The sequence below is a fragment of the Pollachius pollachius genome (genome assembly GCF_949987615.1).
Source record: "Pollachius pollachius genome assembly, chromosome: 9".
Taxonomy (NCBI): Eukaryota; Metazoa; Chordata; class Actinopteri; order Gadiformes; family Gadidae; genus Pollachius; species Pollachius pollachius.
Window position 1 is genome coordinate 23,000,215 of NC_136942.1, and position 126,479 is coordinate 23,126,693.

The 126,479-nt window shown below is 45.5% G+C and overlaps 9 protein-coding genes across 14 annotated transcripts in view; 6 read left to right on the forward strand and 3 right to left on the reverse strand.

Moving 5' to 3' along the window:
- The window catches only part of ap3b2 (adaptor related protein complex 3 subunit beta 2), a 50,858-nt gene extending 31,307 nt beyond the window's left edge, over nt 1–19,551 (reverse strand). For all 4 annotated transcript variants that reach the window (XM_079742584.1, XM_079742582.1, XM_079742583.1 and 1 more), the window contains exons 1-6: nt 19,422–19,551; nt 4,158–4,233; nt 3,344–3,418; nt 3,074–3,169; nt 808–968; nt 147–213 (exon numbers count right to left, since the gene is read on the reverse strand). In XM_079742584.1, coding sequence (XP_079598710.1) covers nt 147–213; nt 808–968; nt 3,074–3,169; nt 3,344–3,418; nt 4,158–4,233; nt 19,422–19,534 — 588 coding nt within the window. In that variant the 5' untranslated portion in view covers nt 19,535–19,551. The remainder of the gene's footprint in view (nt 1–146; nt 214–807; nt 969–3,073; nt 3,170–3,343; nt 3,419–4,157; nt 4,234–19,421) is intronic.
- A 31,378-nt stretch (nt 19,552–50,929) lies between these two features.
- On the forward strand, nt 50,930–56,915 carry snx22 (sorting nexin 22). The gene is made up of 7 exons (XM_079743087.1): nt 50,930–51,145; nt 52,726–52,809; nt 53,014–53,118; nt 53,488–53,582; nt 54,376–54,408; nt 54,662–54,732; nt 56,542–56,915. Exons 1-7 carry the CDS (start codon nt 51,059–51,061, stop codon nt 56,646–56,648), a joined length of 582 nt encoding a protein of 193 aa, XP_079599213.1. The 5' UTR covers nt 50,930–51,058; the 3' UTR covers nt 56,649–56,915.
- Nucleotides 56,916–57,439: 524 nt separating this feature from the next.
- On the forward strand, nt 57,440–64,181 carry adpgk (ADP-dependent glucokinase). Of its 2 annotated transcripts, none has more exons than XM_079742942.1 (8): nt 57,440–57,676; nt 58,442–58,683; nt 59,873–60,098; nt 60,528–60,590; nt 61,191–61,311; nt 61,590–61,786; nt 61,951–62,049; nt 62,214–64,181. In XM_079742942.1, exons 2-8 carry the CDS (start codon nt 58,481–58,483, stop codon nt 62,775–62,777), a joined length of 1,473 nt encoding a protein of 490 aa, XP_079599068.1. In that variant the 5' UTR covers nt 57,440–57,676; nt 58,442–58,480; the 3' UTR covers nt 62,778–64,181. The 2 variants fall into 2 exon arrangements, with proteins under 2 accessions (XP_079599068.1, XP_079599069.1); XM_079742943.1 differs by having other exon boundaries at nt 62,217–64,181.
- A 1,280-nt stretch (nt 64,182–65,461) lies between these two features.
- Nucleotides 65,462–67,412, forward strand: LOC307080418 (ADP-dependent glucokinase-like). The gene is made up of 2 exons (XM_079743109.1): nt 65,462–66,082; nt 66,276–67,412. Exon 1 carries the CDS (start codon nt 65,469–65,471, stop codon nt 66,006–66,008), a length of 540 nt encoding a protein of 179 aa, XP_079599235.1. The 5' UTR covers nt 65,462–65,468; the 3' UTR covers nt 66,009–66,082; nt 66,276–67,412.
- A 3,173-nt stretch (nt 67,413–70,585) lies between these two features.
- Nucleotides 70,586–73,768, forward strand: LOC307081071 (high choriolytic enzyme 1-like). Of its 2 annotated transcripts, none has more exons than XM_079744093.1 (8): nt 70,586–70,660; nt 70,907–70,952; nt 71,517–71,669; nt 72,211–72,328; nt 72,647–72,825; nt 72,929–73,010; nt 73,250–73,380; nt 73,640–73,768. In XM_079744093.1, exons 1-7 carry the CDS (start codon nt 70,598–70,600, stop codon nt 73,374–73,376), a joined length of 768 nt encoding a protein of 255 aa, XP_079600219.1. In that variant the 5' UTR covers nt 70,586–70,597; the 3' UTR covers nt 73,377–73,380; nt 73,640–73,768. The 2 variants fall into 2 exon arrangements, with proteins under 2 accessions (XP_079600219.1, XP_079600220.1); XM_079744094.1 differs by having other exon boundaries at nt 73,250–73,425; nt 73,640–73,724.
- Nucleotides 73,769–78,175: 4,407 nt separating this feature from the next.
- LOC307081013 (high choriolytic enzyme 1-like) lies at nt 78,176–80,977 on the forward strand. The gene is made up of 7 exons (XM_079744022.1): nt 78,176–78,248; nt 78,504–78,549; nt 79,114–79,266; nt 79,809–79,926; nt 80,245–80,423; nt 80,523–80,604; nt 80,844–80,977. Exons 1-7 carry the CDS (start codon nt 78,186–78,188, stop codon nt 80,968–80,970), a joined length of 768 nt encoding a protein of 255 aa, XP_079600148.1. The 5' UTR covers nt 78,176–78,185; the 3' UTR covers nt 80,971–80,977.
- A 1,295-nt stretch (nt 80,978–82,272) lies between these two features.
- On the reverse strand, nt 82,273–95,844 carry LOC307080706 (uncharacterized protein). Its single transcript, XM_079743538.1, has 20 exons — nt 95,742–95,844; nt 94,938–95,078; nt 94,751–94,857; nt 94,542–94,650; nt 94,334–94,450; nt 94,187–94,248; nt 93,848–93,994; nt 93,540–93,731; nt 93,303–93,399; nt 92,971–93,112; nt 92,556–92,739; nt 88,484–88,583; nt 88,241–88,356; nt 88,113–88,144; nt 87,882–87,994; nt 86,288–86,433; nt 86,113–86,207; nt 84,372–84,450; nt 84,177–84,285; nt 82,273–82,756 (listed from the first exon to the last, which is right to left on the reverse strand). Exons 1-20 carry the CDS (start codon nt 95,806–95,808, stop codon nt 82,683–82,685), a joined length of 2,229 nt encoding a protein of 742 aa, XP_079599664.1. The 5' UTR covers nt 95,809–95,844; the 3' UTR covers nt 82,273–82,682.
- A 10,383-nt stretch (nt 95,845–106,227) lies between these two features.
- On the forward strand, nt 106,228–107,785 carry LOC307080736 (uncharacterized protein; the record flags this gene model as incomplete). Its single annotated transcript, XM_079743601.1, has 3 exons — nt 106,228–106,239; nt 106,620–106,717; nt 107,629–107,785. 3 exons carry the CDS (start codon nt 106,228–106,230, stop codon nt 107,783–107,785), a joined length of 267 nt encoding a protein of 88 aa, XP_079599727.1.
- A 618-nt stretch (nt 107,786–108,403) lies between these two features.
- Nucleotides 108,404–111,844, reverse strand: tmem263 (transmembrane protein 263). The gene is made up of 3 exons (XM_079742635.1): nt 111,726–111,844; nt 110,766–110,834; nt 108,404–110,578 (listed from the first exon to the last, which is right to left on the reverse strand). Exons 2-3 carry the CDS (start codon nt 110,830–110,832, stop codon nt 110,265–110,267), a joined length of 381 nt encoding a protein of 126 aa, XP_079598761.1. The 5' UTR covers nt 110,833–110,834; nt 111,726–111,844; the 3' UTR covers nt 108,404–110,264.
- Nucleotides 111,845–126,479: the final 14,635 nt, after the last annotated feature.

A 126,479-nucleotide genomic window follows, 5' to 3' on the forward strand; every position in this document is an offset into this window, starting at 1 on the left:
TCGTCACTGCCTCTACGTTCGCCCACACACACACACACACACACACGTACGCGTTTTAGCACGCACTCAGTACAGTTTACAGCGTTTTGAGGAAGGGACAGTCATGGCGAAGTGTTATAAAGCACCAGTCAGCGCTGTGGACTCACCGTGGTTTTGTCGGCCAGGAGCTTCTCAATCACCTCGATGAGTTGATCCTTCTGCTCGGGATCCAAGCTAAGGGAAACAGGAATGATTACATTACACTCTTTGATGAAACATCTAGCAAAATGGGAGCGAGAACTAGATATTCATGACTTTATTAAACCCAGACTAATATATATGATATGAGAAATAAATGTTCCACAAATGTTCAATTGAATATCAAAACATCTCTTCACATTTACATGAGAGTGTTTGCAGATTAGTATACATGTATATGTAAGTGTGAGTGTGTGTGTATGGGTGTCTATGAAGCGTGTTTGTGTATGTGTGTGTGTGCGTGTGTGTGTGTGTCTATGAGCTCTCTTGGAGTGTGTGTGCATGTGTGTGTGTGTGTGTGTGTGTGTGTGTGTCTATGAACCCTCTTGGTGTGTGTGTGTGTGTGTGTGTGTGTGTGTGTGTGTGTGTCTATGAACCCTCTTGGTGTGTGTATGTGTGTGTGTGTGTGTGTTTGTGTGTTTGTGTGTATGTGTTTGTGTGTGTGTGTGTGTGTGTGTGTCTATGAACCCTCTTGGTATGTGTGTGTGTGTGTGTGTGTGTGTGTGTGTGTGTGTGTGTGTGTGTGTGTGTGTGTGTGTGTGTGTGTGTGTGTTACTACAGGCTGGGTACCTGTAGAGTTTAGGGATGGCGTGCGCGGCGGTCTTCCTGACGTAGGGAGACATGTCAGAGGCGGCCTCCTTGATGGCCAGCATCATGATGGGGACGATGATGGTGACGCGAATACTGGACAGGACCCTCAGGGCACTGGCCCGGATCAGCTGGTTAGGGTCCTGCACACACACAGACACACACACACACACACACACACACAGGCACTAGCGTAAGAACGTCTCACTGGAGCGAGGACTCTGAGCTAGTCTGGTGGGGGATGGTAAGGACATGTCTTATAGTAAATGAGAAGTGGATATTGTTGTTGGAAGAACAACAAATTATTCAATTATTCACACATAAAAGTTATGCCCGCACACACAAACATAAGTCTGTGCATACAACATTCTCTAATAGAAATGTCCATAAGACACAGGGTTCTCAAGACAATAAGCCACTTTGACCTCTCAGTTATTATCTATAGCAGGGGTCAGCAACCTATTGAACTTGCAGTGCCAGTTTTACATTTTCTCGTTAATGAGTGTGCCTTGAGCAACAATATATTAAAAATTAAGCTGAATTATGACACAGCGACCAAAAACATTTCCAGAAGACCTGGAATTGTACTATTTCCATATAGTCCACAATCATGCATCAACATTTTAAATGTTTCTTTGTTTGTTATATTTGCAACATGGGCTTACAAATTATAATAACATATATCCCATCTTAAAACACCATTTTCATTCAAAAACATATTTGCACTGTGAGAAATGTAAAAAATGAGAATATATGAGAATGTTGGAACCATCCACATCAATATCTTTAAGACATGTACAGCTTTGCAAAACCATGTGAAGGTGATGCATACAGGCCACTTGTAACAATATTTTAAATATTTTCCTCTCTATTACTCACAACATAGGTTTAAAAACTATTAATTGATCCCATTTCAGAACACTGGTTTCTGTAACTAATTTAAACATATTTGCACTGGGAGGAAATGCCCAAAACAGAATAAAGTGCAAAAAAAAATCGGTAGTAATGATTATGCTGCCGTATTGTGCTGTGATTTTTTAAAATAATAATAATTAAATAAAAATTTAAAATATGTTTTTTTTTATTTTATTATTTTTAGTGTGCTAATGATTATGCTGCCCCGTGCCAGTGGTGGCACACGTGCCTAGGGTTGCCGACCCCTGATCTATAGGAACCATTTCACTGTTTATAGCGCTGATCGCCCTCGGCTGGCTATCTGCTGCACCATGGGCTGCATCCTGAGACACAGAGAGAGCTGTGGCCTCCCAATCTGCAGATGGCCTCAAGGACGTCTTCCTGCCTCAACACTGGAGTGGGTCGTCTCTGCAGAGACTCCCTTTCTTTAATACCTTTAGACCTTCACACCTTTAGAACAATAAACTCTTTATGTTTATTCTGAGTTACAGTGTCAAAACAGTTCGAAGAATTTCCACCACAATGCATGCACACATAGTCACACAAACTCACATATGCACGTACAAACACAAATGCAAACACACACCACACACACGCACACACACACACACAAACATTACATATAATCAACTACATATTGATCTGTTGAAGTCTAAAATCTTTCTGTGCGTGGTTCAATTTTAAGGTAATATTTCATTATCATTGTGACATCACATGGGTGTTGTAATAAGTTGTGGGTTGCGGGGTGTGTGTTGCAGTGTGTCATGGGGTGTGTGTGTTGCCATGTGCTGGTTGTGGTGTGTGTTTGAGTTTGTGCATTGTGGTAGGTGTTAAGGGAAAAAAAAAAAAGGGAGGGAGAGAGAGAGAGAGAGGGAGAGAGAGAGAGAGAGAGAGAGAGAGAGAGAGGGACAGAGACAGAGACAGAGAGGAGACAGAATGAGATAGAGAGTGAGAGAGAGAGGCAGAGACAGAATGAGATAGAGAGTGAGGGAGAGAGATAGAGACAGATACATAGAGAGATAGAGGGACATAGAGGGGGAGAGAGAGAGAGAGAGAGAGAGAGAGAGAGAGAGAGAGAGAGAGAGAGAGAGAGAGAGAGAGAGAGAGAGAGAGATGGATCCAGTTCATGTATCTTCTGTATATGGACAGCAAAGGTAAGGTGCAAAGAAAGAGAAAAGCTGCAGTTATGTTTGAAACCTCCCTATGATTTCCTGTTACACCGTATGACGCTATGGAAACATCCCTCCCTCCCGCTCCAGTGAGCTGGAGCTGGTAACCTTGGGCCTCATCACCACCGGGCCTGTTCAGTACCGAGCTCTGGGATTAGCCGTACCTTCAGACCCCTCTGGAAGGTGGAGATGGAGAGCAGAGCCAGGTCCTGCTGCTCCTCTGCATAGCGCACCAGGTACACATACACCAGCTTCTTCACCTGGGGCGGAGTGACAGGCAGACAGACAGACAGGCAGGCAGAGAGACAGGCAGACCGAAACCGAGACAGGCAGAGAGAAAGACATGCAAACAGACAGATAGTTATTAAATTATTCCAATGGTTCATATGGCTCATGAGCTGAAGGTATATTTCTGCAGGTAGCTGAATGCTAACCTCAATGTTCTTGCAGGCCACATTCTTCACCACAGCTGGAAAGAGATCCGAAGTATTCTTACCGCGAGCTATCATCTTGAGAGAGCAAACGCAGACAGACAAACTAATTACTTTAATGTCATTACCATTACCATGGACACGCGCGCGCACACACACACACACACACACACACGCACACACAGACAACCCATAATTACATTTGGTTCCAACGCCCAGCTGTATGTCAACACAGTGTCTTTAAACAATTACACAGTGGGTCGGATCTGGATCTCCCAGATGATAATATTTTACATCTCCCTCTCTTCTCATGAAAAAATAAATGTAACCCTGATACATGAGCTGCCTCAGCATGGAACAGATCTCTCCTTGGACAGACAGATCTCCTTGGACAGACAGATCTCTGGATGAATGCAGGTTTTAGCTCATTGTACATTTATCTCCCATTCATCCATTATGAACCAACCACATAGTTCATAATCAAATCAAACTGACGAGGTCCCAGTTGGGAACTGAACCAGTTCATTCTGTTCCCAGTGTTCCTCTGGCTCCCAGGAACACAGTATGGTGGACCGGACAGGCAGCAGGCTTCATCGTGTTGTAATCATTGATATTAAATGGTTGTACAATTGTAATATTCAATATTTAAATGTATACATTTAAATATTTGTTGTCTCAACTTAGAAACATGCTCCAGCCTGGCGTCCTACTCGTGTCACATCCTACGTTTTATAAAAGACAACTCAATCCTCTGAAGCACCAAGGGACTCTGACGTTCCCTCCTCCTGCGGGCTGACCTTTACCTGTTCCCACTTACCGCCACGATGCGCTTCATGGCCTCCAGCTTCAGGGAGTCTTTGTTGCTGTCCAGCATCTCCTTCAGGTCATCGTGTCTGGGGAGGGAGGGGGGGGGGGGGGGGCATCAGCAACATATTGACATCAGCAACATCGTGACATCATCAGCCACACCACCGTCATGATATCAGCAACATCGTGACATCATCAGCCACACCACCGTCATGATATCAGCAACATCGTGACATCATCAGCCACACCACCGTCATGATATCAGCAACATCGTGACATCATCAGCCACACCACCGTCATGATATCAGCAACACTGGGCCATCGTCATCATCATCATCATCATCATCATCATCATCATCATCATCATCGTCTTCATTATCATTAACATCTCCTTCACATCCTGACTTCCACACGTTGACCCAGTCAGTGGTGCAGCTTGTTATCGTGGCATGAATCTCTGTTCTTATCATGGCTCCAAAAATGGGATGTATAGTAATTCGAAGAAGTACAAGACAGTTAAAACAATGTTTCTTAATTACTGTAAGTTGATTACAAATGAACTCTCAGCTCTCAGCTATAAAAGCAAAGCAAATCAAAGTCCTGACTTTCATGATGAAAAGGCAGTTAGGTCAAAGCAGCAAGATGCATCACTAAATTATACCTGCCACTTAATGTTATAATAAATCCATTCCACTGTTTCCCCTATTAGCATATGTAAACAGAGGCTTTGGTGTGAGCGTGAAAGACAGCGTGTTACAGTCCCAGACAGAACAGCAGAGGATAAGAGTGAAGGAGATCCAAGCTGACACCCACCTCCACTCTCCACACGCTCTTAGCTGACAAGGTCTATCTCCACCCCTCCCTGACCATCTAAACACTAGTGACAGACCCAAACCCCAGGACAGAAACTGAACCAAACCCTAACTGAAGACCACCACGTCCGATGAACATGTCAGTCAAGGTACGGTGGGGTTTTGATATAGGTAAATACATTCTGACCGTGAGTTTTACCGTGTTTACAACAGATTTATGCAAAAAAGGGTTAATAATTCGTTTGGAGTTGAATTAAAATAAAAGCCAGAAAAGCTATGAATTTATAGTAATGTGCATAAAAATATTGATACATTTTCTTAAAAATAAAATGAATATCCCATCAAGATATTAACCCGATCTGCTTGGACTATGCCGTTGTGATGTCACAGACTGGAAGAACGAGAGAGAATGATTGTGTTCATAGGCTTCGTTTACATGATGACGGTCTGAAAAGAAGACGCAAAAGTGGCGTCGCATCTTCACTTTTTATTCCGCGTTTAGACAAGAGTTTTCGGGAGGAAATCTGCGTGCATACGTGTGTGTGGAATTCGACTGGGTATTGTCACGATCCTACTCAGGGCCGCTGCGGGCCATTTCGGTGCCCTACGCGAGCGGGGGGGGGGAAGGGGAGCCTCTTTTTATATATTAGGTAAAAACATATAATTGCCGAAATTGAGTGATAGGTTATGCAATTAAGAAAAAACAACGGTGGGCCTCTTCATAACTAATTTATATATTTTTTTAATTCAAAAATGAAATAATTATTTTTTTTTATATTTTTTTTTTACAAACCATAATTTTTGGTGCCCCCCCCCCAGGTACTTGGTGCCCTACGCACTGCGTACTCTGCGTATAGGGAGCGGCGGGCCTGATCCTACTGTTGGGTAATGTTAAACTGGTGGGTAACTGGTTGTCGTGCTAACTGTGGGAGTGGCTCCCTTGATTGACCTTTATTATGGTCACGTGAGGCATCCAAGATGGCGGACAGAAGCAAGATGTTGTCTGGATAGACAGCATGGTGCCCAGACTTGGTTGCACTCAGAAACCACTGAAAGACTTTGTAAAACCTATTCGCCCTTATACGAGGACAGTACCAGGATTAGGGATTCCTACAGGGAACGTGACCCCTCCTTTGTCGTGTATGTCTGTCAAGTGTTCGTCTATGTTATATGTCAAACAATAACCCAACGGGACAGGCTACCGTCTACCCCAACGCGTGGGCTATCCCTCCGCAAGAGAGAGAAGGACCAGAGCTCGCCAGGAAACCAGGTGAGTCACTGCACACGTGGCCGGAAGCTAGTCGCCTGCCAGCTGTGGTTTGTTACCACTCATGTGTCTCGACTCCTGCCTAGACAGAGAGCCGTTTTGAATATCCAGTGGGGTCGTGACAGTATGCATGCCAGGCGGCTAGGTGGTGCTGTGATAAACTATCACACAACACCGCCATGTCTGAGGGCATGCGTAGAATCTTCCTTCTTCTCTTATCTGCGCCGCAAAAACCAAAACATGGCTACCACCGGTAATAAGAGTGTAATTACAGATCCTTCTCTGTTCAGTAATACTATCTGTACATATCCTATACATTTCGTGGAAAGACTCCTGTTAGTTTATTAGAGCTACCAGAGCAGCTTGAAGGTCCGACGCATGGAAATAATCCAACATGTTTGTTTATTTCCGTTTTGTGTTAGCTATGGCGGAGCGTATTCAAGTTTTTCCACTCTGGAGGTTGGTTTCAGATTTTTGCGTTTTTCAGCCCCAAAAACGCTGTCACCGTCTAAACGAGACACTTCCGATAAAATATTTTGTCGTTTTTACCCGGAAGCGTCCTCGGGTAAACAGGGCCTTAGATGCTGTTTTCTAAGACCTTCACACAACAGGTGTTTTATAGGCTTGAAAGCAAGCTCTTAAAGCAAAAGAACAAGCCTCAGTACTCCGGAAATAGGAAATCTCTTGAACCTTGATTTTGAATTCAATGAATGTAGCCGTTACACATTTTACCACAAATGCACAGGTCAGAGTGGCCAAAACTTCAGTCTCAGATTAGAATAATTCCAGGTGAGATAGTCAAGCTTCATGATGAGGCAAATATTGAATATATTTTGGGGTGATAAAAGTTTAAATTAATAAATAAACATATCCTCTAGTTTCTTCGATTGCATAAACACTAAAATCAAAGGTATCACACAATTATCAAACGATTACACTGAAGAAGCAAACACACACAGTTAGACACACAACTTCACAAGTAAACACATGCACACATTCGTATGCACACACACACACACACACACACGCACACCTACACACAAACCTACACAAAAACACACACATACACCGGACCAAAATTAATCAAATTAAATTCGCCCAACACTAGTCGACCATGTCCTGAATCATGGATTGACTACAGTTTTTCACAATTGTTTAAACACATTAATTGGAAAATCAGACACTATTTGCACAATCTGAAACTCATGTACCAACTGCCTAACCAATTTTGATGAACTCTAACAACATTTTCTGCATTAGACTCAGATGCCCATTCCAAAACACACATTTTTCACAACACTACACACAATTTTCTATATCTTGCACACTCTTCCTAAATTCCCTCTCTTGGTGTTCACACAGAACACACTGCCAATCACATTTCTAAACTCCAAAGGTTTTTGTGCAATTAGCAATCTGCAATTTGCTATAGAAGGGTCACAGATGTTTTGTTTACAGTATTGCCAATTTTCTGTTATCTCTTTAGTTTCATCCCGTAACAATAGGTTTATTATTATCCCAAAGGGAAACTTGTTTATTTCAAACAGGCTACTGTAACAGATATGCAAAAGCACACAAGAAAAACATTACTTTAAGATATCAACAATGACCAATATACATAAGACACACAGGCAACAGACAGTCATGTTTGGAATTCAGTAGTGGGCAAATTTAGCAAGGATATTACCCTAGGTAAAAATGAGTTTTTGGTCCTATTGCATCACAAAAAGGGAATCTGAATCTCCGGCCTGAGGTGAGAACCTCAAAATTTCAGTTAAGGGGGTGGTTTTTACAGTCTAAAATCAAGTTGGCTTTATGGACGACCTGTTCGTTGAAGATATATTTCATCCTGTTAGACTGCAAATACATTTGGGTAAAAATACAGTATTTGTTGTAACTGTAAAGTATTGTGTGTTGTTTGCTATTTAAGCATAATAATGTAATAACGTAATACATATGGTAATATTTTCAATCCAACAGGTGACAATATGGTTTTGATCAATTAGTGTATCGTTTTGACAAGAGTGTTTCATTTTGCAAAGGCTCTGAGGTGTTTGTGCTTAAGCAAATGAAAAAAACTGTAAATAAAACAACATCCAATTCAAGACTCTCCCGTTCGCTCAACCGTGTGTGTGTGTGCGTGTGTTGAGTTAGGACTGTGTGTGTGTGTGTGTGTGTGTGTGTGTGTGTGTGTGCGTGTGCGTGTGAGAGAGAGAGAGTCTGACTCCATTAAACCTCCAGGACTAACTACCAAGGCGAAGAGGAAGGGAGTGGGGGGCTAAGATGGTTCCATTAATGAAATGATTCCCAGCTCTCAGCTTGTGTGTGTGTGTGTGTGTGTGTGTGTGTGTGTGTGTGTGTGTGTGTGTGTGTGTGTGTGTGTGTGTGTGTGTGTGTGTGTGTGTGTGTGTGTGTGTGTGTGCTAGGAGGTGGGGTGACATTAAATAGCTCCTGGGATGACTCCGCAAGAGATCCAAACTAGTTTCCACGGCAACAAAGAATGCAATAAATGGCAGAAGGTGAATTCCTGCCTGCCTGTCTTGCAGCAGCACAAGACCTAGGCCTAGGGCAGTAAACACACACAGACAAGCACGCACGTACTATTATTATTAATTCATTTATTAATTTTAAATCAGGATTTTCCTAAAGGAATCATCAAGCAGAATATGATCAAGAACAGTGGACAATGTCTATAAAAAGCCTGGGTGTTGTAGATTATTTTTGGACTTGATCAGAACCAGGTCACAATATAATATATAAATAAATGGGTTTGTATAAATGTTGATGGGTGAAACTTGAGCCAAAGTAATTTTAGATGAATGTCCTCATGAGCGTCGCTAGCAATTGAAAACATTCGGGGCTAAAGCCCAGAAGTTAGAGTCCTTTTAAAAGGGGGGTTCGGGGGTTTCTCGAAAATTTGAAAATCGGGCTGATGAAATATGCAATTGTAACGTAGTTTGAGAAGGAAAGGAAAGACCAATCGTCATGTCTGACTCACGTCAGGGCAGGCCTACCTACCACCTACTTACCAGGCAACCTAGGTTACTAATATTCATACTGGTTTAAATAATACATTTGATAGTATTTCCCATCTTTGCTGAGCAAGATTATTGTTCGAAAGTTCAGTGATTGAAACAAATAAAAGCCCGGGCTATTAAAGTTTTACGGTACCACTGTCATGCACCTACCCGATGTCAAGTGGACCGGGTTGAATTCACTGCGGGTCTCTCTTATTATATCCATCTTACAAAAGATATTTTATTACTGTCCTTCTCAACACTCTGATCTCACTAAAAGGCTAGCAGCACGAAACAGCATTATCGACGAGATGCGCTATGCATAGAGAAGAAAGAATACCGACGTTGAATTTGCAACATTTTGCAACTAATTATTCTAAATCTGTCCATATATGGACACGTCCGAATTTTGCGGTTTTCACTGGCTACAATGTTGCATCTATGGCTGCTGGTAATGCAACCACAAAGAAGTATACTCTACGGGGCTATTTTCATCATTATTATTATTATTATTTTTTTTTTTTTGACGGCACAGCGATCCGGGGCTATTCCCAAAAGAACCGGGGCTATAGCCTCGAATGCCCCGGTCTAACGACGCGCCTGAATGTCCTGATGTGAATTATCATGTTAATTAAATTTCTTCAAATAAAATGCATGAGGTGAAAGTACAACTCAAGAAGACACAATCTCTTAAACTTCCAGGGCCGATCAATAATGCAGTCTTTAAAGGTTGTATCAGCGATTCTAGACTGAAACATAAATGATCACATTCATGTGATCTTTCCTCATGATCCGCTAGATGCCCGCCCCATAAGCAGGCCGTCAAAAAAATATGTCTCTTTAGGCAGCAAAAGCTCTGAGATCGTATAGAAAAACAAATGGTACAACCAACCACTCAAAACCAAAGTAAATAGTATTCCAACCAATCACCGACAAGGGGTGGGTGTTGTGTGGTTTTGCGCTGCGTTCATCATAGTTTTTACTAGATGCACGAAACATGGAAGGCAGGGCGAGCTGCCTCTGTTAGTTTTGGATCTCCCTTCGAATACCAACAGAAGTGAAGTCACCTAACATGGCTGATACAACCTTTAAATCCATGATCTACTCTTAAGGCACCGTCGCCAGGTCTTTAACTTACTACAGCGTAATGGATGCCATGGACTTGCCAAGAATGAACATATTCTCAAACATTCACCTCGCCCTCTCCTGTTGAAGAGTAAAGACTAAATTCACCAGACATTTGGAGCACTCCTCTGATTTCACTTTGACATCTTGTAAGTCATCACTGCTTCTGAAGTGACATTGCTTATAATTTCTTGCACCATGACTTCTACAATAAAAAGCAAACAAATTAAAATTACCATAATTTCAATTGAATAAAATGTTCATTTGATATGGCTGACATTTTGTTTAGTGACATCATTCTAAATTGTGTGTGGACACACTAAATATATACCCTTTGAACTTGGGGCATACCATGCATGCTGTATGTATGGGGGAACCTGACCTTACCATGCATGCTGTTTGTAGGGGCGTACCTGGACCATGCCATGCATGCTGTATGAAGGGGCGCGTCTAGACCATACCATGCATGTTGTATGTAGGGCGCTGTACCGTCACCCTACACCCAGAACAGGACTCTTGTTTCCATTGAGTCGTTCAGCTAATCAATGACTGAATTCACAAACAGCCCTGAATTATTGAACTCACCAGGTAGGTTTGCACAAACCCGCGACACTCGGGTTACCTGAAGCACAGCCTGCAGTCTGCCAGCCATGGCTAACCAGCTGAAACACTCCCTGGAGGTTAAGGCTAGCTAACTCCGGCTAACCAGCTGAAACACTCCCTGGAGCCTGGAGGTTAAGTTTAGCTAACTCCGGCTAACCCGCTGAAACACTCCCAGGAGTCTGGAGGTTAAGTTTAGCTAACTCCGGCTAACCCGCTGAAGCACTCCCTGGAGTCTGGGGGTTAAGGCTAGCTAACCCCGGCTGGCCCTCTGAAACGCTCCCTGGATTCTCGAGGTTAAGGCTAGCTAACTCCGGCTAGCCTGCTGAAACATTTCCTGGAGTCTGGAGGTTAAGGCTAGCTAACTCCGGCTAGCCTGCTGAAACATTCCCTGGAGACTGGGGGTTAAGGTTTCGGCACGGCCCTTCATGGGTTAGCTTCCTCAGTGCTGTAAGACCGGGTCCCACTAACCTCTTAGAGGAGGTTGAGGCAAGGAAAGGCCCTTTTTGACACTCAAATCAGAGGGGATTGTGAGGGTCGTGTGGTGTGAGGAAGGAGAGTGTAGTGGCAAGAGGGTTTGTTCTCCCAGTCGAAAAGTACTAGGGCCGATCGCCAATAACCACCTCCCACCGTCCTTCAGCGAGGGAACATAAATCTGGACAAAATTGTAAATTGCAATGTGATTGCTGCATAATAGAGATCATTGAGATGCTAAACCAACAGACCGCAGACAATGCCTTTCCTGTGAGTGACTTTAAATGTTAATTAAAATCTTAAATTAATTCAAAACTTCCAGTTACCTACCTCAACTGTTATTTTAAGGTGCCTCTGAACGGGCTAAGTGTGTTTCAGTCTCTTGGACGTACAGCCCCAGAGACAGTTTCTCACTATATGTTTGCATATAAAACTGCAAACACAAAAATGCAAGCCACAAGTGCATACAATGTATTTGCCAGCTTGTACAATGTCTTGAAACGCTAAGGGTGTTAATCCACTTTAAACGGCTCCTCTATGGTGACACCTGATGGCCGGTCAGGCCACACTGAGTGTAGATGTGATTCTCATGCATGGAGCTGCAAGCCCCGGTTCCCTCTGGCGTCCTACCGCAGGGGTTGGGTCTGGCCACCGCCACCACCTCCACCTTCCTCCAGCGGGGCACGTTCCTCAGAGTTGTGTCCTCCTCCTCCGCCGCCACCGGAGCCCCCGGAGCCCCCGGAGCGGAGGTGGTGGAGCTCGTCTGGCTGCAGGGCGCTGTACCAGGCCTGGTGGGCTCCGTCGGGGCTGAGCACGGGGCTCTTGTCTTCCTCCTGGAAGCCCTGGACCTGGTTCTGCACCGTCTTCACCATGTTGACCGCGTTGACGGGCAGCTGCAGCAGCTTCTGCATGGGAGTCATCTTGAAGAACCGGATACCAAGGAGGAACTCAGAAAGGCCGAAGAAGTCAACGAGGGATCCAAAAGAGCCCAACGAGGAAGCCAACGAGGAATCAAAGAGGACTTGAAAGAGGAAGCCTAGAGGATGCAGCGAAGGAGCGCTGCAGGTAGGGGGAGTGAGGAGCTAACCCACCACTTGTTGCTGCTCCGGTCAGAGAGAGCGGGAGGTGAGAGAGAGCGCAGGAGAGCGAGTGTAGGAAAGTGAGCGCGAGGGCAAATGAGAGACCAGCCAAGAAATACTGACACCACTACTCCAAGACGCTGGCGCCTGCTGGAACCAGGGAGTGTGAAAGGATCGCAATCCCAAAACTTAATCAGCAAATTTTCCTCCGCGATTAGACACACAAGTTTTCAAAGATGCTTTAGGTTTTTGTTTTTTCTATAGCAGCTGTCAATACTCCAATCCACGAGCCGAGGCCAAACCTATTCCAGATCGTGCCAGCTGTGTTCCTGAATGAGGTGCATCAGGGCTTGTCGCCGTACGTCTTCGCCCACCAGTGGAGTTCTGTTCCGTGTCTCTGGATCTCACAGCATCCCAGAGGAACGTGTCTTACTGTACACATCCAGAGGCAGCTGCTGACCGGGCGAAAGAGGAGAGGGGACTGCGAGAGAGACGGAGACAGAGAGAGCGGGGTGTGGAGTACAATTTGTCACCAGCTTCTCCTCTCACAGCTCCTCCTCCTCTCCTCTCCAGCTCCACCTACTAATCCTCAGCTGGTTTCATGCGACGCTGCCGAGGACAGAGAACCACCATCGCTCTTTGTCTGGCTCCCTCGCTCCCTCGCTCTCTCGCTCCTCTCTGTCACAGAATTTCCCTCCGTTGCACACTCCCTCTCGCTCCGCTCTCACACTGTTATACACTCTGTTGCTTTATCCTCTCTCTCTCTCTCTCTCTCTCTCTCTCTCTCTCTCTCTCTCTCTCTCTCTCTCTCTCTCTCTCTCTCTCTCTCTCTCTCTCTCTCTATGATCTGGCGTTCTGCTCTGTTATGTTGACACTCTGCCTCTGTTATCATTTCCCCTACACACACACACACACACACACACACACACAAACATACACACAAACATACACACACACAGCATCCTTCAATGTCCTTATCTCCGCCTCTTGCATTCGCATGTAAATTCTCTGGTTCATTTAATTTCTGTCTCTCTCTGTATCTCTCTCTGTCTCTCTCTCCAGCTCTCTCTATCATTCTCTCCCCTTTTTACTCCTTTATTAATCTCTGGGGTCCCTCTTTCTGGTCTTATTTATTCTCTTTCTCGCTCCTTTCATCTCTGTGGGCCCTCAGGAAACATCTTTTTGCCACAAATCATTTAATATTCCACTTTTCTTCCTTCTCTTCTAACATGAGTCAGCTTTCACATCTGCGTCATGATGGAGCAGGTCTCTCGTTCTCTTACTCTATCTCTCTCTCTCTCTGTCTGTCTTCCTTTCTCACTCTCAACTCTCTGTCTAAATGCATCCCTCTACCTCTCTGTCTCTCGCTATATTTACATCTCTCTATCTCTCTTGCTTTTGTTGACATACAAGATGTGCAACATGTGTCACAAGGAATGTGAGTGAGAGGCTCTCAAAGCCAGACACTGTTCGTAGCATGGCTAGATTTGGTGTTTGCTAGTTTCGAAAATCGGACTTTCTATTAAAATCTCAATTCTGATGGCGGAAGAGTACTCAAATCTGCCTCGGACGGGGCGAATCACTCGCTTCATCTGCTCGGACCAATAACAGTGCTTGAGGCAGGAATCTGGGACATTTGTTTACCACAGACTCAGTCAACCATACTAGACTGTAAAAAAGGGTCTAAAGGTCTCAATAAACAGGTTGGAAACTGGGCGCTGTAGAAATATACTTACTGTAGAAAAAACCTTATTAAAGCTTTATCCATGTGTGCAAATTAGTTTCCTTTGGCAGAACCTGTCCTTAACGAGCCAGGATACAATGGACTGTTTCACCTTTGGCAGCTAGTCTCTGGCCCAGCTGCCAAACCAAGTGACAGTAGGACTTCTGCATCAGAGGTTCTGCTGTATCACAGTAGGACTGCTGGACCAGAGGTTCTGCTGTATCACAATAGGACTGATGGATCAGAGGTTCTGCTGTATCACAGTAGGACTGTTCGATCAGAGGTTCTGCTGTATCACAGTAGGACTGCTGGACCAGAGGTTCTGCTGTATCACAGTAGGACTGCTGGAACAAAGGTTCTGCTGTATCATACTAGGACTGCTGTATTAGTTGCAAATTCCGAAATGGCAACCAATTGATCGAGTTAATGACCAAGTTAATAACTTCACAGTCACAGTTATAGGTTATGATGCATTATATGAAACTTATTTCTAGGGGTTAGTTTACAATTTGATAACGTATTAATTGTTTCATTGATGATTTGAACATTTTCAGCACATTCAACACAAACCTACTAAACATAAGTTCAATATGGACGCCTTAATGGTAGTCAGAACATGAGTTAGTCACTGCTCACTGCGTGTAGCTTCCAATAAACATGAATAATTTATACATACCACAAACACAGCCTTGAAATGAACATTGGCCTTCACTGAATGAAGCCTAATAGAACCCAGTTACTTAGAAGGGTTTTTGGGTTGCCTTGGGTATATAACATAATAATAATAGTAACATAAATTTCTAATTTCGTGCCTTCTTGACCGAGAAAAACTGACTTTTTGTAGCTTGTGGATTGAAGACGACAACTCCCACAATGCCAATCAACGTTAACTCCCTGAGGGACGTAACATAACAGCCAATCAGCGTTCACTCCCTGTGGTACGTAACATAACAGCCAATCAGCGTTCACTCCCTGCAGTCCAGAGTGAGCTGCAGCATGGAGGACAAGAGATTGTTGCTGTTTGCGGACTTCGCGAGCTCTATATCTAAATAATATTATATTATAAAATATAAAGGTATCAATAAAATATAATATATAATAACACGGCCAAAAGCTGTGTGTGCCTCCAGATGCTATTATGAATTAAAGACTGCGTCGGGTTCTCAGGCCTCTCTAGTACTCCCACAGCAAGAAAAGACTCGTAGTGGTCCTGCACGGGTTCAGGTACCGGCGTTCCATCTAATGTGTCTTATTTTCCACCGAGTGCGGGTCGGGCGTCGGTATCAATTTATAGCGGGTCTGGTCGGGTGCGCAATGCAATACGCGGGTACGGGCGGGTGCGGGTTTGCAAATAAGACCCGTGTATTGATTCTCGGACATGGGGGAGAAGGAATTGGGGGAAGAAACGTTGGCTTTGACTCTCTGAAGTCCAGATTGAACCTCGACTTCAGATTGATGTGGAAGGACCAGAGCCTTCGGAGATCCCGACGAAGTTGTTTATTCATAATGTCATACAGAGGCTCACACAGCTTTTGGCTGTGATATCATATAGTATATTATAGATGTCAAATATTATATTATATAATTTAGATAAAGAACTCCAGGTCTCCCGCCGGAGCTCCGGGAGTAGTAACACGGCCAAAAGCTGTGTGCACCGGATAATATTTTGATAGATGATGATGGATTGAATTTATATAGCGCTTTTCTAGACGCTTTACAGTGAGGGGGGGGACCTCATTCACCACCACCAGTGTGTAGCACCCACATGGGTGATGCACGGCAGCCAATCTGCGCCAGAATGCTCACCACCAGCTTGAGGTGGAGAGCAAGGGAATTAAGGAGTCAGCCAATTATACAGGAGGATGGTCAGGGGGCCAGATTGAATGAGCCTGGTTGGGCCAGGACACCGGGGAAACCCCTTATCTTTGCGATAAGTGCCCTGGGATCTTTTATGACCTCAGTGAGTGAGGTTTTACAGTTTTACGTCTCCTCCGAAGGACGGCGCCTTCCACAGCACAGGGTCCCCGTCACTGCACTCGGGCACCGGGATTGATGTTAAGGCCAGAGGGAAGAGTGCCACCTATTGGCCACCACCCTTTACCATTTACAGCACCTGGTTTACCCAGGCGGTCTCCCATCCAAGTACTAACCAGGACCGACCATGCTTAGCTTCTGAGATCAGACGAGATCGGGCGAGTCCATGGTGGTAAGGCCAATTACTTATAAACGACTGCGTCTCTGGTACTACATCATTGCTTTTGCAGCGCTCGTGTAATCTACCGGTCACACCGGTCACACGGGAACGTAGCGCAAATTCACACCGGTGTATTCTCTATACCGTTTATACCATAAACCCCTAAGTCCCACCCACTGGCACTGATCTGATCTATAGGTCTTTAGTGTCAGTGGGTCCCACACCCTAGGCGGGTTTGAAAGTGAGGAACTAGTGCTTGTAGTTCTTTAGAGCCCGCCCCCCCTACACTTCCTGTTTTAAATGACGGAAAAATCTTCATTTAGCGCAATTTAAAGCAGGAAGTGTTAGAGGTAGTTTACAGATCTCTCCCGTCTCAGGGGAAAATTAGGGAATGCATGACCATTCAAAAAATGACTGGGTTTCTAACGATACAAAGCTTAATGCAAATGGCTGAAGTGTCCCTTTAAAGCAGCCAACCAGTGGCACTGCCAGTGTGACCGTGGTCATACTGGAAAAGAACCAGACTTAATCCCTACATCCAAAAAGGGATAGCGAATTAGGAGAAATGATCATGAATGAGCAGGGATGAGCAGATAACACAATCCTACCGGAGAGTCATCAGCCATGAGAAAGGATGTTGTTTCCAAGGAAACAGGACTCCACAACACAGGCAGGGCCATCACTGTCACTGTTTATAGGGGAACCCGTTCACCGGCTGCGGCTTACGGGGCACTGCAGTCATGAAGAACGGTTGTCATTGACTGTATAGAACGCTGCAGGTGCCTTTGATCATTTTGTCTGCTGAGGATAAACCTCATTCAGTTGTATCTTGTTTTGTCCACATGGGGCCGCGACATAATAGAAGATGTAAAGCGCATGCATAAACTGCCTTTTCATAAGCAAAAAAAGATCATATGAGACGATTATGAATGACATAAAGGGAGGGAGGCTGTTTTCTATCGCAGAAAGTGAAAGTCATCCATTCCCATCAGTGTTGTATTATTGCCAATGACTCGGCGCCCCCTGCTGACAGAAACATTCAGTTTGCTTGAAGCAGGGATTCTATTCACACAGGCGCCTAACACTAGATCAGCATCTCAGATAATCTCTCCACTTATAAGTGGTGATTCATTTAAATGGTTGGTCTCTGCATTCAATGCCCCATAACCTTGGCCCGGAATAATTTCTTGTCTAGATATTACAATGTTATTATGATCTAATGATGGATATTGCTGAAAAAATATATGCCATTCTATTTACTATTTAGTCATTATCTCAGAGACTTTTAACCAAAGTACAGGTCATTAAAGAGTCAGTTGCGCTCAGACATCTTTCTCGAAGATGAAATCAAGAATTTATAGCATGTCACTTAAACGAGTCTCATGACATGCATGCCAACAGGGGTGTTGTTAACAGGTCATGGTGAGCGGAGCCAGACTAGAGGGAAGGACCCCTTCTAGCCAACGCTGCTTGGGGTCGTTTTTCAGAAGGATGCTGGCTCAGGTTGTGGAGTCAAAATCCAGTCAACAATATCTACGTCAGTAATCACATTCACAATTTAAAGCCGGCCAGAATCAGTAGGATTAAATTAAAGGGCCATATAGTGAGAATGGTCATGGTGTTGATGCCAACATATTGTGTTTCGGTCTCCAGTGTGAATTCTGCTCTGAATTATTTTCCATAATGCTGTAAACAACGCCACAATGTAATGACAACATGAGTTGTAGCTGACTTGTTTGAATGGTTTTATTTATCCAAGTAGAAATGTAATCATGCAACACAGAACAGCAGTTGGAATATGTTGTTTAAAGTAAATGTGTGTAGCTTGAAGCCTCTGTCTTTTCCTCTATGACAAGAAAACACAAAATAACATTCTCATCAGAGATACTTCTGTCATGGTAACATATTCAGCACCAGTATCAAATTAATTTTCCCTCTGTGACAAAATTCCAGTATGCATCAATGTGTCTGACTAATGTACTAGATGGGCTAATCTGATATGAGTGGAAATGCCTAGGTAATAGCCTATAATCTATGTCTGAACTTTCTAAACATCCCCTGCTGCTTTCATATTCAGCAGAGTTATATTTAGTAGTAGTAGTATTACCACCAGTAATACCACCAGCAGAACAATGAGCTGTCCATACTAGAGGTGCTGAATCCCTAGCAGCCACCGACACCAGGGCCTGTGGGCTGGGAGAGGATCATCGGTTATACCGTTATCCTGTACTAACGCTACGCAAATTCCGCTCTCATAATTAATTTGAGCTAAGTACACCTGTTTACTGGCCAAGGAACAAGAAACAATGCGAAAAGGACAATAATAACACCAAAAAACGTCAAAGCGATTTAATATGTAGTTTGTACGACAATTTCGAAAAAGTATTCTACATCTCCATGTAACGGAAATGGATAACCCTATGAAAAGTCCCGCCCTCTTTTCTCCGCTAATCCTATGTAGCTGAAAGTCCCGCCCTCTTTCTCGCCAATGACGCTCATGATGGGCATGCCGTTCCAGTTTAGATCTGAACGCCTGGGATCGAGGTTGGCCTGTGTGTATGTATCGCCCAGGGGGTTTAACATTGACTTTATAAACCATGGATACCATTAAAACACATTGCAAAGGTAATCCAAACGGAACGCGACCAGACGCCACCTTCCCCGGAGCAAAGAGTAGGTGTGGAGGACAAAGTCAGCCATCCTTCACCCGCAAATCACAGCAGACAGCCCAACGTAAGCAGGTCAACTGTTGTCAACAACAACTGAGTCATGCACGTACTGCTCCAACGATAACACAAAGTGTGTGTGCAGACACCTGGCGTTCCTTAGGCTGCACCATGTAGCCCGATGAAACACACTTCCTATATATCTCAGCAGCCAGGAAATTACATCCCCATTGCACCTCCCCCTCCCGAGCAGCACCACGGACAAGGCTTCTCTAGACTGCCGTGGAACAGCGTCCACGAATCCAGCCAGCTCGTACCTCTTGTAGTCGGAGGAGAAGATGCCCCCGCTGGCCGGGTCGTGGCCGTACTCCGGCTCCCCGACGCTGGACGAGCCTCCCTTCTCATCGCTGAACGCGGAGCTGGTCGACATGGCGCCTAGGAGCAGAGCGATGGATGGGCTTAGCGCAGGAGGGATCGCTCTTAAAGGCGCACGGCGTTATCTCGCCCGGATACCGCGATGCTCCGAGTGTCGTCCAAGCGGCAGATGCTCCAGTCACGTGATCTATCCATCCAGCCATTAGGTGCCCCGGTAGGCCTATAGTAACCCTTCTTATTATCCAGTTGGGCCATAGCAATCAAATGCATCCAGTAGGGCCATAGCAACCCAATATATCCAGTAGGGCCATATCAACCCAATACATCCAAGTAGACCACACTTATTAATTTAGATAATGCGCAGAGTACAGAGTAGCCCATACATTAGTCTCCTTCAAACCTTTATCCGGCAATGCCTTATTGAATTCGTTGAGTTTAATCAGAATTTGCGTTTTAAACGTACATTGCGGCTACCTGTATAGGCCTATTCTTGTTTCTCAAATGTTCATTGAATCTGGAATATGCCAAAAAAGTCTGAATCAGTTTGAATCCTTGAGTAGACCTATGGATCCATAACACATGAACATATTACATTCGCCACAAGGTGGCAGTTGAACGCAAGTTACGAGAGGCTCAGTGAATTCATTTGTCAAAAAACCTCTCCTTAAATAACTTCTCAAAGAGAGAGAGAGAGAGAATTGCTATTCAAATTAAAATTACAATTTGTTATTGTGCGTGATATTTGGTATATTTCACAGCCCCCTGCAGTACATGGTGAATACATATAGTGGGTCAGGGCTCATCAGCACTCCCCCTGGACTCATATCACCAGGGTTCTGTTGGTATAGATCAGTGGTTCCGAAACTATTTCCCTTCTCAGCACCGCTCCCTATTCACCAGCGCTGGAGGGGGGGTGAATATGAACATGGTGTAAACATGGACCGTAAATGGGTGGGGCATGGGCGTGTGTGCATGTGTGTGTGTGAGATAAAGTTTGGTGCCAAACTGTGTGTGTGTGTGGGTGTGTTTGCGTGCGTGTGATAAAGTTCGGTTGAACTCTGGCTGTGTGTGAGTGACTGTGTTGCTGGTGACTGTTAGTGGTGTTGGCTGAACACCCTGCTGTCCTTTGGAATGTGAAAGATGATATCATGACTTGTGACAGCAGTCTCCTTCATTCTCTCTCTCTCTCTCTCTCTCTCTCTCTCTCTCTCTCTCTCTCTCTCTCTCTCTCTCTCTCTCTCTCTCTCTCTCTCTCTCTCTCTCTCTCTCTCTCTCTCTCTCTCTCTCTCTCTCTCTCTCTCTCTCTCTCTCTCTCTCTCTCTCTCTCTCTCTCTCTCAGCTCAGGCATGTCCTCTCCAACAGGAAGGGAAAGGGGAGATAGCGTAGCGCATTTCCACTTTTGTAGCCATCACTGTGTTGAGGTGCCACAAATATTTGTGGCATTAGTATACAGAGATATCGGTCACTGCTGAAGCATTCATGTTTCACTAATTCATTGTCCAACAGTGTGGCAAATTCTTTGCAAAGAACCTCAGAAAAGACTAAATATTACCATGAGCAGAAATCTGTATAGTCAAGCTGAACAAGTGATGGGTCTGCATCCTCTAAACACCATAACAAATATCACTGGCAGAAATACACAAACTGAGCCAAGGTTGCAACGTTGGGAAGGGGAAGTAAAGCCAGGCAAAGGAGGGATTTAGGGGAACACTTCACCCATTTGCATTATGCTTTGTATAGTTAGAAACTCAGTCCTATTTTTTAATGGTCGTGCATCATTCCCTCAGAGATCAGTTTCTACCGCTAGCACTTCCTGCTCCGATGACACAAAAGGACGAGAACACAAAGAGAAGGGGGGGGTGAGACTACAAATAGTAGTTCAGATTCAGCTTCATTGGCCTGGTTTGCGTAAAAAACAAGAAATTTGATTTTGGTTAACCCTTTGCTCTCAAAGTACAACACTCAACCTATTTGTTGTGGTTAACTCTTGTCCTTAATTAACCACTGTGTGGCTGATCTTAAAAGTCTGACGCTTATACCAGACGTATTAAATCAAAAGAAAACCAGGTCCAGTGCGGTTTAAAGTTGAAAATTCCAATTGGTTTAATTACACTAAATGAAAATACAAAACTCAAAAGTTCTTGCAGTTAAGTCAACATAAGGATTGCAAAGATAATCAAGGGGTCCGTTCTGTTCTCTGGCACAAGGTCAAAGACTGTGTCTTCCTGCTCAAGCCCCTCCCCCCAGGTAGGTTCGCCCTTATATAGATGCCAAGGTCACCTTCATGGTCCAGCCACTAGAGGGAGATAACAAAAATACAAAATGAAAGAAACTTTTCTCCTTCATCATTCTGGCTCCTACATTCCGCCCCTTAAGTGTTTTAGGCTTAACATTAAACAATTATCCATTATTCTATTAAAGGAGCCAACAAATGTAATACAATGATATAATGAAGATAGCAATTAAGACATACATTACATGTTCTTCAATCCGGCCACACCTATGGTTCTTCTAGAAGCTGGCACAGTTAAGTAATTGGCCGCTCAAGGATGCCAGTCTTTGTTTTTAACTTGACTGATCCGACTAATCCTTTAGAATCAGGCTTTGTTTCCAGGACTCTTCCTAAAGGCCATGAAGACCTTGGGGAAGAAGGGTCCACTATCACCACGATGTCCCCTGTGTTGATGTTTTTTCTTACTTTGGACCACTTCTGTCGATCTTGCATTAATGTGAGATACTCTTGTGTCCATCTCCTCCAGAATAAGTCCACCAAATACTGTACTTGTTTCCACCGGCGCCTGGCGTAAAAGTCTGCTCTGGTGAACTCACCAGGAGGAAGAACAGGTTTGGAATTCAGTAGAAGGATGTGATTAGGGGTAAGTGGTTCCAAATCAAAAGGGTCAGAGGATGTGGTGGTGATTGGGCGGTTGTTAAGGATGGCCTCAATTTCGCAAAACAGGGTCTGGATACCTTCATTGGTCAAGGTTGGTTGGTGTAAAAGAGAGTTTAGGACCCATCTTACAGACCTGATCATTCTCTCCCACATCCCGCCGTGGTGCGATGCCCCTGGTGGATTGAAGGTCCAGTTAATTCCTCTTTCTAGCATGGTATTTTGGATCTTACTGTTGTTAAAGTTGGACAAAGCCTTCCTCAACTCCTTTTCAGCACCAACTAGATTGGTGCCATTGTCGGACCAGATGTGCTGTACTTGACCACGACTGCATATGAATCTCCTTATTGCGTGGATGCAGGAGTCAGTCTCGAGGGAGTATGCCATCTCAAGGTGAATGGCTCTGCAAGACAAGCATGTAAAGATCACACTGTATCTTTTTACTGAACTTCTCCATCTTTTAGTTTCTATTGGACCAAAATAATCCATGCCCACATTAGAGAACGGTGGGAGATCTGGCAGTGTTCTTTCATATGGCAAATTAGCCATCTTTTGTTCTCCTGGTCTGTTTTTCAGACGCCTGCAGATCACACATTTTGAGATGACACTCCTTGCAGCACTATTTCCACTTGTGATCCAGTACCTTTTCCGTAATTGACTAAGTAATTGATTTAGTACATAATTTCTGCCACAGTGCCCGTACCTTTCATGAATATGGCAAATTAACAGACTGGAAATGTGAGACTGTTTGGGGAGGATGATGGGATACTTAATGTCTTCCGAAAGGGCTGCTCTTGACAGCCGTCCTCCTATTCTAATCAATCCATCTTTTAGCATAGGATCTAGTCTGTAAATTCTGCTACTTTTAGGAACAGTAGGTGGTGCCATTCCTAACTTCTCATACTCAACGGGAAAACCTTGTCGTTGAGTGAATGAAAGAATTGCCCTCTCAGCTTTCTCAAGGTCGTCAAGAGACATGCAGTGACCACTGAGCTTTGACTTAAAGGCTTGCAACTGAGACGTCAGATTCTGATGTTGTGAACGTGTGGTGACATCAGTGGAAAGTTGTTTCCTTTTCGCAGTCAGAGCCATCAGGCTGCCCCCAAGCTTTTGATACCAGGCCACGGCTCTCACCAATTTGGCCCAGTCTCTTGGTCGTCTTTTGACAAAGACGGATTGCCAGTTTCTATAGGCCAGGTATGCATTGGTTTCCTAAGAAATTCAGGACCGCAAATCCATCGTCTTTTCTCCAGGAACTTTTGCATGCTCAGCACCCTAGAGGCCTCACCCGCCGGGTTGTGCTTGCTTTCAATGAACTTCCATTGTTGGACACTGCTGTTTTCTCTAATGAAGAGAATGTTTATGTTTATGTTTATGTCAATGTTTCTAATGTTTTCTCTATTTGCGACAAAGGTTTGCAATCTCGCACTGTCATTGGCTATGTACTTCAATACAGCCTGACTGTCTCCCTAAAACTTGGAACTTTGCATGGGAAGATGTAATTCAGCATTGAGCGGTTTGTCTAGCCTAACTGACAGCACGGCAGCGGCTAATTCCATTCTTGGGATTGTCATTTGCTTTAGGGGAGCAACTCTTGCTTTCCCTATCATGAAGCAGACATGTAGCTCTCCCTGGTCATTGGTCATCCTAAGATAACTTACTGCCCCATATCCAATTTCGCTGGCATCAGCAAAATGGTGCAGTTCGAAGGTCTGCGGTTCTCCAAAGTTATTAGGTTTGATACCGCACGGAACACTAAAGTCAGACAGCTTTGGGAGATCCTGAATCCAATTAGTCCATTGTTTAGACTGATCTGTGGGTATTGTCTCATCCCAGCCATAGCCCTGCTGGCAGAGCTGCTGTAACAGTTGTTTGGCTGGGAGAGTGAGAGGTGCTATGATACCTGGTGGATCATACACGGAGCTTACCATTGACAGAATTCCTCTCCGTGTATGTGGCTTTTCGGGAATTAGGATGTCAAACCTAAAAGCGTCATCTTCCACGCTCCACTGAAGGCCTAGAGCACGTTCAGTTGGTAATTGGTCTTTGTCTAGGTCTAAAGACCTGATGTATTTTCCTCATACCTCCTCATTTATTTATGACAGCACAGCTTGTTTGTTGCTCACCCACTTGGTGAGTTGGAATCCTCCTTTGTCGCACAACTCCATCAGGTCTGCTGTCAGCTGCACTGTGTCCTGTACTGTAGGCAATGAGGTCAGACAATAATCTACATAAAAATTATGCATTCATGTATCTGTCACCTGTGTTCTTGCATGTTGATTGTCCTCAGGAGTTCTTCGCAGTGCAAAGCTGGCACAACTTGGGGAGGAAACTGCTCCGAATATGTGTACCAGCATGCGGTGGTCTATTGGGTCCGGTTCAATGTCTCTGTCTTGCCACCATATAAAGCGCAGGAAGTCTATGTCTGACTTGGACACCCTGACTTGGTGGAACATAGATCTAATGTTGGCCATAAGTGCGACGGGTTCTCTCCTGAACCTGAGCAGAACTCCAACTAGTGAGTTAGTAAGATCAGGGCCCTGCAACAGTTCTGAATTGGGATGTGCCCTGGTACACCGCTCCACAGTCATACACCACCCTGAGTGTGTTCTTCTTAGGATGGTATACCCCATGATGTGGAATATACCAGGTTCTGCCCGGAGCTCCCTCCATCTCCAGCTGCGGGACAGGCTCTGCGTATCCCTGAGTAATGACATCATTCAGAAAAGCAGTATACTCGTTATGGAAAGACTCATTTCTCTTAAACTTTCTCTTCAGGCTTTGGAGACGTTGCATGGCAATGTGGCAATTGTTGGGCATTAGCACACAATCTTTCCTGAAGGGTAAGTTAAGAGTATAGTGACCATCAACTAATGAGACTGACTTACTTGCTATTTCAAGGAATCTTTTATCCTCAATAGACTGTTCACGCTTTTCCTCTGAGGCCTTCTCATTAAAGTCATGATTGTACTGATTAACGAGCAACATCTCAAGATTTGCAATAGAGATCCTGTTTACTGTGGCAGACTGACAGTCATTGTCGATAGAAGACTTACTACCTCTTAAGGGCCCATTGACTACCCACCCCACTAGGGTCGTCACTGCATAGGGTCCCTCACCCTGACTGTTCATAATTTCCCAGGGTTCCATGATCTTTGAGGCATTCATTCCTATCAACAGTTCGATGTTGCCATCTATTTCTGGAATATTGACCTTTTGCAGGTAAGGCCACTTAGCAAGATCCTGTTTTGAAGGGATGTTGTCAGCAGTGACTGGCATTTCCTTTTGTGTGAACACATCGGGTAGCTGTGTGAAACTGTCTCCATCGAGTCCGGAAATTTCGAGTCCTGAGACCACATATGTGGGAACTCTCTTCTCAATACTCATTGTTCGCAACAAGATGTTTGTTTTTCTGCCTTGGATATTCAACTGAGACACAAGGCGCAAAATGTAGCTGAGCTACCTGGGTCAAGGAAAGCATACACCGAGATGATATTTTCTCCTTTGCCAGCTTTGATCCTCACCGGCAATACTGAAAGCACGTTACCGGCCCCAGTACCAGCCCCAGTACCTTAGCTGGCTACGGTCTTAACTGCCTCTGACCTGTCACCCTTTTCCTGTTGGTTTTTCCTTTGTTCCACATTTTCAACATGGAGGAGACTGGGGTGCTGTTTTGAACACACTGTGCAGGTAAGCTTTTGTCTACAGTGTTTGCTGATGTGGCCTTGAGTTAGACAGCCAAAACAGAATCCCTTTTCTTTAAAGAAGTCCAGCTTCTCTCTGTGTTTCTTTCCCTTAAATGCTCTTATAATATAAATATTTCTAATTGACTTGGCTTTAATTTGCGGCCTTTCTGTGGCTCTGATGGGCCTATCTTGAATGTTACCATAAACTGGGTCAGAGGCGATCCTCACTTTCCTCTGGAGAAATTAAACGATATCAGAGAACTGAGGTCTTCTTTTCTGTCTCTCCTGAAAGTCACACACATAAGATCTCCATCTTTCTCTGAGTCTGTAGGGAAGTTTCTTTATCAAGATTTTCATGTTTGATGACAAGTTCATTTTTATGAGTATATCATTTCTTCCACTGCATTACAACAGCTCCTCAAGAATATCGCAAAATACTGCAATGTCTTCAAATCCTCAGTCTTGATTGCAGACGATATGCCTTTGTCATGTATGCAGAAGTGATTTTAAATTCATCTCCATAGTGCTCCTGTAGCAAAGCTTTTGCCTTTTCATAGCCTCTGCATGGGCTCATGTGGAGACAGCTCCTCACCAGGTCTCTGGGGAGACCACTGGTGTACTGATCAAGAAAGTACAGCCTATCTGCACTACTCTCAGCCTTTTCCTCAATTATGTGCTCAAAAGCTCTAATGAATGGTCTGTATGACAAAACATCTCCACTGAAGACTGTTATTTCTTTTTGTGGGAGAATAGACAGTTTTTGTTGCTTTACAAGCATGGATGTTATATCATTTTGACGTTGAAGGATATTGGCTAGTCCATCATCTTTCAAAATGCTTGCGGTCAACAACTGATCAGAGGCCTTGCTTGTAGCTTTAGGTGAACTACTCTTTCTCAGAGTTTCTAGAGGACTGGATGCTTGTACTCTGCTGGTCCCTCTAACACCTCTACCGTCTCTCACTGAAATAGTCTGAAAGTGGACACTGTCCCTTGGACGTACACTTGGGGTTTGTATCATGGAAAAGGCTTCTGTAATTTTGTCTAAAGACAGAAACTCACTCTCTTCTGCAACACTTTTCATTGACATTTCATCCAAGTAAGCATTCATTCCATCTTTACCATCACCTTGCAGGTTTTCATCAACTTGTTCGGCGGTGTGTGTCTCCGCTGCCGGATATGGCTGATGTTCCTTAGAAGATGGTTTGACTGCCCGACATTTTGCTGCCTTGGCTTCTTGCTGCACTTCCTCAGCATATGAGAGGACTGCAAGTCTAGTGGATGTGCCTGCCAGATGTGTTTTTAGCTCATGGGCCTCTCGCTTTCGCTTAAGTGCTTGCAGCTCACTTTGCAGTGCATTCTCCTTCTCCTCTATTGCATGTTTTTCTTCCAGGGCATCCCTTTTGACCAAAATTGCCCCTCTTTCAGCCTCTTCACGTAGTCTTACAGATGCAGTTGTATATCTTGACCCACGGCTTGAGACTTGTGCTACACTGTCCTTTGGGGTAATCTCCTCCTCCTGGGGTTTAACAGCTCCAGACACTCCAGATATCCAGGAATACACAGAGGAGAGAAAAGTGTTCATTTCCTTGATTTTCGGTTCAAACCATTCACTGTCATCCATCTGTCTTTCTTCCCGTCAAAAGCTCCTGATAATTGTCTTGTAAGGTCTTAAACTTTTTGAAGAAGTCTTTGTATGTGTGAAGTTTTTCTCTCACTTCATTAAGTCCTGACACATCTTCCATTAATGATATTCTTTCTTCTAGTTAACTAAGAAAGCTTTGCTTTTCTAGCCTTTTTTACTTTAAATGCCTGGTTACTGTTTTCCCTTTCAGTTCCAGTGCTTTCTAGGTTTTGGTCACAATATGTTACTACATCCTTTCCAGTAGCTCCAGTGACTATTTCTTCCTCAGTAGATTCAGTAACTTCCTCTTCTTGCTCAGTAACTTCAGTTACACTTCCCTTTTCACTTGAATATGCCATGCTTGATCATTGATGCTTATTGACTATTCATCAAGTGTTCCAAACAAAACAGTAACCCACTCCAATAGCAGACGTCCTAAAGTTTGAATGAATCTTCAATATTATCTTATCCAATATCAGATATCCTTAAACTTAGTCTTCAACTGTCAATTTTCAAGCAATTATCAAATGCATTGAGGGGAGTATACTCATGCTCTCAAACAATCAGGCCATGTGCTCGCCTGCCTTCATCCAGTCCATCCAGATCTTTCTCTGCTTCCAGTTCCAATCCAGTGTTTCTTCTTGGAATTACTTGTTGGAAGGAGTCTTTGACTTATGTTGTGGTTAACTCTTGTCCTTAATTAACCACTGTGTGGCTGAGCTTAAAAATCTGACGCTTATACCACACATACTAAATCAAAAGAAATCCAGGTCCAGTGCGGTTTAAAGTTGAAAATTCCAATTGGTTTAATTAAACTAAATGAAAATACAAAACTCAAAAGTTCTTGCAGTTAAGCCAACATAAGGATTGCAAAGACAATCAAGGGTTCAGTTTGGTTCTCTGGCACAAGGTCAAAGACTGTGTCTTCCTGCTCAAGCCCCTCCCCCCAGGTAGGGTCGCCCTTATATAGATGCCAAGGTCACCTGCATGGTCCAGCCACTAGAGGGAGATAACTCAGAGAAACACAAAAATACAAAATGAAATAAACTTTTCTCCTTCTTCATTCTGGCTCCTACACTATTGTTAATATATAAAAAAGAAAACACAAAATAGAAAACAGTACAAAATATAAATATACTGTTAAGTATACAGCATAACAATACAATTGAATATACTAATATAAGGGGAAGAAATGGTGCGATATCAGTGCAGTCAATATACGGTCAGAGATTTAGGATTTCAATATAAATAATATAACCGCAAGCGGTGATTAACGGGGTCCGAGCTAAATTAAAAGTCAAGAAAACACCAATGGAAGATATATAAATATGACATATAATTATGAAGGAAAATTTTTGATAAAGATCCACTCACCATCTTGTACAACAAATTTGACCGTTTTTATGATACGCTATAAAAAGTTGCATAAATCGTTTTCTTCCTGTATTCAAGCCGTGATAGGAGTAAGTTACCTCTGAGACTTGTACGGCCCTTTTTCTTTTAGTTTACTCTGTCATAAATAAATTAGACAGACAGAGAATGATTAATTTATTTTGAAGTAAATGTGTAAACCTTCCTCGATTTAAACCCTGCTGCGCTGACTCAGACTGTGATCAGAGAGGAGCAGAGGGTGGGGGCCTAGGAGCAGAGCAGGACTAAAAATAGCCCAGCACATTCCAATTGGCATAGAGGAGAGAGCCAGCGCCGGGGAGGAGAGCACATTTAAATAAGAACAACTTTCCATTTGTTCACTTGCTTTAATGAACGACAGCAGTGAAATGAAAACAACCAAACATGTCACGAGTAGCTGAAAGTGCCGGTAGGTTTACATCTAAACAGAGTCATTAACTTCCTGTTCCGCTATGTGCAACAACATAGAGGTCCGTAGTGCAACAACATAGAGGACCGTAGTGCAATATTCCCTATCTCCCCCTGAGCCTTTAACACTCCAACACAAAGGCTGATAAAAGTAAAAGAAAAACAGCATCGAACGAACGGTCGTATGCACTTCGTGCCATAAAAACGAGCGGAAAGTCCAACATGAACACAACGCCCACAGAACCCATCAAAGACTACCCCACAGCAAAGTCCTTATGCCAGGCAGGCACACTGGTCTTCCTGGTGGACCGGCGCAGGCCTGCCGCCGGCGACACGTCGGGTGGCGGTGGGAGAGGGGCCACAGGGGCCACAGAGGCCGGCTGCGGCGTACGAAGCACGCCCTGGGCCGGCACCACTTGCACGATAGAGGAGGGCTGCGTCCCGCGCCGGGGAGAGCCTGCAGGTGGCAGCGCCGGTGGCGGAGTTGGCCCTGACTCCGTCATGGGCCTTACTTGGCCGCTCGCAAGACCAGGCAGCTGCGGCATTGCATGAAGTGCTGGCACAGCGACACGAGACGCCAGATCATCAAAGATCGAACGAGGCGGGGGCCGGTCGCTGTGGACCAGGCAGAACTTGCACAGGAATCTTCGATTCCGAGCTGAGACCCTGCCCGACCCGTCAATCTTGACCACGTACTGATCGTGCTGGCGCACCTCAACGACACTGCCCGTCCTGTCCCACTTGTTAGGGTGAGGCCCCGTCTGGTTCTGTACGCGGACAAAGTCCCCCACCTCGAGAGGTGGGAGGCGTTTGGTGTGCTCCGCCCAAGTGCCAGCTGTGCGGAAGTGGCGTTTGCGGAGGGCCTCCTCCCTCGCAGCAGCGTCTCACGCCATGTTACGTGCGGCCTGTACCTCCCGGGGAGAATCGGGATGAAGTCGCGGATGGGCCGGCCGAAGACACACATCGCCGGGGAAAGCTTCGTGTCGGGGTCCGGCGTATTACGGTATTGGAGTATTGCCCTCTGCACAGCGTCGGTGTCGAGTTCGCCCTTCGGGCCTGTATTGTCAGTGATGAGTCGCTTCATCGTCTTCACCCCGATCTCTGCGCGGCAGTTGCTGGGGGGAAGGCCACCGATGAGAGGCGGTGGTACACGCCCCATCTGCGAAGGAAAGACCTGGTCTCGGCGGAGGTGAACTCCGGGCCCCCCCCGTACGTGGCAAAGGCACGGCGTAGTTGGCATATGAGGTCCGCGGTGCCACCCGTCGACCTCGAGATGATCGGCCAATTCGAGTAGCGGTCAACTATCACAAGATAGTGTACACCCCTGTGCATGAAAAAGTCCGAACACACAGCCTGGAAGGGGTAAATGGCCATGACAGGCGGGGTCGGCGGCGCCGCGGACTGAGAGGGCGCCATCCGGTGGCAGTGTTCATAGCCATTCCGAGTGGCGCAGATGTCAGCCGACATGCCTGGCCAGAACACGGACGATTCCGCGTGGTCGGTCATCATGGAGACGCCTTGGTGGGCAGCGTGCAGGGCGCTCAGCACTTCGCCACGGAGTGTGGGTGGTATGACTACCCTATCCTTGTACAGGACCACCCCGTCAGCTGATGTGATATCCTCGCGGTACTGATTGAAGCCATGAATCGCCACCGGCATCCCAGCCCTTGACTCGGGGAAGCTGTCTTCTGCCATCTCCTCCAACGCGCGCATATCGTCGCTGCTGCTCATGGCCTCCCTGACGCGGTCCCATGTCACGGACTGCAGCGATTCAAGCCCCGCAGCGCACCAGGCCAGGTCACCTTCCTCAACATCATCGGCCCTCGGCCCTGCCCACCGTATCAGAGACAGCACATCAGTGTGTGCGCTGGGTGAGAGGTGGGCCACCATGGCGGCATTGTCGTCCGGAAGATCCATGGGCGACGGGCACGGTGTGCCGACCGGCCTGCGCGACATGGCATCTGCAGCCCTGTTCTTCATTCCAGGGACATGTATGATGCGGAAACGATAGCGCAGGGTCTTCTCCTTGAGGTTCCTGAGACGGGGGTTGGGCAAGTCGTCAAGTGCCCTGTCGCCAAGGAGTTTGAGCAGCGGCTTGTGGTCGACCGCAACAATCAGGTCCCTGCAGCCCAACACGAAGTAGCGTGCTTTGTCCAAGGCGTCAGCGACTGCGAGCGCCTCGCCCTCTACAGGCGCGTATCTGGACTCGGCCGCGTGTGTGAATCTGCTGCCAACCAGGGTCACCTTCCATCCATCAGCGCAGCAGAAGGGCCTGACCGGCGCGCACTGACAGTGCTTCTGGAACAGCCAGAAGCCAACGCCCTCTTTTCACCAGTCCGTGGCGAGGCATGTCGGCTTGGACTTGTCAAAGATGCGGACGCCGCGCTCGATCTCCTGGACGATCTCCTCCTTTGATTCGTGGAAAACGTTCTCCAATTCCGGGGACCACTCGAAGCGTACCCCATGCAGTAGGAGTTTCCGGAACGGTTGCATGCGCTCGGCCATACTGAAGGCGTAGGCCACTTGGTTGACCAGTCCGAACCAGGACCTGACGTCAGTGACATTGCGGGGTCGTGGGAAGTCTCGGATAGCCTCCAGGTAACGGCTGCATGGCCGTACGTCGGACATGGTGATTGTGAAGCCCGCAAAGTCCACCGAGGGTGCGGCGAAGACAAATTTATCCGGGTTGAGGATGCCGTTCCTGCCACAAACGTCCAGCCATTGTGCCGCCTGGAAGTAGCTCTCTTCAACTGTATCAGCCCACAGGAGCGTGTCGTCCACACACTTGGTCTTGTTGCCGATGTCCGCAACCACCTCATCATAGCGCCGTGAGTAACCGTCACCTGACGCCACATACCCTTGTGGCGCTGAAAGGTACCGGTAGCGCCCCAATGGTGTGATGAACGTCGTCTTGTGGCGGTCATCTTCATGCAGCGGGACGCTGTGGTAGCCAGGCGTCGAATACAGTCTTGCATTTCCCACTGGGCACCTGTCTCGCTTGGTGGAAGGGAGATTGCGTGTGGTGGGTCTCACGGAGCGCATGCTTGTTTAGTGCTTGGAAATCGACCGTGCGTCGTGGCTTGCCGTTCTTCTTCGCGCAGATCACCATGCGGTGACACCACGTCACTGGCGTGCCAATGGGCACTTCTTCCAGCACTCCGAGACGAACGTCCTGGTCAAGGCCCGCTTTCACCTCACCTTGCCAGTGTATGGCGACTGGGATGGGGGTGTGGCAGGCGGCCGGCGTTGCATTCTCATCGAGCATGAGACGAAGCGGTGGACCAGACATCCTCGGCAAAGGCTGGTGGGGACATGTATTGAATGTGCTCTGAGCGTATAGTCCAAGTAAGTGTCTCCGTAGAGCTTCCCTGTTAGCCTCCGTGGCCGGCATGGGGAGCGTGGTTGGCCTGGTTGGAGGTTCCGCATGCCGCGGGCAGTCACATGGGTCTGAGGTCGCGAGGTTGACCTCCCCGATTGTTTGGAACCTGTCTGAGATCATGCCCAGGTCCACACAGGCTGCACGAGACAGGAATATACGGTCTGAGGTGTCAGTCACGTACGCGATCTGGCGTGTCTCCATTCTTCGGGCGTCGCTGCTGTTACCAGCGAACCTGACGACAGCGGCCCCGAGAATCCCTATGCCCTCATTATTCGCGGCCTTCATGGTCATGGATACGGGAATGAGGTCATCTGTGCTCAGGCCCATCTGTTGGGCGACCTTGACGCCGATCAGGCAGCTCTGGCACCCCGTGTCAGCCATAGCAGGCAGAGTCACAGTGCGGGTGCGCTTCCGGAGGTCGAGGCCCAGTGCTTTGTAATCCTCGTTTTCAATCGTTAGTGTGAGGTGGATGTATGGCTGTGAGTTGGACGGGCGCTTCATCCATTTGTCGCACATATCATCATACAGGTGGTGAGCGAGGGGGAGTGTGCGTACCATGTCGGCGGTGCTGGTGAGTGTGCACAGTTCGCCGAAGGCGGTCGTCTGCTGTTCGTTGCACACCTCATCAGCCTCCTCCGGAGCGGGCCTAGATGATCGGCCACCCAGGCAGACCTTGTCGAGTTGGTTCTGACGGTTGCATTTCCGGCACGTCTTGCCTTACGCGGGGCACTCGGCGCGCCTGGTGCGCCACTGAGGTGTTTTGCCGTGGCCTGCCTCGCCGCAGTAGATGCACGTCCCCTCGGCCTTGACCTTGGGTGTCTCCGCTCTGGCGCCGGCCCTGGCGCGGACGTCCTGCTGTTTCCCCCGTCGATAAGAGCTGCTGATAGTGTCCGTGCTCTGAGGGTCAAGCAGGCGTGACGCTGAGCGCTTTCCTGACTCTTTGGCTTCGATGTACTCTATCATGTCCTTTAGTGGCATATCCTGATTTCTTTCGCCAAGCAGATCGAGCTGTATTTCTTGGTCTGTTATGCCGCGGGCGATCACATCACGCCATATTTCCTCTGTGAAGTCGTTGACTTGGTCACACCCCTCCTTAGTGCATGTCATTTCGTATTTACACGTGCCTGCCTGCCCCTTTAAGCGAGCATGAAATGATCGGATGGGCTCTTCGTGTCCCTGTCGCATGTTAGATAGGGCCACTCGAGCTACCATTGTATTTTCTGCACGGACAGCGAGTGCCCTCATGGCAGAGAGAACGTCCTTTTCATCACTGTCCACTAGGCTTTTGCCTGCAGCACGGGTGAGGTCTTTTCTCAGATCCTCCTCACAGCACTCTAGCAGTTGTGTGACAACATCTGATCCAATTAGTTTAGTGCCCCTCTTGTAGTCAGCCCAGCGGGTTAGGAAGTATGACCAGGTCTCGGCTGTTCCAGCCAATGCTATGGACGGGCGCCTGAGTTTCTCCATTTTGGCATTTGGGCGTGGTTCCCTAGGGGCTGCAGCGTGTGTGGTCACGTGTATGCTCAGCATGGCCACCACCACTGCTGCTTCAGCATGTGTAGCCACATAGTCACACTCCTCGATAGGGCAAGGCACATTCATCATTGGTCTCACAGTTTTGTATTTTTGTTTCTTTGTTTTCAATGATGCGCTCGTATATCCGGCTTCCCGGGCGACGTCACTTGTAAATACACTCGCGGTCTGGCCACTCGTATGATCGCATTCTTTCGCGACGTCGGAGATATCTGCTTGGCTTAATCCAGATGTTTGGTTATAAATAAGAACAACTTTCCATTTGTTCACTTGCTTTAATGAACGACAGCAGTGAAATTACAATGACCAAACATGTCACGAGCAGCTGAAAGTGCCGGTAGGTTTACATCTAAACAGAGTCATTAACTTCCTGTTCCGCTATGTGCAACAACATAGAGGTCCATAGTGCAACAACATAGAGGACCGTAGTGCAATATTCCCTAACATTCAAAACGGCAGAGATAAAATAGAACAATTAAACTAACGAGTAGAATAAACTCAAAAAAATTGCAGTAATAATAGTGTTTTTACACCAAAAAGATGAATATGGCACCGACAGCAGTAGAAATTTTGAGTTGAGACCGTCCATTACTCAAAGATGAGATAAAAAAGATCTCTGAGAAATGGGAGAAGAGGAAGGATAAATCAGGCATTATATGGCCCGTGGGAGGGACTTTTAATGCAGTGATGTGTAGGGACATGGAGGTAATAATTCAATAAAATTCAATTTTATTAATAATAAGAAATTACAAAGCTAACAGAAGCGGAAAACAACTAATCTTTTAAGTCAGTAAACTTTTTTACCTTTGCTTTTGTTCTGAATTTGCTGTGCTGTATGTGTGCGTACTTGTTGTATGTGTGTGTATGTGTGTGTGTGTGTGTGTTTGTGTGGTTGGTAGTGTGTAAAGTGAATCCTGACAGGCCAGGTCATTAGATTTGGATGAATTTGTCGTGCGTTTCAGCTCCAAGCATGACAATCAGAGAATTCTTATTTTTGAGGTGTATATGTGTGTGAGTGAGTGAGTGAGTGAGTGAGTGAGTGAGTGAGTGAGTGAGTGAGTGAGTGAGTGAGAGAGAGAGAGAGACAGAGAAAGAGAGAGAGAGAGAGAATGTATTTGCACTGTACTGAATAGATTATTTGTGTGCTTGGATGTACTCTGTACTTGGCCCCTGAATGTAACCTGTGGCCCCTTAAGGGCCACTGTTTTAGAAAAATCCTAGAACCACCACTGGGATCAGTGACTCTGTGGTTCTGTGTGTCGCGACAACCTTGGAGACTTTTTATCGCGTCGTAGTGCCATGTGATATGGATCAATAGATCTTGGTACACAGAGCACTGGTGAAACACCGGGTTGGTTCAGAGGGAGAAAGTGTTTGGAGAAGGGAGAGGAAAGTAAAGAACGGCAGGTGCTGTTGAGTTTCAGAAATCACTTGCTCCACAAACCAGGAAATACCTGGTTTAAAGTCAGTAACACGTTGTTCAGATGCTATTTTAAGGGCGCATGCATGATGTTGCTTGTGCTCCTCATGCATACACTTTGCTTCTCTCATCTACCTAGCCACACATTCTTGGTAAATTATTTGGGAAAGAACAGCTGATACAGCGGTAATAAATTGTACTTTTAAATCAATGCATCTGCAAACACTGTACAGCAAACACATATTTTCTTGACACAGACATCGTGTACATGCCCATAACTTTTAGGATTGATGAGTATTTGATTGTGAGAAAACATTGTTTTACTGCGAGTGAGTGTTAAAAAGAATGAATGAATACGGGCACGCGTGTGTGTCTGTGTAAAAGAATTAATGAATGCGGGCGCGCGTGTGTGTGTCCATCTGTTTAAACACACGCAAACTAAACACGTAACGCATAATACAGTCCATGGCAATGTATATTAACAGGGGGGACACATGCATATTAGGAACACAAGAGGAACACAATGAGGAACACAACATAAGAAACAATGTTTATAATATATTGCGTATATCATTAAATATAACCACAGTTACCGCATATCATATGTGTGTTAAGTTTTCTTTGCCGAAATTTATTTGAGGACTCAGTATTTCTGAAGTTGTGGAAGAAAACCTTATTCCATGTGTGAATTAGGCCATATTATTTGGCCATAAACTGAGCCATTTGAAGTTTGAAATTCATGTGCATCTGTCTCATGTCAAAATATCAACTCGTCAGATTCAAATGCGCTCATGGCTCTTAAAGGGGATGGGAGCTGGCACTTTCATTGGTTTACTGACGTTACGCCCAAAACACACCTACGGGTAATTAGGCTACTTCAGACCAACCCTTTTTAGATTTGCGCCGGGCGCAAGAGTCATTTTTGCGCCGGTAAAATAGTGACATCGGCATAGAACCGCCCACAAAGCTACTTGCGCTTGGCGCTTCTCACTTGCGTTTCAGACCGTTAAAATAGGGCCCTCTGTCTCCATCCCTCCACTTTGCAATCTACACTACCTTATGGGTGGGGATTCATTGTATCCCAGGCATGGCATCCTTCAATAAGACAGTATGGAAGGCTGGTTAGCCACCGACGGGTAGGATCCCACCTTGAAGCCCATGACAACCTAAGGCAGGCACAGTCACGATTTCTTGGCAGAGTCACTGTGAGCACTGGCTCAATTGATCATGAAGTGACGAGCTGCAACCATCATAGGAAGAGCCGGTTGGTGAAAGGTGGAGGAGGAACAGGGGTCAGATATGTCAGCTAAGGCAATAATTTGGAATATCACAAGACACGATATCAACCGGAAACCCCTGCTAAAACAACCACCTGTCATTAAAGGTGATCAGCACCTACAAGGTGCTGATCACCTACCCTCTGCAAATGGCTAAAAAGGCATATATGGCAACCTTGTGGGATGAAAGTGTATTCGTGAGTCAGGACAGAGTGGTGGCGGATCAGTTTTGGATCTGCGGAAATAAGATTTTTCTTCCCACACTTGCTAAGATGTGGAGAGGTAGATGCAGGCCCGGCGCTCGGCATAGGCGACCTAGGCGATCGCCTAGGGCGGCAAATGCGTTTGGGGCACCCTTAATAAGTCAATTCAAATATACAAAATAAACAGAGAAGGGAGGGGGTGCGGGAGCATTGCTAGGGCGCCCCGAAACCGTCACCGTAGTACCCCCCCCGGCTCGGAAGACCTGTCCAGGGCGCAAGTTGATGCCGAGTCGCCTAGGGCGCCGAAACGGCCTGCACCGGCTCTGGGTAGATGAGCAAGAGTGCAAGTGGTTCCAGAGATGACAATATTACCATCACTAGAAGACGTTGTCGGTAACTTAGGAAGTACTAACCTAAACAGGCGGAAAAGAGCATTTGAACCAGACGAGAACATAAAAATTGACAAAATAGGACAACCCAGAAGCATACCCGAAAAATTCAAGACACGAAGTGAAATAGCAGCATGATTTGAGGCACTACTGCCAGCAATCGGAATCGCTAAAAATGGATCAACTACAATTATTAATATCAACAAAGGTTTATTAACTACACGGATGATGATTTATCCGCATTAGGTGAACAACTGAGAGTCACAAGCGCTGTGGCTTGGCAAAATAGACAAGCCTTGGATTGGCCCTTAGCAGAGAGGGGAGGAGTTTCTACTCTTATAGGTGAAATTTGTTGCACCTTCGTCCCAAATGACACTGCACCAGATGGATCATTCACACTCGCGATGAACAACCTAAAACGTCTAAGAAAGAAGGTAAAGGATAATGCAGGCCATGAACAGGGTATGTTTGGATGGCTGGAAACAAGGTTTGGTATGTGGGAAATGGTGCTAGCCAAAATAGGTATAGTGCTCTTGATAGTACTAACAGTGATAGGATTGATTTTCTGCTGTTGTATTCCCATAGTCAGATCTGTGATAGCATCCAGGCTCTCTAAGGAAATGGCCGTCATGGTAACTAGCATAGATGAGTCGAAAGATTGGGAGCGAAAGCTCTATGGGGAAATAGATCAGAATGAAGCTGGAGAGGAGAGCGGACTGTGATAATCGGACACCAGGAGGAGGTCTTAGGTCGTACTGGTGACCTCTCCATGTGAGCAGCGCCCTTGACAAGAAAGGGATGAACATTGGACTCATGGGCTCCAGGGCCTGAAGACGGTGGACAGGAGTAACGACTACACCAATGTCCAAAACTCCCCACATGCACACGTTACACCAATACATTAAGATCTCGGGAATCATTTACTCTATGTATGTTTGAAGAAAAGCTACATTTTTTTAAGTATATTATTATGTCATATATTTCTGAAATGTCGATTTTTTGAGTATATTATTATGTCACATATTTCTGAAATGTCAATTTTCAATCCATGCTGAAAATATTATGTTATGATTACTATGTGGAAATTCTAGGTATACATTTGATATAATTGCATGCTGAATGTGGAACATTGTGTTGTTCTGATTTGACAGGTTTCATGATTTCATATGAACGAATTGCATGGATCAAAATGTTAGAATAATGTAGTACATTTGGTAGTCCTTTTTTACCTAAAAACAGGATGGAAATCCCTGAGAATTTCGCAGGTTGAAAGCCCTTATCAAGCTTAAAGGTTTTTTCTGAAAACCAGATGTAGTGCTGGTCTAAAGGCCTGGCACGTAGTCTTACGGATCAATTAATAAGGAAGGGAACGTGTGATAGTTTAAGTAAAAGGGAAGTATTACTGCTTTCTTTTTGTTGGAACTTTGTGAGTCCCAAAAGGGAGAATATATTGAAGAAATTAACCATTATTTTTTATGGCAAACTATGAGTATTATCAGGCCTATATATCATATAGATAGATTAATAGCGGAATGCAGCTAAATCACCTCTGGATTCATAGGAAAGACTTGACAAGGTGCCAGAGATTCTGGGGTCAGGGCGTACTGACCTCAACCTAATGTTTAGATTAGCTGCAGATGTTGACCCCATGCTTAAAGGAATGCATGACTGACCGGCTGTGGGCGGGCATACCATATGGGGAATAGCTTGGTTTGTGAGGATAAAAAGGCAGAGATCTTATGATCAGCAGTGCTTTGCAAACTACTCTGCCTTGTTGTTGCTTGTTCAACAATAAAGTCTTATGTCGTACTTGCTCCGGACTCCTCTATTCCTCATGTTCTCTTAGTTAGTTGAAGTGATAGAATTCGGTTATTTTCTACCACACTCCAAGCACACATTTCAAAAAGAATTAAGGGCTTTCTTACAATAGTTCAGATCTGAAAATTTGTACTGTTAATGGTAATCACCTAATGATAGTGTATGGTATTGATACAATAACAAAATGGTCATATAGGCAAAATGGGTTGAGACTGTGGACGTTTGGCTTTTCTATGAAATTGTGGGAAAATAACACATTTTTAGAGCAGAAGACCAGGGTGAAAAAGATGCATCTGATTTTAGAGATTAATATGATGAAAGAATTTTGAGTCCAGGTCTATCTAGTAAGGAAAAATAGGGCTAGTTCAGATTTTTTTTAAATAGCGCCTGGGTGCAGTACCACAATTTGGGTGTATGGGTAGTGGGGGGTATTGGTATCCACCTAATAATAGTTGTATGTTTTTTTATACAATAACAAAATGGTTGTATAAGAAAAATTAGCTAACTGCTTCAACTTTATTGGCCAATATTTCTCAAATGGAACTAAATAAAACAAATTCTGTTTGATGATTTTTGTGAGGCGTGGTCTAAAGATTTTATGTTTAGTGCATTTTTGATTATTTTTTTAGCCTGTCAATCTTTTTATCATGTTTAGCTTTAACAGGGTTTTATAAATGCATCTGATTCTAGAGATTAATATTCTGAAAGAATTTTGAGTCCAGGTCAATCTGGTGAGGAGAAATAAACCTAATTCATGATATTTTACAATAGCGCCACCTTTGGGTGCAGTGCCACAAATTTGGGTTTATGGGTAGTGGGGGATTTTTGTTAGCAATACCTGAAAATTTCAAGAGTTTTCGACTTACGGTATAGGCTGCAGTTTGACTTTTACAGAATTTGAGGGGAAAAAAAACCGTTAGAGAAACAATAGGGGACCAAGCAGCTTCGCCGCTCGGACCCCTAATAATACAGTGCAAGGCAGTTCAGTACAATGGCAATATATTAACAACAATATTGGAATTTAACATTTTTAAAATTTAATTATACATGAAGTAGATGGGGAACAGTTTTGATAGCCCTTGTTCAGTGAAAGTGTGGGGACTATTTCTGAGCGTTCAACAGAGTGACGCTTGGGGAAAGAAGCTGACTTTGTGTCGGCTGGTTTTGGCAAACAGTGCCCTGTATCGCCTATCAGAGGGAAGGAGGTTGAACATTTTGTGACCAGGATTTGAGGGATCTAGGGCGATTTTTGCTGCCCTTTTCCTGACCCTGGACTGGTACAGGTCCTCGATGGTGGGAAGGTCAGCTGCAATGATCTTCTCCGCAGCCCGTATTGTCCGTTGCAGTCTGGCCCGGCCCCGTTTGGTGGCTGACCCAAACCAGACAGTGATTGAGGTGCAGATGACAGACTGAATGATGGCTGAGTAGAAGGTGGTCAGCAGCACTTTAGGCAGATTAAACTTCCTTAATTGTCGAAGGAAGTATAACCTCTGCTGGGCCTTTTTTTTGGAGTAAATGTGGGGACACCATTTTAGGTCCTGTTAAATGGTTATACCCAGGAAACTAAAGGAATCGACAGTGGACACTGTGTCGTTCTGGATGGTTAGGGGGGGGGTGTTTGGGGGGACTTCTCCAAAATTCCACTGTCATCTCCACAGTCTTCTTGTGGTTTAACACCAGGTGATGCTGACTGCACCATTGGACCAGCTGTTCCACCTCCTGTCTGTAAGCAGACTCATCAACATCCTGGATCAAACCAAAGGACACACCCCTGTGGGGTGTCAGTGCTGATGGACCGGGTTTTGGATGAGATGCTCCCCAGTCTGACATGGTGATGCCTGTCAATCAGGAAGCTGATGATCGACTGACAGGTGCTGACAGGCACCTCGAACTGGGTGAGCCTCTGATGTAGGATTTCAGGGATGATTGTGTTGAATGCCGAGCTGAAGTCCACAAACAGGATCCTGGCATACGTCTCTGGGTAATCGAGGTGGTGCAGTCTGTATTGCAGTCCCATGTTGACAGCATCATCTGCCGACCTATTTGCCCTGTATGCAAATTGCAGGGGGTCCAGCAGGGGTCCTATAATGTCCTTCAGGCGGTTCAACATCAGTCTTTCAAAGGATTTCATGACCACAGACGTCAGGGCGACAGGCCTGTAGTCATTTAGTCCTGTGAAGGGTTTTTTGGGTACTGGGATGATGGTGGAGCATTTAAAGCAGGTGGGCACTTCACACAGCTCCAGGGACCAGTTAAAGATCTGCATGAAAATGGGCGCCAGCTGTGCAGCACAGACTTGCAGACAAGAGGGGGACACACCATCAGGTCACACCATCCTCCTCGCAGATAGTTAGCGCCGGTGGGGGGAGGGGGTTGGGTGATGAGGGAAAACCTTTTGTGCGTGAATGGTGTGATAATGGGTGCTTTTCAAACCTGCAGTAAAAGTCATTCAGGTCGTCTGCCAGACTGGGATTTTCTGCAGGGTGGGGGGATGGTCTCTTGTAGTTAATAATTTGTTGCAGGCCTTTCGAAACTGATGCAGGGTCATTGGCGGAGAGACTATTTTTTAGTTTCTCACTGTGGATTCTTTTGGCTACCTTGATCTCCTTTGTCAACTTGTTCCTGGCCTGCTTATATAGGTCCCGGTCACCACTTATGTGGACCTCCTCTATGGCTTGACGCATCTTCCTAAGATAAGGAGTGAACCAAGGTTTGCTGTTATTGTATATGCAGAAGGTCTAGGTCTGCACACAGAGGTCCTCGCAAAAACGGATGTAAGATGTCACAGTGTCCGTGAGGTCGTCTAGGTCTGTAGCTGCAGCTTCAAAAACGCTCCAGTTGGTGCAGTCAAAGCAAGCCTGCAGCTCCAGCTTTGATTCCCTTGTCCATGTCTTTAAAGTCTTTGCCACCGGTTTAGAGGTTTTTAGTTTCTGCCTGTAGGTTGGGATGAGATGATGCAGACAGTGGTCGGAGAGTCCTAGAGCTGCCCGGGAAACGGCGCGATAGGCGTCCTTCAAAACTGTGTAACAGTGGTCAAGTGTGTTTTTGTCTCTGGTGGGAATCTTGATATGCTCCTCATTTTCAAGTACAAGAGACGCAGTCGTTTATTCAAAATATCATCCGGAGGCGCACACAGCTTTTGGCCGTGTTCCATAAGATATTCTAGAACACTCCGGGAACTCCGGCGGGAGTCCTGGAGCTCTATATCTAAATAATATAATATTATATATAGACATCTATAATATAATATTTAATATCACGGCCAAAAGCTGGTACTTCCACATCAATCTGAAGTCGCGGTTCAATCTGGACTTCAGAGAGTCAAAGCCAAAGTTTCTTTCCCCCAATTCCTTCTCCGCCATGGCCGAGGTAACCTGACCACTACGAGTCTTTACTTGTTGTGGAAGTACCAGAGACGTCTGAGAACCTGACGCAGTCTTTAATTCATAATATCATCCGGAGGCGCACACAGCTTTTGGCCGTGATATTATATACTACTAGAGTTTTTGCGTGTGCATTGCGTGCGGTCAACCTCTAGGGTAAGCAATAATGTGGAAACCCCAGTCGATAATGTAACAAATTTCTGAGCGCATAATTTGTGGTGAATATAATCGTTCACCACAAATGACTCTTAAAAGCAGTGCCAACATTTTAATATATTTTAACCATTCAGCGAACAAAAGGCAACAGGCTGATTATTATTTAGGGGGCCAGCTTTTACTGTTATTCAGGGCTGAAAAGTGCATTGATATTTTAAAATACAAGGCTATCAACTACTATCGGTTAATTGAAAAATAATAAACATCATTGTGATTAAACATTTCTTCCAGTGTCCTGGCCAAGACAGGCAGCAGTTGCCTACAGTCACACATAGCATACACACAAAACATAAGAAAACGACAACAACTAAAACAGTCCACAGGGGGGGGGGGGGCTATCAATATCGCAAGACATTTCGGGGGGCTCAAGGAGGAGAGTAATATTACATTTGAGAAACAAAGTGTAGTCTTGTGGTGGACTCTTTAGACATAATTCACCATACTGTGTTATTGACATGTTTTCGTTCTGCATTATAGGGACACTGTCTCTTTAAGAATCACTTGACTTCTGTGTTGATATGCCAGTCGGTGCGATGTTTGAATTTAACGGTTTTTATATGACAAAATTAAAGGCCTGCCATTGCTTGTCGTGGTGAGAAATTGTCTTTTCCCTTATTTTATCGCGATTTCTACAGTCTATAGACAGAACGTGTTACCTGGCAGAGTTTGTTGATGTGTTTAAAAACATAACGTCTTACCAGTTGGGTATTCCACAAAGCCGGTTTTATCACACAACCGGGTAAGTTAACCCAGGGTTTGCGGTAACCCTAGGTTTTCCGTTCCAAAATGAACACGGTATGTTAGTTACTATAGAAATATATGCTCTGAATCAAACCTGGTCGGAGCAGCTTTTGCGCAGGTTAAGTTTGGAACATAACCCAGTTTTGGGTATTCAAACCCGCGTTCACAGCAGATTTCATGTGTTCGCAATGGCATGCACTTTTGATGAGGCCTGTTGATATCGGAGCGCAAAATATTCGTGCAATCCACTGGGAGCGATTAATAAGACCACGGCTCGACATCTTGGCATATCTGGATGACTTTTTGCTGGAGAGATATAGATTCTCGGACAAATCTTTAATATATTTAAATAGCCTTCTCCAGCCTTACATAGCCAACACTACCAACGAGGACCTGGCCTCAGTTCACTCCAGACTATTTGCGTAGCCCTCAGTTTTTTGCAAATGGTAGTTTTATCTATAATGTTGGAGCTGAGCACATCTCAGTCCTTTCAGATGACCCATCCACGTCCGGACCAAGATTTTCATCGGCTTCCTATCATACAAGGAGCAATATTGGCTGAGTACTATGCCGAGAGGCGCTTACAACAGAAAGTATAAAATAGTCCTAACGGAGTTACATCCACTGGAGAATGTTCGATCGTAGCCGGCAGCTCCATTACAAGCACTAATCCATCTTGATCTGTGAAGTTGATGAATTGGCACTTTAAGGTTTTCTACCCAGTTACCAAAAAAAACCATTTGGAACATTTGCGCTGTGGCACGCACACGGTTTGCATGTGTTACTTCGAAGACAAACAAAATCTAAAATACAAGAAAAACAGAAAAACCTACATTCAACCAGTGGGGTACCCTCACATGGCCCCTGACTCTCTGAGGATGTACCGCCAGGTACCCCCTCCGTGCCAGGGTGCCTTAAATTTATGTCTATTGCCAGCTCCTCCACCGGGGTCAAGACAACTTGAGGGCCAGATCCAGTCTGCCGACTGTCTGCCTTTTCATGATTGGCTTAAAAAAAAGGGCTTATTTAAATGCAGGAGTGACAAATATGGTATGACAATTTAAATGCTGGACTGACAAAATATACCAATACGATGGTGGGAAAAGCTTACCAGTTTAGGTTTTTATACTTCATTTTTACTTGATCCGCTGCCCGCTTGGGAGCCATCGGAGTACATATTTTTTAGAAGAAAAGGGTTATGTGGTAGGAATGTTAAGAATGCTTAAATGGGATATTAATAGATTCATGGCTCAAATATAAAGGATCATGCTTTTGACATGTAACTAACGCGCCAGGCTTTGGTTCTCTGGGTTGCAGAGGCTTTAGCATTCCCTTTTCTTGTGATAATGTCCTTCTCCTCGTCATAGCTCTCCAGGAGAACCTGGAGTTCCATTTCATTGAAATAAGCGGCCCGTTTCGCCATTTCGATCAGGGTTTCCATGATCCATACATCACGTCTTTTTAGGTTTGGCGTGGACGCGCACAACCCTGTGTTAACCAACCCCGTGTTGATTGAACTAATGCATAACCCATGCAGTGGAACCGACAGCTCTGGTTTAGTTGGCACAGGGTCAATCAACCTAGAGTTCAGCGTTAACTCTGTGTTTGTTAAACCTCCATTTGTGGAATACCCCTCTGGATGAGTGCCGATGGCGGAGCAGTTTAACTCTTTACCTGTGCGTGTGTGTGTGTGTGTGTGTGTGTGTGTGTGCGTGTGTGCCGATGGCGGAGCCGTTAAACGTCTTTACCTGTGCGTGCGTGTGTGTGTGCGCTACTGTTCATTTGGGGAGTTGGAAAGGAGCCTAGCTCAGCTTTGCAACGTATGAGCACTCCCACCATGTTCCCGTAACGCATCCCTGCCTCGGCCTCTTGAACTGCGACCTCTGCCCTCCACTTCCTTCCAGTCCTCACTTGGATCCCTGCTTTAGCCACCTTCGGATCACGTGAGTCCCTGTACTGAACCACTTCTCTGGCTCTTGTAACCTTAAACTCCTCCTCCAAGGATTTGAAGGGCAGTTGCAGTTTATTGGTGTTCCCGTACAGTGCGAGGCTGCTCAGGCTCCTCGGTAATCCAAGCCATCTCCAGAGGTGGCTACTTACCCTCCTCTCTAAGGTCTCCACTGTTGAGATGGGGACTGCATAGACATGGAGGGGCCAAAGGATCCTGGGAAGAATGCCGTGTTGGTATATCCATGCTTTGAACTTTCCAGGTAGGCCGGACTTGTCCACGGATATCAACCAGCCATCCAACTCAGTGCAGGTCGACTGGATAGATGTTGTATCTCTCAGAGAGCTGTCAAAAAGCTCTTGACTGGCTTCTCTGAGATGGTTGGGATGGCTGTGCCTGTGATGTTAAAGCGGAACTTGTCTACCACCTTCCCTTTCCTCAGGACCTTGATTTGACTGGTTTAAATCGCATCCGGGCCCAGTCCATCACCTTTTCGAGTCCTTTCAGAATCCACCGGCAGCCTGGAAACGATTCTGTCATGACTGTGAGGTCATCCATGAATGCCCTGATGGGCGGTTGCTGTTGACCGGATTTCGATAGGGGCCCTCTGCACTCTGGCTCAGCAGACTTGGTGAGCATGTTCATGGCTAGGGAGAATAGTGTCACAGAGATAGTGCACCCTGTGATGATACCGATCTCCACCTTGTGCCAACGTGATGTTATTGCTCCCGAAGAGACCCGCATCCTGAAATTGGTGTAGTAATCAGCAATGAGGTCTCTACATTTGCTGTGGACATGATGTTTTGTCAATGTGACATGAATATAATATTATATATTATATAATGTTATATTACTTCGATATAGAGCTCCGGGAGTCCGCAAACGGCAAAAATCTCTTTCTTCTCCTGCTGCAATAGACCTCTGAAGAATAAGTCCCGCCTACGAGGCTCTGTGTTCCATGTTTAAATGTCTATGGAAAATAACATGGGGGATTTGAATGATCGTACGTGACAAACTCTATAGGTGGCGAAGAAGTAAAAGCTGCTCAGGTCAACTACACACTTTTTCCGTCTAGATTCCATTTGGGTTTGTGATTGTCGGGGCCGTTAAAGTAGTTAACTATTATTAATGCTAACCGGGAGCTATGGTGTGTTTTAGTATTCTCTGCAAACCGACTCGGACCTCGGATGTGACGTCACGCCCACACTTCAAGCGTTTTATTATGTTTTGCGCATCGGTCATTGGAGAAAAAAATGGACGCCACCCGGAAAGCTGTTGTCAAACACAATGAAAACAGTTCATACTTACAAGTCACACCGGGCGCAGCCATCTTGAATTCTGTCTCGGAATTCGTCCTCAGTCTCCTCTGAGTCCAACCGAGCAAGCAAGTTCGCTGTCCGAGGAAAAGGGGCGTGTTCATGCGTGTCGCTAGGCAACGTCCTCGGACCTCCGAGACGGATAATAAAACGCACCACTACTTATGACCTGCGCAGACTTCATATATCATACTTGTTAGGGAGGCGGGAGTTGCTCACAACCATTCACAACCTAACGTGATTGTCATTTCACGTGTGAATGCACGTTGCTATGACACCTTGACTGGGAGAGTCGTGACGTCCTAAATCGGCGCAGATCTGCGTTAGCATAATGCTTCTTCACAATAGTTAACGACTTTAACGGCACCGACAATCCAAAACCCAAGTGGAATCTAGGTAGAAAAAGTGTGTAGTTAGTCCATTCCTCAAAATCATACCGAGATATACATTTAAGTCCATACCGTACAGCCCTAGTGGGACTTCATTTGCAGAAACCTGATAGGTGGAGTCTTCTAGATCTATGGGACGGGCCTGCGGAGCTTTGCATTGTGGTGCATTGTGGGAGTTGTTGTCTTCAATCCACAATAGAGATGGATTTATTGATTCGTTTCCGCGAACCAGTTCGCGTGATTCAGTTCGCCAAGGGGAGTCGTTCGCGAATCGTTCGTTCGTTCGTTCGTTCAGTCGAGTTTCCGATAGTGGTGAATCGAATCATACACGGTTCTCTGAGTCAGTCAGACTCAGCCCCTCGTTCGTTAGTTTGTTCGTTCGTTCAGTCGAGTTTCCGGTAGAATCATGGAATGAACGGCTCAGACTCAGCGCCTCCCTCGTTCTCATTCTCATACGTCAACATTACAACTTTAACCAAACGCAGCGGGATGGGGGGTGTAGTTGATTATTGGATGTTTGACATATCAGCAAAATAATAGACTTGATTTAGCAATGATGGTGGGTGTCCCGGGTGTTTTAGGCTCCCATAAACAGAACCCTGTGCAGCCAAAGACTAAATCTAGCTGCCAAAATTAACACTGCCTTCAAAACGAGAGCTGGTTAATTGTGAAAAATGCACTAAACTGTCATCAGGCAACGCAGTTATACGCTATTGTAATGACCTCGCCGGTGACAAACCAGGTCACTGAAAACCCGTAACCTACGGCAAAAAGCCACACTAACAACAAACGGTTACCCGGGCAACCCCCCAACCCGGTCCCTTCAACGTGCAAGCCCCCACCCTCCTGTTCTCCCAAGGCCCTCCCCCAGCTGAACTGATGATTCGCCCCCCACACTGATTGACAAGAAGAACATCCAATGCATGCACAGAGAACAACTGGCATAACGGACAACGAAATACAATGCAACACATAACACACAAACTCTTTAAATGTCCCAGGGTCGCTACACTATAGACTCTAGAGTTTCTGGTATAAAGGCTGGGACGAATTTCAAATGATAAATATGTACACTTTATGTTGAAAGTACACTGTCGCGATTTCCATTGAAACAAATTGCGCGGTGAGTAGTCTTCACAACGAGAGCTGGTAGGTTGTGAAAAATGTGGTATAAAGGCTGGGACGAATTTCGAATTATAAATATGTACAATGCATCCTTTAAATACGTCCATGCAACAGATGGCCAATGTGAATAATAGATAGCTCGCTCACTAAGCCCATTTGTTTTTTCCCCATTAAACCTGTCGCTTTCTGTCTCTCATTGACTAAAATTCAACGAGAGCGTCCTAGACTCAGTCCTAGAACAGCATACGATTGGCTGGCTCTCGTGAGTCGTGACGTCTCTCAGTCAGTCCGTCCTCACCACTCACACAGTGAGTGAACGAACTGTCAGCGAGTCAGCGACTAGTGGGTCTGGGAGGAGTCGACTCTGAGAACGAACGAGGCGAACGAGGCGAACGAGACGAACGAGGCAAACGAGAGAGAGGAACCAGTTCAGTTAACGATCAGTCTTAACGATTCGTTCATTCGAACTGATTCGTTCGCGACCGAGTCAACACTAATCCACAACTGCCAAAAAGTCACTGTCTGCCTTTTCTCGGTCAAGAAGGCATCAATTTGAAATTTATGTTACTATTCGACTACGTATATGAGCCAATTTCAATACAGATTCATGTTTCCACTGGGGAAATGCTCCTATAAGATAGGACGCCTTGTCTTAAGAGAAAGTGTCTTATCATAAATGTACCTTGTCGTAAGAGCCAGGCCTGGTTTTCCCATCATAAACATATTTTAGTCCCAGATGTGAACGTACATTACATTATGATTACTATGTAGTTTTTCATAGTCACAGGGTATTTATACCCCCTCTAAAGGTATGTGATAAAGTAGTCCTGTATCAGATACCGTACATGGCTGTTTCTACTACAACAGGATGAAAAAAACACCTATATTTTTCGTCTTTACTTCGCCTGTATTTTACATTCCAGGGGGTATTTTTTACAAGGGTTAGTGTGTTTGTGTGTATTTATCTCTGTGTGTGTGTGTGTGTGTGTGTGTGTGTGTGTGTGTGTGTGTGTGTGTGTGTGTGTGTGTGTGTGTGTGTGTGTGTTTTGTGTGTGGTGTGCATCTCTTGTTTATTCCCCACAAACAGCCGAAATGGTGTGTAGATTAAAGTAAAGACTAAAGAGCGGCGACCACACAACCTTTTGGGAAAGCTGTGATAACAAAAACCAGCACCACTTCCTTTTCTATTCATGGGTATGGAGCCATCTGCTGACAGCACCAGTCTGAACAACTCCGTCGTGGGGCAAGATGTCGTCTGGAGCTCGTCACAACATGCTGACGGAGCAGCACAGCAACCAAAAAGATAGTGGTTTTACTGTTATCAGTATGTCTCACAGGGCATTATGTCTCATTGTCTGCTTCATTTATGCTAGCTTGGAAAAACAGCGACAGGAAGAGAACTCACAGGGCCAGAGGTCATAGGTCAGGCATGTGACCCCAGTTCATCACCAACCTGGAACAATGGAATATTACCTGCGTTGTGTTCAGAGGAGGTCTGTTACGAACATGTATGATTAGATGAAACCAATTGTGACTAACCGTTATTTTAGATTTTTTTTTTTTAATGGTTGATTATGGATAGACATGTTAGGGCACATGAAGAAGTAATTTAGTTTTCAGGTGGTTTTGGTGTAAATATGCTGGAAAATGTGTTTGTGTGCGTCTGAGTGTGTTAGTGATAACGTATGGATGAAATGTGTGTCACATCCCCTTTTCTCTGCTCGGCGGTCGAAGTTTAAATGTCAAACGGGAACTGAACTTGGATTTGAAAGTGTTGTTTTTTACTTCTGTCCCATGCACCCCCGTGAAATATTTTATTTCGGTTCTGTTTCCTTAAAGACCAAAACAAACTCTGACTGATGTAGTTTGTCAAGCAGACTGTCAGCTGGGGACGTTGCTAGACCAGATGGCCCAGATGCGTCAGTCATGCGTAAAGGTATTTCTGCTCTGCGTCTGCGCACCCACCCCGCCCATCTGTGACCCACAAACACGGCGGAGCATTATCACACATAGTTAAGCCCATCCAGCCCTGAACATTACCAAAAAAAACAACCTGTCGAAGGAGACAAGGCCCTCAAAACCTATATCAATAAATGGCGGACTACACCTTTAAAGCTTGTGGATGCGTATGGTATGTGTTTGTAGGTGGAGCATTCGGGAGTTGTGGTGTGGTTTGTAGGTGGAGCACTGCGGGGAGCTGCTGTGGTTGGTTGCTGGAGCATTGAGGAGGTGGGGTGGGGTTTGTAGGTGGAGCATCGGAGAGGTGTGGAGGCCTATAGGGAATACAGTTTACGGAACTAAGCAGCAAACAACACATGTAGTGAGTGCGTGCCGGACAAAGCGCTCCAGCACGCACCGTTCCTGTCGTCACCAGGCTGTCACCGGGCTTTGAGAGGGGAGGTGAGTTTGCTCAGATCAGAGAACCAGATGCTGGTTCAGGACAACTTTCCGATGATTGAGGTGTCGATCCCCTCGATGGAGCGGGAGGTGGATGAGTCGGGGAAATCCACAAAGGTGAGCGCGATTTATTTCAAATTCTTCTGGCAAAATGTTTTCAGTGCCCCCCCCCCCCCCCCCCCCATACAGGTTCATGTCTGATACAGAGTTTAGTCTTATTCACTGCACGCTGGCAGAATATGCATTTCTAGAGAACAGGCAAAAGAACGATAATAATGAGAAGAAAGTTTCCCAGTAGGTGTTCATCTCGTTTATTTCTGAACCCTTCCTGGTCTACCCTCTCCTAGGTTTATGTGGTTCATTGTTGTGCAACTCAATGTTGACTTTCTCTTCTCCAAGTGAAAAGCACATTGTTGACCTGCAGGTCTGCTTCACACAAGACTGGGGAATGTCATAGGGATTGCACACTTCCTAATACTGTCCAAAACTTTTTTTTAATCTTGCCATTTTATTTTGAAGCTGGCCAGTTTATTGCAATGTTTATTGAGTAGTGTTCAGTTTATTGCCAATGGCCAGAACTCCACCAATTGTCATACGTCCAGTTGATTCCTCACTCTCTGCATCAGAGAACGAGTGGCGTAACTAGCCCTGCCCTGGAGGCCAGTCTGGTGTCCCGGCATGTCGGACCATAACAGTAAACAACAAAAAGTGTTGGGCTAAACCAGTTATGTTGTCATGGTGAAGTGAAATCGCAAGCCAATGTCTAACAATTTGGAACAATGCCCGAGTGATCCTGATCAGCCGGGGCAAGGACAGAGGTGAGTGTGTTCTCCTCCCAACCCCAAGGTACTGGGTTTGATAAACATGTCCTGTCCAGTCTAGGCATCCTGAACAAGAGATCTAGCCCCTTTCTGTTCATAAATGACATCCAAATCCACTGTCTAGAATTCACTAACTAACTAAATAGTAGTAGTTCAAGTAGTTCATACAAAACTAAGTGTACATCACTGTTGTAACCACCTGGAGATCCTAAAAGCTCTATGGCATTAGCCAGAAGAAGTCCAAAATAAGAGAGCCAGCTGCCATTAGCCAGCCTGGGAGAGACGCTCCTCTTGGTTTGGACAGACCTTTCATAAGAGTACGGTCTCAAAGGACACCGTGTTTACCCAGGGTCTGACACAAAGCCCTGAGAGAATTCAAAGCACCCTTCTCTGTGCATCTGAAGTTCACTCGTTTTAAACCCATTCTTGTTCGGTTGTTTTGTTTCACTTGTTAGGCGCTTTAGTGTTGCTGTTTCACACATAAGGGGCTCTATGAACATAGTACATAGAGCAAGGGGATGAGGGAAGAAGAGCAATCAAAATGGCGTAGACAGCCAGGAGCAGGTGTGCCTTTTAGAGAGCTTAGCCTGGGCCCAGTGGGCTCAGATGACACTGGCTGGTGGGTCCGGTTTTGGAGGAGACCGGGGGGTTAAATGCAGTTCTGTGCTGGCCCACGGGCCCCAGGGAGGAGGCAGAGCTGAGGCATGATCTGGTATATGAAGGGAGGATTACTTTACTTAGAACAATATACTTTAGCCTTTTTATACATTCATGGTCAAATGTGCACAGATTCAACTTTGTCAATGTTCATTATTAATAATTCAGATATCTTAATCAAATAGAACGTTAACTTCCCTCCTTTCTCCTGTCCCCCAGCTCTACCGAGTAGACGTCCTGTTCAACGGGAGGAAGCACTGTGTGCTCAGAAGACACAGCGAGTTCCAGGTCCTCCACAGAAAAGTACGCAGGTGAACTCTTCTGCCCCCTGCCCTCATGACTATCGGGTCCAGAAGTAGTGTTTTGGTGAATTTACGGAAATCAAACGTCATTGGAGCTAGGGCTGATAACAATAATTACAAAAGATTGTAATCATTGCATATGTTTATCAGTCTGTTACTGTCCTCTGTCTCATCTGTTGCTCCTGTATTGTTTGATGGTCTCCAGCTCAGGAAGATAGTGCAGATCCCCGACTTCCCCAGCAAGAGAAATCCTCACCTGAGAACCAAACCCGTGGAACAGAGAAGGCAGGAGCTAGAGGACTACATCCAGGTCAGCAGAGGGGTCTGAGCTGGTCCCCCTCATCTGATGTCTCTCAGACCCCCACCCCACTAGAGCGTCTTTTACCCAAGCCAGCCCACTGAAAGATGATAACTATACTCACCACCGGGGGGAGCTGTTGTCTTGAGTAAAGAGCTCTTGCTGAAGGCATACAATCAGAGCAGTTCTTAATTGATTTGCTCTCTTTAAAGTAATAAACATCAGTTCCAGTCAGTTATTATTAAATATCCAGTGTTTAACAAGACCTCTTTTGAACTGTGATCCGCCACAAACCATAATCCAAAACATCTTTGCATCACATACTGTTAATACAGGCAGAGTATTGGAGTTCATGACCCTGTCCACATGTTGTGCGTCCAGGACATTCTGTATCAGTATGAAGATGTGCCCCAGGAGCTCCTGGACTTCCTCCTCTTGAGACACTTCCACACGGGGAACAAGGTCAACAGTATGGAGTGAGTGTCCACGTCTCCACGTGGTGCCATGTTCTGTATCCATCTCCTCTCGCTGGGTTTAGACCTCCCCTCTGAGGGGAGGAGAGCCAGGCAGAATAATAATAATAATAATAATAATAATAATAATAATAATAATAATGGCAATAGCACCCCAGACAGGTTTAGTATTTATCACTTGTACATACTTTTGATGTTTGCATGGGTTTAATATGTTTTCGACCACACATCTAGATGTTTCCATACGAATGCTTGTATTGTAAAACCAGGAAATGAATTATCAGTATCATCAGGTATTGTTTTGGAGAGGATGACCTGCTGCCCTGGTTTGGACCCTCCTGGTCTCACATTCAGATCTTAGCTTAATATCTAAGACTCTGGATGGATATGTAAAGTCTGACGGCAGACAAGCTCCAGTCTGGGTGACCAGGGCGATTCACTTGTTCTGCTTCGGATGTGTTGTGATCGATGATGTTTCAGGAGGCGATAAACGGAGGCCAGAAGTAGTGAACTATAAAGAGGCTCTGTAAAGGTTTAAAATAAGCTCTGTGTAGGCTGGCCGCTGAAGAAATCCACTGATCCCCCCCCTGCGAAACTTCATCCAATCACATGAATGAGTTTATTTGGTTGAATGTCTCCCCGATGGTCCCCCCCGACGTTGTGATATAATTTGGGACAGTGGGGCTGGATCCCAGATTAGGGCACACGAGGTCCAACAATCCATTAATAAATCAATGCTGTGCCGTCAGTTATCTTCACCGTGTGAAACTCTCTAACATGTTGTTTCATTGGACAGATCCCTGGATGATTTGGACGACCAGGGTTTCAGGTCAGACCTTTAATTCATTTTTGTACAATTCCTCATGTTTATTTTTGCGAAGCAATTCTTCAAAGTGACAACAGAGCTGCTATTTGACACTTTGACTGAAAACTGTCAAACATTTATACAATACTATACTAGAAGTTTATATATACGTGTGTGTGTGTGTGTGTGTGTGTGTAGCTAAAATAATTGGAATAACTAACATTTAGGATAATATTAGAACATGTATGCAAATCCACCTTCCTCTCTTGGGTTCAAGCTACCAACTGCCTCATCAGCGCGTCCTGGGGTTTTCCGAAGACCCTTACATCACTAGCTGCCTCTCTGCAGGTACTGGAAACCATCGGGATTTATGTCTTTCTATTTCAGAGGGTTTTTAAACAACAACTATCATGTTATTGGTTTGTTTCAAGTTATTTTAATGCCATTATCTTGCGTGCTGCTACCTCTTAAGATGTTCTCCTCGGTCTCCATTCTGCCTGGCAGTTGTCCTATTAGTAGTTGAACGAGAGGCTCAATCCCCGGACCAATCACATCCTACCAGGAGGTGTTACAGCAATCTTCACCTATGTCATTAGACTTGCGCCCATAGAGCCAGAAGATGTTCTGGACTAACCCTCCTGTTTACATATTTGTGATAACTCGATATTTCTAAGACCTTATTTCCGGCAATGGCCTTCCACACAATAGCACAAATAATGTCTTAGAAATGTCGCGTCAACACGACATTATTTTGCGGTGTGAACTTGTTATATTTGGAAGTGTAAATGCAACAAAAACCAGAGTTCTGGGGTCGTATTCACAAAGAATCGTAGGGCTAAAAGTAGCTAATAAGAATTTAGGAGTAACTCCTAAAAATAATGGGCGTGTCGATCTTAAATTTAGGACTATTTTCTTTTACACCTATTTTCTTTTAGTAAGAGCAATTCACAAAGTATTTTAGGCCTAAAAGTAGCATTTAAGTCTAGGAGACCTTAAAAGCCCTCGAGAGAACTCCTAACTCAGCAAGACCTATTCACAAAGAATCTGAAAACGGCTGCAGCGAGACCAAATGCTTTGAAATCAATGGAGGACTGCAAATTAATAAAGAGATATACAGTATGTTAAATCGTGAGGGTATCAAACTTGTGGTTGAATTAGTAAATAACACTTTGATATATAGTAACAGGGAAAATGCAACTTTGCATGTCGAGTAATGTCGAGTCGCCTAGGGCACCGAAACGGCCAGCGCCGGCCCTGGTAAAAACGTTCAGCCCGAGTTAGGAGCCCTCCTAGCGGTTAGATAAAAAGCTTTGTGGATACGGCCCCTGGTTTAGAAGAAGGCCATTTAACCTTGCAACGGGGGACGGTGAAGTATATGACGTATGTAGACATGTTTTACGTCTGCTAAACTAGAACCATCGCAGTCCGTGCCAGGGGGAGTATTCTCGCCCACCGAGAACGCCCCTCAATAAGTGCGTGAAACAGCGTTTGCGCTCAAACTTTACTTCCGTAACACTGTGACGTCAGACTGTGCAGTGAGCGGTACTCAAGTGCAAAAGTCCCGCCTCCCGCAGTGTTTACAACTTTCCAAGGGTGTGAATTTCCAGAAGCACCTGCAAAGCGTTCGACCAATAGCAACAGAGTGGGCGTGCTGACCAATCACAGCAGACTGGGCTACTCAGGAGGCGTGCCTTAAAGCGACATGATACAAGACAGACAGTTTTTGAAAGACGCCGAAATTGGTTTTGCAGGCATGAACAGTGTGAGAATAATAAGAGGTATTTTTAACATACAGGCATGTTACCCTATTCTAGTAGTACCCCCAAATGCAATTATTATCCATAAAAAAGCATGATATGGGATATTTGTTCCACTGATTACGCATGTGACCAACAAATTCTTGAATCTTGAATTTAGCAAACGTGATGGGCTGAGAACATGAAGTGTTGAAAGTCAAGAGGTTACTTGGTCTTCAACGCTATAGACGCTGAAGCAGTGGCTCTTCTGATCAGCCAAACCACCATTCCTAGTTAAGGAATCGGACCTTGGCCAAAGTGGCACATTGCTCCTTCCCCTGTGCTGGAATACTACTGCCTGACTACTGATGATGAGCCTGATCCTCAAGCAAGCAGCCCAATGGTCTTCTCTTCTGCGCAGGCCTCCCGGACATGGTGGTGGACGGCGTTCTGGAAGGCTTCTACCCCCGGGACGTCCGGGTCAGCTTCACGGCCTGTACCAAGGACGCTGCGGGGGGCCTCTCCTAGGGAGACCTCTCCTAGGGAGACCTTCTGGTCCGGTGAAGAACATGCTTCAGTCCTGCTGAAGCATGGGAGGAGCAGCCACTGGGGAAGGCCTTCTGTTGTCGCTGGTTTAAAAATATGTAGTATGCGCCCTTACTTTGTGTGATGTATTTCTTTATTAGGCTATAATATTATTAAACCATTTATTTACAGCTTTAGTTCATTTTCAGCTTTTCAATGATTTATTGTGTTTGTATACTCTGTTTACCTTTTATTAAACTATTTCTTAGTCAGTTTGTTTGTTTTGAAAATTGGCTTTTTAAATATTTATTATGAAAGTAATACACATCCATCTATATAATGTATGTATGTATATGTATATGTGTATATATATATATATATATAGAGAGAGAGAGAGATCTATGTGTATATATATATATATATATATATATATATATAGCTATCTCTATGGCTATATATCTATCTGGGCCCCTGCCCACGTGAGCGGGCCCCTGCCGGGAGCGGATATGTTTTCATGTTGCTACCTGAGAACATTCTGCTTGCCAACACAGAACACTGATCAGGACAGTGCGTCCTAGTTGCTCTGGCTCCATGTATTAGTATTGATCAAATACCCCTCCTGGTTCACCGGTTAATGCCAGACATATTTGATTGAGTAAACGTAGTAAATGGCACTAAATGACCTGTTCCTGTCCATTAACGACAGATTGAGGAGATCACAAATGACAGGGTTGGGTATTTATGTCCTGGACCTGGCGCATGCGCACTAAGCAGTGGGCGGAAGTCGGCGAAAGGCTCGACTCTTTCCCAACACTCTGCTTCTCCGGATCTGCTCCTCTGTTCCTCCTTCACTATTCCTTGCACGGAGCTGCTCTGACCCTGCAGCCAACGGTGCTCCAGAGACACAGCGGTGCTCTTCCTGCAGAACATATCCGGGATATATGTCCGCCTTGTGATTGACAGGAAGGACGCCAGCACACCGGTGCGTCTTCTAGTCCTCCTGCCTGGCCCCTGATCATAGGCCAGCACACGTAAGTACTTTGACCGATTATACCTATGGCATCGTATTGTTGTGCAAGGTTAAGCAACTTGTCAACCACATCCACCTAAAAGTGAATTAAGGCTTTTTAGTCAGCGTTAGATTCCGGTCTACGGCGACATAGTATCCAGTATCCTGTACAGCTCTGACGTCACTGTCTGGCAACCAATGAGCATCCCACGATGCAAACTTAAACTGTGGAGATGAGTGTCCTTGATCCTCACTGTCGCATATTTATCCCATTATAAGTGGAACAGAGAAGGGTACATTCGTAGCCATTTTATGTGATGGATCAGTTGACTTGAATGATTTGCAATTGATAAGACTCGTTTGTTGTGCATATTCAGCAACACTATTGCAGGGATATGTCTATTAATATCGTATATCATGCATGCATAAATCATTCCCTATACCCGCCAATGTCAGAAAACCTTGCCTATTAATGCCTACAATTGGTTCATCATCTTAGTCCAAACCATCCCAGATGGTTTGTTCTCCATTCATTTCTTTCTAATACCATTGAACCTCAGTGTGAATGGTTCATACGTCTCTAGCTCTGTATAGAGCTGAAGGTCTTTGATTTTGTGTCTACATTCTGTCAGCTCTGGGCTAAGTTGACTCGGTTCGGGCTCATTAAAACGCTCCGCTCGTTCCTCACAAATCTTCCATGCCAAACCTGTGCTCGTACCTGCTCTCCCTCCCCAGGGGAGGCGTTCCCTGCGCTCTGACCGGCCGGACTAAGGCCTTTTCCCTGTAGTTTCAGGTTGTGCGCGTGAGATAATTGTGCCAGAGCATCATGTGGGGTAAAGCCTTGCTGGTGGCCCTGCTGGCGCTGGGGGTGGGCGTCCTCTACCAGACGCAGCCTGACCTTCCCGCTCAGGTCCTACGCTACATAACGGAGGGAGACGCCCGCGGGCCGAGCGCGGAGCAGGCCATCTCCTCCGCCTGGGAGACGCTGATCACCCTGCCCTCCAGGCAGTGGCGGAAGGTGGCTGTAGGGTGAGCCCACTGAACGCTGCAACGCATGGCTGGGGAAACACGTACGATGATAGAGGTAGACTGGGCACTACAGGGTGTAGGGCCGGGGACATGCAACGGAGATGTCGGGTGTTGAATGATCATTGCTTCAGGGGAATATTCCTTAATTAGCTGACATTGTGACAGGATGTTTTAAACTTCGTATACGTCCCTACTGACGGCACACAGCGATCAAATATAGAAGGAGTAACTCTATCCTCCTCTATATATAACTGACCATATGACAATATTCTGTTGCAATACAGCAAATATGCAATAGAAAATCTAATCCAAACCATGTAAACGTAAGATCAGCGTCATAAAAGAGGGACTGGAGGCTGGGAGACAGCCCCCCCTGCCTACGTTCAGCTGGACTGCTTCCTTCTGCTCAGCCTCCTGCTTGGGGCAACCCAACCTTTTATTTTGATCAGCCAATCAGATTGAGTGTATTTAGTGCAGATAATCTGAGCTCAGCAGCGTGTTGCGGGCAGCAGCGAGCTAAGTGTTAAACACTCTGAGGCTGTAGCGTCTGCCCCATTCCACCACCTCATCCAAGGGTTTCAAAAAAGGTGGCAGCTGATGATTGGTCCAAGCACAAAGACCGCCCACAGGATGGCGGGGGATTGGGTAAAACCTAGGACTGATTTCAGATTTAATTTCAGACTATTAAAAATAATACAATTAATCAAACATTTAACCAAACAAATGTATTTAAAATTGCAAAAACAAAAATATGTCAAATATAGTGGTTGTAGTTTCACTATGTTAATACACTAATCACTTTAAATAATTCTGAAGGCATTTTCACTGATGACATGCATTTCCTATTTCGGCATTTGAGAGGCTTGAAACCATGTGCTATTTTGAGGAAGCAGAGTTGAACTTTCCCAAACGTTATTCATGCATGCATATATTGGGCTCACGTTTAAACTGACACACTTCACTACAAACTCACTGATAATGACTGACTAATGGCGTTTTGGTACAGTTCACTGGACTAACATGAGTCTTGGTACCATGAAGTAGAATTACTAATGTGTCTGTTGTAACGTACCGCTGCGGCCAGATGCTGTCTCTAACCTGGTGCTGCAGTCACAGTTTGTAGTTGACTCTGAATGGCTGTTCGGTTCTCACTGGACACTTTATGACTCCATAAACCCTCTGGTCCCAGCGTGAACGCCTGCGTGGATGTGGTGGTCTCCGGGGTGGGTCTCCTTCAGGCCTCGGCGCTGGACCCCGGGCCCGGCCTGGACCATGAGGTGCTCCACTCCTCGGAGGACCTGAAGGAGGCTTTCATCCACTACATGGAGAGAGGGGCGGCGGCAGAGCGCTTCTTCAGCGACCAGGGGGCCTTCCAGAGGATCGCCAGAGCCGCCGCAGAGTACCCCGGGGCTAAGGTGACACACACACACGCGCACACGCGCGCAGACATGCATACATGCATACATGCATACGCATACATGCACACACACGGAGACAGAAATACATTTTTCAGGCGTGACCGGCGGTCAGGCTGGTTTCCATTTCGGTTCTCAAAAGAGGGTCTTTGCCTGAGCCAGCATTTCCTTACGGTGTCTGCTGGCCTTTTACAACCGCTAAACACGCGCACGCACACACACACACACACACACACACACACACCTATCTGGGCACCGATAGAGCAGTGTCAAACCCTAGTACAGCAGTCCAATAAATGCATCATTTCAGAACTACAGTTTGAAGGAAGAAGTAATAAATAAAAGTATTTATATTATAGTACTTCCTCTCTAGTAATTCACTAGCCTGCGGATCATTGATTTAAGCTTTTGATCTTGTGTCTTTCTCAGCTGTATGTAGGGGGAAACGCGGCCCTCATTGGTCAGAAGCTCGCCAGCTACTCTGATATCACGGTAGTTCCTGTTTTTTCTAATTTGTTCAATACTTTGTTTGAAAGTAATTTAGTTATTCATTGTAAGTTATTTAGTGCAATGCTCAAGTCATTTTACTTATTGTATTAATACAGACTGACTGTGTGTGTCTGGATGTCTTCCCGTATTTAAGACTGACCGCATGTCTGGACGTTCTTTTGTTCAGTGACTGTGTGTGTGGAGGTCTTCCTGTGTTCAGTGACTGTGTGTGTGGAGGTCTTCCTGTGTTCAGTGACTGTGTGTTTGGAGGTCTTCCTGTGTTCAGTGACTGTGTGTCTGGAGGTCTTCCTGTGTTCAGTGACTGTGTGTGTGGAGGTCTTCCTGTGTTCAGTGACTGTGTGTCTGGAGGTCTTCCTGTGTTCAGTGACTGTGTGTGGAGGTCTTCCTGTGTTCAGTGACTGTGTGTGTGGAGGTCTTCCTGTGTTCAGTGACTGTGTGTGTGGAGGTCTTCCTGTGTTCAGTGACTGTGTGTGTGGAGGTCTTCCTGTGTTCAGTGACTGTGTGTGTGGAGGTCTGCCTGTGTTCAGTGACTGTGTGTGTGGAGGTCTTCCTGTGCTGAGCCTGACTGTGTGTCTGGCTCAGGTATTACTGTGTGGCCCGGTGGGCCCAAAGCTCCACGAGATGCTGGACGAGCAGATTGTTGTCCCCCCAGAATCGCTGCAGGAGAGCGATGAGTACCACCTCATCTTGGAGTACCAAGAAGGTGAGGAACAAACCCATGATTGCCCACTCTCTCGCACACTAATCTTCCAGATCAGTGGTTCTCAATTGGCAGCCTGTGGGTCAAATGCGTCCCTTTGCAGTGGCCCACAACAATTACATTTTTAATTTGACGCGCGCGATGACCCCCACTGAATTTGGTAATTTGTTCACCGTGTTGGATCAGAGCATTGTCCAGCCTGATGACCTGCCCATCGGTCATTGTTATGCGATGCAACGTCATCTACCGGGGCTGATGTGCACGGCCTCTCTGGTTCCCAGGCGAACAGTGGGGTTCCACCAGAGCTCCTCAGGCGAACCGCTTCATCTTCTCCCACGACGTGTCCAACGGAGAGATGAGCTCGCTGGAGACGTTTGTGGCCAGCCTGGACGACTTCCAGCCCGACCTGGTGGTGCTGTCTGGCCTCCACATGATGGAGGGCATGGGTCGGCTGATCTGGGAGGACAGGCTCAAAGAGGTGTGTGTGAGAGGAATACAGACATTTGAGCATTTCATCGTACAGTCAAACTGGCCCGTGTTCAACACACATTCCACATAGGAATCAAATGGGGCCTACACTTTTGAGTCCAAGTGGAGCTGTTAAGTGCATTAATGACTCTAACTACAATGTCATGTCTGCAGGCAGTGGCGGCAATATCTGAGATCCGCAAAGATGTTCCTGTCCACCTTGAGCTGGCCAGCATGACCGACATGGACTACATGAACAGCATCATGCAAGAGGTACATGCGACACACTCGGCGGTTGTCTGCCCCACTTTTGAGACCACTTCTGTTGTGCAACATTTGAATACCTGTCTGGATGGTGCGGAGAGGAGTTGGCACATAGGTGCGTTCAGTCCCACAGATTCAGTCACCCGTGGTGTCGTTGTGCTTCGCCCCGGTAGCAGGTGATGCCCATCGTCAGCTCCATGGGGCTCAACGAGCAGGAGCTGCTGTTCCTGTCCCGGGCCGGGGAGGGGCCCCACGCGGAGCTGCCCTCTTGGAAGGGGGTGCCGGACGTGGGCCGCGTCAGCGACATCCTCCTCTGGATCCTGCAGGAGCACGGCCGCAGCGAGCCGTCCTCCGAGGCCGAGCTGACCCGCATCCACTTCCACACGCTGGCCTACCACATCCTGGTCACGGTGGACGGCTACTGGGGGAACCAGGCGGCGGCGGTGATGGCGGGGGCGCGGGTGGCCAGCACCCAGGCCTGCGGCGTCCAGACGGTCGAAGTGGGCGCGGTGGAGCTCAAGGCGCCCGTGGAGTTCCACAGCTCGCACAGTGAACCCCGGGCCAGGCTGACCCTGGACCCGACGGAGCCCGTCACGGTGTGGGGCCGCGGCAACGTGACCTTTCACCTCTCGCCGGTGCTGGTGTGCAAGCAGCCGCTGAGGACAGTGGGGCTGGGAGATGCCATCTCGGCCGAGGGGCTGGTGTACTCGGAGCTGAAGCCCCAGCAGCTGTTCTGAGGACCCAAACCCTCCCTGTCCTCTCCTAGTCTAGACCACTCCCCGTCATCCTCCTCCGTGGTTCCATATGCACAGTAAGCTGTCGGTTCTTCGGTTGTAGCCGTGGTTCAGGTTCTATACAGACCTGTATTGCCACGGTTCTCAGTAATTGGTGACCCTTTAGTTAGTAGGATGTGTGGGTGACTTAAAATCCTGCCTCTTAACACCTTCAGCCTTCCTTCCATAAGCGTTCTCTCTTCCATGCTCTTCACTCCCCCTCCAACACAGCGAGCGTGGAGCAGAACGCGTCTCAACTCCGTCTGATCAGGATGGCAACGAGCTATGCAGAGCCGGCGACGATTCAAAGCCATCTCCGAGGAGTCTGGTTGGCTCAAGTGGCATGGCATACCTTTTTAAACATGCAGTCAGTGCCTTTAGAGGAAGGGTTTAGAGTTTTGTCAACAGTGCGAAGAGCTAAACCTCTCACAAATTAAAAGTGTGTTTTATGAAACAATATTCAACTGATTATAACAATGTGTCACTCGTTGTAAGGTTCAAGGATACTTCCTGGTCTTGTGTCTATACTTGTTTCAGTACACTAAATTAATAGAGAACATTATGGTTCCTTGTCCTGCCTAAGATCCTCTCATAAAAAACTGTACCATTAGGAATCAGGACATGTTTCCGCTTTCACATGTGCTTCATTGAGGTTGTTTTAGACCATTATAGTTTGGTCACATGCCATTATACTCAAATGTTGCTTGCTCTATAAAGATGTTCATTAGCCAGTTAATCAAAGAATCAAAATACATTTGTTCTAAAGTAAGAGACTCGCTCTGTGTGGATTCATTCTGATTAAAAGGTTGTTTCTAAGGGGAGAGGGGCAGAGCCCCTCTGATGCCAGCAAAGCAAACTAAAGGTTCAACGTTTTAACTGTGATGCACATCCTACTTCACCTGTATTTGGCTTTTCATAAACTGATTGAAGTAAAATGTATGGATAATACAGTGGCATGTAGTGATGGCAGCAGTCTTGGAATTTATGCAAATAATGGCTATGAATATATAACTAGCTTTTTCTGGATCTATTTGACGTAAGTCAGATACTTCCAACGTCAAACTTTTCTCATTAACAGAATGTATTTGTATACCTCAAATGGCCAACGATGGCATGCAATAAGAGTCTTAATGCCGTGGAGAGAGGAGCCTTGCATCCAGCAGAGTGGGTCTCTTGAAGGAGAACCTCTGCTCCCTATGGGGACGCAGCTCATCGGTACTGAGCCCTCACTGACAACAGCCCTGTCTTAGCAAGTACAGTCTATTTTAAGTTTACAGTCTGTTTATCTTGTGTCTTACCTTGTATTGACTTTCAGGGCAAGTTGCCTTGTGATTTGTGATGAAAATAATGTAAATAATAAAACCGATGTCTTTATTATGGGGTCTTATTTTATTTCAATTTGAAATGCTTGAGATTGTGAGCAGCATTGCTGCAGCAACGATGATCTGCAAATACATATTTGAGAAGTATGTTAAAGCTAGGGCAGCCATTTATGGTCCTATTTGTAAAATTATCTTTACATCCCGACAGCAACCAACCAATTAAATGCTCTAGCAAATAATAAAAACCAACCTGTGGCTGTCGGGGGTGCCTGTTTTACTCCCATCCAATAATTGAATTATGATTGGATGGTCTACCTGTCTGTACCTACCCTGCTACCTGTCTGTCTACCCGGCTACTTGCATGTGATTTGCCCATGTGATCAAATGGCCAATGCAGAGGAGTAAGAAGGCTGTCTTGAAGAGCTCCTGAATTCTCTCCCACGTCGAGCGTATGAGGAAACTTCTTCAAAGACTATTGCTTGCTGGCCCAATGAAGGAATAATGCAGTCCCATAGTTGGTAAAAGGAAAAATAATGGAACCATCCGATTGTTCTTTTGATTCAGGGGTCACCAACACAGGTCCCCAGCAAGGACCATATGAGGCGCCCGCAGGCCTGTCTAAAAGTAGCACAACTCATTCTCGAACAACTCCTTCCCACCTTTTTGAAGTCATTGTTGATAATTATTGTGAGAAATCATGAACATGATCAGTGTCTTCACATAGATGAGTATCATTAACAATCATACATAACTAAAGGCAAACTGAGCAAATTTGTTATTTCAGAAGAGTGTATCAAACTGGGTGCCCTTCGTATGACTCAGTACCCATGAAGTAGCTCTCGGGTTCAAAAAGGTTGGTGACCCCTGGATTACAGCAAACCCCAATGATTGGAAAGACCCAGACAAGTATACAACACGTGTATTGACGCTCTACATCACCATGGCGGAGGATAAGGTTGCATTAGTCTACCCACTAGGGTGCTCCCTGTTTGAAAGGACACTTGGAGGGCTCTGGTCCCCTTCCAGTGATCGATGGAGAAGGATGTTGGACAAATGATACTCCTGGTTTATTGTCCTTGGGAAAACTATCGAGAACACAAGGAAAGACCCCTTATAGTTTTGCATTGGTTGGGTGAGGTAGACCTGAAACTCACCAGTCAATGTGCAGTTTAGCCAGAAAAAGGTAAGATAGCTGGGATACGTTGTCTCAGCTGAGTCACCCCCATGGTGCGGAGAGGAGTTTGCACATAGGTGCGTTCAGTCCCACAGATTCAGTCACCCGTGGTGTCGTTGTGCTTCGCCCCGGTAGCAGGTGATGCCCATCGTCAGCTCCATGGGGCTCAACGAGCAGGAGCTGCTGTTCCTGTCCCGGGCCGGGGAGGGGCCCCACGCGGAGCTGCCCTCTTGGAAGGGGGTGCCGGACGTGGGCCGCGTCAGCGACATCCTCCTCTGGATCCTGCAGGAGCACGGCCGCAGCGAGCCGTCCTCCGAGGCCGAGCTGACCCGCATCCACTTCCACACGCTGGCCTACCACATCCTGGTCACGGTGGACGGCTACTGGGGGAACCAGGCGGCGGCGGTGATGGCGGGGGCGCGGGTGGCCAGCACCCAGGCCTGCGGCGTCCAGACGGTCGAAGTGGGCGCGGTGGAGCTCAAGGCGCCCGTGGAGTTCCACAGCTCGCACAGTGAACCCCGGGCCAGGCTGACCCTGGACCCGACGGAGCCCGTCACGGTGTGGGGCCGCGGCAACGTGACCTTTCACCTCTCGCCGGTGCTGGTGTGCAAGCAGCCGCTGAGGACAGTGGGGCTGGGAGATGCCATCTCGGCCGAGGGGCTGGTGTACTCGGAGCTGAAGCCCCAGCAGCTGTTCTGAGGACCCAAACCCTCCCTGTCCTCTCCTAGTCTAGACCACTCCCCGTCATCCTCCTCCGTGGTTCCATATGCACAGTAAGCTGTCGGTTCTTCGGTTGTAGCCGTGGTTCAGGTTCTATACAGACCTGTATTGCCACGGTTCTCAGTAATTGGTGACCCTTTAGTTAGTAGGATGTGTGGGTGACTTAAAATCCTGCCTCTTAACACCTTCAGCCTTCCTTCCATAAGCGTTTTCTCTTCCATGCTCTTCACTCCCCCTCCAACACAGCGAGCGTGGAGCAGAACGCGTCTCAACTCCGTCTGATCAGGATGGCAACGAGCTATGCAGAGCCGGCGACGATTCAAAGCCATCTCCGAGGAGTCTGGTTGGCTCAAGTGGCATGGCATACCTTTTTAAACATGCAGTCAGTGCCTTTAGAGGAAGGGTTTAGAGTTTTGTCAACAGTGCGAAGAGCTAAACCTCTCACAAATTAAAAGTGTGTTTTATGAAACAATATTCAACTGATTATAACAATGTGTCACTCGTTGTAAGGTTCAAGGATACTTCCTGGTCTTGTGTCTATACTTGTTTCAGTACACTAAATTAATAGAGAACATTATGGTTCCTTGTCCTGCCTAAGATCCTCTCATAAAAAACTGTACCATTAGGAATCAGGACATGTTTCCGCTTTCACATGTGCTTCATTGAGGTTGTTTTAGACCATTATAGTTTGGTCACATGCCATTATACTCAAATGTTGCTTGCTCTATAAAGATGTTCATTAGCCAGTTAATCAAAGAATCAAAATACATTTGTTCTAAAGTAAGAGACTCGCTCTGTGTGGATTCATTCTGATTAAAAGGTTGTTTCTAAGGGGAGAGGGGCAGAGCCCCTCTGATGCCAGCAAAGCAAACTAAAGGTTCAACGTTTTAACTGTGATGCACATCCTACTTCACCTGTATTTGGCTTTTCATAAACTGATTGAAGTAAAATGTATGGATAATACAGTGGCATGTAGTGATGGCAGCAGTCTTGGAATTTATGCAAATAATGGCTATGAATATATAACTAGCTTTTTCTGGATCTATTTGACGTAAGTCAGATACTTCCAACGTCAAACTTTTCTCATTAACAGAATGTATTTGTATACCTCAAATGGCCAACGATGGCATGCAATAAGAGTCTTAATGCCGTGGAGAGAGGAGCCTTGCATCCAGCAGAGTGGGTCTCTTGAAGGAGAACCTCTGCTCCCTATGGGGACGCAGCTCATCGGTACTGAGCCCTCACTGACAACAGCCCTGTCTTAGCAAGTACAGTCTATTTTAAGTTTACAGTCTGTTTATCTTGTGTCTTACCTTGTATTGACTTTCAGGGCAAGTTGCCTTGTGATTTGTGATGAAAATAATGTAAATAATAAAACCGATGTCTTTATTATGGGGTCTTATTTTATTTCAATTTGAAATGCTTGAGATTGTGAGCAGCATTGCTGCAGCAACGATGATCTGCAAATACATATTTGAGAAGTATGTTAAAGCTAGGGCAGCCATTTATGGTCCTATTTGTAAAATTATCTTTACATCCCGACAGCAACCAACCAATTAAATGCTCTAGCAAATAATAAAAACCAACCTGTGGCTGTCGGGGGTGCCTGTTTTACTCCCATCCAATAATTGAATTATGATTGGATGGTCTACCTGTCTGTACCTACCCTGCTACCTGTCTGTCTACCCGGCTACTTGCATGTGATTTGCCCATGTGATCAAATGGCCAATGCAGAGGAGTAAGAAGGCTGTCTTGAAGAGCTCCTGAATTCTCTCCCACGTCGAGCGTATGAGGAAACTTCTTCAAAGACTATTGCTTGCTGGCCCAATGAAGGAATAATGCAGTCCCATAGTTGGTAAAAGGAAAAATAATGGAACCATCCGATTGTTCTTTTGATTCAGGGGTCACCAACACAGGTCCCCAGCAAGGACCATATGAGGCGCCCGCAGGCCTGTCTAAAAGTAGCACAACTCATTCTCGAACAACTCCTTCCCACCTTTTTGAAGTCATTGTTGATAATTATTGTGAGAAATCATGAACATGATCAGTGTCTTCACATAGATGAGTATCATTAACAATCATACATAACTAAAGGCAAACTGAGCAAATTTGTTATTTCAGAAGAGTGTATCAAACTGGGTGCCCTTCGTATGACTCAGTACCCATGAAGTAGCTCTCGGGTTCAAAAAGGTTGGTGACCCCTGGATTACAGCAAACCCCAATGATTGGAAAGACCCAGACAAGTATACAACACGTGTATTGACGCTCTACATCACCATGGCGGAGGATAAGGTTGCATTAGTCTACCCACTAGGGTGCTCCCTGTTTGAAAGGACACTTGGAGGGCTCTGGTCCCCTTCCAGTGATCGATGGAGAAGGATGTTGGACAAATGATACTCCTGGTTTATTGTCCTTGGGAAAACTATCGAGAACACAAGGAAAGACCCCTTATAGTTTTGCATTGGTTGGGTGAGGTAGACCTGAAACTCACCAGTCAATGTGCAGTTTAGCCAGAAAAAGGTAAGATAGCTGGGATACGTTGTCTCAGCTGAGTCACCCCCTGTCTGCAGCCCAACCACCTAAAGAGTCTGAGATCTTTTGTTGAGTTGGTATTACTGACGATTCATAGAAGGTTATGGGTCCATCGACAGGCTGTTAGCAGTGCTAACAAAAGGCCATGCCCCTGCTACATAGGGTACATGATAAATCAAGGCTATCCTGGATTAGTCTGAGCCCTTTGGCTCAAGGGGGGATCCAGAATGTCAGGAAGCCTTCCAGAGGGATCGATGTCTTACCAATGCCCCAGTGTGAGCCTTTGCCTACCCCAACAAGCCATATATCTTGCACCTAGTGATTATTCTGATTGGCCTTGAGGTCCCTGATGGTCTCAGATCAGTCGCTTCTGCAAGAAGGATATTGAGTCAAGCAGAAAGAAACTACCTGGTTCATTCACAGATTTCCTCTACAGCTCATACAACCACTCTCTTATAGCTTTCCATAAGTCTAAGGGAAATCATGGTTGCTCTCTGGTAAGCGATCGAGTTCAGTTCAGCAGTTATCGGCGACTTGACTTTCACGGGTGCGGGTAAACGTTTCCATTTTACCAGTGAGCTCCAACAATCAAAGTCGTTGTGCTACACTTTAGGATTGTGGGTAGTGTAGTGCTTTTAAATGACCTCACGAATAAAACGTTAACTTCTTTAACTTCTACAGGAACATATACTATAGTTTCACAATATAATGGCTCGTGGTAAGTATACTTTGTGTTATGAAATACACTTCACGTGATTCAGGTCTCCCTTTGTAAGCTCTTCAAACTGCTCTCTGGTCGACACAGATGTTAGAAATGTTCTACAACTACAGTATGATGTGAAAATGTTGGTTTGATTGTAATTTGGTTTCTCAGCAGAAGGGCATCATTGAGCCCTGGCTGTTCCATTCTCCCAGAGCTTCAGATGAGGAGGAACAGAAACAGTGGATAGTCCAGGCTCCCTTATGGACTCAAATAATGAAAGAGAAACAGTGTAGAGATCCAGGCTCCCTTATGGACTCAAATAATGAAATGTAAAAAATAAACCCAAGAAGAAAGGGTCACAATCAAATCAAAAGTATGTAATAAGGCCTTGAATAAATAATGTTGTCCTTACTTCATCTGTTTGTCTTTATCGGGCTTTAGGTGGATAAGAAGCTCGGCCTTAAACTCAGTGGTTACGCAAACCTGAGCAAGCAAGTTAACAAGCAAGCAAGCGTATAACAACTGCTGATAAGTTTGTTTCCTCTTACAGCCGGTCCTTTGCTAGTCTGAATCTTGTTGTGTTTAACTCCCTGATATAAGAATAAGGTTAAAACAATATTAAATTAGAGGCAGAAGCATTCAGCAGGTAAACCTGAGATGAGCTTATAGCAAATATCGTGAGAATTCAGATTATATAAAAAAATTATCATAACAGCCTTTTTACTACACCAATTAATCCAGGAAATAAAAAAGAAGATTCAGCAAGCATTCAACAAAATAAAAATTAAATTAAAAAGAAGCTGTTAGACAGAGTAAAGAAACACGGTTTGTAACTCTGTGTAAGACTGTGAAAAAGAATGTGATAAAGAATGTGATAAGAATTTGATAAGAAACAGCAAATGAATACAGAATAAGTGATGCAGTGATGCATAAGCCCTATTCCAGTTAAGAGTTTGAATTATCACAATGTAAAGGAGAGGAATGTCTGTGGAAAATGAGTCTGCATTACTTTCTTGCTTATAAATTATTGTTTAAAGACATTTAAAATGAATAAAGAATAAAGCTTCAGAAAGCGTCCTGGCAGCCTGCAAGAGTGAATCAGCTCCTTAAAGAGGGTCATGGGGCACAGCTATATGTCCTGCATACGTCACGTTCTATTTACCTATTTTTGATCATGTGGGAATTAGCCTGATGTTCTCAAGGAAACAGCTTATCTGGCCAAGAGGCGTTCCTCAGAGCCTTACATGGACAGTTCCGGAGCCAATGGGGAGCATAAATAGGGGTTCTGGACAGGCTAGTAGTATTAACACTGTCTCCCCTGCAGGTTAGCAAGATGTCTGCCCTGAAGTACGCTCTGAGCCTGCTGGCTCTCCTTGTGGTCTCCACCTGGGCTGAGGTAACAACTCTACATGTTTCTAATATAAATAAATAATTTTTGAACTGTTAACTGTTTCTACTGAGACATTTATGCAGCCATACCTCATCCATGTTTGAGTGTTGATTAGAATTGTCTGTTGGATCCAAGCCTGTGACAATGACCACATCTTAATGTCATCGGTCAAATCCAAAATGTCTTCCTATCATCTCACCATATTATTCTGGACGGATCCCTGACATCCGGTCTGTGTTTGGTTCACTACAGGAACGCCCTGTGTCTGAGCTCCTCTGGGAAGCTAACAAGGATGTCGGTAAGTACAGCCGAGTAAAGCATATTCAGATCAGTGTTTCCTTGTTTCCTCAACATGTTCACACTATAGAAACCCACGAATCCAGCCACAGACCATAAAGGAATGAGTAGTATAGCTAGGCAGCTGTTTCTGGTGCCATAGTATACAGACTGGGCTGTCTATCTACCTCAACTAGGCCAGTAGGATTCCACCCGTTTGTAAAAACCCATCTGCCTTTAAATTCAGCTAAAAAATAACAATTATAATAATGAATGTTATACCATATCTATAATTAATATTAATGTAATGATTAGAAATATAAAAAAAAGAATAACTATAATACTAAATACATATAAAATATTCATTTTTCCCAAGAACTTACTTTGCATCCGATTGAGGATTGGTCATGTTGCATGGTCATGCTGCGTAGTCTGACACGAAATTACAGACAGCCAAACAGATAGACAGACAGACAGACACACACACACAAACATACAGACACACACACACACACACACACACACACCCCTTTGGTGGTCTTGGAAACACTATTTAAATAAAATGTCTTCTTCTTGTTGTCATTAGTCCGCACTGAGGACGAGCCCTACGTGGTGGACGACATCGCCTACGACAACGAGATGGAGAGGAACGCTGACCCCTGCACTTCCCGCGGCTGCATGTGGGGAAAGTCTAGCGACGGCAAGGTCTACGTGCCCTACACCGTCTCCAGCCAGTACTGTACGTGCAGCCTGTTGTCACACCCCCCTGAATACAGTCACTCACTTTATTACAAAACATTAGACCCAGAACTCCATGTAAAACCCAGAGTATTCGAACAATTTAAATAACAAACTTTCGCTTATTTTATTAGGATTATTATTATGTTTAGTTAAAATGATGGTAATCATAATAAAATGTCTTCCCCCTTTAGTACAAAAAGTTCAAGCACAGCTGAACATAGATTGAGATTCATTATAGCCTCACTTCACTGTCAAACGTGAAGGGTGTTCCTTTCCTCCAACGACCTGTCCCTGACTCCTCCCACATCCCTGCCTGTCCCTGACTCCTCCCCCTTCCCTGCCTGTCCCTGACTCCTCCCCTTCCCCTGACTCCTCCCACATCCCTGCCTGTCCCTGACCTCTCCCTTTCTGCCTGTCCCTGACTCCTCCCCCTTCCGTGTCCCTGACTCCTCCCCCTTCCTGCCTGTCCCTGACTCCTCCCCCTTCCCCTGACTCCTCCACCTTCCTGCCTGACCCTGACTCCTCCCCCTTCCCTGCAGCCTCCCGCGAGCGGTCCATCATCGACCGCGGCCTGCAGTCCTTCTCTGGCTTCTCCTGCATCCGCTTCGTCAAGCGCAGCAACCAGAGGGATTACCTCAGCATCCAGTCCCTCAGCGGGTGAGGAGCGTGCGCTCACGTCCCACAAAGAAGCAACAAGCACTATGAACCTACTCACGGTTGTCTTCGGTCTCTTAACATTTGACCACATTCTACATCATTAGGCCGTTACTGTATCCTGATTGAGCTCCAGACTTTACAAATCACCTCTAAAGTAGTTCACCCTGTTTTAGGATGTTGTTTTTGTTTGGACAAATGGCTTTTGATCAATACATTCACTTCATGGTGTATTCATATGTAGACGTGAAATCAATACTTTCCCAACACTTTCCCACTCAAATAAACGCGTCCTGACTCCGACCGCCTCTCTGATCGTAGGTGCTATTCCTTCGTGGGTCACACCGGTAACTCCCAGACGGTGTCCTTGAGTCGTCAGGGCTGCCTGTACCACAACACTGTGCAGCACGAGCTGCTGCACGCCCTGGGCTTCAACCACGAGCAGACCCGCTCCGACCGCGACCAGCACATCAGGGTGCTGCTGCAGAACGTCCAGTCGGGTCAGTGGCTCAGTCCTCATCCAGGGAATCTCTCGCACGCACACACACACACACACACACACACACACACACACCTATAACCCCTCTGGTCCGTCCTCCACAGGCATGCAGCACAACTTCAACAAGATCGCCACTCTGAACCAGGCCACCTCCTACGACTACAACTCTGTCATGCAATACCACAAGTGAGTCTGACCCCATCAGCCTGATGCCCTCTCAACCACATCCCCAAAGAAAGAAAAGTGAACTAACTGCATTGCTGTTTGATCTTATGCCTCAAAACACCACAGAGTGGCCGCTTACAGGATATTTAATCATTGTGTGAAACAAGTAAAAACGACACTCCCGTTTGTTTTGGACCAGAGTCCATGTGGAGGAGGAGTGTGTCAGAGTATGTGCTGCTAAGTGTTCTGCATGCTTCCAGGTACGCCTTCTCCAAGAACAACCAGCCCACCATGGTGCCCATCCCCAACCAGAACGCCGTAATCGGCAAGGCCACCCAGATGAGCCAGAACGACATCACCAGGCTGAACAGGCTGTACAAGTGCTGAGTGGGTGAGTCAGTCCACACCGGCCCTCCTGTTTCAGGACCCTTGTGGAGTAAGGCCCTCATAACAAGCTCAGAGGTTCAATGCCCGAGGTAGAATAGATTGATGAGGCAATGGTCCAAGTCTTCCATTCCCCATGTAGATGCATGTGTACACAATGTTGCATTAATGATAGGATGTGATACTGAGTCAGTGGTCATTTTTTCAATGCTGTTTATCTAATGATCGCTTCATGTTGCCATTTCTCTGCTTTGTCTTTGTAACAGGTGACAAGGACTCCCATTGGAGAAACAACTTCCAATCACAGTGGAGTCCAGAGTCATCTGTTTATAGTCTGAGGGTGTATAGAGCCAATCACAAGGCTTGACCTTGTGTTGTACCTTTTCTTAATAAACCATAGACATCCACCAAGCCTTTGTGTTCATTGACCTTCATTTGACCCTTCTGAATCCTGCTCCAGGCCTTGACCATCTTCTACCTGATAATAACAGAATACAGATGTGCACAGGGTGCATCTCAGCAAGGGGAAGATAGTTAGAGGGCAAAGCCGCCAATGTTTGAGTCAAGAAGCCTAATAAGGTCATGAATCCACCATGGATTGAAGTGATGAGGTCATGAATCCACCATGGATTGAAGTGATGAGGTCATGAATTCACCATGGATGAAGTTTGATAAGCAATTTACATATTTTTGATTGTTTCCAAAAACAATGTAGCATGCAGTGATCTCTATGCTGCTCTTTGCTGAGGTTGCTTTGTAACGTTTCAGTAACGGTTTTTTTTTTCCTCGAATTCTGCAAAAGTCATACTGCAGGTCCGTAAGTCGAAAACTTCTGAAATTTTCAGATATGGTTACCAATAACCCCCTCTACCCATAAACCCAAACTTGTGGTACTGCACCCAAAGGTGGCGCTATTGTAAAAAAATCATGAATTAGGCTTATTCCTCTTCACCAGATTGACCTGGACTCATAATTCTTTCAGAATATTCATCTCTAGAATCAGACGCATTTAAAAAAAACGGGTCTTATGCCCTATAAATGTATACTTTTCCCACAATTTCCTATTAAAGCTAAACATGATGAAAAGATTCACAGGCTACAAAAATAATCAGAAACTTACCAAATTCGCCACATAAAATCTTTAGACCAAGCCTCACAAAAATCATTGAACAGAATTTGTTTTACTTAGTTCCATTTGAGAAATATTGGCCAATAAATTTGGAGCAGTTAGCCCATTTTTCTTATATGACCATTTTGTTATTGTATAAAAAAAACATACAATTATTATTAGGAAGATACCAATACCCCCCACTACTAATACACCCAAATTGTGGTACCGCACCCAAAGATTGACCAGGATTCAAAATTCTTTCATCATATTAATCTCTAAAATCAGATGCATCTTTTTCATCCTGGTCTTCTGCTCTAAAAATGTTTATTTTTCCCACAATTTCATAGAAAAGCCAAATGTCCACAGTCTCAACCCATTTTGCCTATATGACCATTTTGTTATTGTATCAATACCATACGGCTATCATTAGGTGGAAACCATTAACAATGCGAATTTTCAGATCTGTACTCTTTTAAGAAAGCCCTTAATCCTCTTGTGAAATGTGTGCTTGGAGTTTTCTTGATATTGTGTATCAATTGACATTTTCACCATGTGAATGGGGCTTCATGCAGTTCAGGAATGTCAGTGGCTCAACGGGATAATGCCGTGTACTGGTGTACCTTAGGTTGGGGTTCGAATTCTGATTAGAGCATTATGAACAAGCTGAACATCACATTCTGTCATTGCCACTCATTTAAGAAACACAACATTGAACAGCACCTGAAATTCATCAGGCAATCAACATTCATCATTTAGGCTCATTAGTTTCCAAGAATCGGTCTGCCAAGACATAGTATGGCATTAAGGGGAACTTCTTCGTTAACCATTTTTCCTTCATAATTGACTCTGTCATATTTATATTTCTTCCGTTAGTGTTCCTGACTACAAATGTTTAATTTCCCCAGAATTTCAAAGATTTTTCAGGTATATGCTTTGAAGAAAGCCCTTAATTCACTTGAGAAATGTGTGCTTTGAGTTTTCTGGATGTTGTATGCTTATCAATAGACATTTTGACCTTGTGAATGAGGCTGAAGTTCAGGTTTATAAGCGGAACATCTTTCCTTATGACAATTATATTTTATATATATATACCTTCCATTAGTGTTCTTGACTTTTAATTTTGCTCGGACCCTGTTAATCACCACTTGCCACAACTTGATATGCAAATGTTTCATCCATATGTGATATGTTCAATGTGAATAGATAAATAGCTAAGCAACATTGTTCATGGATGTTGATTTTGTAACTAAGGTGACATATGACACAGAGTTGAAAGAAGAAAAGCCTAGCTGGTATTCCCAGTGGCTCTCCCCCAGGACCAATGAGCTTAAGGATGAGTTACAGGACCAATCAGCTTCATGATGAGTTACAGGACCGATCAGCTTCATGATGAGTTACAGGACCAATGAGCTTCATGATGAGTTACAGGACCAATCAGCTTCATGATGAGTTAGAGGACCAATCAGCTTCATGATGAGTTACAGGACCAATGAGCTTCATGATGAGTTACAGGACCAATCAGCTTCGTGATGAGTTAGAGGGCCAATCAGCTTCATGATGAGTTACAGGACCAATCAGCTTCATGATGAGTTACAGGACCAATCAGCTTCATGATTAGTTACAGGACCAATCAGCTTCATGATGAGTTAGAGGTCTTTGGTTGAGGGGTGGATCCCGGACGGCCAGAAGATGTTCTCAAGCTGGTATTCCCAGTGGCTCTCCCCCAGGACCAATGAGCTTAAGGATGAGTTACAGGACCAATCAGCTTCATGATGAGTTACAGGACCGATCAGCTTCATGATGAGTTACAGGACCAATGAGCTTCATGATGAGTTACAGGACCAATCAGCTTCATGATGAGTTAGAGGACCAATCAGCTTCATGATGAGTTACAGGACCAATGAGCTTCATGATGAGTTACAGGACCAATCAGCTTCTTGATGAGTTAGAGGGCCAATCAGCTTCATGATGAGTTACAGGACCAATCAGCTTCATGATGAGTTACAGGACCAATCAGCTTCATGATTAGTTACAGGACCAATCAGCTTCATGATGAGTTAGAGGTCTTTGGTTGAGGGGTGGATCCCAGACGGCCAGAAGATGTTCTCAATGAATTCAAGTCTTTTAATAATCTAGTAGGATCTAGTTACAATAATATATTTGTTAAGGCTCATCTACAAAATTACTTCTGATAATTATAACATAGAAAATAAATACAGAAATACCACGGCACAGTTGGGCCACATTCATTGTGCATGCGCATGACTTATTTTTAGGGGTGGACATGACTTAATAAGCCCATTAAGTCATGTCATTTGGTCGTTATAAAATAATTGGATGGCTAACTTGTCTGTCTAGCTAGCTAATTGCGAATAATCTGTCCCCACTCATTGCACATGACAGCAGCCTTCCACCAGGCTTAGCAGACCTGTTGCTAAAGCTAGGGAGGGAGCCCCTTGTTTGGAGGGGGTTTGGATACTTTCAAATCTAAATCTGGCTGGTTTCTCCACATGGCCTACCTTAGCTTAGATGTTAATACAGTCATTTTTGACTGCAGTATATAGAGGACCAACCTTTGGAAACCATTTGACCCTACACTATTGTTCTCAACTTATCTCATAAATGAAGACATCTTCATAAATGCCATGAGATGCTAGGTTTGATACGAATAGAAAAGCCTTCTTAGTTAATTTGCAGAGATAATGTCAAAAGGTTAGGTAGTTCCTTTCAGGCCTTCAGGTGGTTTGTGAGGTTGGACTGACCCTCTAACATTCTCAATCAACGGGCAGGAACGGGATTTCGTTCTTGTAATGCCAAGCCAATTTTTGTTATGCTAGGATGTAAGTTCCAGGAGACTTCCTGGATTCCAGCAGGACGACTGGGGGGGATGGCTTGGAACCTGGAGACAACAGCTCCAAGGGGCAGTGTTTCTACAGCCTAATCCCTGTTCGTCAGTTCACTTTACGTCTAATTATTGTCCTCATCATCATCATCATCATCATCATCAACGTCATCATCTATTTCCCCTTCCACTGCCTCAGCGGGTTTGGAGCCCTGGATGAGCTCCATCAGAGGCAGGAACCTTGACCTGCTTTGCATTTCCCTTTGTTGTAGAGAGTTGGTTTGTAGAGAGTCCAGTAAGTTTATCATAGTTTTCCCAGATGTCACGAGTATACAGCTTATTGTTAGAGCGGAACAGATTTTGTTTTAGTTAGGCTGAGTTTGGAAGTCTAGTTAAATGAGCAAGTACTTCAGGTATTGGACAAGACCGAAGTTACGGATTGGTGAGGAGAGGCTGAGACAGAGTATGTTGTGATTAGAATACTTGTAGCGCCAGTCCACATCGTCTTCTTCAATAGATGGTGTTTTACTCCCCTTCGCCTCGATTGTGGCACATTGACACACTCTAAACCATTGTGGAAAAGTTGTGTCGTCCTGGCAGCCTGCCAGAATAGGTCAGCTGCTCAAACAGGGTCATGGTACACAGCTATATGTCCTGCATACATCACATTCTATTTACCTATTTTTGATCATGTGGGAATTAGCCTGATGTTCTCAAGGCAACTCATATGTACAGCTTATCTGGCCAAGAGGCGTTCCTCAGAGCCTTACATGGACAGTTCCGGAGCCAATGGGGAGCATAAATAGGGGTTCTGGACAGGCTAGTAGTATTAACACTGTTTCCCCTGCAGGTTAGCAAGATGTCTGCCCTGAAGTACGCTCTGAGCCTGCTGGCTCTCCTTGTGGTCTCCACCTGGGCTGAGGTAACAACTCTACATGTTTCTAATATAAATTAAAATTTTTTTAACTGTTAGCGTCATTAACTGTTTCTACTGAGACATTTATGCAGCCATACCTCATCCATGTTTGAGTGTTGATTAGAATTGTCTGTTGGATCCAAGCCTGTAATAATGACCACATGTTAATGTCATCGGTCAAATCCAAAATGTCTTCCTATCATCTCACCATATTATTCTGGACGGATCCCTGACATCCGGTCTGTGTTTGGTTCACTACAGGAACGCCCTGTGTCTGAGCTCCTCTGGGAAGCTAACAAGGATGTCGGTAAGTACAGCCGAGTAAAGCATATTCAGATCAGTGTTTCCTTGTTTCCTCAACATGTTCACACTATAGAAACCCACGAATCCAGCCACAGACCATAAAGGAATGAGTAGTATAGCTAGGCAGCTGTTTCTGGTGCCATAGTATACAGACTGGGCTGTCTATCTACCTCAACTAGGCCAGTAGGATTCCACCCGTTTGTAAAAACCCATCTGCCTTTAAATTCAGCTAAAAAATAACAATTATAATAATGAATGTTATACCATATCTATAATTAATATTAATGTAATGATTAGAAATATAAAAAAAAGAATAACTATAATACTAAATACATATAAAATATTCATTTTTCCCAAGAACTTACTTTACATCCGATTGAGGATTGGTCATGTTGCATGGTCATGCTGCGTAGTCTGACACGAAATTACAGACAGCCAAACAGATAGACAGACAGACACACACACACAAACACACACACACACACACACACACACACACACACACACACCCCTTTGGTGGTCTTGGAAACACTATTTAAATAAAATGTCTTCTTCTTGTTGTCATTAGTCCGCACTGAGGACGAGCCCTACGTGGTGGACGACATCGCCTACGACAACGAGATGGAGAGGAACGCTGACCCCTGCACTTCCCGCGGCTGCATGTGGGGAAAGTCTAGTGACGGCAAGGTCTACGTGCCCTACACCGTCTCCAGCCAGTACTGTACGTGCAGCCTGTTGTCACACCCCCCTGAATACAGTCACTCACTTTATTACAAAACATTAGACCCAGAACTCCATGTAAAACCCAGAGTATTCGAACAATTTAAAAAACAAACTTTCGCTTATTTTATTAGGATTATTATTATGTTTAGTTAAAATGACGGTAATCATAATAAAATGTCTTCCCCCTTTAGTACAAATAGTTCAAGCACAGCTGTACATAGATTGAGATTCATTATAGCCTAACTTGACTGTCAAACGTGAAGGGTGTTCCTTTCCTCCAACGACCTGTCCCTGACTCCTCCCACATCCCTGCCTGTCCCTGACTCCTCCCCCTTCCCTGTGTGTCCCTGACTCCTCCCCCTTCCCCTGACTCCTCCCACATCCCTGCCTGTCCCTGACCTCTCCCTTTCTGCCTGTCCCTGACTCCTCCCCCTTCCGTGTCCCTGACTCCTCCCCCTTCCTTCCTGTCCCTGACTCCTCCCCCTTCCCCTGACTCCTCCCCCTTCCTGCCTGACCCTGACTCCTCCCCCTTCCCTGCAGCCTCCCGCGAGCGGTCCATCATCGACCGCGGCCTGCAGTCCTTCTCTGGCTTCTCCTGCATCCGCTTCGTCAAGCGCAGCAACCAGAGGGATTACCTCAGCATCCAGTCCCTCAGCGGGTGAGGAGCGTGCGCTCGCGTCCCACAAAGAAGCAACAAGCACTATGAACCTACTCACGGTTGTCTTCGGTCTCTTAACATTTGACCACATTCTACATCATTAGGCCGTTACTGTATCCTGATTGAGCTCCAGACTTTACAAATCACCTCTAAAGTAGTTCACCCTGTTTTAGGATGTTGTTTTTGTTTGGACAAATGGCTTTTGATCAATACATTCACTTCATGGTGTATTCATATGTAGACGTGAAATCAATACTTTCCCAACACTTTCCCACTCAAATAAACGCGTCCTGACTCCGACCGCCTCTCTGATCGTAGGTGCTATTCCTTCGTGGGTCACACCGGTAACTCCCAGACGGTGTCCTTGAGTCGTCAGGGCTGCCTGTACCACAACACTGTGCAGCACGAGCTGCTGCACGCCCTGGGCTTCAACCACGAGCAGACCCGCTCCGACCGCGACCAGCACATCAGGGTGCTGCTGCAGAACGTCCAGTCGGGTCAGTGGCTCAGTCCTCATCCAGGGAATCTCTCGCACGCACACACACACACACACACACACACACACACTTATAACCCCTCTGGTCCGTCCTCCACAGGCATGCAGCACAACTTCAACAAGATCTCCACTCTGAACCAGGCCACCTCCTACGACTACAACTCTGTCATGCAATACCACAAGTGAGTCTGACCCCATCAGCCTGATGCCCTCTCAACCACATCCCCAAAGAAAGAAAAGTGAACTAACTGCATTGCTGTTTGATCTTATGCCTCAAAACACCACAGAGTGGCCGCTTACAGGATATTTAATCATTGTGTGAAACAAGTAAAAACGACACTCCCGTTTGTTTTGGACCAGAGTCCATGTGGAGGAGGAGTGTGTCAGAGTATGTGCTGCTAAGAGTTCTGCATGCTTCCAGGTACGCCTTCTCCAAGAACAACCAGCCCACCATGGTGCCCATCCCCAACCAGAACGCCGTAATCGGCAAGGCCACCCAGATGAGCCAGAACGACATCACCAGGCTGAACAGGCTGTACAAGTGCTGAGTGGGTGAGCCAGTCCACACCGGCCCTCCTGTTTCAGGACCCTTGTGGAGTAAGGCCCTCATTACAAGCTCAGAGGTTCAATGCCCGAGGTAGAATAGATTGATGAGGCAATGGCCTAAGTTTTTTCTATGCTGTTCATCTAATGATCGCTTCATGTTGCCATTTCTCTGCTTTGTCTTGTGACAAGGACTCCCATTGGAGAAACAACTTCCAATCACAGTGGAGTCCAGAGTCATCGGTTTATAGTCTGAGGGTGTATTGAGCCAATCACAAGGCTTGACCTTGTGTTGTACCTTTTCTTAATAAAACCATATCATCCACCAAGCCTTTGTGTTCATTGACCTTCATTTGACCCTTCTGAATCCTGGTCCAGGCCTTGACCATCTTCTACCTGATAATAACAGAATACAGATGTGCACAGCGTGCATCTCAGCAAGGGGAAGATAGTTAGAGTCAAGAAGCCTAATAAGGTCATGAATCCACCATGGATTGAAGTGATGAGGTCATGAATTCACCATGGATGAAGTTTGATGAGCAATTTACACATTTTTGATTGTTTCCAAAAACAATGCAGCATGCAGTGATCTCTTTGCTGCTCTTTGCTGATGTCGTTTTGTGATTTCAACTTCATATGCAAATGTTTCATCCATATGTGATACATGTTTAATGTTAATAGATAAATAGCTAAGCAACGTTGTTCATGGATGTCGATTTTGTAACGAAGGTGACATATGACACGGAGTTGAAAGAAGAAAAGCCTTGCTGGTATTCCCAGTGGCTCTCCCCCAGGAACAATGACCTTCAGGATGAGTTACAGGACCAGTCAGCTTCATGATGAGTTACAGGACCAATGAGCTTCAGGATGAGCTACAGGACCAATGAGCTTGGTCCTGTAACTGGTTCAGGTATTGGACCAATCAGCTTCATGATGAGTTACAGGATCAATGAGCTTCAGGATGAGTTACAGGACTAATCAGCTTCATGATGAGTTACAGGACCAATCAGCTTCATGATGAGTTACAGGACCAATGAGCTTCATGATGAGTTACAGGACCAATTAGCTTCATGATGAGTTACAGGACCGCTCGGCTTCATGATGAGTTACAAGACCAATGAGCTTCATAATGAGTTACAGGACCAATCAGTTTCATGATGAGTTACAGGACCAATTAGCTTCTTGATGATTTACAGGACCAATCAGCTTATTGATGAGTTACAGGACCAATGAGCTTCATGATGAGTTACAGGACCAATCAGCTTCATGATGAGTTACAACAAGAAGGACAAGAAGGGCAGAAAACGTTCTCAATGAATTCAAGTCTTTTAATAATCTAGTAGGATCTAGTTACAACAATATATTTTTTAAGGCTCATCTACAAAATTACCTCTGATAATTATTACATAGAAAAGAAATACAGAAATACCACGTCACAGTTGGGCCACATTTATTGTGCATGAGCATGATTTTTTTCATAAATCTGCCAAATATGTATTAAGCCCTATAAAGTGCAACTGGGAAGCCTAATAGTACCTGAGACTTTAAAATATACCTTGTTACGATTCTGTACAAACTGGAGGTAACAGCACATTACCAATAATAATAATAATAATAATAATAATAGATACCATTATATTATTAGTCAACAATATTCGCTTTGAGGATCTCAATCGTTTGGGTAAAATCTCTTCAGGGGGTTAAAAGGATGTGAACGTCAGCAGCCCAGCGGAGACGGAGCGAAGAAGTAGAGAGCCAGCAGGATGAGGTAGACCACCACGAGAGCAGTACCTGGGCACAAAGCACACGCTGACACGGGACATAGCTCGAGGGTTCTGGCTCGATACAGTCAGGTCATTCACTACACATTAAGGCTGGGGAAGGTGATTGCGTCGATTTTTGTCATTTGTTGAACTTCTGTTTACATGCCACCAGTATCGATAAATATCAATGCTATCTGTAATAAGCCCAATAAGTCATGTCATTTGGTCTTTATAAAATAATTGGATGGTTAACTTGTCTGTCTAGCTAGCTACGTGCACATAATCTGTCCCCACTCATTGCACATGACAGCAGCCTTCCACCAGGCTGAGCAGACCTGTTGCTAAAGCTAGGGAGGGAGCCCCTTGTTTGGAGGGGGTTTGGATACTTTCAAATCTAACTCTGGCTGGTTTCTCCACATGGCCTACCTTAGCTTAGATGTCAATACAGTCATTTCTGACTGCAGTATATAGAGGACCAACCTTTGGAAACCATTTGACGCTTCACTATTGTTCTCAAGTCATCTCATGACTGAAGACATCTGCATGAATTGCATGAGCTGCTAGGTTTGATATGAATAGAAAAGCCTTCTTAGTTAATTTGCAGAGATAATGTCAAAAGGTGACTGACTTGCTTATTAACATGGAGTTCCTATAAGGCCTTCAGGTGGTTTGTGAGGTTGGACTGACCCTCTAACATTCTCATTCAATGGGCAGCAACAGGATTTTGTTCTTGTAATGCCAAGCCGATATTTGTTATGCTAGGATGTAAGTTTCAGGAGACTTCCACGGTTCCTGCGGACGCCCGGTGGAGATGGCTCGGAGCCTGGAGACAACCACTCCAAGGGGCGTGTTTCTACAGCCTAAACCCTGTGCGTCAGTTCACTTTACGGCTAATTGTTGTACTCACCTAAAATCTAGCCTGATGTCTTGTGTACTGCTCATGTTCACTGTATTGTAACAGGCCTGCCTACCTCATGTCCCACCCAACCCCTCTGAGATGTGTCACCGTTGCCAGAATACAAGTGGGTCGGACGCAGTTCGTCCATTTTTTAATTAGACAGACCAAGACCGTAGAAGTCATTTTAATGAAAAATTGTTTTATACTCGGTGGAAACCGAAACTGCAGTTGGGTTTGATCACAGAATGAACCATGAATGAACACCAATGAAGTGGATCCTGTGAACTACGCTCCAATGGCGTGCATTCGACGGTTCCAATCAATGTGCTACAAATGGAATTCAAAATTAAAACCCTTGAATACAACTTAACACCAGACATTGACTTAATACTTAAAAACAAAGTGTCGCAGCGGAATACTCCAATTTCAGCTGGATGAGTCATTAAAAACAACTGAATGGGGTTATTCCTTAATGCCTTGAATTTCTACCCTATCACACAACAGGTTCATAGGGCCTTGCAACTTAATATTACAGGGTTCCTCAACTTACCTTGAAAATAGTCTGACTTCCCATCCATCAATATGTAGTTGACCACGATGACACTGAAGATGCTGGCCCACAGGTGCAGGTCGCTGAAGATCAGCACGAAGCCCACATCCTGAACACATATAAACAGCATCGGTCACTTTGGTATTCCAGCGAGTAGGAATGTTTAACCTAATCATGTTGAGAAATTAGTCTTACATAGATGGCGTTGAATAAGACCAGCAGGGGAATCTGAAGCATGCAGACCTGTACAGCAATGCAGCTTCCAACCTCCAAGCTGGAAGGAAAAACAAACGGTTTAGTGTCCTCAGATTGTAAACAGGTTGTGTCTGAACTTGTGAGGGTGTGTAGGAAGGCTGGCTGTCTAAAGCTGGGGCCACATTACACTTTTTAGAGGGAGATTTTGGAAGGACCAGAACGTTCCAATGGGGCAGACGCGCCCCAGAGTCCAACACCACGATCATTATGCGTGTCGGTGAAATATCTAGAGCATACCAGTCGCCATGGTCCAGATTCTATCCAATACGTTTGCAATGGCTGACGCAAATTCAGCCATGAATTCAACATGCAGTCCCTCTTTTTCACAAATGGAAAAAGGGATTCTTGCGCAAACTGTGATCCGATGAGCTCAACCACATCTCGAGGTCGTCAAGCTCGTATTCTGATAACATTCATAGGTGTGTAGACAGCAGTCTGGGCACAATGTCGACAGAGAGGTGCGATTTAATACACCACCACAGCAGCGCTATGCTAGTGTACATTTCCCTTTAGGTGTTGATGTCGGGGAGTTCCTGGTGGGTCACTATTGTAAACTGGTTGAACACCTTTTAACCAAGGGCCTGTTCAGACCTGACTGTAATTGCGCCCTGGCATGGAACCAGAAAGAAAACGCTTTCAAACTTAGAAACTGAGAAGTGTAAGAAGCATGAGTGAGATGTAAACGTTTGTCTATGTATGATTTGCAAGGATATCTTTTTTCATAGATATTTTCACTAGTGAGTAATGTTAGTTATCTAGAAACACACTAATCCAAACTAACAGACCTTACGAAACACTAAATAAGAAGCTTCTAATAAAAATAGCTTTGTTTTTCACAACTGTGCACAGGTACAAAAGCAATCTTTTTCAGGTAATTAGTTAAATTATCCACGATAGCTGAGACTCAGCTGATTTAAAAAGTCACACTTTGACTAAAATTGGTCAAGAAAGTTTTGTTGTTGAAAAATAAAAGAAAGATCAACCTCACTTTTTCTTTTTACAACCAAATTGATGTCTTACATTAGTTTTTTTTTGTCATCAAAGTTTGATTGCATAAAACCACCATAAACGCAACCAAACATGGTTTGTCCAATCAATGTCCAGTAGCTTAGGGAAGGTTTCAGAGGAAATAGGTAAAAATTGGCTTCAATCAGAACAGAGGATCTTTATCCCCATCTGTTGGCCATATGGTGTAATTGCGATTGTTTGGCTTGGTGTCGTTTAATTCAATTAGCCAATAGAGGGGTCAAGTGTTAAAAACTGGTTCTGAAGATATCTAAGCCGAGTTTATGTTGTCAATTTGGAAGGTTTTCAAAATAACAGCACCATGCATGACACCAAAACAACAGCAGGGTGCCACAGTCGAGATCAAGGACAACAACGTTTACATACTATTTGTTTCCCTCCCTTAGACTTTCTGTGCAAATCACAAATAACCACGATTGCAAGACATTTCTTGTGGGACAATACACTCCCAGGTGAGGGGAACCCGACCTGCATTGGCCTGTTCCGTCTTATATTCGTAGGTTCCCCAAAGACGACCGTTCTCCAGACGACAGTGGAGATCGGCCGTGTGGCCCCGTTGGGCTTGGCCCCGTTTGGCCCCGGGTGGCGTGGTGCCGTGGGGCGTGGCCCCAGCTTCAGCAACAATGAAGAGAGAGCGTCCATAGGCTGAACCCACCTGAGGTTGATGTTGTTCTGAAGGGCGAACTGGATCCCGTTGACGATCTCTGGGATCTCTGGGACCATGGCGATGACTGTCACGCCTATGAAATACTGACCACAAAAGACGGTGATTCAAAGCCCCCACACACATCCTACATACACCTCAGAGCAGCCGTGTTGGTGGTGTCCACCTGGGAGATGTTGGGCTGGTGCAGGATGGGCTGGATGTGCTGGGTGGCCAGGTCGGCGCACGCAGACATGAGCAGGGTGGCCATGATGAGGATCAGCAGGGACCTCCAGCGAGACCAGTGGACAACCGCCTCCCCCGGGGCCTCGGCTGGAGACACGCACACGCACACGCACACGCACACACACACACACACACACAGTTGGGAGGCTGGTGGATCTAATGTTCTCCAGGATATTTAAAGGTCCCATGCCATGCTACTTTATGGATGCTTTAATATAGATATTAGTGGGCCCCAATATTTGAAGACGTTCCCGAAATTCCGTGGTGCAGCGTTACAGCCACTACGAGCCAGTCGCACATTGAGCTTTCCTCAAAAACGCAGTTTCGGTGTCTGTAGCTTTAATGCAAATGAGGAGGAGGGAGGCGGGTCAAGGAGGAGGAGGAGGAACACAGCACTAATCTGGCTCATAGTTTTTTGGTATTTCTCCAAAATTAAATTGCCACCATTTCTCCCTTAATTCCTCTGTCTTTGGCAGGAGATGCAATGTGGACGTTTTGCTTTCGCATAACACACAGGTTCGATGTCGGTCTGCCATTTCATTCAAAATTCTGCACTAGCTCAATCTCGACTCCTTCAGAATTCCTGTGGGTGGTTCGAACCAACCAAGTGGGCAGGTCTATGAATAATAATTTGACAACGCTACATAGCAGTTTCAGCTCATCCAGATTGGCTCATTTTTTCTGCCTTTTTCCTTTCATTGGCTATTGCATACAGCAGACAAACTGCATAGATTTCAAACTTACCACAGGTCACAAACTTATTCTGACCTATGTTATTTAACAAACAATAGGACGAATGTGATTTTAATGGCATGGGATCTTTAAGGCACTTTACGATACTTAATTCTAGATTCAAAAAAGGTATATATATATATATATATAACATTGACTCCAAGCATTTCCAATTGGCAACTGCAGTCTGGATTCACAACATTGGAGAGCTGCCTCTGCCCTCCCCAGACCTGAAGCTCAAGCGGGTTGCCAGGTTGGGGAAACTTACCAAACGCGAGCATAAGAAGAGCCAACCTCTGGTCATGGAGCTTTTTAGAAACAGGTGGGCTAGAATCTAGTGCATCTCAGCTGATCCGGATTGTTTGCTGGTTTCTACGCTGACGAGGCAGCAGTAGGCTGTGCTTGTGTGCCAATTTGTTTCATATCTGGCGATCTTGGGTGCTTTGAGAATAGTGAATAATAACCAAAACGAAAACAAATGTTTTCCTTAATCTCGGACGCCATATCATCGTCATTTTATGATTGAGTACAGTAAGTAAGTATGTTTTTGGTGGTTATGTCTTATATGATGTCCACATGGGAATCTATGCAATTTTGAAACAGTTACTAAGAAAATTACATTAATCTAGAAAAAAACTGAAAATTCTTTCTTTTATCTCTGCCAACCCGTTCACACAACTCAAATATCTTGACCTGGTTACCGCTTCTGCTGTCTCTTTGAAACTCTCAAATCCAATCTACCGCAGCTTTAAGGAGTATTCCTTTGGATGGTATTGAACTTGAAAGCTTCATCAGTTTCCTACCGTGTCCCTCTCCAACCTGGATGTCGTAGATGTGGGAGTGTGTCTTCAAGGTGAAGAACAGGCCGATGATGTAGGCCACGGGCAGAAGCACGCAGACCGAGTACACTAGCGGTCTGAAAGGGAGGAACACAACTCAGTAACTTTGCCGTGTTAGCGCCGGTATGATGGAGGTGACGCACTAGATCAATATCTCAATAAAATATATTCAAACAAAACAACATCAGAACTTACTCAACATGGTTATGGAACAGTGTTGAGTTGTTCTGTTGGAAATTCAAATGAAGTCCAAACATTATTCAGGTGCAGAGTATGTCATGTCAAGTCAAGAATAGATGTCTGAAGATGGTGGTGTCTGTTACCAGATCGTAGTGGCAGTCGTGGCAGGTAAAGGTGGCGTTGCCTCCAGCAGAGGTTGTGCAGGCGTCACAGACCAGGTTCCCATAGGCCTTGGAGAACAGGGTGGGCGCAAACACACCTGCAGGCCCCAACAAAGCCCCCCTCTAGTGAGAACAGAAGTCGGACTAAGTCCCAGTGGGGGTGGGGTGTCGAGCGTGATTGAGGGTGATGGTTAAAGGGCCCCCACCAACGTGGCTGGTCCTTACCTCCTACAGAGATGAAGAGCAGGGCAGAGCCCACTCCTGTAGACCGGCTGTTGAATCGCTGCTCGCTGTGTTTCAACCCCCCGACCACCATACTGATGCCCTGACACACACACACACACACACACACACACACACACACACACACACACACACACACACACACTTTATTACAGTTGTAGATTATTAGGAAAACATTTTAATTAAAACAAATGGGAGTTCCACAAAGAAAAAAAAATGCCTCTGCATATTTGTGGACCATGGGTTACATTTATAGCATAGAAATCTAGACGCACCCTAGCGGCAGCAAATGTAATTTGTAGCCAGGGTCGTCTAGCAAACCAAACTCTGGTCCGGGCAATCACATCGAGTATAGAGTAGGTGGTCGGGCTTAACATAACGACGACTGAGTTGCGGTGGTTCCGTGTCAAGTCTGTGTGGTCCCTGCTACATGATTGATTGTAGCGCTATCCTATTGCCTGCAGAGGGAATTTGAAAGACAACCGTTTATCCCACCCCTTGGATTGAGCCGTGCCAATGGAGTGTTCCCAGACCCAACATCTTGATGTAGGTCTGGCTTGCTATTAAATCTATTACATTTAGACTTCGGTTTGAATATTCCAGTGCTATCCAAGGGATGATTAAATAAATATATATATATAATAAAATATGTCAGGGTATGAGAGTACCCAGTCCAAGCCCAATGGATCTAACGGCAGCCATCTTAGGAAGGGAAGACCTTATTGGTATAACTTTAACACCTGCCGCAAGTTCAAGAGCCTGCTAGACCGACAGATACATATTTTAGATGTACTGGTTGTAATATTTATTAAATGTTCTCCCCAAAGTTGAGTGGACGGTGGATACACCACTACCAGGAGAATCAGAGGTTGAGTGGACGGTTTGAGCCACCACTACCAGGGGAATCAGAGGTTGAGGCCAGCAGGCGTTCAATGGTTTTAATAGTGACAGTTAGCAGCTATTTCAATGTTTAAATAAGGTGAACAGCTGCAGTGTCCTTTAAAGTGACCATGTGTCCGATTACTCACCGATGTGAGTAATGGGAGTAGGCCTCCTCCCAGACCATCTGAGCACCGGCTCCTCTGAACCGTGGAGGCTCCATTGAAGCTCTGCCCTGGACAGAGGGTCGGAGCCACCGGGGTCCACACAGTAATCTACCTGACCTGGACAGAGGGGCGGAGCCACTGGGGTCCACACAGTAATCTAACGGACCTAGGAATTAAAAGGAATGTTTTTCCGCCGGCTCTGAGTCAGGCAGGGAAAGATACAAACAATCAATTGACTTGATAAAGGTTGGTTCATATTGACTTTTGGAATACAAGTCAGAAAAACCGAAAGCCTAATGGGAGTTTGAAGTTATGTGTTCATCCCTACTTCATATCTTAGATTGATATAGCCCTATGAGAGGAATCATATTTGATGTATACATCTACAGCAGGCATCCCCAAATGGCGGACCAGGGTCCGGGTTCGGACCCAGTGACGGTTCTTCCCGGACCCGTTACAATTCTAATATTAAATTTTAAAAAAGTGCATGCGCAGCTAATCTAGTTAATACGACAGGAGCGTCATCAATAGCCAAGCCAATCAAATTGATTGTTTGCCTTCTCGCACGCACTAGACTCGAATGAGAGTGAGAAGATGAGAGATGGCTTGCTCAAAAGTGAGAAAAGTAGATGGTGAAAACCGAACTTTCAAAGATGAATGGACAGACAAATACATGTTCGTTCTGCCTGCACCCAGTTCTAAACCGCTGTGTCTCATATGCTGTGAAACTGTGGCGTTAATAAAAAGTGGCAACGTTAAGCGTCACTATGAGACCAAACATGGGTCGTTTGAGGAAAGGTACCCACAGAAGTCTGCAGTGAGGGCAAGTAAAATGATCGAACTGAAAGCACAGTATGACAGGTCTACCCGTGTCCTCACGCATACATTTACAGGCCAGCAACGTGCAAATGAGTGTTCATTAAAGATTGCGTGGATTTTGGCTCAACACAAGAAAGCATTCAGCGATGGGACAGTTGTGAAGGAGAGCTTAAATGCGGCAGCAGAGACTTTACTTGACGGTCAACAAAAAGACGACATGTGTGGAAAAATCAAGCAAATACCATTGTCAGCTACAACAACAACCAGAAAATCTGAACTATTAGCAGAGGATGTACTGGCACAGCTTGATGCAGCTGATCAGAACGCAGTATGCATATCCTTAGCCATTGATGAGTCCACAGATGTTACGGATAATGCCCAGCTTTTGGTGTATGTGAGATTTCTTCACAAAGAGAAGAAAGAGATGTGTGAGGACCTGTTGGGCTTAATGCCACTTGAGACATACACAAGAGGAGAGAATATATATAAGTAGTCTCAGTCACCACAGATGGTGCACCTGCAATGGTTGGGAGAGAGAAGGGGGCTGTGGCAGGGATTAAACAAGACAACCCTGATCTCATAGCCTACCACTACCATCATCCATCAGACTGTTCTCTTTGCTATTCTGTCTGAAGGGTTTGCTGAAATAATGAATACCATGATGAAACTCATCAACTTCCTCAGGGCATCCTCATCCGTTATAATAGCTGCTTTCTTACAGCAGCTCAAGAGTCAAAAAGCAACACAGTTTGCAAACTTTTTGCAAGATAAGCACAAGATGGATGTGGTGGCTTTTTTGGTAGACACCGGACACCTTAATGAGCTCAATTTAAAGCTGCAGCGTCAGAAAAATTCTGTCTGTGATTTGATGAAAAATGCCCGCTCCTTCCAGATGAAGCTGGACATTTTCAAAGAAGATCTCCAAGGAGAGTGTGAGCACTTCCCACAAATGCGGGAACAAATTCAGGGTGAGGGAGACATTTCTCCTTATGTCGGCTTCATAGACAAGCTGATTTGAAACTTTTGTCAACGATTTGACAGCTTCAAACTTGGACACCAGCTCGAGAAATCAGAGGATTTTCAAAGAAGGTTCAACAGACCTTCAAGTGGCCACATCCTGGATCTTAACAGTTAGAGCTCACTGATCTGCAAGCAGATATTGCTCTGAGAGAGCATTTTGAAACAACTGACTCTGCTACTTTCTGGTTACAGATTTTGCCTGAAACAATGTTCCCTGGTCTAACCAAAATAGCACTTCACACCTTAACCATGTTCGGATCAACCTACAGCTGTGAGACAGCTTTCTCTACGATGAACATTACTAAAACACAGTACCGTTTCAGGCTCACCAATGAGCATCTCCACATGAGCATGAGAATGGCACTAACCCCATCTAAGCCAAGATTCAAACTGCTGGCAGGACAGTTACATGCCCATTTATCTCACTAGGAAAGGAAGTTGGAAAGGGAGGAAGGTGAGGAGGAAAGGAGAGAGGAGAAAGGGAGCTGCTCAAAGCTCTGCACTTTTCTATTATTCATTCTGCCCTGTTTTGTTTTACTACAAATGTAGGCTTTAGCCTAAGGTCCCTGTGTTATTTTATTTGAAATTTAGTTAATACATGTAAAAAAAAAAAAAAGGGGGTGGGCAGGTCAAAGGTCTTTTGTTAATTTTTTTCTTAAAGATGCACTTTTATTTTATTGAAAAGATTCTGAATGTTTTGCGTTACTTGAAATATAGGCCCTAAGTTCAGGCTGCCCAAAGCTGTGTTTGCACTTTCAAAAGATTCTGAATGTTTTTAGGCTTACTTATTCAGGAGAAATTCAGTCTCTGTTGTCTGTTATTGATAAAAGTATATTACTTTGAAAACACTTGAAGCTTGACAATAAACTACATAGAAATGTATGTACGTTGTTGATTTTATTTACATCAGGGAACACTACTTCGAGTGACAATATATAAGATTCAGACCTTTGCTGGGAGGAAATTTTAGTAACTTGACCTCTTTCAATTTTAATTGAATACCCCTGATCTACAGGAAGCATTCACTGATTTGAAGAATTTCTGAAAGGTCTCCTTATCAAGTCGTTCATGCTTCATTAATTGTGATTTAACAAAAGATGCTGCCGTGGAGAACTGAGCCATGATAACCCCCGTGCAGTACGTGTCCAGGGTCCTGAGGACAGACTCACAGGGATGAAGAGGATGCAGCCGAACAGGGTGCCGGTCAGCGCCGCCTTCACTATCTCCTGCAGGCAGGGGTTGCCTGCCTGGTGACCTCTGATCAGGGCCGTGATGTAGAAGGTCATCTCTGTGATGGAGCCGAACGTGGCGTTCACCAGCGCACCCACCGCAAAGTTACTCTGGGCCGAGATACTGCACACAACAAGGACAGAAACACTTCCGCTGAAGGAGCTGAAGGAGCCGTACTAGGAGCTGAAGGAGCCGTACTAGGAGCTGAAGGAGCTGAAGGAGCCGTACTAGGGTCTGAAGGAGCTGGAGGAGCCGTACTAGGGGCTGAAGGAGCTGAAGGAGCCGTACTAGGAGCTGTCGAAAACATTTATTAGGTCTTTAATTTCCTGATTGCTTGACTATCTTAAAGCTTACCTAGCGATGCCCATCCCGATGTAGTAAGACAGAGGGATGATGGAACTGACCGCTATGCCAAACTTTACGTTGGAGCTGGCATACTGGTTTTCTGTGTCAATGTACCCAATTACCAAGGCCACGATTACCAGGGGAAGCAGATCTGAGATGGGGTTAAAGATGTCAATGAGCCATTTTATACTCACACACACACACACACACACACACACACACACACACACACACACACACACACACACACACACACACACACACACACACAAACACACAAACACACACACACACACACACACACACACACACACACACACACACACACACATTTAGGATACTGACAGCAAACACGTTGATTCCATCCACAGTGTACTTGTAGTAGTGCCAGTTGGTTGCATTAGAACAACAGAGGAGTGCTTTTGACCCGTATCCCGGCTGCACAAACATAAAACAGCATGTCAGTCCGCAATCAGTAATCAAGCTGCACGATGTCATGAAAAGAAAACCCAATTAACACCACATCGTTTACTTATCGATTGGCTGCATTTTTACTGGTCCCTCAAGCACTTCCTTACACTCCTCTGTGAGCCCGTGGTGACGGACACATCCTCGGGGGCCATCAGCAGTATGGTGGCCAGCGTGCGGGCATTCATCTTTGCCACAGGGATGGTGAAGACCAGCGTCCAGGCCAGTACGCAGACCAGGGAGTGGACCACGGCCAGCAGAGGGAAGCCCAGCAGCAGCCAGACGTAGGTGGTGAACCGCCACTGCAGATTAAAGGTTTGGAGCCGTTGGTTTGTACTGCAGCTCTCAAGACATTTCCCACCGGCAATCTGCGTGTTCAGAACAATATGAAGACATTGTGCGGATGGAGGGTGCTCACCCAGTAGGGGGTTCCTCGAGGGATGGGCCCCACAGAGTCTGATGTCTCTATGGGGCAAGGCAGTAGAATGGGGACCACATCCTCCCGTCCATCGTTACAAGCGCAGTAGGGAGACATCGCACCGCAGTGCGTACACCCGTTCCCGGTCTGGTGAAACATGGCACCTCTCTGGTTCAGACACATGACTAAGAAGGCCATTTGATGCTACATAACCAAGAATCAGTTAGCTCATCTGTTAGCATCTTTGTTTTGATGGTAGGAGAGGAATTTCAAAAGAGGAAAGATGCAGAAATACAAAAGCAATGATTTCTAATGAAGACCACTGAACTAATACGTTACCTCCTGGATGGTTTTACCAAAAGGCCAGAGAAAGTACCATGATAACCGCCAGCAAAGCTTCCCTGAAGGAGAGTTTGTATGTGAGTTAGGATGGGATTGACCTCGTTAGGGCAAAGTATGAGGAACTACAGAGGTGGTGAATCATACCATACGGCGTCCCAATGACAGTGGTGAACATGAGTATGCAGACCAGTAGGTAAACCAGAGCCACCCACCAACCGAACAGAAACACATAAACTATGTTTCCAACAGAGACTAGGTGACCTGAAACCGGAGGGAGAAACACAACAACAAGTTGGTCAGAACTCAGCAAGTGCCTTTAACAGCCTCTGATTAACGATAACGGGAAGTGTACCTGTGCTTGGTTTTATGACGTTAAGCTCAGAGTAGAGCTCTTTCACAGCTTCTGAACGGTCTTCAAATGGACGCTCTGTCACATGGCTCTTCCACTTTCTAAAACCAAACTAAAGCCACACACACACACAACTTCATGAGCTGCAACAAGGGTTTAGTTTTTCATCACAATTTCTGCACCAAGCTGTGAAGTACTCTTCTTCCACCCACTCTGTAGTTGTTGACCAGTTTGTTGGCCTCCACCTCGTTCTCGGCTCGTATCCTGGTCCTTCCGAGACCCTCCTCCCTGGCGTCCTCGCAAACGTGAGAGCTGTGGCCTACGCAGCACAACACAGTATTCATTCAAGTCACATGAGGAGAAAGCTGTTAAGTGGACACACCACGGTCTCCAGCCTACATTGTGTGGTGCCCGCCTGTCCTGGGGACGGAGAGGGGCTGTGGGAGCAGTCTGCAGAGTCAGAGCACGGACCTCCACAGAGGTGCTGACAGAGACGCCCGTTGTGGGGACTGGTCAGCAGGTCCCGGCCCTGTGGTGCTTCTGGAGCAGAAGAACAAAACACTGATCAAGGAGACTTCTGGAAGACGAATCAAATCATTATAGCGTTGTGCGTAGTTTTGCATTCCTCTTCATCTCGGAAGGTTTGCAGAAAAATACTCCAAACTATTCAGGTTCAATTTTGAAGCTTCTCCTTTCCAACCACAGTTTCACCATGATTTCAGTTCCGCATAAACGTTTACTTTTCAACTGCAGCACACTGTGGTGAGCATGTGAAGAGGAAAGTAGAAGCCTAATTTATGTTTCTACATTTACACTCTAGTGGACGAAGACGGGATTGAACACAATCCACAAACATATTTACTTACTGAACACAGAACAAGTTAGTTCTCATTTCTTCAAAGTATTAGTAGTAGTCTACACTAAATAAGATCAACACGCATATGTAGGTTATAGGTCCTAATGTGTTTGAACAACATTGGGCGAATGTATAAACTTCTCTGAATCGCTCACGTCATATCTCCCCCCCTCCATTGCCGCTGAATGAACACTGGGTCTCCTCTGCTTTTACTCAACATTTATAGGACGACGACCCACACAGCATGACGACGGAGCGTCTGTTTACAGAGCAAGGGACATAACGACCCTCTCGATGCATAACGTTGCGGCTTGTTGGTTCACCACCGCCTGTGAGCATGAACTTACCTTGACCATCGGTCAGCCTCCTTTTTCTGTTGTTCGTGTTTATATGTGCACTTGAAGAATAGGACATATCTGCTGGTGCGACGCGGTGACAGAGGCGGATGGAAACAAGCGTCTCTCGTGGTGCGACTCTCACGAAAGGCGCACTGATCCGCGGATCAGACGCTCGGCATTGTGGGAATCCGAGGCCGATTTCTTCTCGGTTTTCTTCATTTTCTCAAAATAATGCTTTCGATCTTAAATTGAGCAAATAACCTTAAATGAATCAAATTGATAGTGATATTATTGAGTTATATATTTGCTGACAAAATCGTGCATATGCTCATACTTCAAATGGGCTGCAGCTTCAGGACCGCATGTCTGGGACCCCTCACAGTGACGCGCTCCTCACTCCGGGACCCCTCACTTGAAGAGAATCTGAATTGAGTAAACAATGTAAACATGCACACCGTTCAAAAAGGTAAAATGGTTGGAAAAAAATGAAGTGAAGTGTTCAACAAATAGCTTAAGTGATCAAGTTTGAATACATTTGAGATAGAATAAATTTAAAAGAAAATAGAATAGCTGAGCTGTTAAAGCTGAAAGTTTGAAATGGTTGAATCAAGTCTGTTAATCAAGTCCCTAACCTCTTTTGGGAATAGCCCCGGATCGCTGTGCCGTCAGAAAAAAACAAAAAAACAAAACAACAACAACAACAACAACAACATAATGATGATGAAAATAGCCCCGTAGAGCAGAGGACTTCAACAGGGGGTCCGCGACCCCTAGGGGGTCCACGGAGGTACTGCAGGGGGGGTCGCGAAAGTTTTGGTTGATTAGACATCTTTTTCATATTCCCCCCGCAAATTTTACCACAAATTGAAATGTCTTTAAATACACATTAACATGAATCCAACACACTAGCCGCGATTACATGGAAACTTTTGATCCGATTTCTAATCGGAATAGATCTATTCCTATCATGCGATCCGAATACTATATAAATGGCATTTACAAAAGTGGTAAGCGTACGTTCGTATGTCTCTCGCGAACACCTGACACATTTGGACTGGCTGCGACATTTTTATGTATTTGATTTTAATGAAAGCCTAGCAGGAGAGAGCTTTTCTCTGCCTGCTCCTTCATTTAACAAGAAGGACAGCAACGACGTCAGTTTCTCGTCCGGTCTTTGTATCCCCTCCTCCGCCGCAAACAATACGTATTCGGATGAGAGTGCGCAGCCAAGACTGTTGGGAGAGAGAGAGTGCTGTTATGTAAGGGATAATGTACAGAACGCCGGTCATTATCGGGAAAATAAGCCATCAGCAGAGAAATAGTCCGCCAAAGACGTTGACGTCGCTTAGCAACCGGACACGCTGGGGTTGATGAGTTACCGGACTACTTGCTGAGTTATACGAAAGACACTAACAAAAATCACTAACTTTCGTTTTCCACATTTATGTTTTAAAAATTTCCGTTTGAATAGCTTTTATGCGTGATTAAATGCAATTGACAGACATTGTTGATCTTGGCAGGTATCAGTTTATTATGTTATGTTATGTTTATGAATGGCAGTGGCATGGCCACCCTACTCACTGTACCTTGCACATGTTTAAAATAAAAACATGAATATAGGAACCTGTGTATTATTTGAATATCTTAGTATTGAATGCAAAATAACAAGGTACATACATGGCACTATAGGACCAGTTTAATATAAAACACCATTTTATACAATATATAAGTAGGGGGTCCCCGCTCCATCTCTCCGTCAGTTTGGGGGTCCTTGGCCTGGAAAACGTTGAAGACCCCTGCTATAAACGATATCGAGTGTACCAGTGTTTCCGCTAGAAAAGATTGGTGCCGGTCATGTGACCTGGAAGGTTTCGTTTTAACATTTCTTTTTTTACTTCTTTCGATATTTGGCAGCTGTGAAGCGTGCTGCTGCTGACTTAAAGTCAAATGTATCGAGAGTGTCTCTGCTGCTTGCAATGCGCATAAGCCAGCGTCCGTTTTGATAAATAGACCCTTAAATGACAGATTCTGGTGAATTTTGTGGAAATAAATGGACAACATTCAGACATGAGATGAACAAACCCAATATAAGCCTATATTACAGTAGCATCTTTATGTAGAGCACCAGAGCTCTTGGGATCCTGGGCCTGGTAGGCCTGTTCAGGTAACCATCCCTGCTTTTAAAGGGATACTTCACCAGCGGAGATATTTATAAGGTTATATGAAGGAAATAATTCTATGCATTATAAATGTGCAAAAAGAATTGAAATTGGTTCATCCTAGCCTGAGAAAAGGCAGAAAGTGTCACTCTGGCTCAAAATTAAGAAATCCTCCAACTCCCACAGTGCATTGCGCTCGCTGCACCGCCCGCCTGTTTCCGTTTGGAGGGGGAAGGACCCAAGGTCCTAGCGCGACTGTTAGCGCGAGCAAACTTTGTGTAAACATATCCCCGTGATACGTTGACTAGTTTAGACTTCTGCCCTCGTTTTTTCAAACGTATCATTTGTATATTACTGTACAGCATAAAAACATTTGCTAATTACAGTAGCTCAGCATATCAAGTATTTGTACTCAACCTTTTGTCCCCAGTTGAAATAAGTGTTTATCTTATACAGTAGGCCTACTTTAGTATAACAGCACTTGGGTTAGTAAACAAATCACAACAACCAACATGAATTTGAGGTTTTATTCATGAAAAAATATGAACTATTTACAACAATAAAACGTGTAGGGTGCGTTTGCTAGAGTCAAAATAGTCACAGCTCATCTTGAGCATCTACTGTCTCCTGGTAGCCACGGTACTGCCCATCTTGTGCTGGGAAATTTGCTCTGATGGCCTGGACAACACAGGAAGCCGATACTGGCTAAGAAAGAAAGAGAACAACATTAGCAAAGCAAGATAAATGATGCCTTGCGTAGCCTATACAGCATCACACGGACTTCAAGCTAACGTAACGTAGCCTATGCTCTGCCAATAAGATCGGCTACTTTCCGATAACTACATTGTCACGTTCCCCGGGACTCAAAACTATTGTAGCCAATGTGTTAGTAAAACAACAAACACTTACTCTATGCTCAGACGTCTGTTTCTACCGGCGAGCTTTGCCTGGCGTTATTAGTTGACTTTCTGGGTCCGGAAATATGTATCCAATACCCAACTGTTCAGATGAGGTGAGAGGTTACACACATGGCCCGGTCCTCGCCAGATTCAGCCATTTATTCTAGAAGAAAAATTCTTCCTGGCTAAATTCTGGCTCGTACAAACAGCCCTGAATGTCCGAATCCAACAATAGATTTTCAAAATCCACTTTGGCTGTTTCACATTGCAAATTTGTTCTCTAGTTAAGCGGTGAAGAAACATGGCAGACATTGTGTTTACATTGTGTTTACATCTCGTACGCGAGCTCCCGCCCCCCCTCATTGCTTATTGGTTGGCTCACAAATTTGCGCAACCAGTGGTTTGTAGTCCTCAGCTCTTCTAGCAGGCAAGCGAAGTTCTCCTGATATGACGTCTCGGGAGAAACCTAGATCAGTAAAGCTGGGCCAAGGGAAGACTGGGTTAGACTGAGGAATAGAAAACTTTTTTTATATATTACAATAGCGATTTTATAGAACGCCGATTCTGAATGGGTGAAGTATCCCTTTAACTAGTCAGTTACCGGCGTACTTACTGTTTGTAGTGTTGCACGGTATACCGATACTAGCAAGGTATCATGATACCCTCACGCAAAAAACGATATGATTCGCAAATTTTTTAGTATTGATACTTTTATTAAAATAACGTTCTGTGTCTCTGCAGCGAGCCGCTCCAACTCATGCTCCATAGAGGCTAGTCAGTGGGCGTGCCCTTCAGCTCGCACTAAGCCAGAGCAGCAGCAGCCAGTTCACTGAGCGAGTGAGAGTGAGGCAACGAAATCGCGCAGGTTCGGAAGCGCTTGCCGACAGTCCTTCGCGTATACATGGACATTTCTGATCCGATTAGATTTCTAATCGGAGTAGATCTATTCCTATCATGAAATCTGAACGTACTGTATATCGTTACACCGCGCCTGAAAGCTATCAGGCATGATAATATCATCCGCTTTTGGCCGTGATATTTTATATTTTATAACACTATATTGTATAGATACCTATATATTATTTTATATTATATTATTTAGATATGGAGCTCCGGGAGTCCGCAAACAGCAACAATCAGTTCTCCTCCATGCTGCTGTTCACTCTTGACTGCTTGAACGCTGATTGGCTGTTATGTTACGTCCCTCAGGGAGTGAACGCTGATTGGCATTGTGGGAGTTGTCGTCTTCAATCCACAAGCGCCAAAAAGTCACTGTCAAAAAGTCACTTCTCGGTCAAGGAGGCACAAAATTTAAAATTTATGCTACTATTTGACTAAATATATGACCCACTTTCAATACAGATTCATCTATCTACTGGTGAAATTCTCCTTCAACAATCTTGACTCAAAAACTTGGATAGAAATGAGTGAGGGGAAATCTAAGAGAAGCAGGAAATGGTCGAATTTCTTTGCCGCAAAAAATACCAAATGGAGTACTCTGATGAGGGAGATGGCGCCTATTCTAGCTTGCGGTGAAGTAGCCCCTGAACCCCCACCGAACAACAAGCAAATCTTCTTTGACTATAACTACGCCTTCGAGGTGATGGAGAAGCGGCGAGCCTGGGGATTAAAAAAGCACGAAAAGAAAAGTGCAACCGATTCCAATCTCCCTCAGCTCATGAGCAGGAAGCCGCCCGTTAGCTCAGGGCGTGGGAATCACAAGTCACAAAGAAGCTTCAGCGGTTTGGGAGACCACATGTTGAAAAGACTGCCACAAGAGGACAATATGTGAATTCTTTGGAAATATGGGAGAACATTTTGATACATTCTACTATTTGCAAATAAGATGATCACCGATTGCTCGGAATACTATGGCTAATCTTGGACTCATCTAGGGGATACGGAGTGTACATGTAGGTCAGTCGCATATACCACCCCCGCTGCTACAATTCTCCGGCCATCCTCCCGCTCCAATGTACCCTCACTCGCAAACAAGACCCCGGGGTACTTGAACTCCTTCACTTGGGCTAATGACTAATTTCCAACCTGGAAAAGGCAATCTATGGTTTCCTGCTGAGAGTCATGGCCTCAGATTTAGCCCTGCCGCTTAACACTCAGCTGCTAGCCAATTCAGTGAGTGCTGAAGGCCACAGGCCGATGATGCCATCAGGACCACATCATCTGCAAAACGCAGTGATGAGATCCTCAGACACTCAACTGCAACCCCTCCCCACCATGACTATGCCTCAATATCCGACCCATGAATATCAATTACAGGATTGGTGGCAAAGCTCAGCCCTGGCGGAGGCCGACACCTACGGGCAACGAAACTGACTTGCTAACGAGAACGTGGAATCAGCTGTCGCTTTGGGAGTACAGAGATTGGATGGCTCTGGGTGGCCCCCTCACCCCGTACTCCCGCAGCACCTCTCACAGTTTCTCCCGGGGGACCCGCTCATACACCTTCTCCAGATCCACAAAACACATCTAGACCTGATGGGCATTCTCCAAGGCCCCCTCCAGGATCCTTGCAAGAGTTAAGAGCTGGTCCATAGTTCCACGTCCGGGGCGGTAATTTGCACACACTCTCTGGTCCCCCTTTTTGGACTGGGGAACCACCACCCCGGTTTCCCACTTCTTTGGCACTGTACCAGACTCAATGCAATGTTGAATGGGCATGTCAACCAAGACAGCCCCTCAACACCCGGAGCTTTCAGTATTTCTGGCTGGATCTCATAACTCCCTGGGGCTTTGCCATTGCGGAGATGTTCGACTACCTCAGTGACTTCCACCAGGGAAATTGACGACAAACCCCCATCAGCCTCAAGCTCTGCCTCCATCATAGAGGGCGTGTAAGTCGGATTCAGGAGTTCCTTAAAGTGTTCCTTCCAGCGTTCGACTACCCCGTTTCCCCCTCCTGAGGTGCCAGATGGTCTTCCAGAAACACTTTGGCGCCGACTGAAAGTCCTTCTCCATGGCCTCTCCGAACCTCTCCCACACCGAACCCTCCACGCTGCTTGGCCTCCAACACGGCAGCGGCAGCAGACATTAACGGGTGGAATTGAAACCCCTATTTAAATCTAAGTTCTCGTATAGATTCAGTTATCTCTAGATTTATTTGGGTGGGTAAAAAAACACGGGTAAGATATAAATCTTACAAATACTGAATGTGAGAGGCGGATTGGCCCTTCCCTGTCTGATCGATTATTATAGGGCATCTTAAATTCGTCAACTTGTTGGTTGGTGTACCCCAGATTATAGATCAAGATGGAATGAGATAGAGAGCTTGATGGGAAAGGGAATACCAGTTAACTCATTAGTTGGAGATCCATCATTAACTTATCATCTTTCAGATCCCAATAACCCCTGGATAACAAACTTGCTTAAGATATGGAAAGAAATTATCAAAAGATTCCATCTGATTCCGGCAGGTCTGACATTCTTCAATGGTTAGTCTATGATCTGGATTTTAAGCCCTGTAAACATGACTCAAAGTTTAGTAACTGGAACTTAAGCGGCCTTATGGCATATTGCACACTTTAAAACAAAGGTTCAGTCTTGAGCTTCCGGCACCTCAAGGACAACTTTAATCGTAATATTCAAGACCTCTTTATATGTATGCAAATCAGAGACAACATCTGCAAGAAACTTCCAAAAGCTGAAATTATAATGGAAGAAGAGAACATTGGAATTTTCAGGAGGGCCTATAACGATTCTCCCTACCGATCTCTTCAAGGTCTGAAAAAATACCATCATTTGTATTAAAACAAGGTGGGAAGCAGAGGGAGGTTTCACAATTACACTGAAAGAGTGGGAAAGGATCTGTAGACAGCAATGTGCAACAACAAGCTCACCCTCCTGGAGAGATTTTAGCAGGAAAAATGTGAATATTTATTTTTGTAATATGGTGCAATATAGTAGATATTCTAATCAGACCACATGCTGGAGGTCCTGGGACATGCATTGGCCAATCACTTTCTCATTTTCTGGAATTGTCCCTCTGTGGCTCCATTTTGTAGAAGGGTCCAGGGCGTACTGGAGCCAGTCTTTAAGAGGAAAATCTATTTAAATTTCAAAATAATGGATCTGGGAGATTTATCACACTTTGCTTAGCAAAGTGTGATAAATACCTTTTGAGGGTTTTGCTGGTTGCATGCTAAAGAGCTATCACCAGGAAATGGCTTAAGAAAGACCCACTGCCCATTAAAGAGCGGATTGATTTGGTCTATAATATATTTATAATGTAGAGGATCACATTTAAATTAAGAACTTTGTCATAATGGCGTTTTTGTCAACTATACAGTCCGACTTTCTATAACATTAACACATGTACGACGTATCTCTCAGGATTTAATACTTGCCCCAACTCTGAGCACCTTTAAAACAAGACTGAAGACTTTTATGTTTGCTTTAGCTTTCTGCCAAATCTTAAATACATTTCACTTTCTAAAATGCTTTTTAAACCTCTTTATTTTCTATTTTATTGCTAAAATGCCTTTTTAACTTTGCCTTTATTTTCTACCAGAAAGATACATGATCTGATACCAGAGATAACGGATAAGTGTTTGAGACCCAAGTTCTGTCTGGGTTAAAGTCCTAGAATCTGGGTTGGAGTCCCAGAGAAAGGACCAAGTTCCTTTAGGTCAGGTTGGAGACCCAGAGAAAGGACCAAGTTCCTTTAGGTCGGGTTGGAGTCCCAGAGAAAGGAACAAATGCCTTTAGGTCGTGTTGGAGTCCTGACGTGGGTAACTTTGAAGGGTTTGAGAGCCGAGTTCTGTCTGGGTTAGAGTCCTAGAATCTGGGTTGGAGTCTCAGAGAAAGGACCAAGTTCCTTTAGGTTGGGTTGGAGTCCCAACTTGGGTACCAGAGAGACTGTTGATCTGATCTTAAATACATTGCACTTTCTATAAAGCTGATCTATTTTACTCATTTTTTGCATATGTTTTCTTTTAATTATCTATTAATTTATTTTTTTGTATGACAATGTTTATATGTGAAGCACTTTGAGTCTGCCTTGTGTATGAAAAGTGCTATATAAATAGAGTTGCCTTGCCTTACCTTGCCTCAGTTTAATATCATTTTGTGTCAAAGAGCAGAGTTGTTTTATGGTGATATCTAAGATAAAAATCTGTGGGTGATATGTAAGCATTATTACAGTAAATATACAGTATACATCAGTAAGCATGCACAAGTGTGAGGCCACGTACCTATGTGTGTATATAAGCGTAAAATTTGACTTTTTGACTTGTGCTTTGGATTAGAAATGGATCCTCTCCCTAATCTTTATTTTTTGTTTGTTTTGATGTCCTGCGGACAAATGTACCACCTTTGTTCTGTAAAAGAAAACTCAATAAAAAGTTAAAGATAAGAAAGATAGAGTTCTACATTAATAAATTGCTTATTTAAGATGGTTAGATGTTTAAGTGTAGGTATTGGGTTATAGATGGTTAAATTTAGGTAAGCGTTTAGGTGACAGATGGTTAAGTTAAGAGATGGTAAATAAATTGGCATGAATTATTCTTGAGTTACTCACTTGAGTTAAATAGTTGATGCAATTCTGAGAGCGTAACAAGGCCTCCGGGACATCCTGTGCCGAAGGCCTTGTTACACTCTCAGGATTGTGTTATGAAACTGAAGTCTCCATTACTGCAGGCCCATACTCCATATCTCAGGTAGGCCACCACTAGATTGCCCAAAAAGCATCTCAAAATAAGGCAATACATCGTATACCAAATTCGACCCTATTTCAATTTTCATTCAGAGCCAAAACACAGTGCAGCTCAACCTTCTGCCACAGTCTATCACAATGTCAATATTGCCATTGAATTTTATAAAAACTGTTTAGCTCCTCACTTTTTCCATCTAAATCGCAATTCTTGGTCAATAAACACAGCTGTGAATATGCAAATTAATTTGGATGTTTATATAAATGTGTCAACTTTTAATGTACAAATGTGCTAGTACTCTTGGAATCTAATTACTATCAAAAATGGAATAGCCAAGTCCTGTTCAATGTGCACTTTAAAAAATAAATATTTGCTGGCAAATAAAGTTTACAGGTCAAACAGACCTTTAGGAGTTAGGGTCATTATGACCAAAATGTGACCATTGTCAATAAATATTGTCACGTCTTTCTAGTTAAGTGATGTGATAGGACAGTTATTTTTCTTACTACCCTTAAAACTAATCTTGATACAAGCCATCAAAGGGTGTAAGAGGGTGATGTCAAGAAAAACATTGCCCTAAAAAGTGGAGGTGACCTTGGGGGTTGGGTTTATAATAAGTCACATATAACCACATATAAAAGCAGTGGCCAGCCACAACAGGAGACTAGTGGATTCCTCTGATCAGCCAGATCAAAGGACATGGTGGGACATTCGAGTGTACCCTTAGGTGTAGCACTAGTGCTGCTGGGTTGCTATGCTGGAAACTTGGTGGTAGCTCAGAAGGGTGCTCAGCACCCTCAGCCGTCCTTTCCGGCATATCCACCTCCACAAGACCGTCAGCCACCAAAGGCACCATCCTGGATGGCATATCCGCCACCACAAGACCCTCAGCCACCGAAGGCACCAGAACATCCGCCTCCACAGTACCAGCAGCCACCAAAGGCACCAGAACATCTGCCTCCACAGTACCAGCAGCCACAACAGGCACCGCCACAGTACCAGCAGCCACCAAAGGCACCAGAACATCCACCTCCACAGTACCAGCAGCCACCAAAGGCACCAGGACATCCGCCTCCACAGTACCAGCAGCCACAACAGGCACCGCCACAGTACCAGCAGCCACCAAAGGCACCAGGACATCCGCCTCCACAGTACCAGCAGCCACCAAAGGCACCGCCACAGTACCAGCAGCCACAACAGGCAACAGGACATCCGCCTCCACAGTACCAGCAGCCACAACAGGCACCGCCACAGTACCAGCAGCCACAAAAGGCACCAGGACATCCACCTCCACAGTACCAGCAGCCACCAAAGGCACCGCCACAGTACCAGCAGCCACCAAAGGCACCAGAACGTCCGCCTCCACAGTACCAGCAGCCACAACAGGCACCGCCACAGTACCAGCAGCCACCAAAGGCACCAGAACGTCCGCCTCCACAGTACCAGCAGCCACCAAAGGCACCAGAACGTCCGCCTCCACAGTACCAGCAGCCACCAAAGGCACCGCCACAGTACCAGCAGCCACAACAGGCACCAGAATATCCAAAGCAACCATCCTGGCCAGCACAACGACCCCCAATGAAGCCCTCTCAGGTTCAGTTTGATGCAGCTGGTAAAGGGCAAAATCTGCAGAATCCAGGACAAGAAATGTCTCCTCATCCCAAAAGCTGTGAGGTGGACATACCCCTGAGGGTTCCCTGTGGAGGTCCTGGAATATCCCCCGCTGCTTGTAAGGAGATCCATTGCTGCTCTGACATAAATGGATGCTACTATGGAAAAGCAGGTGGGTGTTAAGAAACATTGAACAGGAAATTGTATTATTTTAAATATGAAAAATTGTAGAAGACCTCTTCTAATTATTGTGTCTTTGCTACTATAGTGACCGTCCAGTGCACCAAGGATGCCAGCTTCATTGTAGTCGCTGCCCGGGATGCTACTCTTCCCAACATCGACCTGGAGTCCATTTCTCTGATGAGCTCAGAGCCTGGTTGCACTCATGTTGACTTTAATTCACTCTTTGCAATCTACCACTTTCCTGTAACTTCCTGTGGCTCCGTTGTTATGGTATGTATGTATTATAAATATTTTTTACAACAGATGTAAAATCCCTTATTGTCACTATCATTATGATCAATTGTATAAGTTTAATGGCTACTCCCGCAGGAAGTCCAAGGATCTATAATCTATGAGAACAGGTTGTTCTCCGCCTACGAAGTGGGTGTCGGACCCTTGGGAAGCATCACCAGGGACAGCTACTATGAGTAGGTCAACGTTTTTAGATCAACGTTGCTATTAAATATACCTCTGTCACTCAGACGTACGTCACTTTTACTTTTTTTTCAGAGTGCGCTTCCGGTGTATATACCGTGGGGTTTCTGTGGTGACACTGATGACTGAAACAATGAACCTGGCAGGGCCTATAGCCATAGCTCCAGTCATTGGACCCATTCAAGTGGAGCTAAGATTGGGAAATGGAGTATGCACGACAAAGGGCTGTGATGCAGGTAAAAACAACAGACAAAAAGCCAACAGAGATAGTCCTAGTGATTTTAATCATTCATTCATTTCTACTGCAGCTATTTTTTCCAGAAAGAAGTATCTGAACTAGAAATGTTCTCAAGAATAAAAATGTGCCCATCCACAGATGGGTCTCTGTAATTCGATTTATTGTGGTCCAGTTTTGAGAGACAGTTATGATACAGCTATAAGTGTTATTCAAACTTCAGCCACTAGAGGCTACTTATGGGAAAAAGGACAAAAATATTCCAGGATTTTTACACAATTAATCATTAACCCAAATGTCTCTTTCTTGCAGTGGATGTTGCATATGACTCATACTACTTGGATTCAGACTATCCTGTTGCCAAGTTGTTGAGGGATACAATTTATATAGAAGTGTGTCTCCTGAACATGATCGATCCTAGGCTTATTCTGATTCTGGGTCGCTGCTGGACCACCACCCAACCCAACCCACACAGCATGCCCCAGTGGGACATCCTCACTGACGGGTAAATATATAGCAATGTTAAATAAGGGATCCAAATATCACTTACTACTAAACTTACTGTGGCATAATACTACTTAAATAATATATGTTTGGACAACTTTCTCAGATAAACATCAAGAGCCAATTCTAACATTATTTTCCTTCTAATGTTTGTTATTTGTTCAGATGTCCGAACCAGGGCGACCGTTACCTGTCCACTCTGATTCCTATCGGTCCTTCATCTGGCCTGCCGTTCCCTAGTCACTACAAGCGTTTCACTTTCCAGATGTTTACCTTTGTGGATCAGGACATGAGCCCCCTTAGGGAGCAGGTGAATCAATAATCAATTATCCCATAGTAATCCACTCCTAAAGAAGTTTCTCATCCCTAACATGGTTGGTTGTTCCAGATTTATATCCATTGCAGCACTGAAGTGTGCACACCTGGACAAGGCGAACAATGTGATTCCAGCTGTGGGGGCAGAAAAAGTGAGTGCATCCATTCTGTACTTGCTTGGCAGAATTTGTGGCGATGTTGTGTTATTTCAAATAACCACCTTCCTCCGTACCCGTCCACAGAAAAGAGGGACATTGCTACGACCGCTGTGGCGAGGGAACCCAGGATGGTGATGACCGTTGGGCCGCTCCTGATGGGTCAGGTAGAGGAGGCCCATCAGGTCCCATGATGAATACGAGTGGTTTCGACATTAATATTGTGCACAACCATTTATGTTTTAAATGATCATTATACATGAAATTAAACCAGATGGCTAATCACACGATTCAAAGTTTTGTAATTTCTTCTGCACAAAGAACATTTTTACTGCAAAAAACGACAAAGCTCACAGAGCTTGTAATTTTCATTTAATGTTATCTTCTGCAATATAATCAAAATCTATGGTTGACGTCGTTAAATACATTGGGACAGAGCTCGACACGTCTCTGTCATTCTCACAGCACGCTGACTCTGTATACAAGAAATCCCAGTAGCGCCTCCACCTGCTGAAGAAGCTCAGAGTTTTTAATGTCGGCAAGGACATTTGAACTGTGGTTTACTGTTCACTCATTGAATCCATACTTTCAGGATCTCAGCCTGGTACAACACCTTCACCATCAAACACAAAACAAAACTTGCCCGGATAGTAAATCAGGCCGGCAAATTATTGTCTTTCCCCAAACCCCAACAGCCAATACAATCACACAGGACCCCACCCACCCCCTTCGCCAATCCTTTGAGTTACTGCCACCAGGTCGATGCTACAGGGTCCTGTTGGCACGAAAAAACATCTGCAAAAAATCTTTTATCCCCACTGCCATCACCACCCTGAACAGTCACAAATGGGCAACATATCATACTCCATTAAGTCATCCCTTTGCACTGCTTGCATTCTTTTGCATTCAATTATTGTCATTGTTTTGGATTGTCTGTCTTGTGTATATTTATTTAGTGTAAATTGAACGTGCCCTGTCAAAGACGAATATCTGTCACTTGTTACAAACAATAAAGTTCTTATCTTATCTTTGTCTTATCTTATATCTGTTGATTTCATAAACGATTCATCCAATAATTTGGATAATTCTATTCAGTGGTATACCACTTAAGATAAACTTGGAGCCACTGTCATGTACACATTACATGTACACGTACACATAATGTAGACATGTACTGATTTCAGTTTCTTGGACTACCATTACACCAACAAATGACGATACAATGAAACAATGCTTGAGTTAAATAACATGACAACCCAAACAAGATCATATATATTGATATAGAGGAAACTGCTATCCTCATGTGAATAGAAAGGACTCAAGCGGGAGTTCATAAAGAACTTTATTATCACGGTCAGCAGAGAGGTGAACCATGTTGACCTCACAGACTGAAATGATCAAGTGAACCGTCAGCATAAGGCAGACTCATGGGCGCTGCTCTGTAATCAACTTCAACGCTTGACATTTCAAACACTTAAGACAATAACTATTCTGACACATGGCCATGCGTGAATTGACATCTTATATTTGAAATGTAAAGGATAGTGTGTGTGTGTGTGGTAGTGCATATATACACACCTAAATAACTCATTTTAGGATAAACTGGTCTTACCAGTTTATCCAAAAATGGATAAAAAAAATAACCTCAAAGTTGTTGAGGTTATTTTCATGGCTTCTCATCTAATTAGAATAAAAATAATAGGATGAAAACTTTTCATTTTCACAAAGTAAATTACAAAGTACATTCACTTTGTTTTACCAGGTAACATGTAAACATAAAGTACTCAGCCAGAAACATTACATACACATTCTTGGTTTTTCACCAAAATCAACATAATCTGATGATATCAATGTTGTTCAAATGTGCATTTGGAAACTAATTGTCTTTTATTTGGATTCAACCACCTTTAAGGCCAATGTTCATACCAAAACTCATTTCAGAATAAAAATCCCAAAGACCACCAGATGTTTTTTTTCCTGCTAGTACAGTAAAATACTCAGTTTGATTGTCTTGCAAGTAAAGCCCCTGTGCTTTGTCTTGAGGAAACAGTCTATACTGCTGATCCCACCTCTCAGGCCAACTCAAATAAAACACTGTCCAATGTTTCACTGCTTAAATGGAAAGGTAAGGGAAGTCAGGTGGGTGCCTGCTCAAACGGGCCCTTACCCTTGACGTAGTGTACCAGTTACGGGCCCGGATCAAGCCCGAGCCTCCTTGTGAAAAGTCCCCACACACATTTTAAGTACTGCTCCGGCCCCCAGCCCCCTGACTGCACAGTAAACACACGCAAACATGTTTGCTCATGAACCAGAAATGCAGCCTCCCCAAAATCAGTCAGACTTGTCCTTCTTCTTGCCACCTCCTCCTCCTCCTCCTCCTATGGGAACCCTGGAGGCCACAGCCGAACCCACTGCAGACACGCCTCCAGCCACGGCACAGACGCCTCCCTTCACCAGGCCTGCTCCCATGACGGGCACCGCGGCCAGAGTGCAGACCGTCGTCTTGGTGATGTCCAGGCTCTTCCCCCCCATCCACAGCACACCGCCCATGGTGGCACCCAACGCCCCCTTGGTGGCACCGAACAGGCCCCCTGTCACCCTGCCCAGGAGGCTGGGCTGGGTGGGGGGATGATCCTTCTGAGGGTCTGTGACATGACAGGAGGACACGCCGTGTAGGTGTTATATATCAATGGCCCACAAAGAAAAGGTGCAGGCATGCAATCCCCTCTGCAACGTATAATCTATTTAGATATGCAACATATGGATCCACTAAGTGGCATTACGGAGATCATGTAGTACTAGGTGGATGTTTATACACCCATCAAACTTTACCTCCAGCTGTAGTCTCATCCTTAAGGCATGGAGGAACTTCCTCTGCTCCCTTCTCTTGAGGGTTCATCGCTGGGATATAGGGGAGGTCAGCTAGGTTATGTTCATGTTATACACTTCTGTGCACACATAGTATATCCAATGTTATTGCAAATGGTCGTCCGTGTGCCGTAAAGGGGAAAAACACTAGACTTGATGAAAGATAGTAAATGTGCCACAATGCCGTCCCCCCTCTTGTTGAGCCTCACCATCGTTCGTCTCACACAGAGATACATAGAGGACTACATCTCACACATGTGTAGTTTAAAAAAAACTATTTACTTTGGGTGTGCTGATTCTGCCGACAAAACAAGGTAGACCTGTTCCTTGTTCCGTACGCAAGAGGTGTCCAAAAACAACAGGATAACTTTTTTTTTTTGTTAGATATATCGGGTCTTACATACCTTGTGGATCACTATTCTATAAACTGCAAATTATGAGAAAAAACACGATAAAGGAAGTGTAGAGGTGCAACTTCTACCGAGTCATGCACCTCGACATTCAGCCTCGGAGAAGTTGTAGGCCAACATCTACTGCTTCATAACATTTCCTGCTCCATAACATCTCGCTTAAACCAATACAGTTGTCCATCCCTTGTACTTGATAACATAAAACATCCATTGTATGCACCGTGAAAAGCCAAACGCATGGCCCAGCCCTGTGTGTACTGTGAGCGAACGTAAACTCTTGCATAAGCCCAACTCACTTTAACGCATTCGCGTTCATTATGCCAACTTCACTAAGTACAACTGCATCCACATAACAGTATTAATACTAGAGAGAAATAACTTTCACACATTCATAGCACAGTATTAAAAACGGAGCTGATGCCGTGCGTGGTTCTCCACAGTTAAAGAACTAACCCTATTAACCCTTTGTTATCCAACTTGCAGCACTAGTTTAAATTAATGATCTCCGTCCTACCTGCTGGTCTCAGACAGGGACACGTCGGCAGAAACCTTCTCCTTCAACGAGGAGCTCCGGGTGGAGATCCGGCGTCACATCTGTTCTGAATAAAGCTGAATCTCCACCCCCGTTTCAAACCCGTTCAGTGGCGCAGCGCCTACAGGCCAACTCCTTGCACTGCAGGCCTCCACCTCTCTGTAGGGTCAGACCGGTTCTCCACTGAGTGGACCAGGAGGGACCTGTCTAGTCCATATGGACCAGTGGGGACTTGACTAGTCCATATGGACTATATGGACCGGACTATATGGAATAGACTAGTCCATATGGACCGGTCGGGACTAGACTAGTCCATATGGACCATATGGACTCGACCACATTGACTAGACTAGTCCATTTGGTCCAGTCCATATGGACCAGTCGAGGCTAGACTAGTCCATATCGACCAGTATGGACCATATGGACTGGACTATATGGAATAGACTAGTCCATATGGACCAGTCGGGCCTAGACTAGTCCATATGGTCCATATCATCCATATATTCTCATTTGAGAGTGAGCTGCCAAATCCTTTTCCAAAGTGAATAGACTTTGATCTCTTAAAGTAGTATAAGCCTCAGGCTCGTCATAGGACTCCATTTGTTCTCAATTCATATCGAGAAGATATCATATCTAGAAGCTGCACATCATTTATAGGTTGGATTTTTTTTTTGAGGACTCAATAATGACTCAAATAATAATAAATAAAAGGTCAAAGTCACCAAATGATAAACCTATTTATTAGTATACCTTATAGAAGTGTGGTTTCGGAAGAGAAAAATGCCATTCAATTTCTCCATAGAGGATTTGATTATTAGCCATAACGTTTTAACCATCCAAAGAATACTTACCACGAGTCGTTATATTGTGAAACGATTGTATATGCTCCTGTAAACGCCACAGGTCAAAGAAATTAACTTCTAGTTTGGTGTGCATATTTACATTGTTTACTCCATTTAGACTTTTGAACTTTGGTTCAAACCCCTTCACTTGATTTAAGCCATTTAACGTTTCTTTATGTCTTAATCTATGTGGCATTATTAAAAAATATTTTCAACCTCACTTTGTACAACAGCACTCACCGCCTTGAGAGCCAATCAAAGTTGGGGTGCCCAGAGGGCTTGGGTAAAAATAGTGAATAAGAAAATCGACCAAAAGTGCCTTTTGAGATGGCTAACTAGGGATTTTTAAGGGTGCTGAATCTATCCCAGTCATTAGTTTTGAGTAAAAATTACTCCTTAACCCTGAAATATTGATCTGTCAAATTGAACCTATGGATTTTGGTTGAACACTTTAATCTGCTCATTAAATTCGAGATAAACCCACTCTGAAAAACTTTTTTTAAAAGACAATACAGTATTGCACCTGCTATGCACATGCTCAGTAAAATTACCTCTCTGCATGTGGAGAAGAAACAGGATCGTTGCAAAAAAATATAAAGGTAGAGGTGACTGGTATTTTGCAGCCGCTTCTATTCAAAGCGTGCAGATTGAACCCCGGTCTCCCGGATGTCAGTCGAAGACACTAGCCGCTGCTGCAACACGCCCACAACAACGTTACTTTCTGACATGGTAAGTAAATCATTTTGCTTTCTAAATTTTAGTTGTTTTTTTATTTATAGGCCACTACATCATTTTATCTCTTAGTTACAGCATAAAATGAATGTTGCTAGCTAGCATCCAGCTGAAGTTAGTTAACATTAGGCTAATGTAAAATCTAGTAGCCTACCATAGCTAAATAAACCATTGTAAATAGTCTCTGTGTAAATTGTGTCATTGGGCTCACTATATGATTCAAAGTGAGATTATTGTTCATAGTTACACATATTTTAACGGTCTGAAACGCAAGTGAGAAGCGCCAAATGCAAGTAGCTTTGTGGGCGGTTCTATGGCGATGTTGCTATTATACCGGCGGATAAACGACTCTTGCGCCCGACCCAAATCTAAAAAGGTTTATTGATTTTTTTGTTAACAAACAAAGAACAACACAGCACAGATCTTGTCAAGTTACAACAGTCATAAAGTAAATGGGATACATCAACATATATTTGGATCATATCATAAGCATTCTTTACAATGGATTTATGTCAAGGGAAGAGAATAAACAATCTATTTATTTGTGAAAACAAGGTGTGGGCGTCCTTTCTGCAATAGCTCAACAAGATCATTAGGAAGATAATCAAGAAGGGGTTGCCATATATCATAGAAAGCATTGGTGTAACCTTTCAAGACAGCACTAAGACGTTCCATAGGAAAAGCCCAAAATGTTTCTCTGTACCATTGTGTAACCGAGGGTGGCTGAATCCACTGGAACAGAAATATTTAAAAATCTGAAAAGAAGCCTGCGATTCCAAGCTATTCTGTATGTTTTAAAATTTGAATGGAGTCTCTAGGTGAAAATTTGAGGAAGGAGATAGGTCCCAAAGTTTGTAGAGAATAATAAAGAAAGAAAGAAAGAAAGAAATAGTTAGGGAAAGTTAGGTTTTTTTTTTGGCATTTCCTGAAATAATTTATTACCAATAGATTTTTTTTACAATGTGTTCCTATATGTGTCTAGTAACAACTCCCAATTTATCCACGGCCAAAACCTCTGGGAATCGCCTTGAGAGCCAATCAAAGTCGGGGTGCCCAGAGGGCCTGGGTAAAAATAGTGAAAAAAACATTCTACCAAAAAGTGCCTTTTGAGATGGCTAACTAGGGGTTTATAGGGGTGCTGAATCTATCCCAGTCATTCTTTTTGAGTAAAAATGACTCCAAATCCATAAAAAATGTTTTTATTGAACAATTACAATCAAAACTTGTGTTTGTTGACATTTTAACAAACCTCATCCAACTCCCCTGCATCTATCTCACTACTATTATCTGGCTGGTTGATGTTCTGGCAAGAGTTATCATGATAGTTCCCACAAGCAGAATTACATTTGACTCCTTGCTTTCTACAGCAGCATCTGAGAGTGCCACAGTCACCTGCACAGTTGCAGCTGACTAACTTCAGAAGGTAGTCCGGTGCAATGGGATCTGTTGTAGGGACTGGTGCATAACCTTGTTTTCCTTGTTTCCATCCATACTCAAGGACATCCAGTGATGGACTTTGTAGCAGTAGCCAATCTCTGGTCTGGAGATATGCCCGCAGAGAGTGCTGTGCTGATGCTCCCAGCTGCGGCCCGCTTGCTGAAGATATCAAATCTTAAGTCTTCCAAATCTTCAGATGGATTTCGCAGAATATGATTGAACAGTTGAACAGTTCACAGCCAGCTTTGATGACGTCACTTTTCTTGGCTCTGATGTCACTGAACACATCCATGGCCCGCTCTGATTTGTCAGTCTTGTAGAGCTTGCTGAGCAAAGTTGGTTTGCTAAACCCAGAAATTGCTGATACGGTATCCCAGCCAGAGAAGCTATGTAGGAATATAAGCTATGACGGTACCTCTCCGGGAGTGCCTCTCGAATCTTTCCGACATCATAAGATGTATCTTTAGCTGTCGTGAGGAAGACCGGGTGGTTTGCCCTATGATGGACCAGCATAACCAGGACAAATGTGTCCTCAGCCCTCACCTCAACATAGGACTCTATTGCCTCATTAAGTGGTGCAGGCACGATGGAGGTGTCAGCATCATCAGAGCATAGTTGAACACTGATCCTACCTCTTTGGAAGGTCTCAGCAAGGATCATAATGAGCTGAGCCTTGTTGTTCTTGTTGTCAAGAAACTTTTCCCGTGGAACGATGCTTTTTAAGTCTGGAAGAATCGGAATCTCACAGCATGCATTCTTTGTTCGTCGATTGTCAGGTGCACGATACAACTTCCGGCCTCTGTCTGGGTTATAGCCACATATATGATTTACTTTCAAGAGAGTTTTACTTTAAAAAAAAGAAAGAAATACCTTTCAAACTATTCATGAGACATAGAATACAGGTAACTTATCAGGGTATTTTTCAAGCATTACAACATTGATGCCCTTATTGCAGAGGATACAAACATCAAGGTAGACCAGGTGTGCTGATGGGGATTGGGATGAAGAGCTGCCACTACTTGAAGTACTTGGCCCAGACAGTATGTTGCGTCTTTTCATCCTGTATGATCGTTGGTCCAGAGCATCTTGTCCTATGGATGGATGAAAGACAATTTTGTGAGCTTTTATTCATGCCACAAAATTGATATAAAAAAAATATATGTATTTTTTACTTACATCTGTATGTCATTGCGGGCCGCCAGGAATGTTTCTGCGGGCCGGCATTGGCCCGCGGGCCGCACTTTGAGAACCAATGCCCTAACCCAACCCTAACACACGACCCTAACCCTAACCCTAACACACGGCCCTAACCCTAACACACAGCCCTAACCCTAATCATAACACAGGGCCCTAACCCTAACACTCGACCCTAACCCTAACCCTAACCAGCGACACTCTGTGGTCAGTAAAAAAAACTATTAACTTGAGCCAAATAGATATTTTAGTAACAATTAACAAATATTAACAAAGGGTTAGGTAATGACTAGTTTGCTATTTATTACTGCCCCTTATTATAAAGTGTTACCAAAAATGTACACAGTCTTGTACCTTTGCTTTTTATTCCATTTTTCCCGAAAATGTTTTTGCTCGGAAGCAATTTTCTTATGGATAAAAGTACCTTGACGAGGGATTTGGCTTGGTTCCAGGTTTAAAGGTCTCATGCCATGCTACTTTATGGATGCTTTAATATAGGTATTAGTGGGCCCCTCACACACTATTTGAAGACGTTCCCGAAATTCAGCCTTGGTGCAGAATTACAGCCACTAAGAGCCAGTCGCAAATTGAGCTTTCCCCAAACGCACCGTTTCGGTGTCTGCAGCTTTAATGCACATGAGGCGGGTCAAGGAGGAGGGTGGGGGTGTGGCCCTGAGCAGCTTGCGGCCATGGAACCATGCGCTCTGTTTACAGTGGATGCATCGCAATGGCGAGGCGCACACAGCCTTTGGCCGTGTTCTGTAAATATTCTAGAACACTCCGGGTGCTCTGGCGGGAGTCCTGGAGCTCTATATCTAAATAATATCATATGATACATAGACATCTATATCATATAATAAACTTAGCACAAAAAGTAAGAACATTTGTGTCTGGTTGAATATTTCTCTGTGGTAACAATGCTTTTGGCAATAAATCTTATACAGTTGGAAAGCCTGTATAGTTCCCTTTCAAATGGTGCCCCATTTGTAAGGAACATGCACTTGTGGGATGAGCAGCAGAGCTGAGTATGTGGGTTGCGCCCATGAAAAATTTGCCAAATCTTCTCTGCCAATGCAGCTTATTCTGCCATTGACTCGTTTGGTGTTTGGTGGATTGGATGATTGAAGTTTAAAGAAACAAGACATATTGGCAATTTAACAATTTATTAATTTCACAAACAGGAGCCTCAGTAGCGTGTGGAAGAACCATACACAGCCACAAAAGCCTGGTACCTCCTCCTCATGCTGGTCACCAGCCCGGTCACACACTGCTGTGGGATGGCATCCCATTCTTCAACCAGCATTTGTCACAAGTCAGCCAACGTGGTTGTGTTGGTCACTCTGGCATGAACAGCACGCCCAAGCTGATCCCACAAGGGTTCAATGGGGTTGAGGTCAGGACTGCTAGCAGGCCATTCCATCCTCTCCACTCCCACATTCTGAATATCTGTGATAAACCCTGTTTATCTCTGATAAACCCCACCCTATGGGGGCGAGCGTTGTCATCTCGGAGGATAGAGTTCGGTCCCAGACTGTGTAGATATGGGATTGCCACTGGTTGCAGAATCTCATCTCTATATCTCTCTGAGATTGCCTCCAATGATGACAAGCCTTTATTTTCCAGTGAGGGAGATGCCGCCCCACACATCACACTGCCTCCACCAAAAGATGTTATTCTATCGGTTCAGCAATCAGCATAGCGTTCTCCGCGTCTTCTCCACACTTTGACCCTACAATCCAACTGCCGAAGGTAGAATCTGGCAGTAATGGCAGGACTCCTGGCAGCCCTATGAGACCGGAGATTGGCTGAGTGTATTCTGTTCCAGATTGTCTGGGCAGAGAGTCGTCAGCCATATCGTCCTGCAAACCTTGACTGCAAATCTGTAGAAGACAGCCTACGACACCTAAGTGCTGACAGGGTGATGAAACGGTCTTCTTGGGGTGTCGTCTTCTTGGAACGCCCACTTTGCGGCCTGTCTTTGACATCCCCCGTTATATGGAACTTGGCCTGTTTGGAGAGGTGACTAGGGCTCACTCCAAATAATGCCGCTACTTGGTTTTGCGGAACACCAGCTTGAAGTTGCCCTATCGCAAGGGCCCTATCCAAATCAGTCAAACGCGGCATGACGATTCTTGCAGCAGACACTTACTGACTGTAGCTGTACTTACAGTAGTAGGGCCCATGCTCACAGGTGCTGCCAATCAGGGGCCAATCAGGCACCTGATTGGCAGCACCTGGGGGTACCAGAAGCTCAAAACAAGTGTCAATTGCAACAGGAAAATAACCTGTTTGGCAATGGCAGAAAAGATTTGGCAAATTTTTCATGGGCGCAACCTGCGTACTCAGTGCTGCTGCTCATCCCACAAATGCATGTTCCTTAGAAATGGAGCACCATTTTAAAGGGAACTAAAAGGCTTTCCAACAGTATAAGATTTATTGACAAAAATCATTGTTACTACAGAGAAATAATCGACCAAACACAAATTTCCTTACTTTTTGTGCTAAGTCTATATATTATCACGGCCAAAAGCTGTGTGCGCCTCCAGACGATATTATGAATCTCAAACGACTTTGTCGGGTTCTCTGACGTCTCTGGTTCTTCCACTTCAACATCAGTTGACTGAACCGCGACATGGAGGAGAAAGGGATTGTTGCCCGCGATTGTCTCCCGCTGGAGTCCCGCTGCCCGCTGACGATGCACAACTGCCTCGGAAGTGGGCAGAGTGCCTCGCAGCGGTGGTGCCTCGCGTTGGTGGTTAGGGCTGCACGATAAATCGTTATAAAATCGCGATCTCGATTCACCCCTGTGTCGATTTAAGTTTTAAATTAATCGATTAATTCGATTCTCTTTTTTTTATGAGCCGAGTCCGACTGACAAATGCGACTTCCTTCTGTGAGCTTAAAACAATAGGTCCATGGTTTAAAAGCACTCCCAAGCGCTCTCCCTTCTAGGTTCTGAGAAGGGATTCACCCTCAGCCAATGACGAAGCGCCTTTTAGTCACGTGTTTTACTCGTGGAGCAGCAGAGAGCGCAGTAGTTCGGAAAGCTAGTGCGACTGCGAGTGCTACAAGAGATAAACAGTGAAGACAAAATGGATGTTGATGATGAGGACCCAGCTACTAGTGGCGAGAATCAGCCAACCTCTCAGACACAAACGGAACTCGTTCCAAAAAAAGGCTTGCATTCAGTGGTGTGGAAGTATTTTGGCTGTAAGCAAAACGACGAGGGTCAGTCTAAAGTGATTTGCAAGGCATGCTTTGCGATCGTTGCAGCACCGCAAAGTAACACCACAAATCTATACCAGCACCTCAATCGTCACCACAAAGTGCAATATAATGAAGCTGTACAAGGCAAGAAGAAGTCTGAAAGTCGTCCAACATTAACAACACAGACATTACTGACACCTTGCACAAGGCAACCCCATACCCACCGAACTCCAGTAGGAGTAAGGAAATAAAAGACGCAATTGCTTACCATCTAGCAAAGGATATGGTTATGGATATGGTGAAGATGACCCCTTAATCTGGTGGGGGCAAAATAGATCTGTATATCCACGGTTGTCTGTGTTGGTGAAGAAATACCTATGCATTCCAGCTACCAGCTCACCTTCTGAGCGAATGTTCAGTACAGCGGGCGACATTGTGACATGCCACCGTGCATCACTAAAGCGAGAGCATGTGGACAGACTTGTGTTTCTGGCCAGGAATCTTTAAGTGCCATGTTCAGGGTCACATATAGGGTCATATGAGAGGAAAAAAAGAAAAGATGTGTTTTATTTATGTTAAAGTTAAATTTGGTTCAGTATACTCGTTTTTGATACTGCACTTTTTTGTTGTCATGGTTGTCATGTGTGCAATAAAAAAATAAATAAAAAAATGTTTTTTTTTTATTTGTGAGAAAAGAATCGTGGCAGAAAATCGTTATGTCGATTCTAAGCAAAAAAATCGTGATTCACATTTTTTCCCTGAATCGTGCCGCTCTAGTGGTGGTGCCTCACGGCGGCGGGCAGCAGGGCTCCGGTGGGAGACAATCGCAGGCAACAATCCCTTTCTCCTTCATGTCGCGGTTCGTGTACTTCAGAGAGGCAAAGCCAAAGTTCCTTTCCCCCAATTCCTTCTCAACCATGGCTGCGATAACCCCCACTACGAGTCTCGTTGTGGAAATACCAGAGACGTCAGAGAACCCGACGTGTTAAGTGCCATAACACCAACAGCAGAATTGTTATCCAATTAACAAAGAAGTGTACAACACGTGTTACAGTGTGTGTACTGACACACACACACACAAACACGCACGCGCGCACACACACACGTGGCGCACGTTCGTAGCTCTTGGTCCCATAATGCAATGGCGAGGAGCACACAGCTTTTGGCCGTGTTCTGTAAAAATTCGAGGCACCACCGCCTCGGTGGTGCCTCGCCGCCTCTGTAGCTGGCAGCGCCGGGGCACCACCGCACCTTTCACCCCTATTTCCTTACGATGTATATTGTGTGCTTAATAACCAGGAATAAATTAATTAATTTCGATTCAAATAATATGTTTCTGGAATTGGTAGCCATTATTATCAATTTTATTTTCTTCTCTTCTCTTGCTCAGGAGTAAGAATGGGAGTAACCTATGCAAGCAACCTAAGCATTTTTACAATTCGAACCACTTTTCCTCCAAGCACTTCCGGGTCATCTCTTTAGGAAAGGAAATTTCCTATGCAAAAAAGAGAGTTTGTGAGCAACCTTTGAGAAAGGAAAGGAGAGAGTGGTATCCCATAATCCTTTAAGGCTGCAATATTTAAGCAACATACCACCAACAAATTTCACCGACTCTACGCGAAGACGCATGAGAGACGCGGTAAAGCAGAAGAATAAGAGAAGAAAATACTGTAACGAGCTGGGTTAATGTGGTTCGGTTATTATGCGTTCAGCAGCAATGCAAATGTTCTCATGTGTTGGGTTATGCACTAATGTTATTAGTGGGGGTTAATAAGGGATTGTCTCGCGAGAATGGGGGGGGGACAACGTGAGGGAGGGTCCGGAAGCAGTCAGACCTGTGTTACGGCTAGATGTACGAGTGGTCACGGCCAACAGTGATCGGAGATAAACTGTGGATTTATCAAATAAAGAGCAGGATTGTAAGCTGGACATCGACTGTTTATTCAACGCTGCACCACGTGAGGTGGTCATTACACTGGTGTCAGAAGTAAAACGACGGACTGGTTCTTCTCCGGTGTTCCCCGTTATCCTAGCGTCTTGCGGACCCACCACAGGATGCTGCTGTTTGTACCGCCAACGGACATGGCACACGGGAGCGGAGCGCGGCCGAAAGTTAAGGAGGAGGAGGGGAGCTACGGTTATGCCCTTGCGGGGGGTATGGCGGCGGAGTTTGAGCGCGCTGCGGAGACCAGGGCCCACTTGAGGGAGACGGCGAGGCGCATGGCATGCGACGCGGGAATGGGCTCCACCGACCCCCGACGGAGCAGAGGATATGGCGGAGGCTCGGTCGCAGGCACGTCGGCTCCTCCAGAGCATGACAGCGGAGGGAGTGCACAGCCTGCGTGTCAGAGGGGCGGTGTCTATACTTCCCGGGCTACTCCGAAGTACTCCGGTAAGGCAGACTGGCAGGCGTTTCATGCCCAATTCGAACTGTTGTCTGCAGGCTGGTCGGAGGATGATAAAGCGCTACAGCTAGCGTTATGCCTTACGGACGACGCACTGGCATGCCTGTTACTGCTCAGCCCAGAGGAACGAAATAATTATGAGGCTCTTGTTGGGGCTCTGCAGAGGCGTTTTCGACATTGCGAACAGCCCGGTCTCCTACGCTCTGAACTTTCCATCAGGCGCCGGCGGCCTGGGGAGCCCCTCCGTGTGCTAGCTAATGACATTGAAACTCTAGCCAGGAGGGCTTATGCCCACATGCCCCCGGAAATACAGACGGAGCTTGCCAGGGACCAGTTCGTCCAAGCCATAACCCAAAGGGAGCTGCGCATTCAGACCCAGCTCGCCCATCCCCGCTCCATACAAGAGGCTCTGGAACTGGCTCTGGAGAGGGAGATTGTGGGGGGCGGGACCATGGGAGGCAGCCCTGAGGAGAGTGGTCCTACAGTGAGAACCGCTGCACGCACTGATGCAGCCGAAGTAAAGCCTGCATGGGTGGCTGAAATTACCGAATTAATACGGGCTGTCTCCATGCATTCGCCGCAAAGTGCCACACAACATCGCCAACGCCCCCTGGTCTGCTGGGGATGCGGACAACCTGACCATCTCCTCAGACAGTGCTCCAAGCATTCCAAAGACCAGGGAAACGGCCCGGGGCCCGTATAGATGGGACAGTACGGACCCCGGGCACGGTGTCCCGTGCTGTTGCCGCAAAGGATAGAGGGGCTCCACTCCCCCCTGAAGCAGACGATAACACAGAATCCACGATGGTGGTGGGTTGGACTCATTCGGGGAATTTCTGCCATGTTCCCGTCACCATGCAGGGGGCCCCACATACAGCCCTTGTGGACACGGGCTCCACAGCAACACTGATGAGGCCAGATGTAGTTCCGGCAGTGACACAGTTGGAGCAGACTACAGTGCAGCTGAGGACAGTGACTGATGAGTTGGCCCCTATGCTTGGTAAGGGGAGGGTGAAGTTGAATGTGGGAGGTCTGTCAGTGGATTTCACTGTATGGGTGATGCAGGTGCAGGACCCCTGCATACTGGGGCTGGAATTTTTGAGGGCTGCGCGCTGTCTGCTGGACCTGGGGAAGAACACATTGACATTTCCCGGGGGCCCCAGTGTTAAGCTGATACCGCCCACCCAGTCCCCAAAGCCACACCCCCTGGTCAAGACAGCCATGGAGACACACTGCCATGACACAAAAACCCCAGTAGAGAGAAATACCCCCCCTGTTAGCAGCTTCCTGCCACTAGTGCCCCATGCCCCCAGCAACGGTCAGCCCCCCTCTGCACATGCCGAATCATCTTCCCCAGCCCAGTCAACTACGGTGGGGGAAACGGACAGGTTGTCGGCGGTGAGAGGGATATGGAGACAGAACTGTGGCCAATTGGAGCAATGGTAGCAGGAGGAGCTGTGGAAGGTGTTATCTGACTTTATGGACATTTTTGCACTAACAGACAATGAAGTGGGCCTGACACACCTGGTTCAGCACGAAATAGACACTGGGGATGCACGGCCGATCAAGACGCGTCCCCGGCGTCTCCCCATGGCTCACCGTGAGGCTGCAGACAGAGCGGTTGAAGAGATGCAAAGAGATGGCATTATTGAACCGTCGGACAGCCCCTGGGCCCCGGGAGTGGTGATGGTGTCGAAAAAGAGGAGCACCAAGATGAGATTCTGCGTGGACTACAGACCGCTGAACAGTGTGACATAAAAGGACTCATATCCATTACCCAGGATCGATGAGTCATTGGACTTGGTGTCTGGCTCTTCCTGGTTCTCTTCACTAGACCTGCGAAGTGGATACTGGCAGGTGCCCCTCAGCCCTGAAGCAAGACCAAAGACTGCCTTCTGTACGGACAGGGGGTTGTGGCAGTTCCGGGTCCTCAGTTTTGGCCTGTGCAATGCCCCAGCCACCTTCGAGAGACTCATGGACAGGGTGCTGGCTGGCATCCCCCGTCAGAGATGTCTGGTGTATTTGGACGACATCCTGGCCCATTGGAGCTCCTTCCAAACGGCCCTGGAATCGCTGAGGCTGGTGCTGCAGAGAGTGGCGGGCCTAAAATTACACCCGAATAAGTGCAGCTTCATGAGGAAGGAGGTGGAGTTTTTGGGTCACAGACTGGGGGGAGAAGGCATCAGCACACTGGAGGAGAAAGTGCATGCAGTGAGAGACTGGCCGACACCAACTGACCAACGACAGCTGAAGAGCTTCCTCGGCCTGGCCTCATATTACAGAAAGTTTGTGCGAGGTTTCTCCTGCATAGCTGCCCCACTGCACCACCTGCTGCAGAAGGACAGGGACTTCACCTGGACGCCACAGTGCCAACAAGCCCTCAACTCCCTCCAGAAGGCACTGACTGAGGCCCCTGTCCTCACCCCCCCGGACCCTGGGTTGCAGTTTACTCTGGACACGGATGCCAGCGACTTGGGAATGGGTGCAGTGCTGGCTCAGGCGGGGCCAGAGGGGGAGAGAGTGGTGGCGTATTTCAGCAAAACCTTCAACAAGGCTGAGCGCTGCTACTGCGTCACACGCCGAGAGCTCCTCGCCATGGTGGCGGCGATTAAGCACTTCAAGTACTACCTCGGTGGCCGGCCCGAGAACCAGAAGGCCAAGTTGCACGCTGGATTGAAACGCTGCAGTCCTATGTCTTCACGGTGGTACACAGGGCCGGAGCCAGCCACGCCAACGCCGATGCCTTGTCCCGCCGCCCCTGCGCACTGGGAGGGTGCCAGTACTGTGAGCGGAGAGAAGCACGTGAGAGAGAGCTCCGTATCGAGGAGGAGACATGCCCCATGCACGAGGGGGCCGGACCAGTCTGCCGCGGAATGCAGATGGTTGACGCGGCCGAGTGGCAGACACAACAGGAGCAGGACATGGACATACAACCGGTGCGACAGTGGGTTGAGGCAGGAAAGAGACCACCCTGGGAGGAGGTGACTGGGAGCTCCACTGCATCGAAAGGCATGTGGACTATGTTTGAGGCGCTGAGAGTGAGGGATGGAGTGCTGCAGAGAGCCTGGAAGGAACCTGCTACGGGAGAAGAAAGGTGGCAGGTGATAGTCCCCAGTTCACTGAGAGACGCTGTGCTGAGAGCATCCCATGGGACTGCAGGAGCGGGGAAGAGCACTTCGGAGTAGCAAAAACACTCCGCCGGCTTCGTCAGGGGTTTTACTGGGGGCGGGTCAGAAGGGACGTAGAGGACTTTTGCCGCCGCTGCGACCTCTGCGCGGCCTACAAAGGACCCCCAGATCAGTCCCGCGCGCAACTACAACAACAGGCGGTGGGGGCTCCCATGGAAAGAGTAGCTGTGGACGTCATGGGCCCATTCCCCCGCACGGACGCAGGCAACCGGTATGTTTTGGTCGCCATGGACTATTTTACAAAATGGCCTGAGGCGTACGCAATACCAGATCAGGAAGCAGAGACGGTGGTTGACGCTCTGGTAGAGGGCATGTTCAGCAGGTTCGGGGTGGCAGAAACCATCCATAGTGACCAAGGGAGGAAGTCGCGGGTCTTCACCGCCATGTGTGAGCACATGGGCATGCATAAGACCCGGACTACAGCCCTGCACCCCCAGAGTGACGGTCTCGTCGAGAGGTTCAATAGGACCCTAGGAAAGCAGCTGGCAATCCTCACAGCGGAACACCAACGGGACTGGGACACGCACTTGCCCTTCGTCCTCATGGCCTACTGGTCCGCTGTTCAGGAGTCCACCTCATGCACGCCTGCCCTCCTCATGTTGGGGCGGGAGATACGAACGCCAGTGGAGATGGCCTTTGGCAAGCCCCCTGACACCCCTGCTGTTCCTCCAGGGAGAGAGTATGCCAGGAGACTCCAGGATTGGATGGAGTCCGCCCATGTCTTTGCCCGAGACCAGCTGGAGAAAGCGGGCATGAAACAAAAAAGGAACTACGACATAAGGTCGAAGGGAAGACACTTCCAAGCTGGAGAGCTGGTGTGGGTGTATCGCCCCCGCAGGAAGAAGGGACGGTGCCCCAAGTTGGACTGTCATTGGGAGGGGCCTTGTCAGGTGTTGGAGCGGCTGGGTGAAGTAGTGTACCGGGTCCAGCTGCAAGGAAGGAGAAAGAAGGTTGCGCTCCACAGAGACAGGTTGGCCCCATACAGAGGGGATTCCCTTCCCCAAGCTCGGAGTCCCAGGTGTCCGCCCGGAGGGGCGACGGCGGAGCCGCTGCACGCGGCTACACAGGGGCACACGAGCCCTATCGAAGTCCCATTTCCCCTGCACATACCTCCCCAGAGACAGTGACTAAACCCCCTGTTCACATCCCTCCTTCCCCCTTCCCACCACAGTTACCTTTCACTGCACAGCGGCGTTGCCCCAACCACCCGGCAGAAGCGCCTGCGTCCCCCACGCGGCCGCGGAGACAGGGACGTCGGCCGGCCCGTTTCAGAGACTTTGTGTAGTCCCTCAGGACGAGGGACTTTGTTGGGGGGAGCTGTGTAACGAGCTGGGTTAATGTGGTTCGGTTATTATGCGTTCAGCAGCAATGCAAATGTTCTCATGTGTTGGGTTATGCACTAATGTTATTAGTGGGGGTTAATAAGGGATTGTCTCGCGAGAAGGGGGGGGGGACAACGTGATGGAGGGTCCGGAAGCGGGGGGTGGTGGTAGTGAGACCTGTGTTACGGCTGGATGTACGAGTGGTCACGGCCAACAGTGATCGGAGATAAACTGTGGATTTATCAAATAAAGAGCAGGATTGTAAGCCGGACATCGACTGTTTATTCAACGCTGCACCACGTGAGGTGGTCGTTACAATACAATTGATAATTAATGGATACTAATTCCAGAAACCTAAATATTTGAATATAAATTAATTAATTTATTGCTCGTTAGTAAGCACATAAAA

What these genes read in the sequence shown, in the direction of transcription:
- snx22 (XM_079743087.1), top strand. Translation starts at nt 51,059, where the DNA reads ATGCTGGTTCAGGACAACTTTCCGATGATTGAGGTGTCGATCCCCTCG. An exon ending in AGTCGGGGAAATCCACAAAG is followed by an intron (nt 51,146 to 52,725) that starts GTGAGCGCGATT and finishes CCTGTCCCCCAG; the next exon opens with CTCTACCGAGTAGACGTCCT. An exon ending in TTGGACGACCAGGGTTTCAG is followed by an intron (nt 54,409 to 54,661) that starts GTCAGACCTTTA and finishes CTTGGGTTCAAG; the next exon opens with CTACCAACTGCCTCATCAGC.
- adpgk (XM_079742942.1), top strand. Translation starts at nt 58,481, where the DNA reads ATGTGGGGTAAAGCCTTGCTGGTGGCCCTGCTGGCGCTGGGGGTGGGC. An exon ending in CATCTTGGAGTACCAAGAAG is followed by an intron (nt 61,312 to 61,589) that starts GTGAGGAACAAA and finishes TCTGGTTCCCAG; the next exon opens with GCGAACAGTGGGGTTCCACC. An exon ending in GGGAGGACAGGCTCAAAGAG is followed by an intron (nt 61,787 to 61,950) that starts GTGTGTGTGAGA and finishes TCATGTCTGCAG; the next exon opens with GCAGTGGCGGCAATATCTGA.
- LOC307080418 (XM_079743109.1), top strand. Translation starts at nt 65,469, where the DNA reads ATGGGGCTCAACGAGCAGGAGCTGCTGTTCCTGTCCCGGGCCGGGGAG.
- LOC307081071 (XM_079744093.1), top strand. Translation starts at nt 70,598, where the DNA reads ATGTCTGCCCTGAAGTACGCTCTGAGCCTGCTGGCTCTCCTTGTGGTC. An exon ending in GCTGCAGAACGTCCAGTCGG is followed by an intron (nt 72,826 to 72,928) that starts GTCAGTGGCTCA and finishes CGTCCTCCACAG; the next exon opens with GCATGCAGCACAACTTCAAC. An exon ending in TCTGTCATGCAATACCACAA is followed by an intron (nt 73,011 to 73,249) that starts GTGAGTCTGACC and finishes GCATGCTTCCAG; the next exon opens with GTACGCCTTCTCCAAGAACA.
- LOC307081013 (XM_079744022.1), top strand. Translation starts at nt 78,186, where the DNA reads ATGTCTGCCCTGAAGTACGCTCTGAGCCTGCTGGCTCTCCTTGTGGTC. An exon ending in AGCATCCAGTCCCTCAGCGG is followed by an intron (nt 79,927 to 80,244) that starts GTGAGGAGCGTG and finishes CTCTGATCGTAG; the next exon opens with GTGCTATTCCTTCGTGGGTC. An exon ending in TCTGTCATGCAATACCACAA is followed by an intron (nt 80,605 to 80,843) that starts GTGAGTCTGACC and finishes GCATGCTTCCAG; the next exon opens with GTACGCCTTCTCCAAGAACA.
- LOC307080706 (XM_079743538.1), bottom strand. Translation starts at nt 95,808, where the DNA reads ATGTCCTATTCTTCAAGTGCACATATAAACACGAACAACAGAAAAAGG. An exon ending in ACAGGCGGGCACCACACAAT is followed by an intron (nt 94,858 to 94,937) that starts GTAGGCTGGAGA and finishes TGTGCTGCGTAG; the next exon opens with GCCACAGCTCTCACGTTTGC. An exon ending in TGTCATTGGGACGCCGTATG is followed by an intron (nt 94,249 to 94,333) that starts GTATGATTCACC and finishes ACTCTCCTTCAG; the next exon opens with GGAAGCTTTGCTGGCGGTTA.
- tmem263 (XM_079742635.1), bottom strand. Translation starts at nt 110,832, where the DNA reads ATGAACCCTCAAGAGAAGGGAGCAGAGGAAGTTCCTCCATGCCTTAAG. An exon ending in GGATGAGACTACAGCTGGAG is followed by an intron (nt 110,579 to 110,765) that starts GTAAAGTTTGAT and finishes GTCATGTCACAG; the next exon opens with ACCCTCAGAAGGATCATCCC.